The sequence below is a fragment of the Emys orbicularis genome, chromosome 4, assembly GCF_028017835.1.
Source record: "Emys orbicularis isolate rEmyOrb1 chromosome 4, rEmyOrb1.hap1, whole genome shotgun sequence".
In the NCBI taxonomy this organism is placed as follows: Eukaryota; Metazoa; Chordata; order Testudines; family Emydidae; genus Emys; species Emys orbicularis.
In genome coordinates, this window is record NC_088686.1 from 106,545,388 (window position 1) to 106,662,588 (window position 117,201).

The 117,201-nt window shown below is 40.8% G+C and overlaps 1 protein-coding gene across 1 annotated transcript; it reads right to left on the reverse strand.

Annotated features, from left to right (window-relative positions):
• Positions 1 to 827: 827 nt before the first annotated feature.
• Positions 828 to 83,959, reverse strand: PIK3C2A (phosphatidylinositol-4-phosphate 3-kinase catalytic subunit type 2 alpha). The gene is made up of 34 exons (XM_065402916.1): positions 83,945 to 83,959; positions 67,471 to 68,646; positions 55,241 to 55,341; positions 52,442 to 52,599; positions 50,237 to 50,357; positions 47,970 to 48,081; positions 46,491 to 46,570; positions 46,288 to 46,351; positions 42,736 to 42,879; positions 40,431 to 40,450; positions 34,907 to 34,932; positions 34,607 to 34,820; positions 34,392 to 34,514; positions 32,422 to 32,589; positions 26,841 to 26,952; positions 24,771 to 24,913; positions 23,335 to 23,523; positions 22,526 to 22,619; positions 20,230 to 20,324; positions 19,663 to 19,843; positions 18,929 to 19,033; positions 16,224 to 16,316; positions 15,338 to 15,467; positions 13,487 to 13,623; positions 12,060 to 12,229; positions 7,970 to 8,126; positions 7,499 to 7,608; positions 6,426 to 6,633; positions 4,950 to 5,074; positions 2,827 to 2,944; positions 2,660 to 2,741; positions 2,024 to 2,133; positions 1,626 to 1,751; positions 828 to 1,010 (listed from the first exon to the last, which is right to left on the reverse strand). The coding sequence occupies exons 2-34, from the start codon at positions 68,578 to 68,580 to the stop codon at positions 828 to 830; spliced, it is 5,109 nt and encodes a 1,702-aa protein (XP_065258988.1). The 5' UTR covers positions 68,581 to 68,646; positions 83,945 to 83,959.
• Positions 83,960 to 117,201: the final 33,242 nt, after the last annotated feature.

Sequence of the window (117,201 nt, forward strand, 5' to 3'; positions counted from 1 at the left end):
CTTAAAATGAACTGACTAATCTTACTCAGATAGCTGGTATAAAACTCAAACTATGTCTAAGAAACTGAATAAGTTTCCCAAAGAAAAGATTCAGTAGGTGGTGTCATTTATCCAGCTCTTTAAAAGAGGCAGATTCGAGTTTGTTAAACCTGGCTAACAGGTAACTATTTTTAAATTTCAGAAATGAGGTACAAGAAGCATTTGAATTATAAGGTAAGGCACCATTATTTACAACTTCCATTATGGCACTCATTCTGATAAATGTTTCAGATGCATTTAATCGCAAGATTCGAATGTAACAATTTTTCCAGCTGTTCTGTCCAATTTCATTTCTGACAGTTTGTATAACCACTGACATTTTACTGATCATTGCTGCACCAATGAATGGTGAATAGCGGATATATCATCAGAAACCCCCCACATCTTTCCTCTGGCATTCTACAGCACCTTGCCATATATAATGTAACAGGTAACAGAAAAGATTACTTGTACTATATCCACAGGGCAAGTGATTAAATGTGGTTGAACTGATACAGTAAAGCCAGAATAAACTACCTGAAGATTCCAGGGATGGTTTAAAACTTCAGTTACCCACAAGTACTATGATTACAAAATTAATTTACATTAATGCTTGGATATTATCACATAAGCCTAAAACAGGTGGTTTCTAGAAATCCTGTGATTTCAGCTTGGTGAGGGGTTGGTCCAACACGTGTTGAAACGCCGAGTCTCATTTTAAAATGTCCAAGTTATTTTCAAGTAGGAAAAATGCACCAAACACAAGTGTGCAGAACTGTTTCACTTTTGTTATTTTCTGCTGTAGGAGTTCACAGATATGGCACAGCAGTCAGCTGATACCAGTTAACAGTCTCCTTCCTCAAGTTGAAATCCTTTAGGGACAGCATAACTCCACCCAGAAAGAAGTTCTCACGCAACGATTCTGCACTGAGCACACTTAGCTGAAGTTCCCTCTGCTTCAAAGTCTCCTTACTGTATCCACTGTACACAAGCTATGAAAAAAACACAGCCAATGAAAGCCAAGACATTTTATTTGTTAGATGTCCAGAATAAGTTATAAGGACTGCTGGTGGTTAAAGTAAAGGGATGGGCTCCTGGGTTGTTCTCCTGGGTCTACCACCAACTTGCTGTGTGACCCTGGGCAAGTCTGCATCTCAGTTATCCTTTGTAAAAAGGGGATGTTTATCTGTTAGAGGGGTGTTGTGTAACTTTGTTTAAAGTATCCTGAGGAGCTCGGATGGAAGATGTTGGGTAAGTGAAATGATTGCTAAATCCAATCAGTTCAGAGCAACCAGAGAGCAAGTGATGCGGGTTATGGCCAATGCATTTTGTGAATTCTAATTAGAATATGCCAATCAATATTTGTCTAAGATTTTTTCCCCCCTTCCAGAGTTACAATCTTTTTTGGATTATGGGGTAAGAAAGGGAGGGAAAAAAATCTCGAACGAGTGTGCACATTTATAAGGTACAAAGCTTTCAGAGTGCAAAGCAATTTACTGAGATGTGTTTGACAGGAATTTACCAGAATTTCAAATAAATTGTAGTCACCAGCATGTATTTATGAAAGAAAATTATGGAATCTTTACCAGGTAACTGATTTTTCTTACCATCTCATTGAATGTTGGGTTCCTTGTTTTTCGTGTGATTTTGGTTTTGCGTTTAGATGTTTTGTTTATATCCGGAAGTAAGTATGTTTTTACATAAGGATTTGGATCTGCACCATCTTCAGTAACCTGTAAATACAGAGCATAACAACTAGCCTTCATTCTATTTTAATGCATTCCATTTGAATATCTTTTCCTCCAAAGAAATGGATTAGAGTCTATGTTCACCCCAATTACCTAACATATGAGCAACTGCTCATAATCAGACTAACTGAAGACAAATGTGTTTTAAGAAGATACTTCCATTCTGTCTCACATTCACACCAACATCCCACAGCATTCTATATCAGTCATTCACATAATACAAGTTTGTGAATTTTTGGTTCACTTTCTTCACTCACCAGGTCTTTAATGTGCATCACCATGATAAACAGAGTGCCATTTCTATATGAGATAGACAACTTTACTTCTCCTCCCACTTTGCCTGAGGTAGGACTTGATGGACTTGCATCTAAAAATATGGACACACGTTATTATCCGTCACACAATTGTCCATCAGTACCACTGTACTAAGTTAATTAAGTGTACTGAAAACGGACAAATGTAAGACTTATGCCAAGTTCACGTCCTTTTTTCAGTTTTTATCAGTGTGTCAGGAACTTTTTACCTCCAAAATTGGCAAGGTCTGGGTACCCAGAAAGAATAGATACTCTAACAGGAATCAACATGGAGGATTAGAGTGAGAGAATTGGAGTATTTATTTGATCTGATTAATAAAAGCATTAAAAATAAGCAAGAAATTCTCACTTGTGTGCAATTTTTATTTTAATTGATCTGTAACCATATGGATTTACCTTGAAAGACATTTTCAAAGTAAAGGAGGCTTGAATTTGATATGAAGATTGATTATTTTTTCATGAGGGGAAAATGATTAAACTGAGGAATCAAAAGATGGATTTTATATTGTGCAGTACTTTCAAGTTTTTCGTGTTATATTGCAGTCATTCAGTTTACCCCCAAATAACTTGTGTGCCTACCTGCAGGCTTAGCTATTCCATCTATTCCTTCAGCTTTCTCATCACGAAGTAGAGGGTGAAAAAAAGTATAAACAAGATCACACTGCATTTGGGAAAAAGGTTACATGTTAGCTTAAAATGTACTAAAATGTGAGAACTAATTTTATTTAAATGCTTGGAGCAGTCACCTCTGACACCTCTGCTGAACTGTTCATCAAACTCTGTATGTAGCTGTTCAGCTCTACTTTTCTTTTGGCTGCTACATCCTTTATATGAGTTCTTCCCAGAACCATCTTATTAGGAAAGCTACAAGAGAATGACAAAATGTATTTTGTTGCTAATTTTACTGATGTAAGTTAAGATTTAAGTACAACTTAAATCCTGAACTGCTGATATGCATTCTTGGCGATGACTTGAGACAAAGCACAGTAGTGTATTACATTTGCTATATTCAACATTACACACAAAAAATACATTCAAACAGCATTAAGGTTGCAAAGCCACATGCTCGTAAGTGTCAGAGTCAAGGTGCAAATTTAATTCAACTTCTTTGTGTATATGCGTTGTGATGCAGTCTTTAAGTACATGACATACCTTCCACAAGACCCTTGCCTTATTCAATGCACAATTAATAAGCAGCTACTTACTATTTTGTTTTCTGATTGTTCAGTGTAGTTCAGATTACCTTATATGTTTAAAGCATAGCTTCCACTGACTTCAGGTGCAGCTGTCCAGCCCTTCTGCAAATTAGACCCCTGGGTCTAAAGTCAAGCACCCAGAAAAAAAACTGAACACACTATCTGTGAAAAAGTTTAAGTGACTTGCCCAGCATCAAAGGAACTCTGACAGAATGAGGGATAGAATACAAATCTCAAGGGTAGCATTCAGCTGCCTTAAACATCAGACCATCCTTTGTCTTCCTGCCCTCCCCAGCCTCATTCACTACACACACCTACCACCTTATGAAGCAGGGGTCTTACACACAACCACCTCCTTCACCACATAACCCCCTTCATCCCAGAGCAGGTCCAGCCTAGCAGGGGTCTTACACACAACCACCTCCTTCACCACATAACCCCCTTCATCCCAGAGCAGGTCCAGCCTGTGCACTGAATGAGGCTGGGGTCCTGTGAGGAAAAAAAAAAAAAAAAAAGCATATGGTCATGTAACCAATGACTACATCATAATGATTATACACAAACCGAATTAAGGTTGCCTGGCCACCCTTAATTCTAGCACTGCCTAACTTCTGAGTGCTTAACTTTGCAACCTTAACATTAGGGGGTGTGTGTGTGGGTGTGTGTGTGTGTAAAACCACCTAGGTTTTTAAAAAAAGCTAACTAAAGACAGAAGTTCCATATCGACACACATGGGTCTTCAGCAGGGTTGGAACCTTGAGAGCCATCGCACAAACTTCTACCACTTGAGCTAATGGAGTGATTGACAGCAGGTTGATTGATAGGTTATCATCCTGCATGTGGACTAGCACCATAGCGGGATGGGACACTTGCTCAGTGGGTTTCACAGATACTTTCTGACAGCAGAGATAGGGAGACTTTATCCCAGTCTACCACCGACAGGTGCAGCTCTTGTCTGAATCAGGTAGCTTCTTCCTCCATGCTACCTTGGCCCAGCAGGGGCATCACAGAGCACAGGAAAGACAGGTCCCTGCTCTCAGATCCAGCCCTGGTACAGCCCACAGCAGCAATTGCAGAGAACGTACTGATCAGTTATGGGCTGGAGCATGCTCAATGTGGACAAAGTCTTTGGGGAATTTAGCTGCTAAAATATAAGAAGTCTCTACTGAACATATGCAAACTGATTATTCAAAGGTTTAGATCTTAGTCAAATTTGAATGGATTTTTACAGGGATGGCAAAAGGTACATCCCTTACAAAAAGGCCACGTGCCAAATTTTCATTCCAATTTTATCAGGGCATCGTGGAAATTGTTGTGACCCAAATGTTAGCAGCTCTGAAACGCTTTCAAAAGGGAACTAAAGGTAAGTCTTAAAATAAGAAATGCTTTGTATATCTGAATGATTTGAACTTAGGAAAACCAAGTACAGCAAGTTGATGTCTTACTAAGCAAAGAAACACCTCCCCTCTTCAAAGAGAGACAGTGGCTAGTTTTTCTGTCATCTATGATTAGATATATTTCTGGATGTGAGCCCAATAGCAGAGTAAAGGGTGAGAACTTCCCCTTTTAACACTTATGCCAACACAGGAAAAAACTCCATGAAAGAAAATTTAATATAAAATTCCTTTGTCTACATAAAGGACAGGAGGTATCTTAGTTAATTAGGAACATACCCTGGTAACTTCCAAAGAGGAAAGAGAATACCGAGTTTGTTGTGAAGTTCCTGGAACTCATCAAATGTCCGGAAGACAAATGTTGGTTCAACTTGCCCCTCTCTCAAGACTCTCACCACATAGATCTGCCAATAAAAAAAGAATACTTAAAGACATTAATTAACAGCAGCTGTTTTTCCACCCAAATAGATTTTTCTGTGCAATATTTGTATTCCAAGACTAATTGGAGAGAGAGAGAGAGAGAGAGAGTGTGTGTGTGTGTGTGTGTGTGTATACACACACCCCCATCCATTGTCTTCATAAAGGACATTAAATATGTTCATCCTGTAATGTAGATCTATGTATTAGTACATACAGATGAAGAAAATAGTGCCAGTTTGGCTCAGTAGTTACTCTACCCTTCTAAACCTGGAGGTTCTGGGTTCAGATCCCACACCAGGACTTGGGTTTGTATGGATAAAAACACCAAGCTAGTTTTAATAGAGTTGTGAGTTTAGCCTTTCATCAGTTGGTAATTCATTCTCTTGCTTTAGGATAACAGTTTAGAGGAAATTTTAATTAGGACAACAGCCTGAGACCAGTATTCTAGACTAGAGCACTATACAGTGGATCAGAAATACAACACTAATTTTGGAAATTGGACAATTCTGGTTTCAGATTTGCATAGTTGTACTACGTTCAATTTAAAGTTGCAAATACAAGCCTGCTTTTTCAAAGATCATGGGGTTCTTGAAATCATAGCCTGTCCAACATGATCAAGATCTGTGGCTTGAGTCCCCCAATTTTGGGATGGCAGATTCCAATGCTTGCTGCCTCTAGAGTCTGTGTTCTGGTTCTCAAAGCCCCAAGTGAAAGATTCTGAACAGACTGGCAGAGCAGCTACATTCCAAGAGGAACACGATGAAATTCAGAGTTAAACACATTAAGGTATGGAAATGCAGTTAGGGCATTGCAATAACCATAACTGTGGTGACACCATGCGGAAAAAAAAATCTAATGAGTCTTTAAAAACAATTTAATCTCTGTCCACAACCTTAATCATATTGTTATTGCATAGTGTTACTACAGGGTTGTTTGGGTACACTAACTGTATTTTCTCCATACCTTAACGTATCTTTTTTTTTTTTTTAAACCACATTTAATCTTAACTCTTAATTTCCTGGTTATAAATGTTTGATTTAGGAAGAATTATAGTAAGCCTGTAATGTATTCTACACTAAATTAATTATGTACACTATAATGTTCTGTTCCCATTCTTGGTAGATAAATATGCGGCTGAGAGAAACAATGGAATCAACCCATTTAGGAATAGCTATGTTTTGCTTTTTTACTTTTGGGGCATAGACTAATTCTCTGCTGATGAGTTTAATTTATTTGGAGGAAGAGAACATGTGACTAAAGTGAACGGTGGAGAGGAAGTATGGAGGTGGCAGCGAGCACAGTATTTACAAATTGGAATAAAATCCACACACTTACATAATGTTTATCTGGGTTGTACCTCTTTTGGTACGTAAACACGGACACTTCCTTGATTTGACCATCTTGTCTAAGTGAATAGGTTTTGGGAGAAAATGAGAGAATGGGCTCATCATTGGAAGGTAGGCCTGAAAAACGCAGCTGAGCCAGGTTGTGAATGAAGAAATTAAACTTTGTGGCAACACTTCCCAAACTGGATTCAATCAGCCTATAAAAGAGAAAAATAACTTTAAATGCTAGAGCACAATTACATATTCAGAGCACACATTCCAATTTTGTTAGCACCTTAAGCTTCCAAGTTCTAAAATAGATCAAATCCTCACTGAGGTAGGAGGACACATTATGTTTTGACAAAAAATGGTCACTGGTCCATTGACATGACAACATTTCTGCATGTACTGGGATATCCAATACTCCAATTTTGGGTAAAGTTAAAGATTGAACAACAAAGGTCGTCCAGAGGTTTGTCAAGGCTGTATGCATATCATAGTTTTCATTAACTTAGGTTAAATGATCAATGAACTATATACTGCAGGAGATCCAGTAGTTCACTTAGTGAAAACTGGATACAGTGAAAATATTTATAATTAGATTTCTGAACTGTTTCCAAAACATGGCAAACTGCAGTTCCAGTGAGAGTTGTTCTTCACAACAAAAGGGTTCCCACTGTAAACAGCTTTAGAAGAGTCATATTAGCTATGGAATCAATTTAGGGAATATTTCCTCATGAATGTGCAAGTCTGATGGACAGCTAAATAAAGCTGTTAAGCTATCACTACTCCCAGCATTTTATGTATTAGAATGTTCACGATTAGATTTTTTTTTTTTTAAATAAAACAGGCTCAACATTTTAGCCCAACATTTAAGCATTTGAGAAAATGAAGTTATGTACATCTCTCAATTAGTGATAGATAACAGATTAGTATTTTATAATTACGATAATTTCAAGACTACTGAACTTTTATAAGATGTAAGTATTACAGTGTTTTAGTATCATAGTGCAGAGCTTCTAATAGAAAAAAGTAGTGAGTTTATATATTTTGGTTCTGTTTCACTTGTCACTTATCTAGTACCTTGTAAAGAAAATAGTAGCTTCTGCGTCTGTAGTTTGGGGCTGAAGAGCATCTTGGACATATTTTAAGTCTTGAACTCCAGTAAGTTCTGGTAACCCTGAAGAAAGCATCTATAGAAGACACAAGTTACTATTTTTACATTGGAAAGAATATCAAATCTATTTTTACATTTAAATAATTAAATAATTAAAACACTAGGGCCCCAAACTTGATTGGGGAATTGTGTACTACATTAAATACTATTGCTATTAACCAACAACTACTCCCACCACCCCCAGTATTTCCACAGGAACACTACCAAATTTCTGGCTCGTAACAGCACATGTTTAGAAGTGCTTCTAAAGTATAAATGCCAACAATTTAGGTTTTTTGTATAGACTGGATTTGTCAGAAGCTATAACTTCCTAGAAGTGAACTTAATAAAATCCACAGTTAAACTACAAGAAAATTATGTGCAATAAAAACTATTACCAGTGAAAGCAGGTTAAGAAAGAGGTTTGCATGTTTCCTGATCAAATTGTAAGCTTGGCAGCAGAGATCCACAAACAATTGAAAACGAATAGTAGGTTTTTCACCACCATTAATGACATAGGCCATATCTGATGTTAGCACAAAAGGAGCCCGATCCCTGTTTAAAAAAAGCAAAATACACAGTTTATTAAAATGACTGTTTCTTGGACTTTCATGGACTTTTAGTTGCAATTTACTAAATGTAATTACTACTCAAACAGTATTTTTCCAAGAACTTGAACTACATGCATTCATCAATCACTGGACTTGCAGGGAGCAAGTCAGTCTCACTCACAGGGTATGATCCATTCTTGCTAATTATAATGTTACAGCCAGGATTTTAAAGGGAAGATTATTCTTTCCAAAGAAATCATATTTAATAATTCATTAATACAAAGTTTTCCTCTGTGACCAGGTAACATCAGAAAGTAATAATTCCCAGCCAAAAAAACTTTAAGCTAGGTTAAAGTTGTAAATGTAAATCAATTATATTTGAAAACATTAAAACGCCAGGGAATTAAAAGTTAAGTTCTTCAAGTGCCTGTTCATGTCAATTCCAATCAGGTGTCTGCGCACCGTGTACACAGTTGTTGGAAAGTTTTCCCATAGCAGCTCCCGTCAGGCGCCCCCTAGAGTGGCGCCTTCATGGCGCTGGATATAGGACCCTGCCGACCCCGTGTCTCCTCAGTTCCTTCTTACTGCCAGTGACGGTCGTTGGAACTGCGATCGCTTGCCTAGCAAGTGCTTCCCTTAGCGTTCTTTCCATAGCGTAGTTAGTAGATAGTGTATATAGTAAGGTTTGGGAGCAGGGTTTCCCCAATCCCTAACCCCCGCCTTGGGCTCCGGGACATGCCGTGAGCCCAAGGCTTTAAACCCTGTGGAACCTGCAGTAAGCCTATGCCAACGAGCGACCCCCACGACGTGTGTCTGAATTGTCTGGGGAAGGCGCACCAAACAAGATTTGCAGGGCTTTCCACCCCAGAAAAGGAGCGAGATTTCCGACAAACAGTTGCTCATGGAATCTGCTCTTCATCCCCAGTCTGCTGCGGACCACCAGGACCCGGCACCGAGTGCATCCGTATGGAGTGCCCCGGCATTGGTATGTGACACGGTGCCGAGGAAGGACTCTAGTCTAAGAGATCCTCAGCATCTGTGCTCTCTGGCACCGCACGTTAAGGAGACAACGTGGCACCCCATACGAATACCGAATATCATCCAGCGCATAAGAATGATCCATCCATCCAAACATGAATTCTATTCCTCTTCACTTTATCCACTTGCTGACAGTCAGAAACATGGATGTTTCAACTCATCCTCCATATACATTATAGGAAAATGTTCTCATTCAGCATTGGTCTGTGACCCAGATAGTGCAATTTACTTCTTGCACGCTCCAAAGTCTATAGCAGATAATACCCTTGGGTCCTCTTTCAACTCCTGATAAAGCTTAGGGTACTCCATCATGCAATATACAATTGTATGCCCTCCAAAACAGCAAATAGAAGCTATGCCACATTATACACAGCTATTCCTTGGTGATCATAGCTATGACATGGTAGCTGGGGTCAGAATTAGAATTCCCCCAAACAATCTCAACATTTAAAAAGGCTACACTAACCTCATCTTAGAATATCCTGGTTTCAAAATGTTTGGTTTTTATAACAACTTTATTAGGTTTTTCACTGATTTGTGCAAAGCTCTTTTGGTCCAGGAAATTCACTTAAAAAATAAAATCCTTAAGGAAAAAGTGATATTCCTGAAAGTATAGAAATGAAATGTCAGATGACAGTTGTGCCAATTGGCACATTTTGGTCTTCCAATTGCTGGAATAGTAACAGAACTACTTTAAAGCTACACTTGTGCGTCTAGTTTTTAAATACACAGAACATCTAGTATGTAGGAGCAGCCTTCACATCTTGGCGTTCTTCAAGCAGACTTGTAACTACCAAAGTTGACGGCCAGGGGGAGATTGTAGAGACTTTTCAGAAGCACAGTAGTCTACAATGAGAATCCAAAATGGATTTTGGAAATTGGGTAGTTCAACATAAAAGAACGGATACTTACCTTACAGTAAATGATTTTTCTAGATGGTCTACGCATGTGGATCCCACCCATGGTGCACTTGTGCCCTCTGCACAGAAGTTATGAAAGTTCTTTAGCAGTGTCCACTAGGAGTCATGCATATTCTTTACGTGCACTCTTGCTCCCCCACCTAAGAGCATAAAGGGAGGGGTGACCCCAACTGCTACTCAATTTCTTTTGCTGCCCAGAGTCCCAATGATAAAACTAAGCTGCAGGAATGGCGGGTGGGTCGTGGGATCCACGTACGCAGAACATCTTGAAGCATCAGTTACTATAAGGTAAGTAACCATTCTTTCATCTTTGAGCTCCTGTGCACATGGATCTCACTTACTATAATTAGCAAGCAGTTTGATTATTTGGAGGTGAGCGCTACGAGGTTATCTGAACAAAGATTGGAGAACAGCTCTTCTCTAAAGAGTAATGTCTACTAAGTGTGTGAACCAATGACCACAGAGCTGCTCTAAATATTTCTATCAGTGGAAACCTGCTGAAGCAAAGTGGTCTGACCTGAGCCTTTTACCATATTCCACAAATAACCTAAGCTTCTTCCTCAACGGTCTTGTTTTGTTTAGGTAATACAAGAGGGCTCTTTTTGACATCCAAAGTGTGAAGTTTTGTTTTGATTATGCAGGAGAAGCAAGAGTCCTAGGATAGAAAACTGGTAAGTGAATATACTGGTTAATGTGAAAATCCTGTATTAACTTGGGTATGAATTTGGGACGAGAGCTTAATGAAAAAGCGTATGGTGGGTAGACATGAGAGCTTGGATTTAGCTAACTCTGGGGGCTGAAGTAATAGCCAGTAGAAACACAGCTTTCATGGATAAGTGATAAATAAAACAAGATACAGACTCAAAAACACATTGCATTAAAGCCACAAACACTAAATTCAAATGCCAAGGAGGAGGCATTTTTCTAACTTGTGGAAATAGAAGATATAAACCTTTTAGGAGTGATAACTGATGGGGAAAAAACTGGAGGTCCTGGTCACAAGGGGAACTCACTGCTGGTGGCGCCTCCTCTTGGCCATCCTAGGAATTAGCTCTGCCAGGTGCTGCACCCTCCTCCAGCAGTATCTCCCCTCTCACTCCAGGAACTGCAGCCTCTTTTTGTGACTTGGCCCTCTGACTAGGTCACTATTGTGGTTTTCCTTTCTGTGGAGGCAGTTTTCTTATGCACTGCCCTGCTGGTGTCACTTCCCCAGTGGCTGGTTAGGAAACACAGGCCCACCCTCTACTCTGGGTTCTGGCTCCGGGACCCTCTAGTCAGCAATCAAGGTCTGTTCCACCCTGTACTATGCTGCATTTCCCTGAGCCCTCTCCAAATTTTCTGGTTCTCCCTTCCTTCTCTGGGTCTGCCAGTTTTACCGCTCCCTCCTTCCAGGGAGTAACTGCAGCCCACACATCTCTGCAGCCGCCAAACACTTCTCCCTCTTCCCATGTGTCTGTCCAAGTGGCATTACTCTTCTACGCAACAGGCAAGATTTAAAATCCGGTAAGCGTGGTTGAGGCATCATGGCCAAAACCCAGTATTGCTACCAACTACCTATAAAAATACAATTACTTTTTTTTTTTTTTTAAGCCAAGAGGCAATAAAAGAAAATATCAAAAACTAACTTTCTCCTAAACTACAATCTTAAAGCTGTAAAAAAGGGACACTCAGAAGTTCCAACTCTCTGCCAGGATGGTCAGAAGGAACTGACAGTTGGTCACCCCGCCCTTTATGGTCTTGTGTGGGGAAATGGAAGAGCATGTCCGACCCCTAGTGGACACTGCTAGAGAAAACTTTCTGCATTTCTGGGCAGAAGGCACAAGTGCACCATGAGTGGGACCCACATACACCGGAGCTCTATGAAGACAATACTAAGTTCACATTGAGAACAGTGATAAAAATTCAGATGTTTAATCGTGTGAGGAAAAATGCAAAAGGGAAGTTGCTTGCATTCTCAAATGCTAAACTGCAGGAGATACCTTTTAAAGCTACCAAACGTCTGTGCATGGCCCAAAAACTTTCCAAAGTCAATATGGAACATATGTCCCGTAGTTCGAAGCATTATGTTATCATTGTGACGGTCACAGATTCCCAATACGTAGGTGGCTACGCAGCATCCTGCACAAGAATAGATGAAGTTTTCTGAAGCCTGAAATTAGCAAAAAGTAATGAAATCAGAATGAATCTACCAATGGGAAAAAATGTACTTCAGTTTATCATTCATTCAGAGTTCACTTTTTTACCAGAGGGATGTGGCTCTGGGCAGCTGACAGTTCTTAAGTAAACTTCCCTCAGACTACTTGGGAAGCTATTCATTTAGGAAAAATTCTGTATGCTGTACTGCTAAGGGGAAAGGCAACTTGATAGGTTTTTGGGGACGAGAAGGCAGATAAGGTAGAGAAAAGGCTGTTCAGAGATAAAGCACAAGCAAAGGCCAGACATTTGTTTACCAAATCTGCATACCCCTGCCTGGTAGAGATGAAATGTTGCATCCAAAGGAGAAACAGCATGAGAAGGGGCCATATCTTCTAACCCAAGATTAAAACTGAGACCTGTTCTACACAATAGAGTTAGATCAACTTAAGGCAGCTTACGTCAACCTATTTATGTCAGTGTCTATACTACAATGCGGATTCCACTGAGGTAAGTCCTCCACTACACCACCATAACTCCACCTCCACGCAAGGCGTAGCGCTTATGTTGAAATAGTTAGGGCAATGTATTGTCCATGTAGACACTGTTACTTACACTGCCTGTTGGCTGTCAGCCTTGAATTGGGCTGATAGCTGACGCCCTCCCCACACCCTCGGCTCTTACAGCCAGAGCTGCCAGCCAGGCACCAGCCTCACAGCTGTGAGCCCCGTACCTGGCTGACAGTTTGGACCATCAGAGCTGGGGGTGTGGTGCCTCAGCTGTGAGCCCCAGGATTGCTGGGATCCAGCTGTCAGTGTCCCACAATGCCCCACATCAGTTGGCAGAAGCACGCCTGGTGAGGACGTGCACCGCCAACTGAAAGAGCAAGTGTGGCCGTGAACCACTGCTTCAATTACTGCGGTGGCTGTTTGTTGACTTAAGTCGACTTAATTTTGTCATGTAGACAAGCCCTGAATGTCATGCTTCCCCCCTACTTTTAATTTTGGAGTGAAATTTTTCCTACATTTAGAAGGCATTTCCATAGACATTTCTGAAATGAAACATTAAACTGCTGTTTCCAAAAGACTCCTTTACAATCCTACAGTCAATTTTGATTTCTTTTCTGAAATATATACAGTACAGAAAATTCAACTTCCCAAATAGCTTAAAACAGATTGTTAGAAAACTTACTTAGTGGCAGAATCAGAATAAGAGTGGTCTTCTCCTGTAAATTAAAATGTTTACCATTGTAAAGGAAAACTATGGAAATTACCTTTTCATATTCTTCCTCTGTAGGATTATACTTTCGCAGCCATTCTGCAAGTGGCTTGTCTTTAAAAGATCCTGTCACTCCATATTCCACTTGAATTTTCCTAAGTGTATCTGAAGCAGGAACAAGTTCCACCAATCCTATATATATAAATTAAGTTGTGTATTATATAGAGAGAGGGAGAGAGCACACATGAGAAAGATGACTGCTCTGGTTTAAATCCTGTTTTTACATTATATTTTCCTCCACCTCTCATTTGGAATGAAGTCTCTTGAAGACATTGGATTTTAAAATGTAGAGCCCAATCCCAGTCTCAAACAGTGAAAAAATATTTCTGAACTTTGTTAGTCTGATAAACCTCTCTGCAGGCAATTTTACAATGTATACTACAAAATATATGTAGCCAAATTAGGCTTGTGTTATTACTACAATCAGTTAAGGTTTGTGGAATATTGTAGATCACTCCTACTTTGATTTCAAAAGCCATCAGCTGGTTAAATATGCAATGTGTGTAAAACTAGTATTGGGTCTAATCATTACTTAATGACTGTAAAACATCTCACGTGCACTCATAAGTAATTTAGATGTCTAACTCTGTAGTATAAGTGAAGTGCTGGAGTAGAAGCTGCTCCAAGTCGACTTATTTCTAGAGCAACACAAAATACTCAATATGTGGCACTACAAGGGGCCTTATTTAGGAGAAAGTGGCTATTAAAAAAATTTAAAAATTCCTTTAGCTAAACCACAAATCCCTATTTGGATAGTAGGTTTTTTTGTTTTGTGGAGAAGGAGGGGAAGTAGCAGAAATCTGTAGTAGAGCTTCCATTTTTGTTCAAGACTGACCAGAAAAAATGAGGCATTACAGGGTATGCCAATCTAGAGCACAGTTTTAAGCTGGGAAGAAATGCTTTCTGTACATTCCAAAAGCAAAGCTTCCGTATTCCAAAAGTAATTTATTCTCAGCCACATTTATCTGGATGCCAATATTTATAGTACCTAAAGTTGTCATTTGTGCTTTTGTGGGTGCCTTTGGGTCAGACCCAACTGACTTCAAAGAGAGTTGCAGGTTCTCAATGCTGCTCAAGATCAGGCCCACAATGCATTAGTCAATCATCGCCTGTGAAGGACACCTTCCACTATTTAAGCTCCAAGGCATTTAATCTATTGTGAATCAAATCCAGTCAGAACAAGTGTTGAAGAAAAGGGTGCCTCATTCCTGTGTAAACATTGTAGAGTATGTGGTGCAAAGTTTATTGGATTTTTAAAATTTTCCTTTTAAAAAACTAAAAGTATTAATACAGGTACACAAGTACTGATTTTAACCTGTCTTCCTGTGAGTTTGATCATCTTTTCTGATGGACTGATGTAATGGTAGTGGCTTCAAACATTTTAGCAGTTCAATTTTGATCTAAATAGATCTCTGAAAATATTATATGGGGTGCCAGAATTAGCATTGCTCCTGTATTCCCTCCTTCCTTCTCAGTTCTGTTTTTCTCCACTGCATCTAATTTGTGTTTCTCTTTCATTTCCATGTATCTTTTTTGTTCCACTGATCTTTAACTGCAAGGATCACCGAGGAGCTCTGTGGTCAAGAGCGGAAGTGTATATCCAACAAACGGAATCAAACTACTGGGTGATTCCAATCAGTTTAGTTTCACAATACTATTACACTTGTGTGTGGCGTTTCCTTCTGGGGGGTCTATTGTTAACGTTCATTGTTACATATGTCTGCCATTCACGAGAAACCGGTGGGTTTTTTAACTGATTGAAGCATGATGCCAAGAATGTGTTGTAGAGCCCTTTAAGGGGAGAAGTGCAGGAATACATTGGGCAGTGTCTATCTGGCTACTGCACCTCGATCTTTTCCAGTTGAGAGGCACTTGAAGATAACCATCCGCAGGTCCAGTCCCTCCTGGAGCCAGATTTTGTCCATAATCTTTATCATTTGTAAAGCCAACATATCTTGTCGCAGATCTTCTCCGACCTTAAATAAAAACAAGCAGAGAAAGGATACTTTGAACAATGAACTAGACAGATTATATCCCCAGTAAGAGACAAACCATACTTTTCTTCTTAAATTGTGAATGACTTGTTTCCTCGGGTGTAGAGAAAGGGTAAAATGATGGGCCATAATGAAGCTTGTATAAACTGAAAATTGGCATTTTATATATACAGTATACTCAGACATCTCAGTTAGCCCTTGAGATATACTGTTCGAAAGACGAACATAATATTTTTCTTTTTAAACGTTACACTTTCACTCCAAGAAGGGGAGGAGAGGTAAGCTGGTCTAGTTGTTAGAGTACTAGACTCGGCCTTGGGAAACATTCAATTCCTAGCTCCACTATGGACAGGGTGTGACCTTGGGAAAGTCACTTAGGGTGTATCTGACAATTTCCCATCTGTAAAATGGGCTAATAGTACTGCCCTACCTCACAGGGGTGTTGTGAAGATAAATACATTAAAGATTGTGGAGCACTAAGCTATGACCATGATGGGAGCCATGTAAGTACAAATAAGTTTTCAACCTTCTACAAATGTGAACCACTCTTGTGGGGTTAACTATTTTCATTCATCCAATTATGTAAGTCAGTTTCTAAATATAAAGAGAAGACTTGAGATGCAGCTAATAGCCTGTAGAAATGTGGCAAAGCTAGCTAGTTTTGTTGGCATTAGCTATCATAACCCCATATCTTTCCTCCAGTAGAACAAGAGAGAAAAACAACAACAAAAAACTTACTTTAAACATAACATTAATTTCTTCTCCCAGAGGATCTGCATTCACCAATGTGACTTTTAGTGGTACTGCATTAGAATTGAAGAAGGAACATGCCTGCAAGTACATGATAGTTTAATCCTTAGAAGGATAATGACTGATAATATTTTTGGCTTTCAAATCAAATAGAATGTTAATAGTTTGCAGATGAGATTTCAAATTGCCAGCATGCCAGAAAAAATTACTAATACTTGGAATGTTTGCACACCCTATAACAACGCAAGTTCTGAGATCAATGAAGTGGCAATATATCACAAAGTAGTATCTCTAGAGTGTGTGGTCTCAGACTCCCATTCCTGAGAGCATCACACAACCAGTAACTAAATGTTGCTGCTTTTGAGAGACCCGCAAGATTTTTAAATTGTGGTGTTGATATTTAATAGACTCACATCTGACATGCATATTTAAAAAATCAGGTTAAAATGTTTCATTGCCCCATGATTCACCATACTATACACCTAACATCTTGGAACGGAGTTTAATCTTCCATTCGCTATCTCTTGAATGCCCAGTTCTGACATGCCTGCTCGTTAACAGTCGTGACAACATTCCTCCTTTTGGTCATTCTGCCTCTTCCCTAACAATGTCTTCTATATGCTTGTATACAATCAATTGACATTACATTTTATTGGCATATGTATTTTAATATGCAAGTATCACTAACAAATATATTCCATAACTTGAAATAGATATTTAAAAAAAAATCTTCAATAGGTTGTCTTCCAAGTTGGAACCATTAATTTTTCAGAAATCTGCACACCATTGCCCATTTCTCCTAAAATACGGTGGCAGGGCTGCAGAGAGCTTTTTGGAGTCTGGGGCAAAATATGAAACTGAGGCCTCCCACCCTTCCAAAAAAATTACCACTAAGCGGAGGTGGGGTGTTGGAGAGTGTCTGCATCACGCTAATCTGGCAGCAGTGGCTCCTGTCCCATGGGGCTGGTCCCAGCTCCTCGCTCTGGGTATTGCAACCTGGGACGCAGGGTCACAATGCCACTCAGCTTTTTGCCCAGCTGCCTATCACTCACAACGGAGAGGCCACCAGGCCAAATATCAGTGAGTGGTGCTGTGACTGTGCACCAGGTTGCAATGCCACTTGTACTACCCTTTTTGCCCCTCCCTCTTGGTGGCCCTGTATGATGGACATGACGATTACCCTGAGTTTGGTGGGATAAACATGCCCCAAAGAAAACATGTCCATGCCTCTCCTTATGTGCTGTCACAACAACTTAGATAGTCCGGACACTTTAGACAAAAATCCCTAGATCTGAACATCTCTGGGCTAGAGGTAGAGCATTCTCCATATGCCCCATGATTTTTGGATTTACTGGCTTTATTAGACGGAAGGTCAGTTTAGACAACCAACAAATGGTGTAAGTCCATGCAGGTACTCAGGCTCTTTCACCAAGATGATTATGGACAATATATCTGCTTACTTTGGGCAGAAACCCCTTGATTTATTTATGAAATGTTTGTATATATGCCGGTATTGCAAGATAGGATATTTTCTAACACACAAAATAAAGAATTAATAAAAACAGGGACCGACATTCTAACTGAAGAAGCTATTCAAAGTTGGATTTACTGCTGCCTCTGAACTGTAAATTTGAGATCTGAAGAGAATACAAGTTTGGAGCTTTCGCATATCTCAGTTTCCAACTTTCTATGATTACGTAGTATGGTTCCTTCAATTCACTTTCTCCACCAGGTCCCTCATGGGGATTAGGACCAATGTTCCGTACATGCGAGTTTGTTTTGGTATCAATTTATTCAGAAGTTTTACAGATTGTCATTTCTCTGCCCCACACCCATTAGAATCATATTACTGTAGCTTTCTCCTGGAAAATTCTTGTTTCTATTGGTTTCTGATTTAAGTGTCAGCAGTGTTGAGGCTTATACAATTTCTGAGATACAGTTCTGAACTTCATGCTGTGAAAAGAGGAACACCAATGTTTTCTTGTTCCAGACAGTCTTCTGCTTGCATTTATAACTTCAGCCTCATAAGGGAACGGGATTATAATCTTATTTTACAACCTTAGTATATGTATTGTGTAATGCATAAGTGTTGTATTATTAAGCGTACAAGACAGTGTATGCAACTTATGCTTCAGAGGCTCTGAAGACTGTCAGAACTTGCATATGTTTTGCAACTTCACGCTCACTAACCTTCCCAGTTGCATAAAAACTTATTTTAAAATAGAATCTTTGCCTCGCTAGCATGGAGTATCTGAGAAATACATCCAATCACACAGCTGGTTAGCTCCATCCCACAATATATACTTCAAAATATTAACAGCCAGTCTTGTACATTTCCTTCTCCTTTGACCATTGCTGGAGGCTGTCTAACTTTTCCATTCACGTGCTTTGAAACTTCCTCTGTTCTCACACAATGTTTTTATGACTTTCATGTATGACCGGGTCCTTGCTGCTATGTAAGGAGAGCTCCACTAGTATCTGATGAAGTAACAAATTAAATCAGACCTTGGTCTGTCTGTATACCAAATATTTCCATAATCTTTGTCTCTTCTCAACTAATTTAATTTTATTGTCTGGTTCTAAAGGCTCTTTATTAAAAAGCTCTCCCACCAGTGTAACACTTTTCATATACATGAAATACTCCTTTCTATACGTTGATTTTCAGGAATTACAAGCATCTTTCCATACTGTACCTTGACATTTAATTCTTTTGCCACAAGGCTGGGATTGAGAGGCAAACGGCATTTGTTCTTCATGAAAAAGGACTGTACACGTTCCATACCACTTTGCAGGACAACCTGAGAGCAAAAAAAATAAAAATGCAGAACTGACATTAATCCATTAAAATACCTACAGGGAAATTTTTGACAAGCAAAGGAATTATGCAGAACAGCAGAGCCAATGCCCTAATTCCTGAAGAGTGCCATGGGATTTTAAGTGACCAGTCATAACATCTATTTTACTTCTCATCCCCCTCCCCCCCCCCCCAAAAAAAACCACACACACAAACCACATAACCCCACCAGTACAGCCCTAATGCCATGCCAGTGAAATTTTTCAGTACTGAGTCTATAAAATTATAAATTTACATTAGCAGCTTATTGCCAGGGCCCCATATATTATGAGAGAATGGGGCCAAATTCTGTAGCAACATCAATTTATTTCATTGCCAATTCTTTTTCTCCCATCATAACCACTCCTCCCACACAGCTACGGCTAACAGTTGAAGATTAGTCATTGACAAGTGGTTTTTTTTTATTAAAACACAATTCTGTTGACGAAATATTTAACATCTGTTGATTAAATACATCTTACTATACTTTTATACAGTGCTGTATTTAATGTGAAAGCTGAGTAAATTTACTTTGAAATTCAAGTCAGTTGTATCCCTCTCTAACACACAATATAAAAAGTTAAGCATACGCACCTGCCTAGCAGATCCACTTGTTTGTTTTACTTTTTCTGCTACCACTCCCAAAAGCTGTACCAGTCTGGTCTGTTTCTCCAGCTCTTCCCTGAGCCCTTTCCCACAGACCGAGAGGAAGGCACCAAGAATATGCTCATACCTTACCCCAAATTTTGCATCATGTAGGGTATCCTTCAGAAGCCTGAAATAGCAGGTATTTAAGTTAGTAGTTTTCCCTACAAAGCAGTATTTCCCTTCTAAAGTGAACATTTTAGCTAGAGTTCAATAGCAAGCCTTTTTTAAAAAGTCCATTAACAAGGGGTATTACACAACACTGCACACACATACATTACTTGCTGTAAATCAGTAACTTAATTCTGAGAACTATATGTGCTTAATTCTTATGGATTCATTTGGTTTTATTACAAGGAACACTGTTTATCTTTTGCACATTACGCTGACTTGATGCAACATCTATTGATCTGTCATTCTGATTAATGAAATTTTAGCATTTAGACAGCAAATTACTTTGTTCTGAAAACACCAATCTGACTGTAATTAAATAATGAAAGAAAGACACGTTCTTACCAATATACACAGTGTGCTATCTGAATATTTCCTAATGCCCGAGCCAAAATGAATCTGACTAAAGAGTTGTCCAGGTATGTTTCATACTTCAATGCCTAAATGTAAGAAAATCAGTCAATTTTTAGATTAGATTATATACTGCCTTTGGTTGTTTTGGGGGGTTACCTATAACATTTAAAGTTCAGTGGTGGCCAGAGGATCTTTAGGGGCTCAAAGCAGAGTAAACCCACTAGCTTTGCTTATTAATTCCAGATAATCTGTGAAAGTTTAGGTGATTGAAAAACTAATATAAAACAGACACCTGAAGCTGTAGTGGTATTTTAAAGAGTGACCATTTAATAGAGTATATATTAAAACAAAATTACCAAGGATGTAAGTAATGACATTTCCCCCACTTCTATCCTTACTCAGGAGAATACAAATAGCCAAAATAAATATCTGCCCCAGATTGACTTATGTCATTGGCCTATTGCCTTTCAAGGTCACTCCCTCACTTTTTGCTCAATAAATCGGCTTATGCAATTTATACGGGATTATAAAAAAAAAAGCCTTGTTTGTCACACAAGACCCTTAAAACGTTCTAAGTATGGGATTGCCAGATTTGTAGCTATATTATCTAGCATTTCAAATGTGTCCTATTGTAAGGTGGTTCCCGCTCCAGTGCCTCTGTATACATACCAGCCTGGTTTGAGACCAAAAAACCCACCGCACTTAACTATGCGATTTGGTTCCCTCTCTTCTATACTTTAAGAAGCCACCCACATCCTTAAGGGAAAATCCAATGTTTGCAGCTACATGGGGCATCCTGCAATGTGTTAAGATGATTACAGCATCTGATTTTACTAATTCTCTTCTCATACCACTATGGGATAACCTGTGCCTCAGGATCAAGGCCAACTCCACAACGCTTAGACAATTTGGATAGAAAAAGGATTAACAAAAATTAAAGATACAATACAAGGTGACAAATTGTTATCATATAATCAAGGGAGACCAAACAACAGCTACCACTGTGTCTCAGTTCCTTCCTTCAGCAGCTATGCTTAAAGATTCATGCAAAGATAGGGAGACAATTGCTCTATTTCAACTCTCTCACCTCCAGAAGAACATGTTAAGAAATAAGGAAACAAAGTTAACTTTGGAGGAATTACTTAAAGTGGCTTAATGCTTTGCAGTACCCTCTCAATCTCAGTCTGAAAGAAAAACGGGGGGGAAAAAAAACCAAACACAACAAAAACAGCCTTAGTACCACAACAGAAATCCGGGAGGATAACTGGCTTAAAATGAAAGATATTTCAAGTTCTTTATCCTTGCAATTCTTCCAGAACAAAATACAAAACGGGCATTACTGAACTCCAGAACTTTTGTTTAAGTCTCGATTGGTAACACATGGCAAGTGTTAGAGATGCAAAGAGCCACATGCCAACATTTCACACATCCTCTATACCTGTCAAAAAATGCATGTGTTCTGGATCACCATATTCAGTGCGCTCTCAAACATGAAGTGTCACTATCCTTCTTTGTCCAAGCTTGTGTAGTATAGGGGTGCTGGATGATTTGTTATTACCAGAGGGCATGAAGAAATGGATTGCAATAACTATTGTAGTGGCCAAAAGTTATTTTGAGGAGATGGAAATCTTCAATTCCTCCTTCACACACAGACTGGATTAGTGAGAGTACTCTACTACTGCATTATTGGAAAAAAATACTGTCTAATAGAAGTGCTTGGGAAAAAAATACGAGGATGTCTGGTCACACATGAAAATTATTGCTTGCTTTTGCAGTTTAGTATATATTAGTCCCTGATACTCACAGGTTGTTTGCTCACTTATTTACCTATTTAGTCATTTTAGTAATTGATGCTTTGCATGACCTTTATGGAGTCAAGCCCCCCCCCCCAAAAACCAGGTTTTACAAATAATAAATGTTGAATTTTGTTATTTATATGCTATTTCCATCTTATGTATTTATATATGTTTTGTTTCATTGTGTTTATTTTTATTGTTTTTATATAAAGATAAGGTTTAAAAAACTGACCATTTATTTAGTACACAGAAGTCTCACACGAACCCAGAAGGTGCTAGTATAATTCTATTTTTTGTTCTACCTAACCCAGAATGTAAACTAAGTAATTTATTTAATATATCACTCACAGCACCTCTCTGTTAATGGCAACACTAATTGAAAAGGACCCAGATGTGTGTTTTCACACCCAAAATATACAAAAAATGATTTTTTGTTCATCGACAGTTCTAATGTTGTAAAATGTACAAAAAGGGTAAGCAATAAATGTCACCTGCACAAACTGGGGGAGGAAGTCTGTTAACTCATCATCACTTATTGCCTCAATCCAATTCACAGCTGTGGTTCGCACTTCCTGATCTGCAAACCTGCAAGAGCATCACAAGTCCACACTCACTGTTTGTTTTAACTTCAGCAGAGATACACGACTAAATCTTGGGAACTAACATTTTTTATTGTCGTAGTGCTTGCACGCCCTCAACAGTATCAGGCCCTCCACGTAGAAGGCACGGTATAAACACACAGGTGCAGGGATGCCTACCTTTCTAACAATTTATTGTCTTAGCAGCTTGCTTAGATAGCAAACCTATTCTCATAGTAAAAGGATAGATTATGAGGTGAGCCACTTATGTCTACTCTTGTAATGTCACAGTAGGATGTCGATTTGGCTGAGTTTATCAAAGAAATTAAATTAGCTTTTTAACTTTAGACAAGGTTTTTTTTGGGTATAAAAATTTAGGCCATATTTTACAAGTGAAGAAAATTCAGATAATCCTCCTATGAAAGATAGTTTAGATGTCATCTTTTGTTGGTAATCAAACCTTTTCTGTGCACTTTTTTTAACTAGAAACCCATTCAGTAGCTATCTCTAACTATGCAAGCCAAACAGAAACAATTTAAGTTAATGGAGGCTATAACTTGTAAACAAAATTACAGAATGTGCAGTGGACATTAACTTGTGTTAATTCAACAGCTGATGACCAATTCTATAGTGAATTACAAATGAGCATGCTAACTATCTGCACAATACAACAACACTGGGAAAAAATTAAACATCCAATATAATTTATGGAGTTCACTTACTTTGAATCCAATAGTTCCATAGCAGTCAAAGGAGGTAGGGGAGGCCACTGCTGAAGCAGTGAGTATATTTCAGGAAGACTTGCCCAGTCCCAGTGTGGGGCACTAGCTAATATTTTTGGAAGGCTTTGTGTGTGTCCATGGCAATAATGTCGCTTCTCCCACAAAAATTCTTTATCTTCCTTTGATAGCCTGCAGACAGTCCAAACAGCAGTTTAGTTTATAAGAATGACTATCGTTACTCAGAAGAATACCAAAGCACTTGCCAAAGTACATACGTAGGTCACTTCATCTACCTCCAAGTTCGAATACAACCTAAAAGTTAAAAGTAGGCAGTGAGGAAGATACCGCTGAAATGGTATTGTTTCTCAAAGCAATCAGAACTTTATCGTTTTAAGTTTCATCCGAAATTGAGCACCGCCGAACGCCATACTGCAGTGTTAGTTCAGCACGGATGACACAGGAAGACTGCCACGTAAAATATCCTAATTTCTCCTAGTGATCTCTCAAGCATATATAGCAACTTCAAAAAACTTATCAACTGTTCTGTGAAAAGTTAACTTACTACATAGATTCCCCCCAAAAATGGGTTCCTGTGTTTCCAGTTCTACTGAAACTCTTCATAATGAGAGCTGCACACCTAAACCCAGGCACACAAGCCTCATTTATGCGAAAGAAAGGGGGCATATGTGGCTGTAGATTATGTGTCAGCCTTTAGTAAGGAGGACAAGTTTTAGGTGATAACAAGCAACACTGTGTCCCATCTTCTTCCCAGCTAGGGAAAAAAAAGTCAGGATATAGTCACATAGGAGGCTCCCCTCACAACAGCATTTCAGTCTTATTAATGGAGTATGTTGTGCTGTTTATGAAGTTAAGACGGTTAAGCGTATTTTAAATACAGAATCCTGGCCAGTAATCCTGTTGTAATAGAGGAACTGATGTTAACAGATATGGCATTTATAAAATGTTCTCAGGTGCCCCCCTTAGTAGAACTCTAGTCTCCTATTTTCTCCTTCCTTCTCCAGTTCTCTTGTAGCCTTGCCACATTTTAAATAACCCCTGCCCTCATCTCCCAAAAGCCAGAAATTCATTCACAGCACCTGCCAGGTTATTAATTTGCCACCACTGTCCTACAGTCTGAAGAGCTCCAAGCAAGCACATTTTGCAGAAAGGGGTCAAAAAGAGAAAAAAGTCTAGTATAACAAGGGACATGCCAGGGTACAAGCTGTGGAAAAAACAAGTAGGTGTTGTAATTTCAAGACCACTGTTTTCTGGGGTACATACAGAACACTGAAGCCAGTCACAGGACTTCAAAAACACTAAACTAATATTTCAGACTAGTACAGAGGAAATTTAACTAAAGTTATGTACTTAATTCCCTCTTCACAGAGTTCCTTATATGTAGAAAGATAAAATATTGCTACAATAGATTAACATACCCAAGGGTGCCATCTTTGGCAAGAATAGCAAGAAGACGCTCCTTTACATTTTTTCCCAATGTTTCTATTGAATGATGTACCAAACCGTTTGCAGCTTGAGGAATTTTGTATACAGTATCAAAAGCCAGGGAGGGAAAGTCAACCTGAAAAATTAAAACAGAAGCCAGTCTTTAAAAGCTTTCAGAAAGCTGAAAAGGCTCCCTTAGCGCTGAACTACTGCATCACTGTTTTTACTAGGGCTGTCGATTAAAAAAAAAAAAAAAAAAATCACAATTAATCGCACTGTTAAACAATAACAGAATGCCATTTATTTAATTTTTTTGATGTTTTCTACATTTTCAAATATATTAATTTCAATTACAACACAATACAAAGTATACAATGCTCACTTTATATTTTTTATTACAAATATTTGTGCTGTAAAAAAAGAAAAATATTTTTCAATTCACCTCACACAAGCACTATAATGCCATCTCTTTATCATGAAAGTTGAACTTACAAATGTAGAATTATGTACAAAAACCCCTGCATTCAAAAATAAAACAATGTAAAACTTTAGCGCCTGCAAATCCACTCAGTCCTACTTCTTGTTCAGCCAATCACTCCAACAAAACAAGTTTGTTTACATATGCAGGAGATAATGCTGCCAGCTTCTTGTTTACAATGTCACCGGAAAGTGAGAGCAGACATTCACATGGCACTGTTGTAGCCGGCGTTGCAAGATATTTACATAGCAGATTCATATGTCCCTTCATCTTCAACCACCATTCCAGAGGACATGCATCCATGCTGATGACGTGTTCTGCTCGATAACGATCCAAAGCAGTTCAGACCGACTAATGTTCATTTTCATCATCTGAGTCAGATGACACCAGCAGAAGACTGATTTTCTTTTTTGATGGTTCGGGTTCTGTAGTTTCTGCATCAGAGTGTTGCTCTTTTAAGACTTCTGAAAGCATGTTCCACACCCCGTCTCTCAGATTTTGAAAGGCACTTCAGATTCTTAAACCTTGGGTCGAGTGCTGTAGCTATCTTTAGAAATCTCACATTAGTACCTTCTTCGCATTTTGTCAAATCTGCAGTGAAAGTGTTCTTAAAACGAACAACATGCTGGGTCATCATCCGAGAGTACTATAATATGAAATACATGGCAGAATGCAGATAAAACAGAGCAGGAGACATACTATTCTCCCCCAAGGAGTTCAGTCAAAATTTAATTAACGCATTATTTTTTTAAACAACGTCATCAGCATGGAAGCATGTCCTCTGGAATGGTAGCCGAAGCACGAAGGGGCACACGAATGTTTAGCATATCTGGCACATAAATACCTTGCAATGCCGGCTACAAGAGTGCCATGTGAATGCCTGTTCTCACTTTCATGTGACACTGTAAACAAGAAGCTGGCAGCATTATCTCCTGTGAATGTAAACAAACTTGTTTCTCTTAGTGATTGGCTGAATAAGAAGTAGGACCAAGTGGACTTGTAGTTTCTAAAGTTTTACACTGTTCTGTTTTGGGTGCAGTTATGTAACAACAACAAAAACCCTACATTTGTAAGTTACACTTCCACCATAAAGAGATTGCATTATGGTACTTGTATGAGGTGAACTGAAAAATACTATTTCTTTTGTTATTTTTACCGAGCAAATATTTGCAATAAAAATAATATAAAGTGAGCACTGTACACTTTGTATTTGTATTGTAATTTAAATCAATATATTCAAAAATGTAGAACAGGAAAAAATAGTTAATACATTTCAATTAGTATTCTATTGTTTAACAGTGAGATTCAAACCGCGATTAATCGCAATTAATTTTTTTAATCGTGATTATTTTCGAGTTAATCGCATGAGTTAACTGCGATTAATCGACAGCCCTAGTTTTTACATTGGTATTTTGGTTTGGTATCACCTACCATAGCCTGCACAATGAAGAGGTTCCCGTGCCCCCCCAAAATGATATCAATCTATTTCTGCCGACAGACAAAATTCTTGATCACGTATGGCATTCAAACAGTATATATTCAAGTCAAAACAAAAACACTAAACTAAATCAGAAAAAAATACTACCTGCAAAACTATTTTTTCCATGAGATTTCCTCTTTTATGGGCAGTTCCTGATGCTGGAGTCACATGTGATGAAGTCCAAAGGTGTAAGAGCTTAGTCCCACAAGTTAACAAACTAAGAACACAAAAGGAAAAAGCACAGTATTTCAGTAACCATACCTTGTGTCTACTCCTCAAAAAGTTAATTAGTTATGAGAAACAGTAAGAAATCTGGGAAGCAGATCAAACACCCATTAGAAGAAGATGGTAACTCACAAATGATAAAAACATTAATCTGCTATATCTTCATAATTTAAATGGACTATCAGTAGGTTCCCTATAATGACAAAAATGTGTCACAGAATATAGATGTTCTCAAACTGAGAGCAGGCCAAGTATCAAATGATAACCTTCCTTGAAAGAGGAAACTGTTCTCATTCCAAAGAGGTTCTATATTAAGCTTCTGGATTCAGAGGGAACATTGGAAGCATGCCATTTGTTGGCAATTGTGATTTTGAGCAGCCAAACAAAGAATATGATCGCTACTAAGAAGAATTTCATTCTCCTATATGTTCATCTGACTATCTTCCATATTTATTTTTCAAGTCCTCAAAATGCTTGAGCCTGTGAGCAGCTCTAAGCCGGCAGAGGCAGAAGGATAAAGTTCAATATTGAAATGGTGGACTTGACTAAGGGAAAAAAGTTTAGCCTCTCAGATAAATAAAATGGAGCACAGGTTGCCCATGTGGAGCAAATAAAGCTTGCAGACAAAGTAAATATTCTACAGGCAACAATCCTGCACCAACAAGGGCCTTGGGACCTTGTTTCATCTCTAGCTTCTATGATTTGATCAAATCACATATTGGTTTAGCTGCAGATGCAACATTTTGCAAATAACTTCACATTCCTACTAACCAATTATACTAATTAGTATGAGTCACTGCAATTATATATTTACAGAGTTCTAACAGTGTGCTGGGCATTGTACAGAACAGATAATTCTTGCCTCAAGTAGTCAAAAAAAAAAAAAATCTAGTCAATACAGTTTAATTTCATGAGAAAAATGTAAGGGGACGATCAAGCCTTCAGTGTGTTGGGGAGAAGGGGCTGGGAAGGAAGAGGGGGAGGAGAGAAGAGGCAGTGATACCTTAGTCTTCATTAATGAGGTTCATAATGAAAAAGAAAAAACCCCAAACCACCAGCTAATTGTGCCACTGAAGAACAAATGAACACAGAGTTACACAGTATTCTTTCAAGCACTTGTTCAATCCCTTATGTGGTAGCAAGAATGGAAGAGCTGTATCCTTTCCAAACCCACACTTCATCACAAGTGCTTCCAATCTGGCTTTAGATTCTCACAGCACAGTAATGACCTTTGAATCTTCAATGTTCTAGTTAGCAGCAATTTTTAGATCCCCTTGTTACTGATGTTATTTGAAAATGCAGCTGGAGTATTTGGCTTGTATCCCTCAACTACCTTGGCCTGCATTCAACTGTAGTAGTCCACTGTCAGTCTCTGCTAGCATTTCCACATCTACTGTATGCACATTATTCATCCAATTTTGGTCCAACATTCTTTTTGATCCTTGTGCTTCAGGGAGTTTAAATAGTTCTCACATGTGACGTACGATATATCCATCTCTCTGCTCTTCAAACTGTTGATAGGATTCTCTCCAAGTAGCCCAACATTACGATATAATTAGATTGACAACTTGACATTCAGCTGAAGATAAGCACTATCCTATTTGGTAAAAAACTTAGATGCAGGATCATAGGACCAGCTCCTCAGCTGTATAAGGGCAGTTGTGTGTCCCTGACAATAGGGGGTCCTCAGGTAACATACAACCACTGTAATGCATCACTCCTTCATGAACAGTGCAGTGGGTGTGGTCAGAGCACTCCTGTGCTGCAGAAATCCCAGCTGCTGGAATGGTTTCAGAGCAAGTCTACACTGCGAGAAAAAAAACCTGTGACATTAAGTGTCACAGCCCAGGGCAGCTGGTTTGGGCTCTGGGGCTGAAAAATATCAATGTAGCCCAAGTCTAAATGTCTAGGCTGCAATTTTATAGGCCAAACCCTGCAAGCCCAAATCAGCTAACCCAGACTAGCCATGGGTGTTTTATTGCAGCGTAGACGTACACCCGTCAGCAACCGTAAGGGTAAGTTGCAGAAGCCTTCAAGCTGCTTCAAGCTGTGCCTGGGGATTAGCCTGGGGCAGATCAGCTCAAGATCAGAGGAGCACAAAGGTGATTTAAGGTTACCTTTGCATCTCCAGCCTGAGCTTTGCTCCTCAGCTTTCCTGAGCAAGGTTTGGATCTGGGCTAGTGGTCTTCAGTGATGCAGAGCTTTCTAACATTTACCACTTTATCTTTACATTCCTTTAATTGCAAAATTTGTGAACCAGTAAATTTTTCCTAAATGTGGATAGGCTGGAAGTGATCTTTGTTACTTACAAACTATATTTGTTTTGCTCAGAGCTTCCATAATCATTTTAACTACTGCATAAGCAACTTACAGAATTAGTGTACTACATTAGTAACACTAAGGCAGCTTAAATGTATAAATCAATTCTATCCACTTTTTATTTAGTTATTTTTTTTGTAGACAGGATTAGAGGCATTGTATTTGAGTTTTTAGCTCTTTCAAAGTTTGATATGGTTTATCTTCCAAAAAAAAAACAAAAAAAAAAAAAACCAACCCACAAACACTTACACCAGAGTAATAAGACCAGATGTTGCTATCATGTGAAGACTGGAGACTAGAAGAGACTGACTGCTTTCTAGACCACTAAAAATTGAATTTCACAAAAGGAATGTAAAGGAGAGTCCCAGATGCCATTTTTAAAGAGCCTCTCTTTTCCTCCAATCTCCATTTAAGAGCACTGCAAGAACTGAATTTCTCTCAATGATATACAGTCCCAAAGAGTTGTTCATATATAAGTTCAATGTCCTGGCTGAAAAAGGTTTCAGACGATGCCCTATTTGTTCAAGGTGATGAGCTGGATGAAAGAGCTCTTAACTTTGAGTCAACTCCTGCTGAGCAAAGCAATGGAATTTAGCTGCACTAAAGCAAGAGTTATGCTACTGGGAAGAGATTGGAGGCCTTGTGAGAATTGAGGTCCCCAGAACTAAAAATGCCTCATTGAGAAAGCTACAGTCAACTTATAGTTTCTCTGCACAAAAGTATTGTGCTAGGACAAAACTAACCCATAAAAGACATGTTAAGCAAGAAGTGTTTTCTTCAGAGAGCTTGCTGCTCTGTGGTGTCTGCTTTACTTGCTTGGTGTGTCTGCCCTCTATGCGGTGTTGCACTGTGTAGCTGGTATCACATGGTTGGACCAGTGCTTGTGAGCGTGCTATGAGCAAGCTGCTCTGACCAAATCTGTTCTACCACCACATTGTTACCAGCTCCTGTCTGCTTAACACTTGTATACATACTGAACTTGTCTGCCTTTCACACCTTCTAGCCCAGGGGTCGCAACCTACGGCACGCGAGCCGATTTTGAATGGCACGCGGCTGCCTGCCGCAGTTCTGACCCCCAGCCGCACTCAGCCCCCCCGCCCACCGCTCTCCCCTGCTGGGGCAGGAGGCAGAAGTTTTGTCCTGCAGCAGCCAAGCTCCCCCCTCCCCTGCTTCTTCCCCAGCCGTGGTGCAGCCTGCTTTCCTGCCCCTCCTCCTCTCCTTCCCTGCGCCGGCCCTTGCTGCTCCGCAAAAGCCCCGCGGCCCTGCTCTCCCGGCCAGAGCTCCAGCCGGTGCGCGGCAGCCCCTTGCTAAAGCCGGCCCTGGGTAAAGGAGGCAGAAAAGAGGTAGGGACGGGGCCTTGGGGAAGGGGGTGGAACAGGACATATCCCTTCCAGCCCCCTGCCGTGACCCGCTCAGGGCAGGGGGCTGGGAGCACCCCCACAAGCCGAGCACCCCAGCCCTCTGCCCTGAACCTCCCCCCACACCCAGCCTTCTGCCCTGCACCCCCCCCCCACACCCTCCAGCCCTCTGCAGTCCCCCACACCCCCAGCCTTCTGCCCTGCACCCCCCACCCCTCCAGCCCTCTGCCCTGCACCCCCCCCCACCCCTCCAGCCCTCTGCCCTGACCTCCCCCCAACACCCAGCCTTCTGTCCTGCACCTCCATACACAACCCAGCCCTCTGAAGCCCTCCACACCTCCAGCCTTCTGCCCTGCACCCCCCCCACACCCCTCCAGCCCTCTGCCCTGACCTCTGAAGCCCCCCACACCCCCAGCCTTCTGCCCTGCACCCCCCACACCCCTCCAGCCCTCTGCCCTGACCTCTGAAGCCCCCCACACCCCCAGCCTTCTGCCCTGCACCCCCCACACCCCTCCAGCCCTCTGCCCTGACCTCTGAAGCCCCCCACACCCCCAGCCCTCTGCTCTGACCTCTGAAGCCCCCCACACTCCCAGCTTTCTGCCCTGCACCCCCCCACACACACACACCCAGCCCTCTGCCCTGACCTCTGAAGCCCCCCACACTCCCAGCCTTCTGCCCTGCACCTCCACGCACCCCCAGCCCTCTGCCCTGACCTCTGAAGCCCCCCACACTCCCAGCCTTCTGCCCTGCACCCCCCCACACCCCTCTGCCCTGACCTCTGAAGCCCCCCACACCCTTCAGAGGTCAGGCCCCACTCAGCCTGCTGCCGGCCTAGCGGAACAGAACGCCAGGCTGGCAGCAAGCTGAGCAGGCTGGTGGCGTAAGATCAGCATTTTAATTTAATTTTAAATGAAGCTTCTTAAATATTTTGAAAACCTTGTTTACTTTACATACAACAATATAGTTTAGTTATATAATATATAGACTTATAGAGAGAGACCTTCTAAAAAACGTTAAGATGTATTACCGGCACGCGAAACCTTAAATTAAAGTAAATAAATGAAGACTCGGCACACCGCTTCTGAAAGGTTGCCGACCCCTGTTCTAGCCAAATGCCCCTGATGCTGTTCATTAAGTGCTATTCTCTCCCTCCCTATAGAATGTTCTGTCAGTGGAGAAAGGAGTACATTTTTTAATTTCGTAGACAATGTTGGACAACACTACTTGTGGATACATACATACATGTAATCTACTGTTCACCAGATCCTATGCTGGATGTCAGTGGACTGCCTCAAGGATGCTCTCCTATTATGCTAGGAATTGCTGCCACTCTGAAGTACTGCTACCCACTGTGGTCTCTATTTGGGAAAACTAGCATGTAAATAACAAGAAGTCCGGTGGCACCTTAAAGACTAAGGGATTTATTTGGGGATAAGCTTTCGTGGGTAAAAAACACTTCTTCAGATGCTGTGGGTGAAATATGAACAGTCCTTGATTATTAATATCATCCAAACAGCCTATCAACCCAATCCTACTAATCAGTCAGTCTGTTAGGAGAATGCAGAACCATTTGAATAGCAGCATCTTATAAGCAGATTTCTATTTACTGTTGATCCTTCACATCTAATTAAGAGTAACTTCCAACGCAGCACTGTCTACAAGTCTTACCTTTGTCATTCTATTAAAAACAATGGCAAAGGAACAGCTTCTGCACTTGTGGGGATCTAAATCCTTTTATACGCCCAAGTCATTAGTTAAAATAAACACACATTTTGGATGCTTACCGTCTAAAGTCAAAAAGAGGTAAAGAAACTTGACCCAACATCTCTGGGCCCTTTCTCTGTTTATTTGAATCAGGTGAACTTCCACTGTTTTGATTTAATATTCCAAACAGAGTAAGACACAAGATCGATTCCAATGGCAATTGTGAAATCTGGATGGGGAAAATGATTCTGTAAAATAAAAGTATGTTAAAGAAGACAACTCAGAAGAAAAGAAAGCATTAGAATCTTAAAAGGAAGTTACAATATATGTTAATGCTTTTTGTTCTCAAAGGAAGTGAATTGGTGTTGAATGTTAATATGCAAATTTCATTTATTCACACGCTGCATCACATCTCTAGTGTCAGTAACAATTTCTGAAGGGTGCAAGGCAACAATCCTGCATCATATCTAAGTTCAAAAATACCTCTTAATGGATGAGATTTCTTGTGTAAAATTACATGTTCTTTCCAAGGAGCTGGACTGTCTAGTATAATTAATTTTTCCAATTTTTTTGCTCACTATCAGGGCCTACAGATTTGGTTTAACACCTCTACTTTTCTAAGTTTAATATTAAAGTCAAGCTTTGAGACAACAGGTTTTCCATCCAAACGAAGTGCTGTTTCATGTAAGCATTTACATGTACTGAAATGACACAAAGTAGAACCTTAAAATCTTGCTGAACACTAATAAAATTCAATGGACAGAGTAAAGTTCACACTATTATTTTTCCTGCCTTGAAATATTCTTTAGTTTTATTGTAAGGTCAGTTTTATATGCCAAAACCCTACACAATTCCTACATTAAATGGCCTGGAATTAGCTTGAGAGACCACCTGTCTCTCAGAGATACACTGCTCAGTTACCATCAGCAGAGACGCTCAGGTTAGATCCCTCAGTATAACAGAGGGCAGCTACTTGGTCATTCTATATAGAGTGTCCCGGGGAGTTTGAAATACTGTTCTGCCCTGGTGTAAAATAGCCAGGATTTTGTTGACCTACTTGTTTAACCTGGCCTTTGAAGAGATAGGGAACTAAGGTATAGGCAGGTGTGTAGGTTTGTAGGCATTTGGATTACAAGATGTTGCCTAGAAGAAGTGGAGAGTTGAACTGTGTATTTAAATTTATAATTTTAAACAAAGGGAAAGGTGCTCAAGCCTATGTCTGGGCACTTATTGTTTTAAGTGTGACAGGGGGTGGTGGGGGTGGTACTGAAACACAAACAGTGTACGGGCGAGGGGAGCCAATTTTTAACCCCCAGGATTAGAACACTATCAATCCAGAGTTTTCCTCTTGTGTTCCGCCCCCCACGCTCAAAATCTAAATTAGCTCAAGGACAGTTAAACATTCTCCCACACAGAAGAAAAGAAAATCTGACTTTTTTGCTATTAAATCTTAAGTGAGCATTTAAAGAGTCTGCCTTCCTGCCAGTGACAGCCCTCCCATCTAAGATTATTTTTAGAATGACAATATATGCACAACTGTTGTCATACATTGCAAAGAAGTGTTAAAACACACTGCTTGCATTTAAGTGAAGATTAGCTTATCACTGAAAAATGCTTAGAGACGCCAATGAGAAGGCAAGCTTCCAGAGTACTTACAATACCGTAACAAGTTTTTCCCTCCCTAGACATTCAGGCCATAATTGAAGAAGCCTTTTTCCTGTTTTCCTCTTTATAGGTGCAAACTGTGCCCACAAAAAGGGAGGAGTTTTTTAAAATGTAAGTTTTCCAACAATCAGCATATTAGTAGAGAGCATTTGTTTCTTACCTCTACCCCCACACTTTTTCAAAATTAGCAGGGTAAAGTGCTACTCTAACCCAGACAGTATTAACATGTCAGACATTTGTGATCACAGAAAGTCTAAGTTTACTAAGGAGTTCAACAGAATTAGCATCTTACATAACTCTATTAGCTAAGTATAGTTAGAAAATACTATAATTAAAAGATACAGAAATATTTTAATGAAGGAGCAGAAGTACTAAAATTACTTACAGTTCATCCCATTTAATCAGATAGAAGAAATTCTTGTATGTGCCAACCTTCTTGGACTGAACGGGTTTAAACAAATCTTTTCCATTATGGGTCAGAGAGCAAACCAAGTAGTATTTTTCGTAACTGGAAAGGAAAAGTCAGTATGTTGAAGCAGGAAGAACAAGAGATGGATAACTGATTTGTAAAAAGGGACATTAGTTTAATAAATTACTCACTTTGACACCCAACCGGTAAGAATTCCATGAGCAGCAAATATTGTGAATTGCAGGTGCTCTGTGGCAGTCCATGCTTCCTTAGTGCTTCTATTATTTTTTGTTGCAGAATTGCTACTACTGCAGCCTGAGTTTAAGTGGAGGTGAAGAAGGGCATAGACTGCTGCAGTCAACTGGTCTATGCTCACTTGCACAGGGTTTTCAGGCTGCAATGAACCTAGATTATAATACATCTTTAATGCGTATCTTCCTAAAACAACCATCTGAAAACTATTCTGAAATAAGATTAAAAGCTTTACTTACCAACTGAACTGTTGCTAGTGTCATCACTGGGCTTTAAGGACACCTGCACAGTAAATTATGGCAAATTTCAGAAAAACATTGAAGCAGCTTACATCTAAATAATCCCCAATTGCCATTCTTCTCAATGACAAGCTTTGTAGTTTAAACACATTATGATTACCTGAAACACTGGGCTAGATTTAGGCTCACACTTTGGTCCCTTTGCACTCTTTTAGCACAAAAAGTCCATAAAAGCTACCATATGTGAATATCTGAGGATTCATAGTGAGTGATCAAGACCAGAGCAAACTGCTCTGGCAAGCCACAATCAATGTAACAGCTGCTAGAGGACCATTAAAAAAAAAAAAATCAGTAGTGCTGAGGATGCTCTAACTTACACCAAGGGACTAGGGGAACACAAAGGTGGTATACAGATCAGCTACTCCAGAGGAAAAGGACTGTTATAGTCAATATACCACTGCTAGAAAAAAACTGAAATACAATAGTCAAGATGTTTCTTTTATTTGATATGAGAATTTATTTCTCAAACTATGCAACAAATTTAGTGTAAAGCATGAACTTATACACCTAGGGAGCACCAAACTTTTTCAAAAGTGTATTCTATCAAAAGTATCTTTACCATACAGCTAGCCTCTACATTTTATTTTTTTGTTCGGTGAGTAACTGATGAGACCAACTAGAAGTCAGCGCCTTAATTTTTCCGTATCTGTTCCATTATTCCTTTTTAACAATGTCTTGTGTAAAAAGCAACCTGTATAATATGATGCAATACCTGGATGCTCTATCTTCCATTACACCACTGTCATGTCATGAAGGGGTACTGCTGTAGCATAAAGAATGGAAAACCTCTTACTGATAACTTCCTTTCTGCTAGCAGCACCTCACACAATTCTGCATGTCTGGCCTGCTTTCCTCTCTCAGCAGCTCCGAGAAGGATCAGGGTTTTGGTGCTCCACAGTCTGGCCACATTACCTCTGCTCTTGCTGGCTGCCAGATGAGTTATTCCCAAGCTATGAAACTTGCATGACAACAAGTATTCCAGAGACAATGAAATAACTGTACCTTAGACCAAGACAGTCATACGGTAACAATGCCACTTAATATCTGACCCTGGACTCATGAGTCATCCAGGCTGGCTAGGGCTATGGGAGACGCTGCTAGCAGAAAGGAAATTAGTGGTAAGAAATTTTCTGTTCTGCAGCTCGGTCTCTCCCACAATTCTAGACATCTGCAAAGCAGTGAGCAGTGAAACAAGTTTGGTAGGAAAGAAGTACCCTGCCCTTTTTGTGAGCTCGCTCAAGTCTGTATTATTTCTGGGCTACCGCCTGCAGCACTTTCCTGCTAAAGGAGATCTCTGCAGAAGACAGAAGGGCCACCCTGCAGTACTTTAAAGATGTTAGCTGTAGACCAACGGGCCCACTTTGCAAATTTCCAAAGTGAACAGACCTGCTTGTTTCACCCATGAGGTTGCTAAGGATCTCATGAAAAGCACTTTGATCCCTTTGGGACAGGAGCCTCTGATGATCTGTAGGTTTCCACAATACACAGTCTAATCTACCTATCAATGGCAGACTTGGGGTATGTCTACACTACGAAATTAGGTCGAATTTATAGAAGTCGATTTTTTACAATCGATTGTGTATGTCCCCACTTAAGACCATTAACTCGGCGGAGTGCGTCCACAGTACCGAGGCTAGCGTCGACTTTCGGAGCGTTGCACTGTGGGTAGCTATCCCACAGTTCCCGCGGTCTCCACCGCCCATTGGAATTCTGGGTTGAGCTCCCAATGCCTGATGGGGCAAAAACTTTGTCGCGAGTAGTTTTGGGTACATGTCGTCAGCCCCCCTCCCCCCTCCGTGAAAGCAATGGCAGACAATCGTTTTGAACCTTTTTTCTGGGGTCCCGTCCACCGGACCCACTCAGCCCGCTGCCTGCCTGGACGATCAGAACCAGGGCTGAGAGGGTTGGCGGACAGAGCCCCAGACCAGCAGCGGGGTGTGCGGCTCAGCCCGCTGCCGGTCTGGGACTCCATCTGCCGGCTCCTGCCAGCCGGGGTCCCGCTCAGCTGGCAGACCTTGGTGAGGTTGATCAGGGGTGCCTGGACAGACATGGCTATCCTCCTCTTAGAGCACCGAATGGGAGTGACTCCAGGTCATTCTCTTCTTTAAGTTTCGTCTCATGGAGATTCAGTCCTGTCTGGAATATCATGCGAGCTGGAGGCCTCTGCCTCAGGCTGCTCTCCCAACCGGAATTACCGCACGGTCGCATCTACTCCAGCCTGCCCCTTGCTCCCACGGCTCATGAAGCCTGGACAGTAGTAAGGAGCAGTTCAACTTGTGGAATGACAAATCCAGAACGAAGGATTGCACTCTATGGGCCACGTTAAGATTACTTCAGAGTCCTAGATAGCATTAGTCCCTACAAAAGGCTTCATGAAAATTTTCCCCCGCCCCTAACAAAAATGTTAATTTATCAGAGCAGCTGAAAGGGTAAGGAACCCAGGACTATAACTTAGAGAGAGCTTCCATATTATTTAACTCATAATTGATATAATTCAAAGTAAAATTTCACAGTGTGGTCTGTTCTAAGACTAAAAATGCAGGAGGGGAGTCAGAAAAAGGAACAGTGGCCTGTTTCTGCCCGGTTTCGAACCGGGGACATTGTGTCTTAGGTGAACGTGATCACCACTACACTATGGGGCTTTTTTTTTTTTTTTTTGCCACAGACTTTGCCAAATGCACAGGAATGTTTTCTCTAGCTACAGAAGCTACCTAATGCAATGTCTATATCTATGGCCTTCCTGCTCACAAAGTGGTCATGGTAAGCCTCCTGAAGCTCTAGAACAAGAAAAATTCCTGGATGGAACCAGAGAATCTTTCTTGGCACTGATTATGAAGCCATGTGCCTTGAGGAGAGTCAATGTCTGAGACACGCGCCCCTGTGCGATGCGGATTGTGATGGAGCTCTGATCAGGATGTCATCCAGGAAGGGGGTGAGTTCCCTGTGACCTGATTCTGGCTACTGTCCCCAACATCCTTGTAAAAACCCTGAGAATGCAGGACAGGCTGAATAGGAGTGTTCAGTACTGAAGTTTCCTGCCATAGGCAAACCCCAGAAGTCTGTGATGGCATGGCATGATGGGGATATGGAGATAAGCTTCTGCTAGATCTACTGAAGTCAAGAATTCCCCTCCCCATCCTCCAGGCCAGGGATGACACTGTAGAGGCCAGGGTCTCTATCTGAAACTTCATTTCCTTCATCTACTCTGCCTTTTGAGGCAGAGAATGGCTCTGATAGCTCCCTCCCTGTCCCCCAATGGGATTCTGTACAATGAAGATGATGAAGTAGAACCCAGAGAACCTTTCTTCTGAGGAAACACACTATCACTCACATATCCAGAATATGAGATATTTTGTTCTGGATCAGACTGTTTTACAGGGTCAGTGGAGCTGGGTGACTGGATGAAGAACATATGAATGAGGTGAGCATCCCTGGCTTGCTACTTCCCTGACCCACTTGTTGAGGAAAACCATTCCTTTAGGAAATGGGAAATCCTGCCTCCTAGTTTCAGCTCTGGGCACAGGTCTGTGCGATCCTTGTCATAAAGTGGATTTTGGCAGGGCTGAGGTGATCTCCATCATTGGAGATTTTTAAGAGCAGGTTAGACAAACACTTGTCTGGAATGCTCTAGATAATACTTAGTCCTGCCACAAGTGCAGGGGACTGGACTAGAGGACCTCTCGAGGTCCCTTCCAGTCCTATGATACTCAGACTGAGGCTCACAAGTGGCTCACAAGAGGCTCACAAGTGGCTCTTTAATGTGCCTCATGAGGCTCTTTGCAGCACATATTAAAACACTGAATTAGTTAGTAAAAGCATCCTGATTGGTTATGTTATTAACCAACTGTAGTTGATAAAATAATAATACCTGGTCAGTCACTTCGCTGAAAATGAAATAATGAATTCACACTACTGTTGCACTTCTGGGTAATGCTGATGGCTAATTTGGCTCCTGACTACTGAGGTCTGAGTATCGATGCTCTGGACTTTTCCCCAGACCTCGATTCCACTGTTCTGCCCTGGGGAATTTGATGTCTGTTTGCTGGCACCTCTGTGAGGATAAGGAATGAAAGGAGTGCCTCTGACAGCCGAACTATGTTGCATTTTGTCGCATTGTCAGCCATCACCTTATGCACCTTCTCTCCAAAGAGGATGGAGCCTGTAAACCTGGCCAAGCACAGACCTGCTTAGTGAGTATCCACCTTTCAGGGCCAGAGCCATGGCTCAAGCTGTGAACCTCACTACATCTATTGAGGCATCGGCTACAAATGCTATTGCTAGGGAAACTTTCTTTAAAGTGGAGCCAAAGCCAGAGTGATCTCTGTTCAAGGGCTTTGAGATCTTCCAGGCAGGAAAGAAATGCTCTTCCAAAGCAGATGGTCACCAGGATGGTGGGAAGGGAGGGGGGCACAGGAGCCTTCAAAGCCCTTTTTAAGAGTGACCTCCATCTTTCTATCCAGGAGTCCTGAGGGCAGAACCCCACTTCTCAGGGAAGAATCCTATCCCGCTACAGCAGTGTCACCCATTGGTATCTCATCGATAGACCCCGTCGATTCTTGAATGTTATAGAGCCTGACATCGCACTTATTAACAGGCTAGCCCTTATCAGGCTTGTTCCTTTTATCCCTAATCACCCCTGGAAGGTTTCAGAGCCAGACAGCTCACCTTCATCAGTAAAGGAGTGGAAGGAGGACGATGACAACAACTTGGATCTCCTGGATTTTTGTGCTTCTTTCCTTTTTAGATTTCCCCCCCCCCCTCTTCACCTTTTTAGAGCACTTTGGAACCGTAGCTCTGCTGCCACTTTGGTAAGGCCTTTTGCAGCTTGTCTTCCTTTGGCCCTGGAGCCCTCTTGAGAGGTCTGACTCAGAATTCTGTCCTGCTGGGTCCCATTCCCCCTCAGATCTCCTGGTCAGCTTGGGAATGAGGGGGACTGACTAGAAGCTTTGATTTTTCCCCAAGGTGCTGAGGACCCACTTTAAGGCTGGGACTTCTGGCCCCGCAAGCCTCCACTCTTTGTATAGCAGGGGTCCACTGGGACCTACCTGAATGGAGTGATCAGGGTCCTTCTTGCTTTCAGAGCCTCTCCCTGCTCTGCACTGGGGTTCCTGGTCCTTTCCTCCCCCCATTAGAGTTGCAGCTGCCTCAGTGGGTAGGAGACCCCACCTGCCTATCTGACTCCTAGCCCCAGAGTTAGGGATTGAAGGCTGGGCACAGGCTGGGCACAACTTGATATCTGCTGAGCCTGGAGAAGGCTGCCTCACCTATAAAGCACTGGTTGGATTTAACCCGGTGCTTTATCAGCTGCTCTGCCATGCCTGGAAGGGGCAGAGGAGACAGCACAGAAATGCTGCAGCAGAGGCTCAGGGAGGGCTAAACCAAGCCAGGGAGAAGAAGAAATGCTGCAGGAGAACATTGCTCCCACTGTGCAAAAAACTAGGCAAAACAAATAAATAAATAAAACCCACCAAACCCCGCCACTGCCTGTCATAGAGGCAGAGAACGTCAGAGAAGAGCAGAGGGGGCATATCCAGACCACGTGGCACAAAAACACAGATTGGCTTCTGTGAGTTGCCTGCAAGAGACAGGAGAGCAGCCCAAGCATCCTCCAGAATGGTGGAAGATACTGGGCTGCAGAAATTGGGAATAAAATGCACAGGAATGTCACATGCCTAGACAAAATGAATGAGGGCTTGCTGGTCAAATTCCAACTCTAATAAACGCTCACCATGCAAGTTCTCCCTTAGTTTTAGTTTAGTATAGGCTTTCTTTTAAACTTCTTATCCTAAATCATCAGGTAAAGAGACTATAAATGATTAAGTAACTGACAATTGATCCCAGAGACCGCTAAATTTAAGACATGGATGAAGTGAACCTTATACACCTCATGCCTACCTCATAGGAGTGTTAAGAAGTTTTGTTATATACTTATTTGTTGCTGATATGATCAGTCAGATAAGACAGTTAAGACTATAAATATAGATAAAACCTAAGAACCTTGTAGTCATCAAAGATCTTAAAGCTTGGAAAATCAGTTTCCACAAAAGAGCTAACTACATTTTCACTTACATAGTGAGTGTCTCCACACTATTTATAAAACACTCAGAGATCCTGGGATGACAAGTGCTATATACACACCAAGCATTACTAAAACATGATTGTACATATATTTTTATCCAAAGATCTATTGTTTATTGTTACCCCTTGACTTGTCGTAACTGCTAAACATTGTATGTAGAGTTTTGATGGAGACTATTAGAGAATTCCAATTAAATGCAATTTTTTCCTTCTCCAGAAGTGAATTTCACTTACCTTTAACAAGGGTAATCTAAGTAAATATTTATTGCAACAACAAACAAATAGAAGATTTTTTACATTGAAACAGATTACAGAAGTACACTAAGTTTTTATTATGAAATCATGACTCCACCCTCTATATGTGAGGATTTTTACATTCTAAGGACCACGTTCATTTTCAAAGTTTTCTTTTAGGCTTTGGAACAAAGAAATTTTGGAAACTGATCCAGTAAGGTTTGGAGTAACACAGTTTTTTTCTGTGACATTCCGTGGAGCACAGACATTTTTATGCAGATTTTCTACATTTCCATGCCAAATTTTACTTTTCAGAAGCAGTCTGAAGGGGACTGTCTGTGACTCCCTGTTTAGGCTGTTATAGTGCCTGAGAAGTTTACATTTGGTAACTGGTTGGTGAAATCTAAGTATAAATCTCACAACCAATTTACAAATACTACCGCCATCACAATGGTGAACCCAGGAAGGTTGGTGCCAGTATGATATTAGCGTGGTGGAACAGCAAAAGGCACAGCTCTGCAAAACTCTGGCTTTTACGTTTTTGGCAGAGTTTTATTCCTTTCTGACAAAAAACATTTTCCTTCTAATGAAGATCCCCTTTTGGTATAGCTAAGTCAGATCTTGTCAAAAAGTAAGCCAACTTCACGGAAACAAACTGCTCAATTAAGGCGGCTTTTGGATGAGAATTTGCATCATTTGGGAGCATCTTTGGTCCCGGACTCAATATTCAGAGAAGATGGAGTTTTGAAGTGCAATTGGTAGTTTACACACTACAGACAAGAACACTGATCGTTGCTCATAAGAAAGGAAGAGAAGTTCCTATCACTGCAGAAGGGCATGAACTAATCATTAAAGCTTCATTCGAATTTAGTGCACCCACTGCCATGCACAAGTCCACGCAGCACAGTCTCAGGTTCTTGTATTGTACGCACATAATATGTGAAAATATCAACACTCACAGTAATTTCAAAAACATTTATTTAAATAGGAGAGGATGCCAAGAGTTCACCATCAAATATTCTTTTGAACAGACTGAAAAGGGAATTTTTTAATCAAGCCTTCCACATTTGGTAGAAGTGTCCCTTTAAACTTTTTATTTTTAAAAATCAACCCTACTTAGAAATATTGCAGGAGGTTTCAGTTATCACTGCTTCTGAAATAACTTTTTAATAAAAACGAGGAGTCCTTGTGGCACCTCAGAGACTAACAAATTTATTTGGGCATAAGCTTTCGTGGGCTAGAACCCACTTCATCAGATGCATGGGTTCTAGCCCACGGAAGCTTATGCCCAAATAAATTTGTTAGTCTCTAAGGTGCCACAAGGACTCCTCGTTGTTTTTGCTGATACAGACTAACACGGCTACCACTCTGAAACTTTTAAATAAATACTGATAAAATACTTCTATCAGAATGCCATTGATACAATGTGTTCAAGTTCACATGATAAACATGCTTACCTCAGGACTTTTACTCCTTGGAAGATTAACAGCCCTCCTCAGCTTCTTTACAGAGTCTGTTATTGCTTGAGTTTCTACTCCATCCAGTGCATAACAGATTTTTCTTACAGCCTTGATTACATGATCTACTGCTTTCTGTTGGTTCTAGTGAGAAAAGTACACAGACAAAGAAAGGAAGAATTTTGATTATGTTTGCAGAAATTGAGATTGTTGCAGTCAAAAAAAAAAATCAAGATAAAATTTTAGAGGGGAAGTCAGAAAAAAGACACACACGGTTTTGGACATTATCTATGGATATAGCTGCTCAGTTCCACTAAAAAGTTAAGTTTTTAAACTAAAAATCATAGTTTTGAAATCACATACGAGTTATGACATCAGCTTATAAAGTACAAGTCAAGAATTCTTCCTTGAACTGAACTGCTTATGGCTCATTTACCAAGGTATGAATCACAGGCCTGGTATGAATCCTAGTATATATCCTCCCAGAAAGAGCTTGCAAGATTTCTAGCCATATCTTCCTTTTACATCTATATTTCATGGTTCAGAGACAATTAAGACCAAATCTTCAGCTCATGTAAATCCATCAGCTCCAATGGAGTGTGATTCAATGTGATGGAGGAATAGTATGAGTAAACAATGATTCTGTTCAAACGCAGACTTAATCCTCATTGTTTAACGTGTGGCCCCATGCTTCAGACTTTACACTATCTAACCTCTCTTCTTATTGAAGTAATGGTCTGCAGAAACCTTACCTCAATCATTACACAACAAAATTTCTGCAACGAGGCAGAAGTGCTCCAGACTAGCTTCTTACAGCCTTGCCTCATCCACTATCAAAATTGGGCAGTGATTGAGACAGGAGTCCTTTGGGGCATAGGGAAGTGAGAATAGTGACTATGTAACTGAAGATCAAGTGGACACACGCGTGCACGCTGGAGAACTTTGCTTAGTAGTAACCGTCATGGAAGCACACATGCCTTTTTGAACCCTCATAGCCCCTCCCTGGGGTACTTATGGGCAGTGCTGCCCCAACCCCCCTCAATTCTTTCACATTGAAAGCCAAAACTGGCGACTGATGCAGAAGGGATGGAGAGTCTGTTATGGAATACACATCTGCACCCACTTCTTGAAGAACAATTACAGCACAAGTAGATCATTTTTCTTTTTTGAATAATTACAGACATGCATTTCACTCAAGTGAGTCAAACAGTAATGGAAGAGGTGGGCTCAGTATCTACTTAAAACAACTGAAGAACTGCCTGTCCAAAGTTTGCATCTGATCTAGAGATAGTTGTAATAGCATAGTGCTTGGTAAAAGTATGCACGGAAGATCGGGTAGTGGCCCTGCACATGTCCAATATAGACACATCACTGAGAAACGCGACTGAAGCCGCCTGGGTTCTCATCAAATGAATCAGTCTATTGTGGAGGTGTAGCCTGAGCTAGCCCACATGCTGTCATAATAAAGGACGTAATCCATGTGGAAATCATCTGTGTGCCTGACCCCTCTTCTGATCCACTCAGACACAAAGTTGAAGTGATGCACAAAAGTTTAGTGCTTTTCAGATAGAATACCAAGGATCATCATACAACCAACAAATCAATGTGCTGCTCATCTGCATTCAAATGAGGCTTAGGAAAAAGATACAGTAAATTTACTGATTGGTTATGGTGAAACTGTGAAACCACTTTAGACAATTTTGGGTGTGGTCTGAAGGACACCCTGTCTTTGAAAAAACTGTGTATAGAGGCCTGGCCATTAGGACCTGCAGTTCACTTAGTCTCTTGTTATCATATTCACAAGGAGAGTGTCTTTTGGCAAAAGGAAGGACAGGGGAACAAGTTGCTAAGTGCTCAAATGGAGGTCCCATGAGGGAAGCTAGCACAGTGTTACGATCCCACAAGGGAACAGCTTCTTTTACAGGTGGAAAAAAGGCAGACAACCCCTTTTAGAAATCTTCCATAGAGTGAGAGAAAAATATGGAATCCACTTACCTTGCTATTAATGGTTAACATAAGCTATTTGAACATAAAAATATTTACATTGTTTACGGAATTAGTTATCTGGCAAGGCCTAAGCAACTTGTTCACCAAGCTCAGGAAGACAAGAAACACCATTTCAAAGATGAAGAAAATACAATACCTTCTTTGATAGTCTTTCAACTTATCAATAAATGGTTAAGAATCATTTAAATTTAAGAAATATTTTTAAACAAACATAGAAAAAACAGCTGTAATCTGGATTAATTTAAAATGGAATTTTGACGCCTATTAAATTCTGATAGAACCATAATGTCGAATTACAACCCTGTTGCTTACACATTCCCAGAATGCATATGCATGAGCTGAAGATGCTACCAAAGTCCTCACATATAACTGAGACAATGAAGCTGTCAACGGATAATATTTGGATCCAGTCATGCCCCTGAAAGAGGTGCCTCTTCGATCCTTAGTAAGGCTATGAAAGCCAAGAATTTGGATACTAGCTCTTGGCATTCTTCTTAGCTTCATCTCATCCACCTCATCTCATTCAAGCCAGCAAACAGAAGCAGCAAAAAGACAGCTAAGACACCAAAGAGCAAAGAAACCACCACACTGCATCAAGAAGAAATAATCTTCCAGTTCAGCATTGCAACATGACATCACCGAGAATTCAACATTAGTGGTGAGCCCGAGTGTGTAAAAGCACTATCAGTAGTTTAGATTTGAGTTATAACCTTAAATTTATTTTAAGGTGATATGTAAATACTATTGTCGTTTAAGATACTAACTGTTTCTCCTGTTAAGCAAAAGATTGTTTAGACTATGGTATTCCTGGAGAGATACAAGCTAATCTTAGTAAACAAAAAGAAACAGTACGATTTAATTTGAGTACAAGGACTCTCAATTTTAATTAAGTTGCCTGTTCCAAGACTGTTCCCTACAGTGAGTTGATGAGTTTTTCTTAAACATTGCTCTTATAAAGGAGTAATTCTTTAATTACCATCTAAATAAACCAAGTTAAATACTTTCTTCAGTTTCATAGGATTTTCAGTTTTTCATAGTTAATAAGTAGGAGTATTTTGCTTTTCTTTAGTCGTGCTGTCCTCTAAGGAATGGTAAGAGCCATAAAGGACTAAAATTATGGGAGGTGTCACATCTCTGAACTGGCAGTGAGATACAATCATTAAGTTTTGGTCTATTGCCCTTATTTCTCTAAGCTATACATTTTTAGCACTTTGGGGGATAAAATTACTTGGAACGCAACGCTTGGAAAACCACACCATTTACCCTTATGGTTAGATGACCAATTATTTTAGTTGTGTGTGATGAGGAAGAGAGACAGGAAAGGAGATCAGAAAGCCTAGAACTTGGGATCTGATTTTAACAGGGAGAACTGAAAGACCTTGTTAGTTCTTAGTTTTTTAAATGCCATTAGTGTTTTTGTAACTCTCTCAATACGAGAAGGTGAGTTAAGACGCATATAAAGAGTACACGATCATTCTTATGCAAGTTTTAGTATAGCACTAATTTGAAGGAGAATTTGTACTAGAAAAAAAAAAGGTATCTTACCTCGTTTTTAAGAACCATGTCAGTTTGAATATGGTAAGCCTCTAGGAGCTCTTCAACAGACTGCCTGGAATACATGATTAATTACTGTACAAGTGGAAGTTCATACTATATACCACCTTCTCACTAAAGGCAAATATAGTAAATTGTTCAAAAATTTAGCAGAAGACGACTTGATCATGAAGGCTGTAAATTACATATGTTACCTTGAAATATTTTCTCTGAAAAGCTTTTCTGTTTTGTAGAGGTGTTTTGTTAAATTTGTAGGTGTCCTATCATCTTCTTCCTAGTAATGAGAAAATATTGGTAATTCAGTCAGTATTTGACATGAAAAAACAATTGCCTTAATTCAAGTTATAAAATGTAAACAAATATTTTAGATACAATATTTTTAGATGCAAAGACTGTAAAAAGCAGCTGGGCCGAGATGTTTAAAAATGGATGCCTAAAGTTACGCTGCTAAATCCATATTTAAAGCACCTAAATAAGTGACCCAATTCTCAGAGACACTGAGCACCCAATGATTCCCATTGATTGCATCCAGCATCTCCCACTGCAAAAAATGTTTTCCATCTGAGGTCCTCAAAAGTACTTTGAAAACATAAATGAAACCTCAACATCCCTTTAAGGTAGGGAAAGTACAGATTGACCCCTCTATGCCTCCATTTCCTAGAGTCACATAAAAGTCCAGATCTCTCTTCTGGTGTGTGCTTTAGCCAGAAGACCATTCTTTTCTTCTATAAAATATAAGCCAAAAATTGCAAGACATTTTGGAATAGATAGGGGGGAGGGATAGCTCAGTGGTTTGAGCATTGGCCTGCTAAACCCAGGGTTGAGAGTTCAATCCTTGAGGGGGCCATTTAGGGATCTGGGGCAAAAATCTGTCAGGGATGGTACTTGGTCCTGCTGTGAAGGCAGGGGACTGGACTCTATGACCTTTCAAGGACCCTTCCAGTTCTATGAGATAGGTATATCTCCATATAATAATTGGACTTGAGGGATTCTTAGAGTCTACTTTTCATGAGAGCCAGTTTAGTATTCATTTTGTTCATGACCTGCCCTCAGTGGAATCCTGCAAGTGGAAGTGGCTGCTGTTTGTGTAACTGGCTTAATTTATGCAAATAATAATCAGCCTTATTCAATAGGACTGCTTTCTTCTTGGTTGGGGGGAGGGAGAGCAGTGGTGGGTGGGCAGTTTCCTAACTCAGAAAGAGGACAGTAGAAAAAAAGACCAGCTCCTCCTCTACTCCCTTCTACACAACCATCAATTCCCACCTGAAAAGATAGCCTAGTCTAAAGTGGTAAATTAAAAATGCATATGGATCACTGTATTTCCTCTATTCAGAGGAGAAAGTCAAGCACAACACTATGTGGATTAACTACAGTCTGTTACTCATGTAACAAAGTTATATTTCAATCAGATCACTATCTGACCAACACTTCCATCCCCTTTAAGCATGTCAGCAAGCATATAAAGACCATAAAAACCTTTGTTGTATTTTCTTATGCTCTCAAAATCCAATCCAGAGGTTTAAGAGATAAAGGATTTACAAATCTATATAATGGATTTTTTACCCATTTGGGGGTATATTCCACCTTTCCCTTCCAGGATGGCAACATTACATATACAGTTTCAGCAATATAAAATCAGGATTATTATAACTGGAAGTTTAGTTTGTACTTACTGTTCGTGCCAGATCTCTGCATACTACACTATGGGTCAAGAGCTGCAGTTTAATCTCTGCATCCCATTTTCGACAGTTCTGAATGTATTCATGACTTCCTACACAGTGCTTACTGTTAAATGAATGAATGATGTAGTTACCTGCCATTTCAAAATATGCAACAAATGTTTTTCAAATAGCACTCAGATATTCAAGATAGCCCTGTCTGAGTCCTCCTCATCCTTCAGAAATAAATACTTTGAAAATCCAAGATCTAGGTTAGACATTAATAACTTGATTCAGCATTTAGTCCTGCAGAACATCTCTGAATTTTCAGCCATTGAAGAGAATTAAGACTGCCACAGGACGTAGGTGGTCTTAAAATGTAACCATTTACAGAATCCCAGTAGCGTGCATGGTCAACCGCCAATTCCAAATTAAGTATTTAAGAGTGCATCTTAATTCTGATTTAAAAATCATCAATTCCTTCTGTGCCTACAGATTCATTTACCAGGTTGCTGACATCTGAATAGCAGCTGAAAACTATGTTATTCTCTCACTATAGTCAAAGAGCCTAGAAGCCTGCATACAAGCACTCTCATTCACCACATGATTTAGATGAGGAATAGACAGATTTCTAGGAAACTTTTCAAGTCGTCTTAGTTTCCTCACTTTGCAGGATATGGGATCCCAGCATATGCTCAGATGTTAAAACAGGAAACAGATCCCATATAACATAAGTCTCTTTAAAATTCTTATCCACAAAGAGAAGCAAGAAATTCCAGTTACAAAGCCTTCTTCAGAGATTTGAAACAAAGGAGAATTTGGTTTAATTTTTTCTTTCAATCCATGAAGAATTCGAGAACCCCAGTCACACCACAGAATGCCAAAGATTCTCTATCCCCCAGTTTAATTTCCTCCTACTTTTCTCTTGTGCAATGGAGGTGTTTTCCTTGGTTATGAACCCAGAAACAGCCCAAAATACTACTTGTCTATGATAGATTAGAAATGACTACATGTTTTCCAAGTGTATTCCATATCATATTTGAAAGAGCATTCAGAAGTAAAAAGGTCACTTGGGGGCAAGGGATGGGGGGAGGGAGAAGGGGAATCCTTATATCACAGCCTCAAGAGAGGCGAGAAGGCAATTTAGGACAAGGCCTAAAGCCTGTTAAGGCAGAATAGGAAAAAACGTTTTGGCTTAAATTTTCCCAAATGACAAAAATATATACATGTAACTAGAATCTACCATCAATAAAGAATGCAAATGTGGCTTGTATTTTGATGAGTCTAATCCTCCACAGTAAAAAAAAAAAAAAAAAAGGTAAAGTGAGTAGGAGGGGCTACAAACCTCAAAACAACTGATATAACATCACTTCCATTTCTATACCATGATCCAACACATGACAAGATTTGCAAGATGTTCATCAGAGTCTAGGATCATGAAAACAGCCTTAGTGGAAACAGGATTCTCATTACAAGGCTATATTCCAAACCCCGAAGTTAGCTTTTACTGAACTTAAAGCAGTGTGAACTTTGTTCAATCCCTTATGATCTGACAGCCTGTTGCTTAAATCAGCACTTTATCCACCAACATCCGTTTCTAATGAAGAAGGCTCAGAAAACAGGAAGTTCAGGTAAGAGAATGAATATGAGCTGAAGTGTGAAAACTAGCGCCGTGGAGAGGCAAATAAGGTGATTTATATAAAGTTAAAAAGTGAATTCAGTGCAGGGAAGAGCAGACATACTGAGACCTAAAATGTTGTCTCATTTATTTGCTGAACAGGCAAAGAGGTACCTAACAGTTTTGAAATGCAGTATGGTACTCAAGCAACTTTAAATTCTATAGCTTTTTAAATGCCCCCCCCCGGACTGTGTCATCCCCACTTCAGTCGGTCAGTCACACAACAGCTACTGTAACCAATCTAGAAGAAGCTCAAAGACCAGTGTAACTTTTGAAAGATTACTCTCATGAGGAGAGTGGAATGAATATAGAAATGGGAACTGATCATCATATGATGTAGTAGAGCACAAAAGGCTAATACATGCTAGAACAGAAAAGCCAGTTTCCAGATTAATGAATCTGCAGGGACATAGTACCTATGCGCACACACTTCCTCCCCTGTGCCCCCCACTACAAAGGAAGAGTAGTAATATTCAAATTCTAATATTCACTAAAAATTCAAATTTTGCAAATTTACTTTTACACATTTAATGGATAGATTTTCTAGTAACTGTGTCCTGAACTGAGTGACAGTTAAACATTAATAAAAATTAAGTTGGCTTACTTCTGTAGAACTTCTTCTTGACCACAGACTTTCAGGATATAGCTGCTAATGTCCACTTCATTCAAGTCATCATGTACCCAGCAAAGTGCCTGCATTATTATAAGCTCGACAGGAGAACTCACTGTTTAAAAAAAAAAAAAAAAAAAAACACACCACCCACATCTGGAAGTTAAACAGCAATTATTGTACACCTCTGCTAATTCGATTGTAGTTGCTTACTCTATTTTTACAGAAGCAGGCAACATTATCCTCAACATACACACACACAAACATTTATATTGTGGTCTTATCTGAAAGGGTCTCAAAGCACATTAATTACAGCGCTCTCTGTAATACACATTACAAATGAGAGATCACTCTAGCCATCACTGAAATTCAGCCACACGCTTGAGGTAGAATGCGGCAGCTGTTGAACAAAGGTGCGACACTACATAACTGTTTAGGAAAAGAAAACCACCTCCACCTGAAGCTGGAAAGGGGAATTTTTTAGGCATGATGCAATTACCCAAATTGCAATCTTGCTGGGACAACCAGAAACCACATCCTGAGCCAGATCTTAGAATCTTTAATAACCAGAAGTGGTCAAAAAAACAGTAATTTTCTTCTCAAACAGGAATCCTTATTGTACTGGAACACCGATTTAGACCCAACTTTGATGGAAGAAAATTAAGTAGGTTACTAAGGGACCAGGAGACGGCTCTGACAGATAACGTAGAAAGCCACCGCTTCTTGCAGCTCCCATTGGCCGGGAATGGCGAACTGTGGCCACTGGGAGCTGCGAGCAGCTGTACCTGGTAAAGAAAGCGTGTCGAGGCCTGCTAGAGGCTTACTCTGAACAAGCCGCAAACCAAGTTTGGGAACCCCTGCTCTACAGCAAGGGAAGTACCTGATCTCTCATATCTCGCAGAAGAGTCTATTATTCACAGTGGAAATATCCATATGCTGGTGGAAACCAATACAGGAAGTTGAGGTTCCATATGTTCTCATTCTGAGTTGCCTAATGTAGCAGCTACAACAGCAGTGTAGTTTGGCATTTGTGAAGCATGTAAAAATTCTAGGCGCCTACAGTATCAGCTACTGCAGACTAGAACACCAGGGGAGTGCTGAGGCACCCATTTTCTTATGAGATAATTAACCCTCATGGGAAAGAGATTCTTAGCTGCCCAGAGGTCAAAGATTCTTAGCTGCCCAGATTCTTTCCTTCCACATGCCATTCAGTATTTCCTGCTTGTTCAGGTAGGACAGATAACCGCAGTTGTCACCTAACTTCCTTACCAGGGATTGCTAAAAGTTACCAATACCCACATTTATGGCTGAGTTTTAATAGATCGTGCAGTCTTGTCCCCGAAAGGGACATAACCTTTGTCGCCTTCTTCAAGGCTAGGTCTACACTGCAGCGGGGGTCCGACCTAAGATACGCAACTTCAGCTACGTGAATACCGTAGCTGAAGTTGCGTATTTTAGGTCGGCTTACCTAGCGGTGAGGACGCGGGAAAGTCGACCGCTGCCGCGCTGCCGCCGACTCCGCTGCCGCCTCCTGCCGAGGTGGATTTCCGGAGTCGACGGCAGAGCGATCAGGGATCGATTTTACCGCGTCTTCACTAGACGCGGTAAGTCAATCCCCGAAAAACCGATTGCTACCCGCCGGATCGGCGGGTAGTGAAGACAAAGCCCAAGACAGATTAGACCTTAATTCTCAGAGCAGTGTTTGTGATTGAATTGCACTGATTTGCAAGTGTCTTGCTGAATCCATACTTTTTTGATGACTGGCACCATGTGCTCAAAAACCTAAGCGATTAATTTAAGTCAACGTCTCTAGCCCTTATAATCGCAAAAATAACTTTTGAAGTGTGAGCAGAATATGACATGATGCAAGGATGTCTATCTGACCCTGTAGACAGCCTCAAACAGCTTTGAGGGAAGTCTGAATAGCTTTGTTTCAGTGTTTTCAAATACATTTGAATAAAAAAAATTAAATAAAATTTAATTCACAACTAGGCTGAGAAAGGTCCAAAAGGCAAGTTTTCCATGAAAAGGCTGTGAGTACCAAAAAAGTAAGGTTTAGAATGAGTGTGCCATCTCACTATTTATAATTAAGACTTTCAGAAGTCACTTAGAATTCAAAGGAATAAGTAACTCATTAAAAAATTAGTAATCTGTTGAACTACAAAAATGAACTGTGAACTATAAAATGGAAACACTTACCATCACATGTAAATGTTACTGGCTGTTGGAATCCTTCAATTTCTATAGAAACCTTGATACTGGCATTCTCCCCACTTATATTTCTTTGCAGCATGACTGGACTCAGCACAAAGCCTGGATTTGTGTGCTGATTGGTATAGGGAAAGTTGGTCCTCAATCTGTAAACAAAGAGGGTTTTAGTTTATGAAATATTCTATGTATAAGTCCCTTGTCTGTCATGCACTGCAATGGACTTGTCTGAAAGTAGTACCAAAGCCCAGCAAGCAGTTGAAAAGGCTTTTTCATTCTTAATTTAAGCTGTAGATACAGAAACATTTGACTTGTCTGCTCTTTGCACCCCAAGACTGCCCATAACAAACAGATGAGCAACTAGTTTAAAATTAGTGTGTAGGCTGGAACAAGAGACGACTTTCACATGTTAAGCTCATTGATACCCATTATCTTGATATTTGCGTGATGTTCTGAATTTCCATGTTTAAACTTTAAGTTACAATATAATTTAAGAGAGCAAACTATACTGTAGCATCTGCATAAGACAACTGATTTTCATTAGTTAAAAAAATCCAATAGTTTTGGAATATAAATCCCCAAAGGACTCTAAAATGTTTAGTCTTTGGGCACTGCTGATGTATACTGTTCAAATCCAATTATTTCAAACACTGAAATTTAAATAAAGAAGCAATGAAAAGGAGATAAGCTAAGGGCAAAAAATTTTGAGGAAGAAGAGAGCTCATTTGTTTTTAAGTCTTGTAAACCAAATTGCTAATGAGAGCCAGGTATATGTAATTTTTTCCCCATTTGTTAGAAAATCTTCTGAGAAGTAAACTTTTTATTTTCAGTAAAAAGCAGCCACCAAAAATGCTATTAAGAATTAGTCACAATATTTAAAGTCATTTTAACTTTTTGCTGACATTACAGCAATGTTACAGGAAATTAGGAACAGAGGAATTATACTGGTCTATAATGGTCTATCTAGCGAAGTATCCTACCTGTGTAGCTAAGTATCCTGACAGTGACCAACAACAAATGCTTCAGAGAAAAATGGAAATCCCTTATATGGCAGCCTGTAGAAGAGCTGTTAGTGGTTTAAGTCTTGAAGCGGATATATTTAATTGTAACTCATTTTAAAACATTCTTATTTCTATCCAATACTCAAAAAATTTGCCTCAGTATCTTGAAACAGTGAGTTCCACAGTTTAATTATGAATTGTAAATAAAACTGATGAAAGAATACAAAGTTAACTTCATTTCATTGGGTATACCCCCTCCCTTTTTGTATTTGGAGAAGGAGTAAATGATAGCAACCAACTGACAACCTCTATCTCATTCATTACTTTTTATGTCTTAATTTCCTTTAAACTAAATATTCCTAATTTTAGTGCATTTAAATATATGGAAAAATCTTACACTGTTGTTAAAATAGCACCCAGAATGTGCTAGGTGCTTTCCAAATTCAAAAGAAAGCAGTCCCTGCTCTGAAGAGTAATATTCCATGCCTTTAGTCATTTTTGTCATCTCTCTTGACCTTTTCTATGTCTACTTTGTCATTTTTGAGATGGAGTGACCAGAGCGAACAAAGTATTCAAAGCAATACTAGTTGGCTAATTGGATGCATCTTTCACAGACACATACACATCCCTACAAAGAATACAATATATTCAGGATCTTGTGTATAGTTTTAAAGCAAACATACTCTGAGATCATGCAGTATCCAGTCCACAAAAACAAACTAGAACAGAGATTGCTATTGAAGTACAGATACAAAATTGTAAGGATCTTAAGACAAACCAAATATTCAGGGTTCCACTTCTTAAATGATTCAAGAACATGTAGGACTTGCCCTACCCTATCTGCAAATCATGTAGTTGGTCATAGAGGAAAGGTTGAGGGGGCAGCAGAAAAGCAAGTCAGAGAAGGGGGGGGGGGGAGAAAGCCTCCCTTACTACCTCCTCTTTGTCTCTTTCTCCTCCTAGGTCTTTACGTTCTCCTTGCTTTATGCTGCTCAAGGGGCGCAGCATCTCCCTTCTGCCAGCTACCTCTTTCTCCAATACCAGTAATAAGCAGAGACTCTAATAGACAACTCATTCTCCCTGGTGAGAGACTAGATTAGAGAACAAGTTGAGGTTTGATCATTGCAGTCAGCCTGGATTTCACGTCTCTTGCCCGGGGAGGGCAAAGGCTGAGGACATCTTTCCTCAAGAAGTTTATGCCTGTCTGAAGGAGGTGGCATCAGCCTGTGTGTCTGGAGTTGGGGCCAGGGGACAATGACAATTACTGAATCCATTTCAAATGTAGAGATAGGGCTTGTTGTGGGGGGAGAGAAGGGAGGAACTGACTGGGAAGAGGTAAGAATGAAGAACTTTGAGGAGAGATTGAAAAACCATGTGAAAGCAAGGAATAGAAAAGGAAGAGACAAAAGGAAAAGCAAAACCTGTACTCTAGAAAAATGTGTGTAGGGGAACAGGAAGAGGCAGGATGTGATATCAGTAGATATCAGTCATATCAGTAGATCAAAAAGAAAAAAGCATGCAAAACACATTTACTGCTTAACAGAAAACAATGCCAAAATGTTAAGATATACGCCAACGAAAGAAAGGACAAGGGGTTGGACAGAACAGACTGATGTGAGGAGAAAGACATACTGAAGTTCGCCTAATGCAGCAAAGCGTGCACTGCTAGTCCTGTGAACATTACCGGAAGTTTGTGATATTTGAACTTTGATATTTATTTCCAACTTCAGGACAGCAACCACCACCATTTAATTATCTGAGAATTAATTTGTAATCAGTAACTTCTTACTTGGTAACTGCTTGACAAAAAGCTGCCAGCTCTTGATTCCGCCCTTCAATATCTTGGAGAAGTGCATTTTCTGTTGTCAGGCTAGTGGTCCCATTGTCTTGCTATAGTTAAAAGGATAAAACAAAACTTTAAACTGGCTGAAAACATACTCCCATAAACCTTCAGATCACTAGTCAAACCTCAGAGCAATGCTGTGTCCCAACTAGATTTCAGCTACACGAAATGTGAATTTACAGGTATTAGCATACATATGTAATAAAAAAATGAGTATTTCAGTTATGATTGAATTGGTTTTGTATTAATTAAAATGATCAGAATTGATTCTTTGCAACATTAGCGAATTGGAAAGGGAACACTCACGGAAGCATAGAATCTGGCTTAGATGGCTATTTATAGTCAAGATATGTGACAGCTAACTCTCCAATATGGCATTAAGTTCCCAAGTAAATGTAGCAGATACTGCATGCACACAATGATTGTCAGTCTTGTACTCTCTTATCCCATTTTATTAAAGGAATGCCAAGAGAGGACATTAGGTCTATTCTCTATTTTATGCCATGGTACAACTTCCACCTGGTCAGTCAGAGGACAGAATGAATTGAATAATGGCTGTAAGAAGAATGGTACCCCTCACAAATAAGTAACTTTCAGCATTCTGTATGAGCTCTAGTGCAATCCTTGAATCCACGGTAGGGTTCTACCTGTGACCCCTGAGACTCCACACTGCAGTCTTTGAGGGCAACTGTGTTCAGAGGATTCTGATTTACTTCCAGCAATTTTTAAATTGAAGTGTTTGAATCAGCCCCATTACTAAGAAGAAAGCACCACTGCAGCCCAGATACAAGCCAGCAACACCCTGAGCAACGGCTGTCTCTTCCCAGTTCAATAGTTCTCACACTGGGGCACACGCTACATCAGAGATGGGCAAACTACGGCCCGCGGGACCCTCCTGCCCAGCCCCTGAGCTCCTGGCCCAGGAGCCCCTCCCCCGCTGTTCCCCCTTCCCTGCAGCCTCAGTTCGCTCTGCTGCCGGCGCAATGCTCTGGGCAGCGAGCTCCTGGGGCAGTGCAGCTGCAAAGCCTGGCCTGACCCGGTGCTCTGTGCTGCGCGGTGCGTGGCTGGCTCCAGCCGGGCGGCACGGCTGCAGCGCCACCAGTGCTCCAAGCAGCGCTCTAGCCACTCCCTCTTCCTTGCCTGAGATACTCTTCTGCATCAAGGCTATGTTAACACTACAGTTACTAGGACTTCCTGAAGGGGAATTTTGGGGTGACATAAGTTTCCCCTCACACTGGTTAAATAGCATAAATGGAACAGAAAAAAGGCAAGAAATCTGCTCCTCAAATACTAATTTAGGCCCCTTGACCTTTTTGAAACATGTTCAGCCTTCAGGCTAAGGAGGGTGGCACCACTGCTCCAGCCTGGGAGGAGGTGTTCTTGACTATAACGGTCTGTAAGTTATTGACACCAGTTCTGATCAAGCAATAGAAATATTAGAAGATCTGGTATAAACAGGTCACTGGGAATTTAAGCATTGTGCTAGCTAGTAAGACCAACTCTTGACCAGACACTATCTCAAAAGTAGATAGGTAAAAGACTATTTATGGGGATACAGAAGAATCTGTTTGCCCTTCCCAACACTCCAGGCAACGGAAAGGGAAGAAATTGACTATCTGTAGTTACTCCTGAAGAAGCTGAAACGTTACTGTTCAATTCTCAATGGGAATGTTTAATCATATATAGTTCCAATTTTATGACTTCTACTTTAACCTTCTAAGGTCTAAAATACAAGTACCTTTTTATGGTAGTAGATTGAATAAAATACAAGTGAGTTTATTTCAGAAATCAGTGCAACGTTTTCATGTAATAACCTGCACAAACATTCCGACAGCTGCTGTTAGTGAACTCTATGTCCAAAAATCTCAAGTTCATCTCTTGGCAAAAATGTATATTTGTTATACCAGATAAAGCTATTTAAATACAAAGCTATCATATGTATAATTATTATATTGAAGTTACACATTTTATTGGGATTTTAGCTTTAGAGCCTTCTGCCACCGTAGCATTTTTGAACCAGTTATTTTAATCATGCATTTGCTTCCAATTTAAAAAAAAAATCAGTTTTGTCACATAGCTATGCCATAGCAGAAAAATGTTATACTTAGTGCAAAAAAACCCACTATGAAGAGATTCATAATTGGCATTTGCTCTTCATTCAATTGTGCATGTTATTTACCACACAAACAGACTGGCCCTGTTTAACCAACTTTGATCTGCTGGGTTACTGTTATCAGTGTATTTATGCATTACCTGTAAGCATCTATGCTTCTGTGGATGCAATATGCTGTTTATTATACAGTAAGGAATTTTTGTTCACGTTATTGAGTGTGTGTAAAGCCAACCTTTGATATTTCAAAACTGAAACATCCAGAAGTGCCATGGCACCAAAGACAAGACAGACTTCTAAACAAGCGTTAAGTTACATTGTAGTAAAAACTGCAAGATACCATCTCCGCTGGCTTTATTATAATGGCGAAAGCAGCTTTTCGGATATCAAGTGTGGTAGCCTGCAACTATACCAATTTTCTATCAGAGTTTTCAGCAAGATAGGAAATTTGAGTCTCTGAAGGAAGCACTGGTAATTTGAATTTGTTGTTTCACTTGCAATTACTGGTCCTACTTCTTTAGTGTCTCATATCAAGGCATTCAAAAAATTTTCCTTCTGTGTAGTGCATCTTCTAAATCCAATGTGGAGGGTAACAAGACTACTACTCTACTTTTTAAGATCCTTTCTGGTTTGAGTTACAGGGAGAAGACTGTGGATGACTAGCTATGTTAAAGGGCATTGTAGGTGTCATTAAACCAGATCTCAGTGAAGGAAAAAAGTTCAAATGACTCATCTGAAATCTGACCATAAAGAATGATGGTTAACTGCAATCAGCAATTCAGACTTCAAAACTTTCTTCCTTATTTGTTGGTAGTCTGGGGGAGTGTAAAGGCAGAGGTATTGCTCTCAATCTAGCATTGGCCTGCTAAACCCAGGGTTGTGCGTTCAATCCTTGAGGAGGCCATTTAGGGAACTGGGGTAAAAAACTGTCTGGGGATTGGTCCTGCTTTGAGCAGGGGGTTGGACTAGATGACCTCTTGAGGTCCCTTCCAACCCTAATATTCTAGGATTCTATATATCAATAATTCCCACGCCATGTTGTTTTCAGCCTCTCTCCCCAACCAAACAATAAGATTTGCAAGGGTGGGAAGATTATTTCTGTCAGATCCCTGGAAGGGAGTTCCAATTCTCTAAATTCAAAGGACTAAACACAAAGACTAGTTGAAAGTTTCACCTAACAAGGTACTGTGGTCTTGTGTACTTTAGACCAGGATTTCTCAATCCATTGGTCAGAACCCCAAATTGGGTCACCAGAATGGCTCGCCTCCCTGATCCAGGCACTGCAACTAGGGATGTAAATATTGTTTAAAAAAGTTAACCGGTTAAACGATTAAAATTATATCGTTTAACCGAGGCTGCCCCAGCGTGGCTGGGATCTCTCTGGCTGGCACGGGGCCACCAGGGCTGGGGCTGCTCTGGCTGGCATGCACAGGGTTACCAGTTAAGGTCGGTTAACGGTAAGCCTAATGCTTACCAGTTAACCTTTTACATCCCTAACTGCAACCTCTGGGGTCCCAGCACCACTCAGGTTTGGCCCAGCCACCATGACGACAGGTGTCTGGGTAGGCCAAATTTGAGTGGCACTCAAGCTCCAAGAGCCAAGTCACAACTCCACTCTCACAAATTTGGTCCTGTCAGGGGGGCGGGGCCAAACCTGAGTGGTGCTGCAATCCTGGAGGTTGCAATGCCCAGAGCAGACAGCCAAGTGCAGCCAGCCTCACAACACAGGTGCTGCCACTGTGGGGTGAGTACTGGGCAGGATCCAACCAAAACTACCCCAGGGCCTCCACCTCCACACTATTTACTCGGTCGTGACAGGCCATAAACATTTACAGTGAGAACCACTGCCTTAGATAATGCCTCTTTCTATAGTAAAGGCAGGTGAAATCACATGAAGTGCCCAAGCTAGCAGCCCCCCATTTAAATTTGTGGACACAGTGCACACAATGGAAGGCCACTCAATTCAGGAATTCACATACACTCAGGTTCAGACAGAGCACATTTGCTTTTCCCCAGGACATTCTGCAAGTCTCATCTTTTTCAAGGCTTTTTAGGAAGAATGGATGCCTTTTGAAAGACTTGTGTAATGCATTGGATTGGTGGGCAGGGAAGGGTTACTCATATAGTCACACTGGGGCAATTTGTAACTTGTGTCTTTTTAAAATGTGTTTCAAGCTTTGGAAAGGTAAATCTAAAGAAATACTTGAAAAAAACTACACTAAACTTCAGAGGTGTTATACTGTCGCTAAACACGGAAGTTACTTTGAAAAGTTTTACCTTTTGGGATGTTTTGATTAGTCACATTTTACCTTTAATACTTTTTTGCAAGATATTTAAATTCCAATTCCAATTAATTTTAGCAGAAAATTGCTAAATCACCTCAAAATATGGAGCCATTGCATAGCATGCATAGTTCTCTTGTACACTAGTTAAGCAAACAAAGGAGAGGAACTAGAAGCAGTAACTTGACCTTTTCTCTGCTACATCTCTGGTTTGACAAACTTACCAACTGGTGGCTGTTTAAAGACATACAAAGTACATAGGAATGTACTTGACAGTCACAATTCAATACAAAGTGGATGTGTGTCTACAGCTCTCACACATATATATCACTTGAGTGCTAACTTCAGATTACCTAAATTAAAATGGCCCTTAGAGATGGCTCCCACATGCAAGGTTTCCTAAACTGCCTCAATCCTGACATTTTGCTATTGGAGCTAAACTGGTGCTGGAAGTAATGATTAATGCTTCTCAGTGAAATTTACAAACATTAATCCAGTTATCTTTTCACAAAAGAGAGAAAGTGTGCACATGATGCCAATCTTTCAACTATTTTACTATATGTCTTGTCTGCTAGCTTCCAATTACTTACATCGATTATGGCCTAAGCCGTTTTTAAACTGGTAGGACTGGGGCGAGGCAAATCTGTACAGAAAGCAGGTCAGGATATACATGCATTCACGTAACTAACTTAAAATAAATCTTTACACTGCCTTTATCCTGCTGCAGGTCTATGCTAGGACAGTTTAAGAGCTGCTCTAATTTACGCTGACTACCAACAACCCTAGAGGACTGAAATGCAGCCAAGAGTGGCAAGGGGGTATCCTGGCACCATCCTCTTTCCTTCAAGCACACCCTATTTTTCCTGTTAGCATGGAAGACAAGTGGTAAAGTCATCTCTATACAACCAGAGGAACCTCTGGCATTGGGCAAACATCTCTGGGCTAATTATATCAGTCTGGGGTTCAGTTTATGTGGCAGAGGATGAGGTCCTCATTGTATATAGTACTGCTCCGTTGAAAATGTAAGTTATGTAATTCACATTGCATCCTCAAGTTTTAAAATGCTATGAAAAACCTTGTAATACATGTAGAAACAGTAGCTGCCAGTACTTCAGCAAGTCAACTTCATATTTATTCATATTCAAATATTGCATCTTGAGTTAAATAACTCGTTTCCAATTAACCTATTCTTCAATTGTTAACAGCTGCTCATTAAATCCTGACCAAATGAGCGTATGAATTCATAATGCACTAAAATGAACTATGTAACATACATACAGACTAGAAACATGATGATCCAAATTTGCCTGGTCTAGACCAAGTAGTTTACATTTCTCAAAATTGCATGTCATAGGGTTGTCTACACGATGCAACACTCTGGACTAGAGGGGTGTAATTTCTAGATGTGTTGTGCACTAACTGACCCATCTGAAGTGGCATTATGTTAATATGCACTAAGGAACTTTTAGTTCATGACAGCAGTGTCAACATAAGGCAGTTATTTGTTAAGCACACTAGTGTGCTGTGCACTCACACCCCTCTAACTCATGTTGCTGTGGCATGTAAACAAGTCTATAGTAGTTTTGTTTTTGTTGTTTTATAAACAGTTTATTTTGTAATCTGAGTCTGGAAACATTACGAACAGTTTAGTTTGCCTCGTACCTTAAAAAGGGACCACAAATCACTTCTGCCGAATTTGTTTTAACCAGCTATAGTTACTAGTGACAACGTTAAATTTAGCTGAAAGATTACAGACTAAACTGAACAAAAATAGGTAGTTTACTTTGGGCATTTCATAGCATTATAGTCAGTTTCACTGTTTGGGACTTTACTAATCCCTGTTCCTATGTAAAATTTAAGGAAATTGGATAAAGACTGTAAAAATCACAAAAACTGGAACGTGGACTAGGTTGCAGGTGTAACACTTGCAACTACTTTTAACTTTTTTAAAATGGACTAGACTTCAAGGTAATGATATCTTTAAGTAACTCAAATTTGTCAGCAATCCAGTACAGCTTCTTAGAAGTTAGGTGATCAAGTCAGCAACACACAATACCAAATCATGCACAAGGAAACAGGAAGTTAGCATACAAAGAGGAAGGCAAACCCATGATAAAGATTCAATTCATATAACGTAAACTGCAAATCAGGAAAAACATTTGAATTTAAGTCAAGGATATCACAGCATAGCTTTAGAAGTAAAAGTGTTTCATCACACTTAATCCACCAAGAGGAGGAACTGTTCTATGAAAAACACTACCCAGTAAGCTATAACCAGAATCAAAATTTTCAAAAAGAGTAATCTTACATTTAGACAACACCTTTCAATTCAAGCTGTACTGTAGTCTACACAGGGATCACAATAATGAAATACAATAATGTGATACCAACATTGCCACTTCGGTAACATCACACAACTGTTTAAGACAGCTAACAAACAATACCAGGGGGATGTTTAGGGAGGCAGAATGTAGTCACTCAAGTTGAAGTTTGACTAGGGTTAATAATCCATTCCTATGGACAAATGTTATGGGATTGCTGATAACCACCAGTAAACAAGACATTCATTTTACGGATCATACAAAATATGGCAGCCCCTCCAGCACAACATTACTAAACCAATACTCAATCAAGGTATTAGGAATGACTGAAGGAAAACTGTCAATAAAATGAGTCACAAACTTCCTGTAGCACCACAGGTTCTCTTAGGAGGTTTTACATCAAAATATTTATCCAATGTACAAGTATAATTGATTTATCGCAGGCCATAATAGTGTGGCTGAAGGCCATGATGAACCTGATGTTTCTGGGGAAAGACATCTGATATGTTGTCATTGCTAAAGGGTTGGCTACAGAAGTTAAAAACAAGGAAACTATGTTTGCCTCTCTAAACACAGACTACAGGAAGAATGAGTTCACAGATCTCAAAGGTTAGAATTACACACAAGACAAAGAGTTATATTGACATTCTACTCCTCACGCAGCAGCTTTTCAAACCTCTAGTCTCTTACAAAATAGAGGGAACCATGGTGGGAAAAAGCCTTCCAAAATAGGACAACCAGCCCAGAACAGCAGGAAACACTCACTGAGATGCCAGGAACGTTACCAATAGAAAATTAAGGAAGACAAACATTTATTCTCTTGCTTTGTCAATATTTCTTTTTCTAGAAAGAGCATGGTTAGAGGAAAGTCTTGGAGAAGATTTTAGGGAGCAAATTTAGAACTATATTTACTTTATAACAAGTATTTTAGAGATCCAGCGGAAGATCCATACCTTTGTTCTGTTTGGATGTTGTGTGGATAGTGTATGATGAAATTCAAATGACTGCTTTGAGAATTGTACTTTGGTATTGCAACTAAATCCTCTAAATCCCTTTTCTGTGGACACAATTTCCACAATAATGACTTTCCAGACTGTAAGGGGGAATTATAGCAGAAAAAGTTTCCTGCTGAAGTCTTTAGAGATTTTATTGCCTCTTTTGACAAGTATGAGGAATTCTATAGTGAAAGGCTATTTTCTGGAGAGATGGCAGCTCAGGAAAGCAAATGTGGCCACTTAAAAAAAAAAAGGTATAATTGCCAAACTGAATCAGTCCCTTGGTCCATCAAGTCATGTACCCTGTTTGACAGTGACCAACACTGATTGTTTCAAGGGAAAGCACAAGAAACCCCACAGTAGGCAGATGGGAGATAATCTGCCTGCCACAAAGGTCTCATCATAATCCCTAATAGTTAAGGCTTAAAGCACGAGGTTTTCTCTCACTTCCAATATTTTTATTTAAAGAACAACTTTGGTCGTTCTCGACCCTATAAACATTTAATTCCTTCTAAATCTTGGTAAGATCTTGGTCTCAGCATCCTGTGACAATGAGTTCCACAGTCTAGTTATGCAATGTGGGAAAAACATTTATCAGTTTTGAATTTGTCACCTGTTTATGTTATGATGGGACAAGGACAACAAAAGCTTCCAATCTATGTTCTCTACCCCATTCATTATTTTGTATACCTGCATCATGTCCTCTCTCAAGATAAACAACCTCAGCCTTTTCAATCTCTTTATATGAAAGTCATGTACCTTCCTAATCATTCTCATTGCTCTTCTCTGGACCCTTTCTAATTCTGTAATATCCTCTCAGATGGCGACACCACTGATTTTTATAATGCCACTGTATGACCAGTTTTTGATTTAGTGCACTTTCACAGAGACACTTGAAAGTCTAAATCACCAAGCTAATATGTTTTTCCTGGAGATAAACTAAATAAAGCAGATACACTTGGCAAACATGTGTCACCAGTTGCTGGAAGAAGTGTAGATCTTCATGAATTATTATGAATCAATGTAACAATATTTTAAATTATTGCCTCGCCTCAGCATTCATGACACATTGTGCCAAGAGTCATTGATTAAAGTTCTAGCAATACTGGAAAATAGTAAACGGCTTGTGAACTGATTTCTTAATTTTTTTCACATTAAAGTAATTTTAATAGCACCCATCAAGGATTAAAAACTAGTCACATGGCTACATATTCCTAGCAGTTTAAAACAAGAAATCCTATATATATCTTTAAAATGTCTGCTAATTATATAGCTTGTTATCCAAGGAATGTAGTTTCAGCAAAGGTAACATTTCTGTGGTAACTAGGGCTGTCGATTAATTGCAGTTAACTCATGCGATTAACACAAAAAAATTAATCCCAGTTTTAATTGCACTGTTGAACAATAGAATACCAATTGAAATTTATTAAGTATTTTGGATGTTTTTCCTACATTTTCAAATATATTGATTTATATTACAACACAGAATTCAAAGTGTACAGTGCTCACTTTATATTTTTATTACAAATATTTGCACTGTAAAATACAAGTACCACAGTGCAATCTCTTTATCGTGAAAGCACCACTTACAAATATAAAATTTTTGTTACATAACTGCACCCAAAAAACAAAACCATGTAAAACTTTAGAGCCTACAAGTCCACTCAGTCCTACTTCTTGTGCAGCCTATCATTGAGAAACAAGTTTACATTTATCGGAGATAATGCTTCCTGCTTCTTATTTATAACGTGACGTGAAAGTGAGAACAGACTTTCGCATGGCACTTTTGTAACCAGCATTGCAAGGTATTTACGTGCCAGATATGCTAAACATTAGTATGCCCCTTCATGCTTCGGCCACCATTCCATAGGACATGCTTCCATTCTGATGATGCATTAATTAAATTTGTGACTGAACTCCTTGGGGGAGAATTATATGTCTCCTGCTCTGTGTTTTATGTGCATTCTCCATATATATCATGTTATATCAGTCTCGGATAATGACCCAGCATGTTTTTCATTTTAAGAACACTTTCACTGCAGATTTGAAAAAACACAAAGGTACCAATGTGAGATTTCTAAAAATGGCTACAGCACTCAACCCAAGATTTAAGAATCTGAAGTGCCTTCCAAAATCTGAGGGACAGGGTGTAGAGCATGCTTTCAGAAGTCTTAAAAGAGCAACACACTGATGCAAAAACTACAGAACATGAACCACCAAAAAAAAAAATCAACCTTCTACTGGTGAAATCTGACTCGGATGATAAAAAAAAATAAAAAAAATAAAATGAGATTAAAATAAACATGCATTGGTCTGCACTGCTTTGGATGGTTATTGAGCAGTACCCACCATCAGCATGGACGCATGTCCCCTGGAATGGTGGTTCAAGCATGAAGGGACATATGAATCTTTAGCACATCTGGCACGTAAATATCTTGCAACGCTGGCTACAACAGTGCCATGCGAACCCCTGTTCTCACTTTCAGGTCACATTGTAAATAAGAAGCAGGCAGCATTATCTCCTGCAAATGTAAACAAACTTGTTTCTCAACGATTGGCTGCACAAGAAGTAGGACTGAATGAACTTGTAGGCTCTAAAGTTTTACATTGTTTTGTTTTTGAATACAGTTATTTTTTGTACATAATTCGACATTTGTAAGTTCAACTTTTTTGATAAAGAGACTGCACTAAGGTACTTTTATTATCTGAAATGAAAAATACTATTTTTGATTTTTACAGTGCAAATATTTATTATAAAAAGAAGTATAAAGTGAGCACTGTACAGTTTGTATTCTGTGTTGCAATTGAAATCAAGATATTGGAAAATGTAGAAAACATCCCAAAATATTTATATAAATGGTATTCTATTATTGTTTAACATCACACGATTAATCTTTTCAGTCGCGTGATTAATTTTGTTAATTGCTTGACATCCCTAGTGGTAACTGATTTAAGTTATCCACTAAATCCTCCAACCAGAAGAAAAAGAAAAAAAAAAGGAGGGGAAGATGACTAGACTTGACACACTGATATATCAAAGTAAAAGAACTTTCGGGTGGTGGTGGGGGGGGGGTGGACGGACAAAAAAACCCCCACAAAACTTGTGTCTACTTTATACATCATAAAAACACCCAATATTTTCCTCTTGGCAGGTAGATCAACTTTAAGAGGAATGTTAAAGTTTTGTTTTTAATCATTCACTTGATTGTATGGACTGCAGCCCTGATTTTGAAAGTATGGAATGTAATTTTTTACGGACATAACTGCCTGGGCAGGCAGCCTATTGCCTGCTTATGATATTGTCAGAAGTTTTGACCACCTGTAGCTCTAATTTCAAAGAGAGTTGTGCATGCTCAGCAACTCTGAAAGTCAGGCCAATGGCATACATTAGCAGTTAAGTTGCTCTGGATCATTTAAATCTTCAACATGTTTAGGAGAGAACAAAGGATGGAATCCCATCTCTCCTCTGCACTCTATTCCACGGGTTCATTGCACCACGACCCCTTTCTGACAACAAAAATTATTACATGACCCCCAAATTGGTCCATAATGATCAGATGTTCTAATTCAGCTGCTTCTGAGGGAGGTCCACACAACCGCTTAAGTTGATCTAACTTATGTTGCTCAGGGTTGTGAGAGTAGAGCATCAGCATAGATAGTCTTCACCAGATGTGCTACAGCAGTGAAGCTGCGCTGATGTAGCGCTTCTAGTGTAGACATGCCCTCAGGAGTGATTTAGAAGAGATTAGAATCCACTGATGACACGCATGCTCAAAGTTGAACTTGTTAACTAGAATTTAAAAACAAGACAACAGAACTGCAGCTACTCATTACAGCTATCGGATATTTTCATTCTGAACATGAATGTGGGAAACTTTATATGCTTATCTGCATATAATTTTCGCTGAGGTGTCTGAGTTCCAGGAGCAAGGGCAACAGTTTGAGTATGCTTATTGTTTAATTATAGAGTTCAAAGTTGAAATTTATGTACTAGGTGACCCTCAGGTTAAATTAATCTTCATAAAATTTATGTAACATTAAAAAAAATCCAATCACTACAACAGGAGTTACCATACAGAGAAACTGTTTTTTAAAAACACCCAGAATCACTCTCTTCCTTTCACTGAAGGGGTCACAGAATAGCAAATGCATTTCACAACTTCTTCAGTGAACCACAAACACTTCTTAGGAGGCAACTACTTAAAATTGATTAGATTGAGTTAGGATCACTCTAAAAGAGCAGTATTGACTATTCCAAAATTCATCAAAATTACACACAACAGTCTAATGAGTGCTGGCTTATTTGAAGATTTATCCCTGCCAATGGAGTCTTTTTAAAAAGACTCCATTTATGGTTTATATTAAGGACAACATAGATGCAAATTTTAATCCAAGTATCTTGAAAGATATTGTAACCAGTATTAGAAAGTTTAACAATGCAATTTGAAATACTGAAGATTTATTATACCTGTGGTGTTTGGCCCTGTAACTTTGCAAGCTGAGTTGTTCGAATGTTTAAAGACTGGCTTCTTGTAACTGTTGCCCCAGCAGTGGATTTCCCATTCACTTTTCTTTCAAGATGACATGTTACTAGCAATTTTTCTTCTAGTAGCACAGCATCCCATGGATCTTCTGCAACTGTACTCGAAGTCACCTTTGCATCATCCTCTGCATTACACAAGATCTCCACATTATCCACTTTTGGTTTACTTAGAGGATCCAAGTCCAGCCAATCAAATTTACTAATATCACTGGAGTTTTCTGAGGTTGGTAGTTTAGGTACTATAGACTTAAAATCAGTCATCTCTAAGTCAGTGCTGGATTTCCCATTTTTCAAGAATTCGGAGGTGCTGGCTATTTTGTCAAATACTTTTGCCATTTCTGGCGTGAGTGTTGGAGGATACATGGGCAGGCTTCCTCGTGGATGGAAAGGTGTAGCAGTTGTCAATGGGTATGAAATGTATTGAGACCGCCCGGGAAGACTAAGATAAACAGGTTCTGTAGATTGATAGGTGGACATACTTAGGTGGAAGCCATTCTGAAATACACCAGCTTGTTTATTGTAAGAAGCTGATGGGTAAATAGGAGGTAAAGTGCAAGTCACAGGCCCAGGTAGCCGAGGTGTCCACTGTCCTCTTTGACCAGTAGGCCCAATATAAAATGGTGAAGAAAATGATGGGCTCAGAACAGGAGTTGCTGGTAATGCAGGTACTTTACTAGATTCAAAACTTTCATCTAGCAGCAGTTTCTCTAATTCAGCATGGGTCATTTTATCTATATCAACAGTGCTTAATTTATCTTCCACCCTCTTTTTGGCAGCAGCCTCTGGAAACACCATGAGATCATGGTCCTGTTTATTATGAGTTTGTGCTTTTTGTCTGGTGCTGCTTAAAGACTCAGAAGTTTGCTTATTACCAGTTACCACTCTTTCCTTTTGCATCTTAGCTAGTGCCTCAGCTTCCATCTGCAATGCCTCTTCTTTGTCCACATCTTTTGTCCTTGCAGTTCCCAACGAAGGAGATGAACGCTGTCCATTGCTACTGGATATCTGAGCCATAACGTGAAAGCAGATGTCCATTTAAGAGATCAATCCCTTCTTCCTAACAATCTTTGGCCCTTGACTTTGAAAATAGATTCAGTAGACCTGAACAGGAAAAAAAAAAATTAGAAAGACATGCACAGGCATAATTTGTACACTAAGTACATAAAGAACTGTTTAAGCTGTAAAATGTAAATTTAAAGCTTTACGTTTAATCCATTTCAGAATATCATTTTCTAGATTTCTAACCAGTTACAAACCTTTCCTACTATTCTGACTGGATTTATGTAGTTAAACTAGGTACAAATTTTATAAACACACACAGTTCAGAGCTTAATTTTGTTGGACTCTTTGCAATAATTTATTATGTTATCAGCAATGTCATGCAAAGAGCAGTTATGTTTTGACTGGAGGTGAATGCTGATCCAGTAGTTAGGGCTGTAGCCTAGAACTTAGGAGACCTGGTTTCAAGTCAGGAAATCTGTGAGACTTTGTACAAGTCACATACCTTCTTTGTGCCTCAGTTTGCCATCTGTAAGATGGGGAAAGTTCCCTCCCTCACAAATGTATTGAGGGACCCTGAGTACCAAAGACAGGTAGTGTTCCCGATGCACACTCCAAAAGGACCTCCTCCAGTTTACCACCAGTAAGTTTAACAAGGCAATAAGGACATGTCAGACTGATTAGGGCCCTACCAAATTCACTGCCATGAAAAACAGGTCACGGACTGTGAAGTCTGGTCTCCCCACTGATGAAATCTGGTCTTTTGTGTGCTTTTACCCTATAGTATGCAGATTTCACAGGAGAAGACTAGTGTTTCTCAAATTGAGGGTCCTGACCCAAAAGGGAGTTGTGGGTGGGAGAGGCAGGGGGGTCCCCGCAAGGTTATTTTAGAGAGGGGGTGTTGCGGTATTGCCACCCTTACTTCTGCGCTGCCTTCAGAGCTGGGTGGCCGGAGAGTGGTGGCTTTTGGCTGGGCGCCCATCTCTGAAGGTGGTGTCCTGCCAGCAGCAGCGCAGAAGTAAGGGTGGCAATATGATACCATGGCATCTTTACTTCTGCGCAGCTGCTGGCGGCGGCTCTGCCTTCATAGCTGGGCTCCTGGTCAGCAGCTGCCGCTCTCCAGCCACCCAGCTCTGAAGGTAGCACCACCAACAGCAGAAGCACAGAAATAAGGGTGGCAGTACTGCAACCCCCCCACAATAACCTTGTGACCCCCCAACTCCTTTTTGGGTCAAGACCCCTACAATTACAATACCATGAGATTTCAGATTTAAATATCTGAAATCATGAAATTACAATTTTTAAAATCCCATGACTGTGAAACTGACCAAATGGGACCATGAATTCGGTAGGGCCCTATTGATGATCACAGCGTACCACACTTAAGATGCATCACTATTAGCAATGCTAAACTCACGATGAAGGATTTCACAGCCTTTGGAGGAGTTTCATCATACTTTGTCATCATAATTAAATTAAGCATTTAGAAAATGCTTTGTCACATACAAGCAACGTATCTAGTTACATTCATACTTAATTCCCATAAGAGCAATATACAATAAGTGGGTATTATTCCTCATTACACAAATGAAGGCAGAGAGGCTAAATGACTGCCCAAGGCCAGAGAGCAAATCAGTGGCATGGCTGGTGTTTGATTCACAATCCCATGGTTCAAACCATTAGACAGTTCTTCCCAATACTAACCAATAAATTGGAACACATTTTAAAAAGCATCACTATTGTACAATAGACTGCCACAAGGACTCTGGTCTTGAGTCTGAATTTTCAGTGTTTACCATACTATACCTATTTCCACTTTCCTCTATAGCTGTTAAACATGGGCAACTTGCTGCTGAGCTAGAAGACTTTCACCAACAGCAGCTGAGCTATTATGCATATTAAATGGCAAGATAAAAATCATGAATAATGAGTTTCTGCAAAGAGGTTATACAAACACCAGTGAAGCTATGCTTATTAAAGCATAGCGCTACTGGGCTGGATATGCCTCTACATGGAGAGCATTAGGCACCTAAATAAACTATACAACGATATGCAAAGGGAAACAAAAATTGGACTTGTATGTGGTTTTGGTTCTTTATGATGTACAAAGTTTACATGAATTTTTCTTTTGCTCTTTTAAAAAATTCTGTTTTTAAAATTAGAAGTTGGTTTTCTACACAGGATGAATCTAGACGACAACTAGTGAAATAAAATTGTAAGCCAGCAGAGTGAAAGCTGAGCCTTCTTGAGGTAACTGAGGAAAGGACAGGAAGAGATTTTTAATGCAGCTGTTTACAGCTCTGCTTTAGGCTTTTATTACACCTATTTATCCTCAATGACTAATATTCTGGAAAGAGGAAATCAAAGGTTCTACACCCTCATTCTTCAGTTAAGGGTTGAGAATACGCATCATCTGTGGCTCCCAAGCCAGCCCTCCAGCAAGACCAGAACTGACATTCCTGACATTAAGGTAAAATAAGGCTTCTTCTTGTTGTTGAACTTTTCAGGCCTTCTTTATTCATTATAAAGCAGTAAAAGATCAATTTTTATAAATACCTTTGCAGGTCACCTCAAAAGGCACAGAGAGAAATCAACATGTCCTAAAAGAACACCTGTTGTGACAGAAGTTGACATATGGAAAGCTACAGCAGCAAACAAATTAGTTTTTGTGAAGTACATCCAGTGCCAAAAGCTTGTTATAAATAATTGCTGTAGAGCCTGCAATGTATGGGGCACTGTACATACAAGGCAGTCACCGCTTTTAAGAATTTACAGTTGATTTAGTTTTGAATTGAGATTAACAGTAAGAGTGGAGATCCACCCCCATACCCCCAGGGCGGGAGAGTTTTGAATTGAGATTAACAGTAAGAGTGCCTCACCAGCAAGTATTGCAGACAGCTAGCAAACACTACGACATTTCGATTACTGATCTATGAAAAGTCTGTAAATCAATAAATGGTTTCACAGATCTACAAATCAACAGCTCTTCATAAATGATTAATCCTCTTACATTCATAATTACTTCTGTGGAGGAAGAGAGTGTGGGACAGAGCAGAAATCCATATGGAAAAAAGGAGAGTGGCTTTCCTGACCTCCAGCTAAGAATCCACCATTATGTTCTAGAGGGGAAAAAGTCCTTGAAACTAATTTTCATTCCCCATTCCCAAAACCAAAAAATTCTTATATGAAGGATTCCCTCTTATGCCTATAACTAATCGCCTTAGTTTCAGGTCCCTGTTAAACTTATAGAAGCAAATTCATATCCTTTTATTTAAAAAACTAAGTCAAACTCACAACACACATGCAAACCATATTTGAAAGTTTAATCCAAGCAACAAGGCATCCCAAAGCACAATACATTGTGTCAAAGTCTATTTTAAGTAAATGTTTTATGTTTGTGCTGGGGCAAAGACTACCCAAATTCTGTGGTTAGACGTCAAACTGCTAAGGGTAGGTGGAGGAAATAATTAAGCAGGGTTGGGAAGCAAAGGCCTTTGGTTTTTTTCTTTGCAACAAACTTTATAATAAGTCCTTCACAATAAAGCCTTTAGGAAGAAATTTGCACTAAATAATATTTTGATTGCTAAACCAGCTGATCCACTCCACCAGCTTATGATACTCTATAAAGATGCACTACAAAAAAAAAAAAAAAAAAAAGTGGATCAGTTCCCCCATTGCTTTGAACCTTACGTAGCTGTGTATTCCAGTGCAAAGTGTAAAATGGACACAAAATGCTTCCAACAGTCGTGTTTCACACTCACTGTGCACAGATATGCAAGGTGCAGGGTAATGGATAAATCAGGCTCAGCATGTTAAACCTGCAATAGAATTGAGAGCCCAGATTTAAAAAAATTGTATTTAGCTGCCTCCAAGCCTTATAGCTACAGATTAGTCTATGTTCTATTTCCTTCTTGATTTCAACCTAAATTTCTCACTGAACTGATTTGCCCTCAACACCCATCACTAGACTAGTGCAGGAATATGGTTCCTGTGTGTTCCTTCCATTACATGCATACACAAAGAGAATATATTTAAGGCATAATTCAAGGGGCACAACATCCATATACACCTCTACCCCGATATAACACGGTCCCCGGGGAGCCAAAAAAAATCTCACCGTGTTATAGGTGAGACCGTGTTATATTGGGGTAGAGAGAGAGGAACCACTTCCCGCCCCAGCTCACCTCCGCTCTGCCTCCGCCTCCTCCCCGAGCATGCCGCTCCGCTTCTCCCCGCCTCCCTCCCTTCCAGGCTTGCCATGCCAATCAGCTGTTTGGCACGGTAAGCCTGGGACGGAGAAGTGGAGCTGAGCGGTGTGCTCATGGGAGGAGGAGGAGGAGGTGGTGATGGTGGTGGAGGAGGTGGAGTGGATGTGAGCTGGGGCGGGGAGTGGTTCCTCTGCGCCCCCCCCTTACTGTGGCCCCCCCACCCCAGCTCACCTCTGCCTCCTCCCATGGAGGAGGAGCAGAGGTGAGCTGGGGTGGGGGGGCCCCGGGAAGGGCCACAGCAAGTAAGGGGGTGTATGTGTGTGCACGCGCGCGTGCAGAGGAACCGCTTGCGGTAACACAAATTCTGATGTAACGAGGTAGAGCAGCCCCGTCCCCCGGAGTGCTGCTTTACTGCATTATATCCGAATCTCCGTTATATCGGACCGCGTTATATCGGACCACATTATATCGGGGTAGAGGTGTACAAACTTTCTTGTAGGGCTGTCTATCACAGTTAATGCCTGCAATTAACTGAAAACAAAATTAATGTGCTAATTTTTTTAAGCAGCGTTAATCACATACCTCTGGGCAGGAATGGCATCATTGGCTGCACAGTGTCCGGTCAAGCCAATAACCCAACCCAACCCACCTCCAGAGGACGGGAAGAGAAGAGGAAATGAGAAGAAGAAGAAGAAGAGGCTCCCATCCCAGCTCCAATGGAGAGGTAGGGATCTTGACCCCACCACACACACCCCCAGCTCCAGGGACCGACACCCCTCCCACACTGTGTCCCATTACTCCTGGCCAGCCCCCTCGCTCTGGGGACCGACACCCACTCCCGCGCCATGCCTTACTGCCCACAGCCAGTCCCTCACCCTGGGGACTGACACCCACCCCCTCACCATGTGCCATTGCCCCTGGCTGGCTCCTCACTCCAGGGACTGACATCCCCACACCGTGCTCCAGTGACCCCAGGCTGGGCTCTCATTCCAGGGGATACCCATAGAGAACAGGGGTCTGGCAAGCTCAGCCTCTCTTCCCCTGCTGCATGCGGAGTCCCTCAGGTAATAATCTACCCTCCCTTGCAAACTAGGGCTTGCTCAGCTGAAGGGAGCCCACCTAGCTCAGTAAAAGGAGGCAATCCTGGTACCAGAAACCACCCTTTCCATAAGCAGCAGCAAGACACCTCCTGGATCCTCCTCCTGCACAAGTCATTGCTTGCTTCCCCCCACCCCACCCTCAAGCACTGAATGCAGATTTCTAAGATGAAACTCTCTGCAGACAGGAGGTGAATCCAGAAACAACTGGAGCAGCATCAAGAATTCACCCTTTTTCTGTACAACTCTCACCCTCCCATCTCCAGAATATTGACTTGCTGAGATAAAAAAAATCTTAGCCCTTCAATAAGGCAAGATTCCTCTAAAGGAGGAACAAGCATTAGGACTGAGTGGAACTGTAGGCTCTAAAATTTTAGATTGTTTTATTTTTGAGTGCAATAATATAAAAAAAATAATTCTACATTTGTAAGTTCAACTTTCATGATAAAGAGATTGCACTACAGTAATTGTATGAGGTGAACTGAAATACTATTTCTTTTGTTTATCTTTTTACAGTGCAAATATTTGTAATCAAAAATATTATAAACTGAGCACTGTACACCAGTGATCCCCAACCTTTTTCGTCTGGCGGGCGCCAAAAAAAACAAAAAAGGCCAAGTGCTGCTGGCGGAGAAAAAAAAAAAAAAAAAAAAAAGGGGGAAGTGCTGCACCCCTGCTGTACACTTTGTATTCTGTGTTGTAACTGAAATCAATGTATTTGAAAATGTAGAAAAAACATCTCAAAATATTTAAATAAATAATAATCTATTATTTAACAGTGCGACTAATCACCATTCATCTTTTTCATCGCTTGACAGCCCTACTTTCTTACTAATATTTTCTTTTAAATTTACTTTCCCCTTCATACTGTTTATTTTTACATTTCGCTCAGCTTGAACATAGACTTGCCATCAGGTTCTGCTGTGGTGTTTGGGTTGACAATAGTTTATGGAAATGCTGAAAAATAGAACACTAAATTGAAAATTTGAAAGAGTTCCCTATTTATATTAGGTTTTATAAAGACTTTTTTCCTCCTCCCCCAAAGTCTAGTCTTTGGCTTAAATCTAGTTTATGCTAATGGATGTTTACATGTTAATGGAATTCTCCAGTTGTGAAGACTAAAGAGAAGTGTTGCACACACTTCTTTGTAAATTTATCCTATCACCAGTTTGCATAAACATGTCTATGTTTTTTTTAGTACCAGACAGATGTGTTTTGCATCTTTCCCAGCACACTTTAAAAAAATATGGTCCCAAATGAGAGTTGTTATGGCTGTCACACAGCTTCTCAGAAGGTCACCAGTTTTCCTACTCCCTCAAGAACATTTCAGATAAGTCATAAGGGGCATAGCAACAATGTTAGAAAAATCATTGAAGCATATAGGAATCTGTGGTGAATTAAACTCGTTTTATTCTATTCTACACACCTCTGCAATCAAGGCATTTTCTATGAAAGCAAATAGAGTACTGTACTCCATTGATGCAAGATAGCGGCATGCCTGTTGTGCCCACTGCTTTGAAATGGTGCACACTTATGTATTCACAATTTTCTTGGTAGCAGAACATTGCAATACAGTTTTCTGAAAAGGTTTCTCTCAAAATATTTACTCATCACCTACTGAAGGACTGAACCTACTTGCCACAGACTGCTAGCCCTGTAGTTACTTCTCACACCAGTTGCTGAGGAGGCAGCATGCAGTGCCTGGTTCCCTCAATCTTTTATACCAGCAGCTGGCTAGTTAAATAGATGTGCAGAGATGAGGGATAGAGCTTCACATCCATCATTTCCTTTCCTCACAACTACTAGAAGGGAGAAAGTTCGGTCTCTCCCTTCCTCAACACCAGAGATTCATGGGTGCTATGAGAATGGATGTGTCCACTATTTTATCTTTCTCCAGCCTGCTGTACTTTTTGATCACCCTCTGAATAAACTCCAGGCACTACTGCTACTGCTTGACAAAGCTCTGAGTAATAGTGTGAAATTGGTACGATTTGTAACCATTTCACTCTTGCCCGGAGGCTCCTGAATAGCAGCAGGAAAACTGCTTTGAGTTCAAGTATTATTCTGCTGTTGCTTGGGAAAGCTAACGAGATTCAACATACTCATTGGCACTATTCAGAACCCTTTGGTCAGCAGCAACTGTCAAGAATTACATGATTTTCACTTTGGTGCTGCTTGGAAAAATTAAGAGCAGCAGAAGCAATGCAATATTATCTTTCTGATTCATCAAAACTGCATCAGTTTACACAGGCTATTTTCAAACATTAAAGGGATTTAAATAAGTAAAGCTTAAGTTTTGAAGAAATTGATGACTCAGGCACTCATACTTTTCCTAGAAAAAGCTTCCCACTCTCCATGGGCAAGTGGATATTTTTAGGCCCTGGTTTGATATCAACACAATATCTTGGCTCTCAAGTACAGTGCAGTGCTACACATCTGTGGCAATATACCCATGATTAGCAACATATACAAGAGCCCATCCTTAGAAAAAGTGGTCTATTAATGACTTTACAAGTTCAGAAGATCTTCTATCATGAATCACTTTCATACAATGAAGTAGTCAACAGTTGCATACTTTCACCGACAGAAAAACCCAATTACATCTGATAGCCAAGAAAGGATAGGATAGAAGTATATTAATGGAAGTCAGAGAGTTCCTTTCTAGTTTTATTTTTGCCAGGCAGACATTCTGTCATTGAGCACACACTTAGTTTGATCACAGCATTCAAGGCTTGTCTTTAGACAGGGTATTCAGAAAGCCAAACCAAATGTCTAAACCTGTTCTCCGATTCTGCATCATTGGCTATAACTGGACTGCAGTTTTCTAATAGTTGGGGGGGGGGGGAGAAATCAAATGCACTTGATGGGACTGCAATAGCTTTAACAGGACTTGATTTCATGTATGCCAACATTTTAATGTTGAATTCATATGATTAATATATCACAGCTAATGCTCCCTCAATTTGAGTTAATACAAAACAGACTGTCTAACTTGGTTTTGAATGTGGACTGCACAACATCTGCCAAAAATTCTCTTATATACCAGAGTGAAAAATGCCTAAAATTGTAACTTATCAAATTCGGAAGGCAATTAAGAGTACCTAGTTAAACTTCCGCAAGATTTGCAAACAGAAGGGTGAGTGATCAGAGTAGAACTCTTTTCTCAGGCTCTAGGATTCACAGCAGCATTGCATTTAAATTCAAATCCCAGGGGCAAGAGAAATGAGAGATGCCTGCATTGTTACTGATCTTGTGTTAAAAATTCATGAAAGGTGTTTGACACAACTGGAATTCATTGGAAGCTCTAGGCCTACCTAACAGCTAGGTGTAACTGTGCTTTCAGTCAAGTCTTCCAAACACTGGAAATAACCCCAAAAGACTCAAAATTGTTGCTCTGATCTCAACTACTGCGATATACTGAAGCCAATACCATCAGAACGTAGTTCTAAGCTAGGTACTTCACCTATTTGCCTTCAAGAGCACAATTCTCCATCCAAATACTTAAATGGCATTTGTCAAATACCTATGTGTTTTTTTTTTTAAATTTAATTGATTGCAATATTTTATTTGAAAATAAAATCTGACAGTTTCCCTTTTCCACTTCGCTGATTTTCCCCTGCATTTGAAGTTGAACTAAGACACCTGTGTACTTTGTCTATGCATTAGCATCAATTATGTCAACATAGCTCTGGGCCGTATCTGTTGTACATATTATCTCCAACACCTTTGAAGGATACAACCAATAGACAATGACGCAGTTCTAGTTACAAACAGATCTAAAAAACCAAGTTTGATTAAAGTTACAAGGCAAACACCTTAACTGGTTTCTTTGCTTCCTTGCTCCACTTCCGGGAGAAGTTGTATCAGTCACCCCGCTGCCCAGTTCTAACTCTATGGTCACCCCCATTTCCAAGCTTCCAAAAGAGAGAGAAAAACCATTCCCACCCCAAAAAAACGGCAGGGAAAAAGAGGCAGCAGGGTCATCTGAGGGCAACTCCAGTGTTAAAATGCATAAAGCTGATGGGATCAGCATTAATTCCCACAGGGAAACACCATGGAGTGGGAACAGATCACAGCATGAGTGGCTGAGCCTGTACCCACCCACAAAATCTAATCCAGGTATAGCACCCAGAAAGGGACTTCTGTGGGGCCAGAGACAGGATGCCATAAAATGGACCCTCTATGTTAAGACAGCAGGTTTTCTGCTCCTGTCCACTCAGAGGATCATTGAGTCCCACATCACTATCAAAGGGGAAGGAGCACAGAAGTACCTAATTGTTTGTTTTGTTTCTGCTATAGATTCCAAAGACAGCATATGGAAGCAGAATTTCACACTGAATAACATTCAAAAAATAAATTGCTCTTTTTTCTCCAATTGACAGAACTGAATTAATCTGTCTTTAGCAATGAGAGCGAATAAACTTATTTACAGCAAGTGTACTGCTATTTGATTAGATTTACTAAGCCATATATCTGCCAACTATTATGCAACCTGTTTTCATGGCTCTGAACTAATTGAGTATTTCCCCCAAGCAATACTTTAACAAAAAACATTCATCAGACGTTGACATTTATCTGTTTACTCAATACTGATCTCCAAGTAGATCATTTTATAAAACTATTAGAAAAGTAGTATTTTAAAAGCTGTATCAATATTAAGGTTGTGAGGAAACTGCAAGATGAAATGTTAAACTTATCTGCTACAGATAAGGCTACCCAGCAGGAACATGATATTCCCTAAATTACAATAGATTATATTTTGCCTACCAAAACAGGAAAATTGTAACAGTGTACAACATTCTAACAGCAATGTCACTATTGAGAAGATTAGGAATGAATTTATAATTTTAGGTGGAAAATCCAAATAAGGAATAATTAATTCCAGAGTACTTTCATTTTTCCAGAATTTTAAACTTCTAACAAATTGAAAACTTCTCAAATCCAGATAAAAAAAATTAACTGGGAATTACAAGGATGTCTTTTCTACAGAGAAATCCTATTACCCCAAGCAGAGGTAATCTCACCAGCTGCTCACACTACATTTAACATTCTTGATCTACTTAAGCAGAATTGGACAGCAATTTCCTGTCCCAAAATATGAGGTATTGATCACAATTTCATTTAACCTGTTCTTTATAATCATTCATTTCAGTGAGGTACACAACGGTACACTCAAATGCCGTGTACATTATTTATCAGTCATTTTCTAAGAGAAACTTTACAACTATCAGCAATCTGACCACCCAATGAAGTTCTAAAAATTCCAGCACTAAATACTGATGGTAACTTATAGGTATATTTCCAACCTTCTTTTTAAAGTAATGCCTTGATGTACAACAGCCCAAGTTTCTTGAAAATAAAATTAGGGTATGTCTTCACTAGCAACGTTAAAGCGCTGCCACGGTCACGCTTTAACATGACTATGTAGTCGCAGCACCAGTACTGGGAGAGAGCTCTCCACGAGGGGAGTAGCTCCCAGCACTGGTGCACTGTCTACACTGCCACTTTACAGCACTGAAACTTGCAGTGCTCAGGGCGGTGATTTTTCACGGCCCCTGAGCGAGAAAGTTGCAGCGCTGTAAAGTGGCAGTGTAGACAAGGCCTTAGGGGGTGTGTGTGTGTGCGCGTGTGTTTTAAAGTAGTCCCTATGGTTCTTTTGCTTTTAAATATCACAGAATTAAACTACTGTGTATTTGCTGAACACATAATGATGGCTTAGGTTGAATTTAAAGAATGTACAGACTTTTCCTGTTTAAGGAAAAACTATCATTGCCCCTTTAAGAGATAGTGGAGAAAACTCGTACAGAATAATATGCAGCAATAAAACACTAGAGAGGACTAACCAAATGGCAAGCAATTTATAGCATGATATTCTCCACAGCAGGCAAACTTCACAAGTAGGGAAAAAACATGAGGAAAAAAAACACCTTACTGTTCAAAAAATACCCTTTACCCCAGGGAGTCCCAGATTGTTACAAGCTTTTGAGAAAACCTAACAAGGCACTTCAACCAGAAAAGCCAGGAGTAAGCCACACGCCAGCTACTTGTGGAGGTACCAAAATAGTGAAGATATCTTGAAACTTGTATGCTATGAACTCAATTTATACCAACTCATTTCACCAAGGTAACCACACAGTGATAACAGTATTGACATCTAGGTCTGAACTGATGACAGTATATCCTATTGCAAATGTCCTGAGCCACCTACTTCCTTCACACCTGCTACACAGAGTTTATGAAATCTGCATTGTATATTATAAGCACTACACATTAAAATAGTTACGTTATTGTGGGTAAGCTTTCCCACAAAAATTTCATCATATGCACTTTGAAAAGCCAACATTTGATGCCAAATCATTTTCAGAATGTGCAGATTTCATTACTACAAGTACATTTAGCAAATATTTCCTCCTTCACGTACTTGCCAAATCTAGAATCCAGACTTCTTCACTCTCCTGCAATAACGATACCGCAACTACCCTTTTTGATGTATAAAAAAAGTACAAAGAGTGCTGTATTAAGAGGTTGTGTCACTGACTGTTGCAGGATAAATAATGAACTCTTTCTAGCCTTGCCAAGTAGCTAAAAATCCATTTCCTCATTTTTTTAAATATGTACAGCAATTTGTTAATTAGATCTACACATCCATGCAACTGATTTATATTCTTTAACAAATTTTTTTCAAACTTTGCTGTACTTTCCCCAATAAAAATGGAATGCTACAGTAAATTCTCCAACCATAGATACGAAAGGCAGTCACTCAAAATTCAGACAAAAATCTTTTTCTCTTCTACTTCAGTAGGTTACATTCAAAATGTAATATTGCATTTTACAGGGTGGGGTTTGGAATTCTAAAGAAAAAATGAACCCCATACACTGGATTGTTTACTACATCAAGAATTGTTAACTCTTTATATGTTGCCATTAAACTTCATCTAAAGGTTTATAGGTGCACACCTCCAAAAAACAGTTAACATTCCATTTCAAATGTACTTTTCTGACTGGAGTTCAGTGATATCATTGATTCTAGGAGTTAAAATGTATTTCAAATCCCAGTTTACTACATTCAGATGGTATTTAAAGGACCACACAGAGACATTACCGAATGAGGAACTGACAATGGGTCCAACAAAAACTCGTCAATTGCATGAAGCTATTTATTGATAGTAGCGATCTAGAGCCCTGCAAATCTGCAGCAATCCACTTTATATCTGTGGATATCCACATCCGCGGATGCAGCTATACGCGGGCCATATTTGTAGAATGCAGATCGGATGCCGATACAAAATTTGTATCCACATGGGGCTCTACAGATAGAGATACTATTTTAGTTTTAACTAGCAATCGAGGGTAAGGAACACCATCAATTTCAAATCCAGTCAATTTAAAGAGAAGAAGAGTAAGTTAAATGAAATTTCAGGTATTAAATCTGCTCCCAAAGACGTGACAATTTTTTTGGTTTTACAGTCATATTTTCCTATTTTTAAGTAGCTTGTTTCTTGATTACTGTTGAATGTCCCACACAAAAGGGAAAAATGACTAGACTCTCCTCCCACACTCATTTTTGTTGATTATTTGTGCAGGTGAACCCTTATGCCCCGCAGAGCCCCATCAACAATGGTACTCCTTGAGGACACAGATCACCACAGACAATCCGCTAGCAGGATCAAGATTTAAATTAAATCAAAACTGATCCAAAACTCACTACATAAAGCATTTTAAATTAAAGTAAGCCAACTGGGGGGAAAAAAATTGTTGTCTAATCTCTTTACTGTGATTTTCTCTACGTGTTATTAGAAGTAACAGCAGGTAAACCATTTTCAGACTGAAGTACATTTTTAAGGTGATTATGCTCCTTTAAAAGCACCACCATTAGATTGTTAGTCATTTTTCTGTTGACTATCTCACCCCTTTAAAAGCAAGCATTCGTTTTTCTGTTTCTCTGGGTCTAACCTTCTTCCACCAGGCATTTTTTTACTCAGTGCAGCTTCCTTGTTCCATCACTCCTTTATTCATGCTCATCTTTCCTCACTGCACTTTATTTCAGTTCTCCTGCCTTCAATTGCCCCTCTGTCCCTCTCCATTTTTCTGGAGAGGACCTGATAACATAACTAAGTTTAACCTATTTTCTCCCTCAAGGCCACCACAGAAACCTCTCTTTCAGGTCTAATCTGCATCAGAGCAGTGGTCTCCAAAGTGGGGTGCGCGCACCCCAGGGGATGCGCAAGAGGATCCTTGGGGGTGCATGGCAGGAGCAGCGCTTTTGGGGGGGGGCGCTTCGGCATGGTGGGGGTGCGTGCTCAAAAATTTTTTACTGATAGGGGTGCACGATCAAAAAAGTTTGGAGACCACTGAGCTAGAGTGATGAAGTATTACAGGGAAAAGCAAACAGCCTCTGCCAGAATGAGAGGCTGAACTCCATTCTGAACTAACAAGCATTACCAGTGGACCACAAGGTACTTCCCTTTTTGTAACTTCATTTTTCCCCCTTACGGTTTATCCTTCCCTTCCATTTTCTTTAGGATTTCACTCATGATTGCTGCACATACTACATTCTCAATAGGAGCTGTAAAGGTCTCCTCTGCAAATATTAGGATTTCCAGTTATTTCTTCAAAATACATCCATCCATTTCTTCAAAATAGGAGATTCTCCTCAACCGAAATACATTAGTTATTTTTACACCTTAGTTCTTTAGTCAACAAAACACCATCACTTTAATTTCACTGTTTTTGGGAGCACATTTAACACAGTAGTTATAAACATCACTAAGACTAATTTTCCTTTCTTCAACCTTCCATATCTTATTTCCCTCTTCCAGTTATTTTCTTGCTAGTGTCCTCTTTGCCCATCTTTCCTCCCCAAGCACTGGACAATCTTCAAAAAGTTATTTATACTACCAAAACATGTGCATGTTTTATATTTTCTTGGCTTCAATAAAAAAATAAGACTTAGATGAAAGTACATAGATTACTATGATTACAAAGGGGAAAGTGATTATGTCTAAAAAGTCATTTAAAAAGAGACAACTTAGTGGTTTAAGAATCAGAGTTGAAATGCTCAACTTAACTGGAACAACAGGGTCAAATACCAACACGTGATCAGTTAAGCTCCTCAGCCATCCATGATACAATAAACCAAGTTAAATGCAGTTTAACTTTTGTGGGTATTAGAGATAACAACTGAGATCCCATATACTCTACATTGGCATTGGGGGGGGGGGTTGTACTTTACATAAGAATATACATTAGATTCAGTATGCAGCACCAAAGTTTTTTTTGCTTTCATGGTTGTTTGCTAAGCTAGATACCAGTTAACACCTACCCCTCCAGTCCATCCAAGGTAGCAACCCTGACATCATATACACTCTCTGAAATGCAATTAGATCCTTGGGAGTGAATGATGCTATATAAATGCAAAATGTTATTCAAGAGATCTTGCAATAAAGATCTTGAGATTAAAAGAAATGTTGTTCTACCGCTTGAAATAATGCAATTAACAGGGAGAAGTTACTAGGCATTTTTACGTGGCAGTTTATGGGCAGCCACCCCCCAGGCAAACTTGAACCCATGTAAAGGAAAAGCACGTTACAGCGACGGCTTCAGACCCGGGGCTAACTATGCCGGGATGCCCCGCTGCGTCCCGGGCCCGGCCCAGCCCGCCCCTGCGAGGCGGAAAGTCACCCGGAGGGGTCACAGCATCCGGAGCCCCGGGAGACCGACACCAAGGGCGGTAGGAGGCCCGAGCCCGGGGGAGGAGGCAGCGAGAGTTGCCGACACGGCCAGTCCCCCTGCCCCGCACGGCACCGGCGAGAGCTGAATCCAGGCAGCTCCTCGGCGCCAGCCTCACTGGCCGTAGCCCCGGGGGAAGCGCCCGAGCAGGAGCCAGGCAGGCCCCGGGCACAGCGCCCTGGCGGCTGCGGGACGGGGCGGCAATGCCGGGGTCCCGGCGGGAGGGGCGCCAGGCGCCGCAGGGGCCCCAGCCCCGGGGAAAGGGCGAGCCCGGGTACCGCGCGGGGCCAGCCGCAGGCACCGAGCCGCCTCGCAGACAGACCCACCCCGCGGGCCAGGGGTCCCGGCTACTGGCCCCGCTCTCACCTCGCCGCGCCGCTGCCCTGCGGCAACAGCCATTTCCCGTCCCTGCCGCCGCCACCGCCGCGGATAAAGTCACTGGAGGGACGAGCCCGCCGCCGCCGCCGTGCGCTCACTTCCGGCCGGGCCCGAGAGCCCGCCCCCTGGGGGCGGAGGCCAGGCGCTGAAGAGACGGGCAGGGGGAGGAGCGACTCTGATGGGGGGTGGGGAAAGGGGGGATAAGGGCGGGACCCTGAGGCCGGGGGGCGGAGCGTGGCCTGTTGCGCAAGGGTGGGGCTCTGCGTGAGCTCACACATGTGTTCTTATTGTTACGTCATTGTTTATGGCTGTAATGACGGGGGGGCTGAGTCACTTGGACTATGGCCTATTGCTCACAGCACCACGGGGAGGTGGCAGGCAGCCAGCCCCAGCGTCTCCCTTTTATACTGGAACCAACAGGCTGGTTCCTGTAATGGTGATTTGGGGAGGGGGCAGATTCCATGTTCCAGCTCAGACAGCCTGGCTCATGTTGTGGGCCAGGTCTGGCTCATGTTGAAGGTATCCCACATTCTGCAGAGCCTGCGTATTTTGTAGCAACAAAAATCCCTGCCAGAAATTTTTCACATGGTATGCACAACTGAACTACTCTTGATTTAGGGGTCATATTACCGTCAATCAAGGGGCTGCTGGGCCAAAGTTCAGTAAGTAACATTGTGACCAGCAACCTCTGTCGATGTGTTGCCAGGCCAAAGCTGAGTGGCAATGCAACCCTGCACACCAGGTCATAATGCCTCTCAGAATGGGGGCCCTCTCAAATAGGGCCTGGGACAAACTGGCCCGTGCCATCCCTTGCATGAACAACATGCATTCAGCTTGCAAACACTACTCAAGAAAGACCATTGTGAAAATTTTCCCTTGAAATCAATGAGCTGCACAGGCAGGAAAATGCCTATTGTGTCATTGCACAAACAGCACAGGCTGTGTCAGAAGAACTGAGGGAGATTTTAAATATCTGGTGGAAAACCACATTGCATCAAAAATGACATATTTTAAAGACTGCCTTCAATTTAATTTAACCTAAAAATCTTCGACCAGGCTGTAAAGGCTGGATATTGTCATCAAAATGAATTGCCATATCGAAAGAGATGCAGAGATTTTAGGGGGAGGTGCTACTCAACCTAATTTCCTTTTCTTATCGTCTGATCTACGTAAGAATTTTCAGAATTACTGGAAACTTGCATAACAAACATGTCCTTCTCCGGAGCTGCAGTTCAGTACAAATACAAAGAACTTCCTTTATCACATGCTGTGGAGGAAGGGTACTGAGTGTGCTTTCTGGGGAAGAGAAAATAAATCAAACTAAGAGTTTTGGAATGACGCTAGTAAAATAGAGTTAGATATATATAGCTTGTGATTTTTAATAGCAGAAGTAGTATTTCAGCATTTGTCAGTGGAAATGGCTATAATGTAATCAGGGACATCTTCCATTAAATAAATATTCACTTAATTTTACAAAATATTTCATAGCCCCCAAATTATCAGCATTTGGAGTACTGAATTTTTCTGAACTGTCAGAATGAAAAAGAAATAAAAATTTTGTCTTAGTAATCTCTGAAAAGTACAAATTGTTTTTTGTATGTTCAAAAGTATTATATATGGCATTTTAGACCAAGGTTAGGCAAATATAACATCTCATAATATCTAATAAAATGCATTATATGTACTGTAACAAAAATATTATTTTTCAGTATTAATTTTGTAAAAACTTACCAAGAGAATGACACCGTATTCTCTACATTTCAAGATGTGTCACTCACAATGATCAAATGATTCACTGTGACTATTGATATTTTATTCAGATAATGAACAACTTTTGACATTTCTGGAGACCCCCAAAGCAACAAAATATATAATTCAGGCTAGATGGCACATGAAAAACTGTCAGTAAATTGCTCAGTTCATGAAGAAATTACATATATTGCTTACCTGGAATATACTCTTGTCTTAGTTTTTATATTGGCACCCATCATGGCAGTATTTGACTGCTTATTGTAAGGATTAATCAGTTAGGCTCTGATCCTGTACCATTAAAATCAATGGGAGCTTTGCTATAGGATCAAGACCTTTAGGTCTGATAATGAAAACACTCTGCATTCAGAACTACTATAGAGGGCTTGCATGATTGGGCTTTTAATGATTATAGTTCTAAAACACTACAAAGGTGCTAGATATTACCTAAAATATGACTGCCTGGGACTGGACAAAATATGAGTCATAGAAATTTGATACAGAAAGGGACTAATTTGGTAATTTAGTCCATTTCACAGACCAATGCAGAATTATTCTCTTCAGTCTATTATCAAGTCTATTTCCAAGTCTAGATTAAATGTCATAAGCAGCAGGGGCTCTTGCTGTCAGGAAAGTTTCCTGATATTCAGCCTACATTTTTTTTATCTCATCATAACTAGTTACCTAACTATCTACTCTAATCTATTTAAACACATTCCTATAGTGCCCATCACTATGGTATATAAGTACTGATCCCCTTGTATACCCTAAAATATCCCCTTTTTGTTTGTTTGTTTGTTTGTTTGTTTGAAAAGAAATTCTATAAAAATAGCAATGTGTGGTACGATGGTCATAGTTTCTCAACTACATCCACATTAAATTTGCTCATTTTACACCTCCTGCCTTTGTACCATTAGATATACTTTAATAGAGTTCCCATCCAGCTTTTGAAACTTGTCTCCTATTTGTTATGTGTCCAGTAGGGGTTCTCTTATATGTAAGGTGTTATGGCACCAACACACCTTTTTTGAGCAGTCAAACTTTCAATGATGAGTGGATCCAACCAAGTGGTTCTGCTTCTATATGGTAACTACTTGGTACAAGCCCAGCTTGTAGGTAGGACAAAATTATCGCATTCTTATTTGAACTGATGAGGGGGATGCTGACACAGCACACAGCTTTGTTTATGAAGGCATAATTATAATGATCTCTCTGTGCCTTGGGTCAAAGAATGGTGTCACCCTTAAAGTATTTATGATACAGGAAATCACTAATGTGAACATATAAATGCTGTACACATGTATAACCAGTGTCACTATTTTGGCACTGTATGTGCTATCAGTGATACACTGGTAAAATATCTAAATTGCCCTGTACATTTTCAGGGATCCTTTTTCAAACACATGTTTTGTAAGGGTAGATTTGTATGACAGACAGATTGGAAATAAAGGTTGGTCCTTGACTAAATAAAAATTGTAAATTCAAAGCATACATTAACAAACTTTTGTCACTATAAACACTTTCTCCAATTAATGGGAAAAATGTCTTTTAAGGATCAACTCTGCCACTGCTATGATCACCATCCTTGACACTCGTAGGACGCTAAGCTTGATGCTCATATATGTTTTGTCTTAACTGCATATTTCTTTCCTCTGTAGTTTTGTATTGCATCTTTTTATTATTTAAATATAGTTATTTTGTAGGAAAATCAATATTGGTATTTTATGATACATTATTAATAATTACAAATGTGGATTTATGAACTTCTAATTAAACAAATGGTCAGCTGCCTAGAACTAACTTCTCACAAAAGTATATTAAACTTATAGGATCTGATCCAATGCCTACTGAAGTCGATGGAATTCCTTCTTGGTATATGGCATTAGTTCTCTTGGTTAAAAACAGGAATGGTTCTAGCTCCAAATTCAGAGTTGTATTTTTAAAAACTTACCGTCCAACTTCTGGGAGTGTTTTTATTTGGGGTCCTGTTTCTGTCCTTTATATAAGTAGGAGTAGCTGTGAAATTTGTACCAAGATCCAAGTTTGGTTTCTGACCTCCTCACGCCAATGTTTGGATCTGATAGTTTGGCTTACACCCATGTTTAGTTTAATATAGTTTCAGGTTCATTTCACTGCAGTGTTTTCACAGAGGAATAACAGAATAAATGTATGCAAAAGACAAATAACACTGTGCAACTAATTATGAGAATAGTTCTTCTGACAATATTCAAGACACAATACAACTTTTATGTATGCCCAGTGCAAAAAGATAAAATATGTACATAACAAAAAATATTTTTAAGCTTACATGAAAATATTAAAATCGAATTTTTTTTAAAACTTCTACAAAGTTACACCTTAAACAGTTATTCACAACCTATTCAGGTGACTCTTCCAGGTTACCCGACCAAGATCTTAGCTGTATTATTTGTATTGCTAGCTAGCTTTTATTAACTGGTGAGAGTAAGCTCCAACACCATTGTGAGTTAAACTGTACTTCACTGAATGGGAGGTTGGTACTGGAAACACACCTGTCATTAAGGGCCTGAACCTGTTTCCATCAAAATCAGTAGAATAGGATTAGGCCATAATATAGGAATGGGGAGCATAGCATGCCAGTCACAAAAGCCTAAAATCCTAATACTGACATATGGATCAGTAGTTGGGAACAACTGCTTTAAAAATAGGGAATTAGATCCATAGAGCTATTCTGATTTGGAGCTGAGGATTTGACCCAATATCAATTTAAAAAAAATAAAGATTTGGTGCAATCTGTTTCTTAGTTTGTACTATATACACACAATATAAGGAGAAGGGGGAAATCTTAATTTTTAATAACTAAATAAAATATACCCTTTTATTTTTCTCAATGTACTACTCATATGAGGAAAGTTACTCATCTGCATGCAGGATCTGGACCTTGTTCAGGAAAACTATAAGATCCATTTACATTTGGGCTAATGGTTAAATATCTTAAAGGCATGTAAAGTTATTTTATCTTTTGGATAACTAGCTTTTACAGATGATGGAAATAATTACATGTTAAGAAAATATTTTCAAAGGTATTCAACAATTACACCTCTACCTCGATATAACGCTGTCCTCGGGAGCCAAAAAATCTTACCGCGTTATAAGTGAAACCACGTTATATCGAACTTGCTTTGATCCACCGGAGTGCGCAGCCCCGCCCCCCCGGAGCACTGCTTTACCGCGTTATATCCGAATTCGTGTTATATCGTGTCGTGTTATATCGGGGTAGAGGTGTATTAGCTAAAATGGCATAATAGTTGCAATTCTAGAGCTAAATCTTTCTTACCTTACTCTTACAACTAGTACTAGTGCTTTCACTGGGACTATTCAAGAGTGTAATGTGAGCAGGATTTAAACCCTGTCTGCACGTTAATTAGAACTTGTATAAAAGCTTCAGTTAGGATTTTTTTTTTTTAAAGAACTCTTAAAAACATCATTTTAATCTAATACCACCAGGGGGAGACAGGTTCATTTTGTACTCCAAAAGATTGTATTACTTTATCAAAAATATGCCTGCAGGACTTTCAGTGTGTTTTCTTAGTATACTTTCTCTGAATGCCTTTTCTTGAGTAATCTTTACACTCTGAAATGTGTGTGTGCTTGTCATGTTTAAATAAATGCTGCTTCCTGCTACAGGTGTTTATTCAAGAGAGTGCTGCTGTTAATATATTATTGTGGGGATTTTGGGGGGCGGGGATGCAGTTTTGGTGTCAGATTGCTGGTTGACTTGAAAGAGGAGAATAGATTGGGATTACATTTTGTTATAGTCTTATTGCTACGCCACAAACTGTGGATTTTTCACTGTCAGTATAGTCTATCTACCTATGGTACTTATATGAATCCCATCAAAACTATAAAAATGAGGACTTGGGTCGGGCAATATAAAAATATATTATTGGGTAGAAAAATAGCATTCTGCTATGCAATTAAAAGAGTGACAGTGATTTCAAATGAAGGTAGATTTAAAAGAAACAACATTCTGTAGAGTACTAGTGTGGGTAAATCCTTTATATGCTAAGTACATGTACATTCTTTAGTCAACACTACAGTGCAGTATGGAGAGATAGGACAAACAGCAGATATTCATAACAGATTGTACTCATTTAGCTTGATAGTTAACCCAAATAAATTATGTCTGGAAGTCTTACTAAACTGGCACCTAGTAATAAATACAAATAATTGAATGTTTTATCCATTTGTTTTACCACAACCAGTTAATTGGTATAGTTTGAATTATAATCATCCATATCATAAAGCTTTTAATTTTATTTGCTTTTTCAAATACCTTTCATGTTACAAATAGTTAATAAAAAATGCTAACCGGAGGAGCGATAAACTTTATTTACTGGATAACAATGAGAGTACAACCAGAGAAATTTACAAAGGTATTCCTGGCTTAGAGGCTCTAATTAAGCATGTAATTTCTACACTGGAAAAAATTCTGAATACCACCCTTAAATGTTGGAAATATGAGGAACAACAAATCTAGTCTTCCATGCTTATGCTGGAGAATTTCCTGGATGTCTCAGAGTATGTGTATTGTGAGCACTCAAACCTTTAATTGAAGAAGCAGGGTACCTGATCTTCAACAAAGAAGTCTTTTGTTATAAAATGCTAGTCACTAAAGTTAAACAGGTGTTAACAAAAACAGAATTTTGAACGTTCTAACTAAAAATCCCCCTTCTCACTTACTCAGTTTCTAATCTCTTGGCTCTTCTGCTGTCATCATTTCACTGTTTCTCCAGTCACCACAGTGTCTTCAAGTGCAGACATGATCTCAATCACTAATGTAAAAACTAAGCAGGGGTTTGTTTGTTTTTTGTCTTTTGAAAGCAATAAAACTTGATATCATGAAGCAAAATAAAGAACAAGTCCAATTTTTATTTTTATTTTTTTAATTTGCAAAAGGGATTTTAAAGATAAGGGACAAGGTAAGGACAGCAGGGAATGAAGGAGGGAGATGAACTATTTAGCATAGTTAAAATGATTATAACTAGGTAGAATGGGTTGAAGTTAAAGAGACATTTTCCAAAGTTAGATCTATTAATGTGGAATAATCTTTCAATGGAAATAGTGAGACATTGCTTGAAAATAGCATGGACAGAACACCAAAGTGTAATTATACGGAAGAATCCTGCTTTGCAAGAGTAAGGGACAGATGAGCTAATAGAGCTCAATTCAGCCCTGGTATAAGTAGGAACAACTCATGGGGTGAAATCCTGGCTTCACTGAAGTTAATAGGAGTTTTGCCATTGACTGCAGTGGGGCCTAGATTTCATCCATGGAATGAAATGAAGTTACACCAAAGCTGAATCTGGACTTGCGCTTATATTATATTGTCTATATTTCCCTGTAACAGAGGACTCTGAAGTAAGTGTTTTGAATGGAATTAAATATGCAGAAGCAATAGCCTCTGCTGAAGGTAATATACTCCTTAGTGGCTTTAGAACAGTTTATATTCTTGTCTTTTATCACTGTGTTCTGTAGACCCTGGGCATTGTTCAACACTGCAGATTTTCTCTTGTTAGCAATCCAGGTGCATCGCACAGATGTTTTTAAACATTTGAGCGTAAGTGGATAAGGCTTGCCTCAGCTCCTTTCTGTAATAATACTGTCAACTTATACAACCCCTTTAATGCAAGGATTTCAAAGAATTTTACAAGTATAGGTATTATTATCCCCATTGTATAGATGGGGAATATGAGGCAACATTGACATTAACATTTTCAGACATGTCCACTAATTTTGAATGGCCAGCTTGAGACACCTTTGGGCCATGCAAGAAGATTGTCATTACCTCAGCAGAGTGGTCATGGAGCTGCTTTGTAACTGGCAGTGAGTATCTCTCTTCTCTATCCCGCGTATCTGTCCACATCCTAGTTCGGCTAATCAGGCTGGGCACAGGGCTCTGAATTTGTCTTTGGCTGACAGGAAAAGCATTGACTTGTTAATGTGCTGAAAAGTTAAAAAGTTGGTCTCCATGTTGCTGTGGATATAGTGTTCTTTTCCTAGCACTTAAATCCCAGTACCGTAACCATTGGGGGAAAGTAAGGGTACATTCTTAACATTCTATTAGGTTTATAATCAACAGTATCACTGGGTTTCTGTTCAGCACAGACACTAAATGTTCTTTTGCTTGACAACAATGGAGACAACACTTATAAAGGTGGTGGCATGGCCCTCAGACTTCAGATACCGTAGGAGCAGGATTCAGATAGCAAGTCACTGAAATTTGCACGCTTACTCAAAATTTTAAATTTCTCTGACTGGTTTTAGATATTATAAAACAAAATATTCCAGAGGAAAAAGCACCTCCAGTTCTTTGTACTTTTGTTTTCCTCACAAAGTTTTTATGCTCTGCTTAGTTGTTCTAAGTCAGGAAAAAATATGACTCTCTCTTACCCCAACTATATCACTACACCACAAGGGAAAACATGCTGCATTAGAAAAAGGTACCTATGTAGGTATATAATAAAACTAGAGGGTCACACACTTTGTTGCTTATATAGGCTAAACTGTACACCCAGCGGACCTTCACCCTTACTATGGCTGGGTAGCTCACCCACACTCCAGCCAGTCCCTCCATGTGTGCCCCGTGGCTCTTCATTATGGCCAGGCCCTCCCCCTACCAGCTGGCCCCTTGCCATGCTTTGGGCCACTCCCATTCCCCCAGTCAAAATCCTATTGATTTTGATGAAAACTGGAAAGTTCAGGCGGGGAGGGTGGGGGTGGGAGGGATGACAGATCAGAGTGGGGAGGGGTGAGAGTCCCAGCTGGGGGGGGGGAGGGGGTAAAGAGGCCTGGCCAGAGTGGGGAGGGGCAAGGAACCCAGCTGAGGAGGGGTTTTCTGGAGTGGGTTAAAAAGGGCCCACTAATCCTCCCTCTAATCCTAAAGTCACTCATTCCTGTATGCAGAGTGACCAAATGGTGATTTTAGTGGAAATTAGACTTTTCCAGTTTTCATGAAAATCAATGGGGTTTTGCTCATCAATATCTAGAACATTCCCTGAATTGTTGGAGCTGATCAGATGTCATTTTCAAAAGATATCACAGACTAACAAAGAAATGTCATCGATTTGAATATAGGACTTCACTTCTCTTGGCCAGTGATAATACTTTGCAGTTATATTGTGTGTGACGGGTTCCCCCTCAGGGTGCCACTTGGAACTGGGGTACCACTGAGCCCGCCTGACCCACCAGCCTGGGCCCCCTTTCACACTGTACTGCTGTGACAGGCTCTCAAGCCCCCTCCAAAACACATACAGGTAGGCAGGGCCGGCTTTAGCAAGAACGGGGCCCGATTCCTGGGGGCGGGGCTTGCAGCAAGCCCCGCCCCCAGGAATCGAGCCGCGCTCCGGTCGGGGTTGCCGGGCTTGGGTTCGACCCGGAGCCGCGCCGCGGGGGCTGGGCTGGAGCCGGGCTGGACCCGAGCCGCGCCGCGGGAGCCGCGCCGGGGCCGGGCCGGACCCGAGCCGCGCCGCGGGGGCCGCGCCGGGGCCGGACCCGAGCCGCGCCGCGGGGGCCGCGCCGGGGCTGGGCCGGACCCGACCCGAGCAGTGCCGCGGGGGCCGGGCCGAGCCAGAGCAGGGCCGCGCCGTGGGGACCGGGCCGGAGCCGCGCCGCAGGGACCGGGCCGGGCCGGGCCGGAGCCGACCCGAGCCGCGCCGACCGGGCCAGACCCGACCCGAGCCGCGCCGCGGGGGCCGGGCCAGACCCGACCCGGGCCGCGCCGCGGGGGCCGGGCCGGACCCGAGCCGGGCCTGCGTGCTCGGCGGGAACGGGCGGCGCCTCCCCGGAGCCCTTCTCGCGCCCCCACCACCCTAGCTTACCTTGTGCTGCTGCCGGCCTGCCCCTGCTCCTTTTCAGACTTCCCGCGAATCTCTGATTCGCGGGAAGCAGGGGAGGGGGCGGAGCGTTCAGGGGAGGGAAGGAGGGGGAAGTGAGCTGGGGGCGGGGTGGAGAGCTGCAGCGCGGGGCCCTCTTGGCGCGGGGCCCAATTCAGCCGAATCGGCTGAATCGGCCTAAAGCCGGCCCTGCAGGTAGGGACACATCCAGCTGCAGCTTCACACAGATGCTGAGATCAGCTCTGCATGGAAAGGCTCAGCTAAGGAACTGCGAAGTTACTCAAGTGCACACCCCCTTTGAAGGGTAAACCCAAAATTATACCATCTTTGGCTGTACAAGGAACTGTACAGCATTAGCTCATAAAATTTGCCCTCTCCCTCAATGTGGAGAGGGATATGCAACAGCTTTTTGCCCCCACCCCCCATTATGATTTCCACACACTGGTTTTAGACAAAACAAAACAAGTTTATTAACTACAAAAGATAGATTTTAAGTGATTATAAGTGATAGCAAACATATCAAAGCAGATTACCTGGTAAATAAACAAAAAATGCAAACTGAGCTTAACATACTAGATAGGCAGGATATGAATTAGCAAATTCTCATCCTGAGTGATAAACAGGCTGGCAGATTCTTAAGGCGCAAGTTGCTTGGCTTTCCCAGGTTTTCATACACAGGCCTGCTATCCCTTAGCCTGGGACCATCACTCCCCCGCTGCTCAGCCTTTACTCCTCAGGTGTTTCCAGGTGTGTTGTTATAGGGAGAGTAAGGTATCATCATGATGTCATTGTTCCCCTTTTGTATCTTCTTCCCACTTGCTGGAAAGCTCTTTTCCTGTGACCTGGGTCAAACAGTTCCCATCATGTAGTGCTATCTCTGAGAGGTTTCTATTGTACACAGTTCCTGGGGTAATCCTTGTGCTTGTGTGCATTTCCCCAATAAGCCATTAACATTGTTTGGCCTTATTACTGTTGTACCTGAAAGGCTGCTTGTGGGTGTTTTCAACCTCACGTGTTTCAGTAACACATACGTAGCCAAACTTCACAACTTCACATACGGCAATAGTACATACAATTCAATGAGATATTCATGTCTAGCAGATCAAGACTTTTAGAATGATACCTCACAAAGCATACTTTGTACAAAACATATCCTAATTACATGACAGTGGTGAATATTGAGGTGCCAGGGTGTCACACTGTGCTTCCCAACTGATGATTTCAAAGGACTTTACAAACATTAATTAGTAAAGCCTTACAGCACAACTGTGAAGTAAGCAATATTATTCTCAGTATAGACAGGGTAAACTGTGGCTCTGAGAGGTTAATGGCCTGACTTCAGAGCTATGGAGCACACACACACCTCTGAAAAATCAGGCCATATACGATGTGTCCAAGGTCACAGAATCCGCAATAGAATCCAAGTGTCATAGTTCACAATCTGCTCCCATGTTCGCCTTCCCTAGATACAGCAACTCCTGTTTACCCTCTTCACGATTACTGTCCCTGAATGACTTAAGACATCCTCTTGATCTTTGAATCCCCTTTCAAATGTCAAGCCACTTTGAAAATTAAGTACACTTCTTGAGCATAATGACTATAAGGCCATTAATCCACTGTTGGGTTTCTTGAACAAAGCATTTCTTATATAAGCATTCAATTATTTCACCACCTGGTGTTATGGGCATCTAACTTGCCTCATTTTTCAGGGTCAACACAAAGCCTCTTAACACTATCAAACACTGTTACTCATGAGTAAATATTCATTCAGCAGGAAAAAACAAATGCTATATTTTGCTCAGAATTGAATATGCACAGGAGGGAACGTGATATACGCTGACTGGAGAAAACTCAGAGAGGATGACTAACAACACCATTATAAAGGCACTGCTTACCTAATGACAAAAGGCAGGCAGATATGCCAATTGAGGTAAAGCTATTCATGAAACCATTTTAAGAACCTATCCTTAAACTGTATGGGCTTCCTTGATCATTATAAGCATAGGGATGAGCTCTTGGACTTTTCTCACATCTGAGGATTTGCAAAAATCTGATGCACGATAGCTCAGTGGTTTGAGCATTGGCCTGCTAAACTAGGGTTGTGAGTTCAATCCTTGAGGGGGCCACTTAGGGATCTGGGGCAAAAATCAGAACTTGGTCCTGCTAGTGAAGGCAGCGGGCTGCACTCGATGACCTTTCAGGGTCCCTTCCAGTTCGATGAGATAGGTATATCTCCATATATTATTATTGAGTTTGCAACATCTCAAAGGAGTAAGTAACAGAATCTTCAGAGATGTGGTCTTACCAAACTTACTGTTGCAGAAGTCAGAATATTCTGATGTACATGTGACAGCAGTTCCCTTATAAAGATTTAGTACTATGAGCCCAGTCCTGCAGTCCTTACTCCAAAGGGAGTTTTGCCTCATGCCTGGAGGGCCAGGCCTTATGGTTATATTTGATCTACTAAAAAGAGTGGACATCAACTATGGGATAATTTCTGCTGGGAAAGTTCTCTGAAACTTCAGAGAATTAAAAGGAATATATGCAGCTATACAACAATACTCATCCCCACCTCTGCAGGTACAGAGGACCCTATACACCAGTGGTGGGCAACCTGCAGGCCACATGCGGGTAATCTGATTGCGGGCCGCGAGACATTTTGCTAACGTTGACCATCCGCAGGCACGGCCCCCAACAGATCCCAGTGTCTGCGGTTTGCTGTTCCCATGTAATTTCACTGGTTGGGTACAGAAGGGCATTATTTTGCAAGGCTTTAGAGGGTTTGTGCACACCCATAGTGCAGAGCTCTGCATGATTCTGCACAGTAGGTTTTGGGGAAGGTCATGGGCAAAAGATTCACTGATACCCAGGTCTTGCAGTCTTCCCATTTCTAGGCTCATATTGCCTACTTCAGCTCTTAGACTGAAGTAGCAACTCTGCTGCTACACCAGGCTTTCTGGGGGAGCCTAATCCTGCAGTCACAATATAGGCAAGACTCCCACTGAAGTCAAATTGGTTGCACAAATCAACTTATCTATGACTCAATTAACCAGTCAGTAAAATGGGCATAATTCCTATCTCAATGATGTGTTGTCAAGCCTAAGGGATGTTTGTAAAGTGCTCTGAGATCTTTTGATGAAAGATGCTATGTTTTACCTGGATTTTTTTTTGAGGGGATGGTAGTAATGTGGGTGTTAGGCCAAAGAGGATGTGATTGCAGTTATCAAGAATTTTAGCTGTCCTATTCTGTTTTAAAAGATATATTGTCTCCTGGACACTTCTTCCTTTCATGATCCTGTAAATTTCCTCTAGTCCCATTCACAATTGCATATCATCTTTACGGCAACTACATCTAGTGTTCATAAATAAAAGTACACGTAATGCATATAGCTAGCTACCTCACTTTAGTACTTCCTCTGTACCCTGGAGCATGTCACTAACCTCTTTATTCCTCAGGTTACTAGTTTGTGAAGCAAGTGTACCCAGTGCACAGGGATGAGGTGAAACTTAATTAATTAATGTTGCAAAGCACTTTGGATCTAAGGGACCTATAAGTACAAAGTATGTAATGTCATTGCTGTGCTTAGATAACGTTGGCCTTTCTTAAGAACTGACTTTTTAATATTACTTACATTTATTTAGTGCCTGCTCCAGCAAAACATACTCCTATAATGATCCTATTGTCTTCAGTTGCAGAAGCATGGTCCATAATATTTATTTTGTTTCTATCAAAGTTTCTCAGTACCCTTCACCTCTTTTTTGCCTTGCAATTTAAACTGATGTCAGCAGCATAACTTCTGTACAAATCATGTATGCTTGCCAGAATTAGCAATCAGATGCTAAAGTAAATCTCTATATAGATTTTCAGTATTTTGGAACAAAGCACATGCTGTTCAAAGCATGTCATATAAATACATCAGTTTCCCCAAACCTGGATTTATACGATCATTTATATAACGTTGGGTTATGACTTATTTCCATTCTTCTGCAGTTGGTGGAAGTGCATATTTCCATTTCCTAGCCACACAGCTTGGCACAAGCAAGCAAACTACAGAGCAATGCTCCCTCTAATTTTTTTTTCCTTTGTGCACAGTGAGAATACAATTTTGATTCCTATGAACTTGTTTGAGGGGGGAAAACGTACACAAATCAATGTCAGACATTTATTGACAGAGAGTAAGACTCAGTGATTGATATATATATAAGGAGGAGTAGTTGAAACAAAGTGAAACAAATCCCTAGCTATTTGTGTATGATGGGCTTTATGTAGGTCAATGTGAAACATGCAGTGATATGCTAGAGGAAACCTGTAGGGACCCCCTATTAAAATTCTGCCACAGAACTGAAGAAAAGGTTGGAATGATTTCTCTGCCTCTGCTGGAGTCACCTCCTGCCAGAGATTATTTATCCCTGTGACTCATAAAAACACTTCTGAAAAGAACATGTTTTGTCTTTGATGTAGAGAAGATGGTTCCTATTGGATAGTAACCTCAAAAAATGCAGGAAGGAGCAGAGCTCTGGACCCTGCAACAAGGTTTCCCTATCCTTATCCAGCACAAATTACATAAGTAAACACTGCTATACAGTTAGTATACTCAGCCTATTTTTCAGGAACAAAGTAATAACATTTCCACCAAAGGATAATGTGTTTTTGCCAAATGATGTTTCCTCCCTCCTGGGTTATGCAAAAACACATGAAACTTCCAATCTCTTACCATTCTTCTTGGTGAGCACATACTTTGAAAGCAAATCTGAACAGCCAATTTATTAGTGATTTTCAATATCACTTTGAAAGTGTAACAATTTTCCACAAACATACTGGATAATGCATTGGACAAAACAAGGCACTTGTGTACTGTAGTGTGTCTGGAAAAGCTCTGTAAGGGACTTCTGGGTTTGAAATGCATGCTTTTCCTTGGATGCATTGGTCCTAAAATTGATACAATTTGCCCTGAATACTGTCAATGAGCTGAAGCTATACATGAAGGATTCAGTTGTCCTAGGACAGAGGTGGGCAAACTATGGCTCGCAGACCACATCCGGCCCGCGGGACCGTCCTGCCCGGCCCTTGAGTTCCCGAGTGGGGAGGCTAGCCCCTGGCCCCTCCCCTGCTGTCCCTTCTCCCCCGCAGCATCAGCTCGCTGCGCCGCCAGTGCTCTGGCCCACTGCAGGGGGAGCAGGAGGGGTTGGATAGGCGTGGGAGTCCTGGGTGGCCTGTCAGGGGGCAAGGGTGTGGATAGGGGTTGGGGCAGTCAGGGGACAGGGAGTGGGGGGGGTTAGCTAGGGGGTGGGGTCCCAGGGGGCGGTTAGGTGTGGGGGTCCCAGAAGGGGGTGGTCAGGGGACAAGGAGCAGGGGGGGTTGGATGGGTCAGGGGTTCTGAGGGGGGCAGTCAGGGGGCAGGAAGTGGGAGGAGGTGGATAGGGGGCGGGGGCCAAGTTGTTTGGGGAGGCACAGCCTTCCTTACCCGGCCCTCCATACAGTTTCGCAACCCCGATGTGGCCCTCGGGCCAAAAAGTTTGCCCACCCCTGTCCTAGGATCATTTCCACAGGGTACAAAAATAAAAGACCACACTTTTTGGTTATCAGTTTCAACTCCCTGTCTTGCTCCCCTGTCAAACACACTCTCTCTCCCCACCCCCACCACCCACATCTGGGATTTTAACTGATTTTTTAAAATTAATCCTAAAATCTGCCAGAGGCCTTTATTATTATTTCGGTTGCAATAGCACCTAAGGACTCTAAAAAGAGCATAGCCATTGTAGAAACAACAAAAAAGAAGGCCTGATTCATCATTACCTTGCATTTCACAGTCATTTATACCACAGCAGACGGAGTGCAATGTGGGTGAAAAGTGTTATCAAATCAGAATGGTAACATTTTATGCCTATTTTGCACTGGTGTAAATGGTGACATACGGTGCAGGACAGTGGCAGATTCAGGCTCACACAGTCCCTGCTCCAGAGAGCTCACACTCCCACTATTTCCCCATGCCCACAACCCAGCTCAAGTCTCTACAGGACATTCTTCATTTTCTACATACTATGAGTGATCATAGTTGTGCAGCCCAGAAATGAGGGTTATAATTGGGTGAACCCAACTTCCTCATAGGACTTGGACATTTGTGGTTGTTTATGCAGTGTGTGAAGCCTTAAAGAAATAAGTATAAAAAATATGTAGGTTTCACGAGGTTTAACAAAAATTTAACAAAAACAGAGAAAACATAGTAAAATATTCCCATTACTTATCCAGCATATAAAAATGTTCTATGTGCCTTACAGGACACAAAGAAGATACAATTTCAGCTCTAAAGTTTACAGTCTAAAGCTCTGATCCTACAATCAGATCTGTGTGGCTACGGTGGCAAAAATGGGGCCTAAATAAAACAAGCAAGACAAAGCATGTATGAAGAGATTACAACATACAATACAAGCTAAATATATGAGGTGATGTTAGGCACATGTCTTTGTTAGGCACATGTTGTTTTATTATTACATAGCACACTCTCCTTTCCTTTTAAGCGGGTATCCCAGCCACTCTGCTCATCCACTTCTGCCCCAGGATAGACATGTGCATTCTGTCTTCCCCACACACAAGTTTGAGAGTGAGAGTGAGAGGGGAAAAAAAATGAAAGCGGGCCAATAACTGGATTAATGTTATATTAATATATCCAATTAGAGAGAAGAAGAACACAACTAGGGTTGCCAGTTCTGATTGGACGTATTCCTGGAGTTTAATCACATGACATAATTTTAATTAAAGATTAATCTTTAATTCCTGGAGACTCCAGGCCAATCCTGGAGGGTTGGCCACGGAAACACAGCCCATTTTAGAAGAAACAGTTGCACCTTTTTAAATATGCACTGTAGATTTTTGTTTTTATTTAAGTCTATAGCTCTTGACATATTTGATGGTGATGTGTACCTAGCCAGATGTTCAGGTACCATCCAACTCCTTTATAATCACCACTTCCCATGGTCCCCCCGTCCAAAGTTTTTTGCACTTGTTCAAAGTTCCATAGGCTGTGGAGTCATGGGGGCCATGGCCCATCCACTTTTTAAGCACTGGTCTTGTACTAAATCAGTAGTGCTGCTGCCAGAGTAGTCTGGAGAATCACTCTGGCTGTGTGATTGCAATGCCACTGAAATCTGACCCAGCCACGCCTCCATCCAGATGGGTGTCCAAGTCAAATTTCACTGAGTGGTGTTTTGACCTGGCACGAGGGGTGTTTGTTCCTGTGTGACAGAGGGCAGGGGAGTTGTCAACTGAGAACTTGACGCCTGGCAGAACCGGCTCACGCACTCTGTGGGTAAGAGAGAGCAGAGAATCCCCGGCTGAGGGAAACCTGGATTTCCTGTGGAAGGAGGCTGGGGTAAGGTGGGGGACAAGTGGGGACTGGAAGGGCAGGGATATCAGGGGCGGGGACTGGAATTTGCCCTCCCAAGAAATATCTGAATTGGCCCCACTGATGACGACAGTGGCATTTTCTGAACTCCCAGTGATCTGAAAAAAAAGTAATAAAAATAATTCAGAGAGCAAATAAAAGAAAAACTTATGCGAAAATTGAAGTGTTACATTTTCTTTTAGTTAGACATTTATGGTTCTCTTATTCCTGTTGTTTAGGGTGGGATTATTATGAAATGTACCAACACTGCACATCCTTTCATCCCAAACCTTTTTTTAGGATAATGTTTCCATTAATGAGCATCAAGAGACTGAAAAATGCTGCTAATGTTTACTTCTTCCCTCTCTGACCACATTACCCTGGTCTCTGAATTCCTCCATTGGGTTCCTGTCTCGTACCACATCACTTCAAGCTCCTCATCCTCACATACAAGGCCCTACATAAAATTGCCCCAGTCTATATCTCTGTTCTCATTCTTCCTAATCTCACTCCTATACTTTATCCTCTTCCTAATCCCCTCACTTTACTGCTCCCTTTGCCTGCTTTTCCCACTCCTATTCTGTGACTTCTGTCATACTGCCCCTCATGTGCCTGGAACAATCACTCTCTTGCCCCCTTCAAATACCTCCTTAAAACCTTTCTCTTCAAACAAGCCCTCTTTTCCATTAATAATCTCCACCCTACCTCCTCCTGAACCCATCCTAGATCTTCCCTTATTTATACTGTAAGATCTTTAGAGTCAGCAACATGTCTTTTTTATGTATGTAAAGCACCATGTACATATATGGTGTAATATATATGTAATAATAATCCTTCTCAGCATCAAAATAAACACTGATTATCTATGTATTTTTAAATAAATCCAGTGTAAATACTTCTCTTCCTAATTCCTACTACTAAACTAAAGATGTAAAACCCTGATTCAGCAATCCATTCCTATTCAACAAGGCACTTAAGTACATGCTTTGACGATAGGCACATTCTTAAAGGAACTTAATCACATGCTCAGAATTACGTCTGCATCTAAGTGTTTTGATAAGTAGGGATGGATCTAAACATGGTTGATTTAGTTGGGGATTAGTCCTGCTTTGAGCAGAGGGTTGGACTAGATGACCTCCTGAGGTCTCTTCCAACCCTGACAGTCTATTCTATGATGTGCTTAAATGCTTTGCTGAATTGGAGCCTAAATTCCTACCTTCCTATACAGTTCAGCAGCTAATAAATTCAGATTCTTGTAACTCTTAAAGAGAAAATATATTGTATCTAATTCTGCATCTATCTCCCTGAGAAAATGAGTCAAATAAAAAAGAACTCAGATTAAACTCAGATTTGCTCATTTGCTTTCCATTAGTAATCTCTTTATGTGAAATGTAATTTATCTGGAATTTTTTTTAAATATGAAACCTTTATCCCAAAATTAGAGCTATAACTTTAATCTCCCTTTCTCCCTTCAACTTTTTTTCTTCTAAATTTTAAAATAACAATATATCTTGGGTTTTTTATGTTGTTTTCTTAAAATTACAGCACCTAGCAATACCAAAAAGCTTTTATAATTTTAAATGAGTGAATCCTTGTGAGAATGTTTATACTGTGACTTTAGATCTGTAGCAGGAAGCCAGCCAGGAGCGTGCTGGAAAAGGTTATAGGCAGATACTCTACTGAAGCAGAGAAAGACACAAAGTAGCTTTAGACTGCTCCTGGGACAGAGACAGTCTTTATGTTCGGTATTTGTACAACATGGTTAATTTAATTTAATTAATGGAGATATCCTATCTCCTAGAACTGGAAGGGACCTTGAAAGGTCATCGACTTGCACACTGGGGTTCTACTCCATGACTGGGGCTTCTAGTTGCTACCACAATACAAATAATAATAATAGTAAGGATAACATAGTTTTCCTTTTTCTAATAAAATCTTTTGTCTAGTGTTAGAAGAAAAGCAGTTGACTCATGTCCATAATCACAGAATCATAGGACTAGAAGGGACTCGAGAGGTCATCTAGTCCAGTCTCCTGCATTCATGGCAGGACTAATTATTATCTAGACCATCCCTGACAGGTGTTTGTCTAACCTGCTCTTAAAAATCTCTAATGATGGAAATTCCACAACCTCCCTAGGCAATTTATTCCAATGCTTATCCACCCTGGCAGTTAAGAAGTTTTTCCTAATGTCCAACCTAAACCTCCCTTGCTGCAATTTAAGCCCATTGCTTCTTGTCCTATCCTCAGAGGTTAAGAAGAACAATTTTTCTCCCTCCTCCTTGTAACAACCTTTTATGTTGTACCTGAAAACTGTTATCATGTCCCCCCCCCCCCCTCGGTCTTTTATTAGTCTTTTCCGGACTAAACAAACCCAATTTTTTCAATCTTCCCTCATTGTCATGTTTTCTAGACCTTTAATCGTTTTTATTGCTCTTCTCTGGACTTTCTCCAATTTGTCCACATCTTTCCTGAAATGTGGTGCCCAGAACTGGACTGACTCTAGTTGAGGCCTAATCAGAGCAGAAGAATTACTTCTCGTGTCTTGTTTACAACACTCCCCCCAATACATCCCAGAATGATGTTTGGCTTTTTTGCAACAGTGTTACACTGTTGACTCATATTTAGCTTGTGGTCCACTAAGACCCTCCAGATCCCTTTCCACAGTACTCCTTCCTAGGCAGTCATTTCCCATTCTGTACGTGTGCAACTGATAGTTCCTTCTTAAGTGGAGTACTTTGCATTTGTCCTTATTGAATATCATCCTATTTACTTCAGACCATTTCTCCAGTTTGTCCAGATCATTTTGAATTATAGTCCTATCCTCCAGGTAATCTCCTATAATCTCCAGGTTAACTAATATAACACCATTGTCTTCACTAGATGCAGCTATTGGATTGTGACAACTTTTGCTCCACGCTGACAGAGCCAAGATAACAATGTAATTTGGAAGATATTGCTATCGTTGTCTCCTCTTTGGCATCACAAGTATCTCAGAAATTTTCCAAAAGAAAATAATCAGATCGTCTTGTAGAGACTGGAAGTTTGTACAGATAACATCTGAGTTTATGACAGACAAGGTTGGTGAGGTACTATCTTTTACTGGACCAACTTCTGTTGGTGAAAGAGACAAGCTTTAGATCTTACACAGAACTCTTCTTCAGGACTGAGTTTCTGGGAACTCAGAGGAGAATATCATATAGGGTTAAAAAGTTCCAATGCCAACTGAGGCTGCTGAATTAAATTTTAAATAAAGAAAAATCAATGGTACAATAAATCCAGCTGTTGTTCTTAGGCCATGTGATTGGCAAGTACTGTGGTGCAATCTCTATCGTGAAAGCATAACTTACAAATGTAGATTTTTTTTGTTACATAACTGCACTCAAAAACAAAACTATGTAAAACTTTAGAGCCTACAAGTCCACTCAGTCCTACGTCTTGTTCAGCCAATCACTAAGATAAACAAGTTTGTTTACATTTACGGTAGATACTGCTTCCTACTTCTTGTTTACAATGTCACCTGAAAGTGAGAACAGGTGTTCGCATGGCACTTTTGTAACCGGCATTGCAAGGTATTTACGTTCCAGATATGCTAAACATTCATATGCCCCTTCATGCTTCAGCCACCATTCCGGAGGACATGCTTCCATGCTGATGGTGTTCGTTAAAAAAAATAGTGAATTAATTAAATTTGTGACTGAACACCTTGGGGGAGAATTGTATGTCTCCTGCTCTATTTTACCCGCATTCTGCCATATATTTCATGTTATAGTAGTCTCGGATAATGACCCAGCACATGTTGTTCATTTTAAGAACACTTTCACTGCAGATGTGACAAAACGCAAAGAAGGTTCCAATGTGAGATTTCTAAAGATAGCTACAGCACTCGACCCAAGGTTTAAGAATCTGAAGCACCTTCCAAAATTTGAGAGGGACGAGGTGTGGAGCATGCCTTCAGAAGTCTTAAAAGAGCAACACTCTGATGTGGAAACTACAGAACCCGAACCACCAAAAAAGAAAATCAATCTTCTGCTGGTGGCATCTGACTCAGATAATGAAAATGAACATGCATCGGCCTGCTCTGCTTTGGATTGTTATCGAGCAGAACCTGTCATCAGCATGGATGCATGTCCCCTGGAATGGTGGTTGAAGCATGAAGGGACATATGAATCTTTAGCGCATCTAGCACATAAATATCTTGCGATGCCGTTTACAACAGTGCGATGTGAACGCCTGTTCTCACTTTCAGGTGACATTGTAAACAACAAGCAGGCAGCACTATCTCCTGCAAACATAACCAAACTTGTTTGTCTGAGCAATTGGCTGAAGTAGGACTGAGTGGACTTGTAGGCTCTAAAGTTTTACATTGTTTTATTTTTGAATGCAGTTAGTTTTTTGTACATAATTTGACATTTGTAAGTTCAACTTTCATGATAAAGAGATTGCTTTATTACTTGTATTAAGTGAATTGAAAATATTATTTCTTTTGTTTTTTACAGTGCAAATATTTGTAATCAAAATCTTTGGAAAATCATGGGAGACGGGAGAGATTCCAGAAGACTGGAAAAGGGCAAATATAGTGCCCGTCTATAAAAAGGGAAATAAAAACAACCCAGGAAACTACAGACCAGTTAGTTTAACTTCTGTGCCAGGGAAGATAATGGAGCAAGTAATTAAGGAAATCATCTGCAAACACTTGGAAGGTGGTAAGGTGATAGGGAACAGCCAGCATGGATTTGTAAAGAACAAATCATGTCAAACCAATCTGATAGCTTTCTTTGATAGGATAACGAGTCTTGTGGATAAGGGAGAAGCTGTGGATGTGGTATACCTAGACTTTAGTAAGGCATTTGATACGGTCTCGCATGATATTCTTATCGACAAACTAGGCAAATACAATTTAGATGGGGCTACTATAAGGTGGGTGCATAACTGGCTGGATAACCGTACTCAGAGAGTTGTCATTAATGGTTCCCAATCCTGCTGGAAAGGCATAACGAGTGGGGTTCCGCAGGGGTCTGTTTTGGGACCGGCTCTGTTCAATATCTTCATTAACGACTTAGATATTGGCATAGAAAGTACGCTTATTAAGTTTGCGGATGATACCAAACTGGGAGGGATTGCAACTGCTTTGGAGGACAGGGTCATAATTCAAAATGATCTGGACAAATTGGAGAAATGGTCTGAGTTAAACAGGATGAAGTTTAACAAAGACAAATGCAAAGTGCTCCACTTAGGAAGAAAAAATCAGTTTCACACATACAGAATGGGAAGAGACTGTCTAGGAAGGAGTACGGCAGAAAGGGATCTAGGGGTTATAGTGGACCACAAGCTAAATATGAGTCAACAGTGTGATGCTGTTGCAAAAAAAGCAAACATGATTCTGGGATGTATTAACAGGTGTGTTGTGAGCAAGACACGAGAAGTCATTCTTCCGCTCTACTCTGCTCTGGTTAGGCCTCAGCTGGAGTATTGTGTCCAGTTCTGGGCACCGCATTTCAAGAAAGATGTGGAGAAATTGAAAAGGGTCCAGAGAAGAGCAACAAGAATGATTAAAGGTCTTGAGAACATGACCTATGAAGGAAGGCTGAAAGAATTGGGTTTGTTTAGTTTGGAAAAGAGAAGACTGAGAGGGGACATGATAGCAGTTTTCAGGTATCTAAAAGGGTGTCATAAGGAGGAGGGAGAAAACTTGTTCACCTTAGCCTCTGAGGATAGAACAAGAAGCAATGGGCTTAAACTGCAGCAAGGGAGGTCTAGGTTGGACATTAGGAAAAAGTTCCTAACTGTCAGGGTGGTTAAACACTGGAATAAATTGCCTAGGGAGGTTGTGGAATCTCCATCTCTGGAGATATTTAAGAGTAGGTTAGATAAATGTCTATCAGGGATGGTCTAGACAGTATTTGGTCCTGCCATGCGGGCAGGGGACTGGACTCGATGACCTCTCGAGGTCCCTTCCAGTCCTAGAATCTATGAATCTATGAATAAAAATATAAAGTGAGCACTGTACACTTTGTATTCTGTGTTGCAATTGAGGTCAATATATTTGAAAATGTAGAAAACATCCAAAAATATTTAAATAAATGGTATTCTATTATTGTTTAATCACCTGATTAATTTTTTTAATCGCTTAACATCTCTGTTCCAAACCCAATTGTTTACAAATGTATGCACTGGCAGAAAGAGCAGTTTAGATTGCTACAAGAGTTCTACAACTAAGGGAGGGCAACCATACATCATGAGCTCATCAGCTGCTTAGGGGTAAACAGATCAGACCCCCATCTCATGTACCAGTGTAACAGCAGCTCAGGTGCTTATGTGTCAACAAGCTAAGAACAATGCTACTGATACTGATCTTAGATGTAAATCTTCCTCTTAAGCAGCCCTGCTTAGAGAAAGTGAGGTTGAGACATGTCAAATCTAAGATGCCTCAAGTTTTCTGTAACTATTAGAATGCAGCTTGCCCATGCTTAAACCAGGAGATCCAGTCCTGTTAAACCCCAGTTAAATTGTTGTGTGTGACCTTTGTAGCAATGGTACTTGTGACAGTGTACCCCATAAGGCTTTATGGGGGGGTGCTTATAAATGTATGTATAACTGGAATATGTTTTGTGCTGCCTGTGCCATGTAACATATCTCCGTAAAGGTTATGGTCTACTATATCTATTCATCCTATTTGTACATATATATAATTTTCTACTTGAGGTTAAGAATATGGGCTGTATGCTTGCTTGGTTTCTAAGTAAGCTTTGTGAGGCATTTGGTCAGCTTCTTTAGGAAGGAATTCGCCAGGTTAAGTACCTGATCAGGAAACACTTGGGGAACAATGCATCTTGGAATGCTCCAATCCACATGAGAAGTCTTCCTGGAGACATGCAAGATACCATGTGGACAATGGCGTCGGCCTGTAAAGACGGAGTCATGCAGGGACATGTGACTTGCCCAGGTGACTCCAGAACTCCATCTTGGAGCTGGACTTTGCATAGGAGGGAGGTCTCCACCCACAAGAGAGAGTCTATTTAAACCCGTGGGAGACCCCTCCATTTGGTCTTCAGCTGGCTAAAGAAGGAGCCTCTCCACCCCCCCAGGATACTTGAAGGAAATTGGAACAAAGGACAGTAACTACAGGGGGTGTGAGTGATTACTGGACCCAGGCTAAAAGGAGATTAGCCTATAAAAGGGAGCATTCTGGAACTGGTGAGGAACTTAGCTGTATTTAGTTTGATTAGACATAGATTTGCGCATTTTATTTTGCTTGGTGACTTACTTTGTTCTGTCTGTTACTACTTGGAACCACTTAAATCCTACTTTCTGTATTTAATAAAATCACTTTCTTCTTAGTAATTAACTCAGAGTATGTATTAATACCTGGGGGAGCAAACAACTGTGCATATCTCTCTATCAGTGTTATAGAGGGCGAACAATTTATGAGTTTGCCTTGCATAAGCTTTATGCAGGGTAAAACGGATTTATCTGGGTTTAGACCCCTTTGGGAGTTGGGCATCTGAGTGCTAAAGACAAGCACACTTCTGTGAGCTGTTTTCAGGTAAACTTGCAGCTTTGGGGCAAGTTATTCAGACCCTGGGTCTGTGTTGGAGCAGACGGGAGTGTCTGGCTCAGCAAGACAGGGTGCTGGAGTCCTGAGCTGGCAGGGAAAACAGGAATAAAAGTAGTCTTGGCACATTGGGTGGCAGCTCCCAAGGGGGTTTCTGTGATCCAACCCGTCACAGTACTCATGCCAGAGTTTTAGTGAAAAGGGACAATCCTGCTGAGAACAACCCTAACCCTGTTCAACAGAAGACTATATCCCCTATGGGATTTGATAATCCAAGAAGTGAATCAACTGGACAAAACTCTCCTAAAGGCCAAAAGATGATCACATCTGGTCAAGTGGTGATGCCAATGACTCACTTGGATATATAATTTAAGACTGCTCATATATGTAAAAAGGTTGCTGGTGTGAACATGTGAGGCTATGTGCACGGTGTGTTCAAAAGTGTAGCAGGAAAGGACTGGGGAAGATATGAGGCAGAATCATAGACTCATAGACTTTAAGGTCAGAAGGGACCATTATGATCATCTAGTCTGAACTCCTGCATAATGCAGGCCACAGAATCTCACCCACCAACTCCTGTATCAAACCCCTAACCTATGTCTGAGCTACTGAAGTCCTCAAATCGTGGTTTAAAGACTTCAAGGTGCAGAGAATCCTCCAGCAAGTGACCCTTGCCCCACGCTGCAGAGGAAGGCGAAAAACCTCCAGAGCCTCGGCCAATCTGCCTTGGAGGAAAATTCCTTCCTGACCCCAAACATGGCGATCAGCTAAACCCTGAGCATGTGGGCAAGACTCACCAGCCAGACACCCAGGAAAGAATTCTCTGTAGTAACTCAGATCCCACCCCATCTAATATCCCATCACAGGCCATTGGGCATATTTACCGCTAATAGTCAAAGATCAATTAATCGCCAAAATTAGGCTATTCCATCATACCATCCCCTCCATAAACTTATTAAGCTTAGTCTTGAAGCCAGATATGTCTTTTGCCCCCACTGCTCCCCTTGGAAGCTGTTCTCCAGAACTTCACTCCTCTGATGGTTAGAAACCTTTGTCTAATTTCAAGTCTAAACTTCCTGATGACCAGTTTATATCCATTTGTTCTTGTGTCCACATTGGTACTGAGCTTAAAAAATTCCTCTCCCTCCCTGATATTTATCCCTCTGATATATTTATAGAGAGCAATCATATCTCCCCTCAGCCTTCTTTTGGTTAGGCTAAACAAGCCAAGCTCTTTGAGTCTCCTTTCATAAAACAGGTTTTCCATTCCTCGGATCATCCTAGTAGCCCTTCTCTGTACCTGTTCCAGTTTGAATTCATCCTTCTTAAACGTGGGAGACCAGAATTGCACACAGTATTCCAGATGAGGTCTCACCAGTGCCTTGTATAACAGTACTAACACCTCCTTATCTCTACTGGAAATACCTCGCCTGATGCATCCCAAGACCGCATTAGCTTTTTTCACAGCCATATCACATTGGCGGCTCATAGTCATCCTGTGATGAACCAATACTCTGAGGTCCTTCTCCTCCTCTGTTACTTCCAACTGATGCGTCCCCAGCTTATAACAAAAATTCTTGTTATTAATCCCTAAATGCATGACCTTGCACTTTTCACTATTAAATTTCATCCTAGTACTATTACTCCAGTTTACAAGGTCATCCAGATCTTCCTGTATGATATCCCGGTCCTTCTCTGTATTGGCAATACCTCCCAGCTTTGTGTCATCCGCAAACTTTATTAACACACTCCCACTTTTTGTGCCAAGGTCAATAATAAAAAGATTAAATAAGATTGGTCCCCGAACCGATCCCTGAGGAACTCCACTGTCCTCCAGCCTGACAGTTCACCTTTCAGTATGACCCGTTGTAGTCTCCCCCTTAACCAGTTCCTTATCCACCTTTCAGTTTTCATACTGATCCCCATCTCTTCCAATTTATCTAATAATTCCCCATGTGGAACCGTATCAAATGCCTTACTGAAATAGAGGTAAATTAGATCCACTGAGATTCCTTTGTCTAAAAGATGTTACTTTCTCAAAGAAGGAGATCAGGTTGGTTTGGCATGATCTACCTTTTGTAAAACCATGTTGTATTTTGTCCCAATTACCATTGACCTCAATGTCCTTAACTACTTTCTCCTTCAAATTTTTTTCCAAGACCTTGCATACTACAGATGTCAAACTAATAGTCCTGTAGTTACCCAGATCGCCTTTCCCCCCCTTTCTTAAAAATAGGAACTATGTTAGCAATTCTCCAGTCATGCGGTACTACCCCTGAGTTTACAGATTCATTAAAAATTCTTGCTAATGGGCTTGCAATTTCATGTGCCAGTTCCTTTAATATTCTTGGATGAAGATTATCTGGGCCCTCCGATTTAGTTCCATTAAGCTGTTCGAGTTTGGCTTCTACCTCGGATGTGGTAATATCTACCTCCATATCCTCATTCCCATTTGTCATCCTACCATTATCCCTAAGCTCCTCATTAGCCTCATTAAAGACTGAGGCAAAGTATTTATTTAGATATTGGGCTACGCCTAGATTATCCTTAACCTCCACTCCATCCTCAGTATTTAGCGGTTCTACTTCTTCTTTGTTTGTTTTCTTCTTATTTATATGGCTATAGAACCTTTTACTATTGGTTTTAATTCTCTTTGCAAGGTCCAACTCTACATGGCTTTTGGCCTTTCTCATTTTATCCCTACATGTTCTGACCTCAATAAGGTAGCTTTCCTTGCTGATCCCTATCTATCTTCCACTCCTTTCTGCTTTTTTCTTAATCACCTCTCTGAGATGCTTGCTCATCCAGCTTGGTCTACATCTCCTGCCTATGATTTCCCCCCCCTTTCTTGGGATGCAGGCTTCTGATAGTTTCTGCAACTTTGACTTGAAGTAATTCCAGGCCTCCTCTGCCTTTAGATCCACAAGTTCTTCAGTCCAATCCACTTCCCTAACTAATTTCCTTATTTTTTTAAAGTTAGCCCTTTTGAAATCAAAAACCTTAGTCACAGGTCTATTTTTGTTTATCCTTCCATTTAGTTTGAACTGAATTAGCTCATGACTGCTCGAACCAAGGTTGTCCCCTACAAACATTTCTTCTATGAGGTCCTCACTACTCACCAAAACCAAATCTAAAATGGCATCCCCTCTTGTTGGTTCAGCAACTACTTGGTGAAGGAATCCATCAGCTATTGCATCCAGGAAAATCTGAGCCCTATTATTATTACCAGCACTTGTCCTCCAGTCTATATCTGGGAAGTTAAAGTCTTCCATAATCACACAATTCCCATTAGTATTTACTTCATTAAAAACATTAAAGAGGTCGCTATCCATATCCAAATCAGATTCCGGTGGTCTATAGCACACCCCCCAATGTGATTTTTCTTCCCCAATGTGACTTTTGCCCAGACTCTGTCTTATCCATTCCATCACTTCTTATTTCTTTACAGTCTACCTCATCATTGATATACAATGCTATCCACCACCTTTGCCTTTGTTTCTGTCTCTCCTAAACAGCACATACCCTTCAATAGCTGTACTCCAGTCATGACTACTATTCCACCATGGGTTATCTAGGGAGGTGGTGGAATCTCCTTCCTTAGAGGTTTTTAAGGTCAGGCTTGACAAAGCCCTGGCTGGGATGATTTAGTTGGGAATTGGTCCTGCTTTGAGCAGGGGGTTGGACTAGATGACCTCCTGAGGTCCCTTCCAACCCTGATATTCTATGATTCTATGTTTCTGTTATCCCTATAATATCTGGTTTCACTTCCTGCACCAGTAACTCTAGTTCCTCCATTTTGTTACCTAGGCTCCTCGCATTGGTGTACAAACATCTTAATTTTTGCTGTTTGGCTTCGCTCACATTCTTTACCCGATTAGGCACAGACAGTCTACCGCCAGTAGCACCTATTAGACTGGTATCTACACTATCCTTCCTCCTTATGTCCATTCTCCTACCCACGGCTGTATCCTTTCTTACTTCGTTTTCTTCCCTCTCAATGTTAAAATCTGGCGTGGAGATTACCTGGACATCTCCCAACCATCTCCCCCCAATTCCTAGTTTAAAGTTCTCTTAATCAGTTGTGCCAGCCTTAGGGTGACCAGATGTCCCAAATTTATAGGGACAGTCCTGATTTTGGGGTCTTTTTCTTGTATAGGCTCCTATTACCCCCCACTCCCGTCCCGGTTTTTCACACTTGCTGTCTGGTCACCCTAGCCAGCCTCCATCCTAGAAGTCTATTTCCCTCCCTACTCAGGTGAAGTCCATCCCGAGAGAACAGTCCTCTGTCCATGAATGCCTCCCAGTGGCCATACATCCCAGAGCCCTCCTTATAGCACCACTGCCTGAGCCATCTATTGATCGCCATAATCTTGTCACACCTTTGTTGCCCTTCTCTAAGAACAGGCAGAATCCCACTGAAGATCACTTTAGCCTCGATTTCCTTAAGCGTCTTCCCCAGCCTGGCACAGTCTCCCTTGATACGTTCCAGCGAGAATCTAGCCGTATCATTTGTTCCCACATGAAGGACAATCAGTGGATTCTTTCCCGCTCCCGTTAGGATCCTCTTCAGCCTCAAGTCCACATCCTGTATCTTAGCACCCTGCAGACAGCACACCCTTCTGTTCTCTGGATCAGCTCTGGTTACAGGCCTGTCTATTCTTCTCAGTAAGGAGTCCCCAATCATGTAGACCTGCCTTTTCCCGGTGATGGTGCGATTCTCCGGTCTATCCCCTGTTCCCTCTGGCTGCAAGTCCTCTCGATTCCTATTCTCCCTTGCAATCCTCCGCAACCCATCCCGTATCCTCCTGGGGCTCATATTTGGTGCTGCTATCTCCATTGACTCTTCCCCTCTTCCTATAGGGCTAGCTGCTCTTCTCTTCTTCCTTGCCCTCTCACCTTCAGCGACCACCTGCTGTGCCCCTTCTTCATTTTCCAACTCTGCAAACCTGTTCCTGAGCTCTATTTCTCCTTCACTAGCCCGTCTTTTCCTCTGCCTGGTTCTATTAGTCACATGCTTCCACTGTCCTCACCCAGCAATCTCCCCTCAGAGTTCTTTGGTCCTGCTTCCATCTGCAAGTCTGAGCTTTTCCCTTCACCCTCCTCGTGTCTTTGCTCCATCATCTGCTCGAACCCTCTTCTAAACTCAACCACAGTTTCCACCTGCAACTCCAATCCTCGGATCTTTTCTTCCTTCAGCTCTATCAGGCGGCACTTCATGCAGACGAAACTCTTTTCAGGTTCCCCCTCCAGGATCATGTACATGCCGCAGTTTCCACATCCAGTCATCTTCATTGTGTCTTCCACTGCTTGGGTCACTACCACTGCTGCCTCTGTATCTGTCATAGCCTTCCCACCTAAATCCTGTTAGTCCGGGAAACACAAACCAAACCACCACCACCCACAGCAAAACAAACACCCAACGAGCACCAAAACGCTGCCAGAACACCACACACTCCCTTCACTAGCCTGTCTGTTCCTCTGCCTGCCTCTCTTAATCTTCCCACAAACTCCCCCTTGCAAACTCCCACTCAAACTCCCCTGTTTACAGCTCTGTTTGCTGGCTCCTGTGCCGCTGCAGCTTTACAGTGAAGGAGAAAGAGAGAGAATTGATAGGCCACATCCTCAGATGGAGTAAATTGGTGTAACTCCACTGACGTCACCTCCTACACAATGAGATGTGAACCTGTGAAGAAACATATTTTACTGTATCCCTCCCAATAATTAATCATGTTTTCACTAGTTCAACAATCAACACCATCACATACTGTCAACACTCGCTCTCTGCAGGACTGGACTGATCAAGGAATTACAGAGGGGCTTTTCACTTTTACATTCAGTATGTCATTTCCAATCCATGTTTGTAGTGATGAGTCTGTTACCTGGTGGCTGTTTTATTTTCCATAGGCCACCAATTTGTCAGCCTCAGTTCAGTTCCTAGCAAACTATTGTGCACATCACACAAAACCAGCATCACAAGGACACCAATTGGTCCTTGTGCTGTCCATTGTAGCAGAGAAGCCAGGATTATACAAGTATGGAGAATGAACTCTCCTCTCACCAAGCAGTGGTTTCTCTATGTCAGGACTGAGGAATACTGTCAGGGTAACGTGAATTTCACTGCTGCTGCTCTCTGCCATAGGCAGGGATGTGGGAGAGGGAAATTATTTTAACAGCAGTTTGAACAGTCTGGAGGGCATATGACTATTCTATGGTTAAATAGAGGGCTGCTGCTTACATGTAGATTTTTCTCTCCACTCTTACCCTGAGTAAATGATGCTAACTGTAATCAATGGGGAAAAATACTGTATTTGCCACTGCATTTATCGTGGAGTCAATTCTTGAGTTGGGAGAGAAGATGCGGTGGCAGGAACTCACTATTTACACCCCTGGGGAACTTTATAATAGATTTAACAGCACTCTGATGAATATAAAAGAGCACACTGATATATGTAAACCCTGTAAAAATTCTCCCCAGCTACTCTAAAACCCTGGAACACAACACACCACTGTGGTCAAGGAAAGTCCCTTCCCCCTGCTGTGTCTTGATAAGTCTACCATTCAGAAAAGTGCTTCTCAAACTTTGGATGAGGTAACTGCTTCAATAGCAACACTGCAGCACTTACTTGTCAGTTTTCAAGCCATGAAGACTCCTGCAAATTGTAGCTCAGTTCCGGGTGTTTAGGATTTCCAAAGGCTTTTTGTTTGTTTTTAAAATAGACTAAAACAAAAAACCTCTGCAAAGTGCAGAGACATCAAAATTGGAGGTATAATAAAAATACAAGATTACTGAAACAAACTGCAGTGACTTGCAAATTTTAAAGCATTGTTGGAGGCAGCCAATAAATGGAAAAACTATCTTCAAGTGTAACACCATCTTGTAACCAGCAAGAGTAGACAAATAACAGAGAAATAAAATGGGAGTAATAATGGAGCAGCTTCCTCTATTGCATTAAAGTGAGTTTCCTGCGCTCAAGCTTGATAAGGACTAGTCTGCACTGACACTTTGGGGGAAACCTTACACCACCGCACTAACACCACAGGTTTTGGATTGCTAGTGTAGACTAATACAGGCATTTGACCATGTCTTCTACACCTGCTCTTGAAGAACTTGGTGTACTGTCTGATTAAGGGAGATAATACCTAAAAAGCCCCATGCTACAACTATAGCCAAGTGAGAGAGTCTGGTAACAACACAGTCATCGTCTAACTTTGTTATAACACAATTTGTAGTGTACCTGGGTCCAACTGTGTCCCTGTAACAAGCTTAAAAAGTCCCAGCAGAGTTATATCTTTTAACCGTGCTGTAACCAAGTCACAGGACAACCATGTTATAAAGGTGTCCCCTGACCTGGGCTTGCATGCTCCTGGGCAGGAGATGCATACCACTGCGTGGAAGGGACTCCTGTCTGGGAGCGCGCGAGCTGCTTGCACACACTAGCATGAACAGGGACAGCTGCTAGTGAGCCTGGTGGCGGCTCCAGTGAGCTGGGCTGGAGGCGGTACAGCCACAGCGGAGAAGCTACTTGAGCTGGGCGCTGGCTCCTGCAAATGGCAGCCTGACATGCTGCTGCTTTCACCGCTGCAGTTCCTGGCCTGGTCGCTGACAAAGGCCCTGTTGGTCTCACTCGTCGCTAGAGCTCTGTAACTCCGTGGATATCCGCATCCACAGATATAAATTTTGTATCTGCACAGGGCTCTACACATTGCTTTGTTGTCAGTCAGGGCGGCTTCCGGAGTGGTGCATCTCACAGCTGTCTCCTCCCCAGCTGCACTATCTCTGTTACCAGCAACCTCTGGGTGAGGTGGTCTCTTCCTATTCACCACCCCTTCCTGTGTTAACTTACCCCCTTTTAAACCTCTCCTCTTCTAGGCTGAACAAGCCTCGCAGGTGCATCTCATTAGCATGGAACAGGCCCAGAGGAGCTCCTTAGTCTCCTCCATACCAGTGTGAGGGAATGCCCCTTCACACCTACTCTTAGATGTTTTCTTTTCTGCCTTAGCAGAAAGATCACAAAGTTATTCCAGGGAATTTATACAAGATGATGGTAGTTTAGTGAACCATGGCAAAACCCTACTGCCTAAAACCAGTCCTGCTGGTGAGTCCTGTGATATGTCTGTGTACCAATCAAGGTGGGCTGCTGCCTCCCAGCACTTATTTATTATGACACTGCAATTTACATTGATAAAAGGGGGTTACAAATTGACAGGTATCTTGTTGTGCATGCTTTTTCAAAAATCAGAACATACTCATACTTGGACGCATAGACTCGAGACACAGAAGGGACCATCTAGTCTGACTTCCTGCACATTGCATGTAACAGAGCCTCACCCCCCACATACCCCTATAGTAGGCCCATAACTTGAGTTACCAAGTCCTCAAATCTTGATTTAAAGATTTCAAGTTACAGAAAATCCACCATTTACTCCAATTTAAACCAGCCACTGACCTGTGCCCCGTGGTGCAAAGGAAGGCAAACCACCCCAACTCCTCAGATCTCTGACAATCTGACGTGGGGGGAAATTCTTTCCTGACCCCCAACTATGCGATTAATTAGACCAGAATACCCAGGAAAGAATGTTCTGTAGTAACCCAGAGCCCTCCCCATCTAGTGTCCCATCTCTTCACTTACCCTTGTAAACTAGTCATAGTGGACTTGCTGTTTAGATTTTAGAACTACAGATGGTTC

Excerpts from the sequence above, each read along its gene's own strand:
- PIK3C2A (XM_065402916.1), bottom strand. The coding sequence starts at position 68,580 with ATGGACATCTGCTTTCACGTTATGGCTCAGATATCCAGTAGCAATGGA. Across the intron at positions 34,933-40,430 it reads GCAGTGGCGGGGTTTGGTGG|TGATGACACTAGCAACAGTT; the intron begins GTTTTATTTATT and ends CTTAAAGCCCAG. Across the intron at positions 34,515-34,606 it reads CTTACCGGTTGGGTGTCAAA|TTACGAAAAATACTACTTGG; the intron begins GTGAGTAATTTA and ends TTTCCTTTCCAG.